This window comes from Anomaloglossus baeobatrachus, chromosome 8, assembly GCF_048569485.1.
Source record: "Anomaloglossus baeobatrachus isolate aAnoBae1 chromosome 8, aAnoBae1.hap1, whole genome shotgun sequence".
Classification (NCBI taxonomy): Eukaryota; Metazoa; Chordata; class Amphibia; order Anura; family Aromobatidae; genus Anomaloglossus; species Anomaloglossus baeobatrachus.
This window is the reverse complement of record NC_134360.1, coordinates 84,323,164-84,467,342: the sequence shown is the minus strand read 5'-3', so window position 1 is coordinate 84,467,342 and position 144,179 is coordinate 84,323,164. Positions and strand designations below refer to the sequence as shown.

At 44.1% G+C, this 144,179-nt stretch overlaps 1 protein-coding gene across 1 annotated transcript; it reads right to left on the bottom strand.

The window, feature by feature from the left end:
• Positions 1–31,476: 31,476 nt before the first annotated feature.
• NPTXR (neuronal pentraxin receptor) lies at positions 31,477–119,606 on the bottom strand. The gene is made up of 5 exons (XM_075321856.1): positions 118,875–119,606; positions 49,911–50,142; positions 46,271–46,512; positions 35,663–35,842; positions 31,477–35,552 (listed from the first exon to the last, which is right to left on the bottom strand). The coding sequence occupies exons 1-5, from the start codon at positions 119,433–119,435 to the stop codon at positions 35,328–35,330; spliced, it is 1,440 nt and encodes a 479-aa protein (XP_075177971.1). The 5' UTR covers positions 119,436–119,606; the 3' UTR covers positions 31,477–35,327.
• Between the last annotated feature and the right edge of the window lie 24,573 nt (positions 119,607–144,179).

Below are 144,179 nucleotides of genomic sequence, written 5' to 3'. Positions count from 1 at the left end.
TGTGAAGCTGACGTAGCGATAATGTTCGCTGCGGCAGCTATCACAAGAGATTGCATGTGTGACGGGGGCAGGGACTATCGCGCTCGGCATCGCTACCATCGGCTTGCGATGTCGTAGTGTGCAAAGTACCCCTGACACTTTACTATCAATCCCATCCACAAGGTCATTAATAAAGAGATTAAAAAGAATTGGTCCTAGCACAGATCCCTGCGGCACCCCACTGCTGACTATAGCCCATTTAGAGAATGTACTATTATGACTACTCTTTGTTTCCTATCTTTTAGCCAATTCCTTACCCAGTTGCATATAGTTTCCCCTAGTCCTTGCTTCTGGAGCTTTAGTATAAGGCTATTATGTGGCACAGTATCAAATGCCTTTGCAAAGTCCAAATAAATCACATCAGCTGCATTACCAAAACCCTCACCGTGGCTCAGATCCACTCCTGCCTTGACTACTGCAATTCTCTATTAATTGGTCTCCCCTTAACTAGACTCTTTCCTCTACAGTCCATCCTTAATGCTGCAGCTAGGGTCACCTATCTAGCTAACCGTTACTCGGATGCTTCTGCTCTATGCCAGTCATTGCCAGACACCTTCCCTGAAGAAGCTCTTAACATCTAATAATCAGGGAAACGCGCGTTGGAGGGTCTTTGCTGCTGCTGTGAGATGTCCAGGCGACCACCCTAGCCATGTGCAAATCTTAGGACTTTAACTTTAATAACTTTATGCTGACTTGTTTTGTTGCCTTCTGCATAGTAATAGCCTGACACTGGTCAGTTGGATTTTGACTCATCCATGATTTTTTGGAGCATGTATTGAAGGCTCATTACATGCCAGTCATGATAAGATCATAGTTTCATTGTGTCCTTCTCTTTTGGACTTTCCATCCCCTTGGTGATCTTGCCTGGGCTTTCTCACTAGCATGTGGGTTTTTCACCCATTTCTTTGCACCTTGATATTGTAATTATATAAACTGATTCTTTTTTAACTTTTTCATATTAAATAAAGTTGTTACATTTTATACTCAGCCTTAAAACTCCTGTCTCCAATTTTTTCTACAAGTCCTCTATGGAGTGGCATATGCATTAAACACGAGATGTGCATTGCTCAAATATTTATGTATTTTAAAAAGTCACTAGCAATGTATTAATGTGGCTGATCTGGAAGCCACAAGGCAGTCTGTGAACCCCTAAATATTGTGGAAACAGGACCAGTGCTTTACTGTATCAGACAGCACAAAATGGTAGAGTCCTGCTTTGTATTTGCAAAGGCCACTAGCAACGTATTAATGTGCCTGATGTGGACGGACAGCACAAGTCAGGCTGTGAACCCCTACATATTGTGGAAACAGGAATGGTGCTTTACTGTATCAGGTAGCAGGAAATGCAAGAGTACTGCTTCGCAACTATTTGCAAAAGCCGCTAGCAACGTATTAATGTGGCTGATGTGGACGGACGGCACATGTCAGGCTGTGAACCCCTAAATATTGTGGAAACAGGAATGGTGAATTTAGTGTATCAGGCAGCACAAAATGGTAGAGTCCTGCTTTATATTTTCAAAGGCCACTAATTATTTGCAAACACCTCTAGCAACGTATTAATGTGGCAGATCTGGATGCCATAAGTCAGGTTGTGAACCCCTAAATATTGTGGAAACAGATCCCAATTCCCTACCTAATCCACAATCTCTCTATCCCTGCTGCGACTTTGTTCAGTGCTATCCGCTCTTAAAAGACCTATTTTATTCTTGTTTCTGGATGGTACTATGGGGGTAGTGACACACACTGCTTTAAACACTGTCCTTGCTTAGAAATCTGTCCCTTCATATGCTACACTGACCTACACTGCAAGTAATCCTGAAAAGAGGTTTTTGTGTTATTAAGAGGTCTACACTCTCCCTAGCAGCTGCTCGTTCTATCCCTACATGGATATAATGCTGGCTTCGGACACAATGTGCGCACAATGTCGGCGGAAGATCATTTATAGACCCTATGATGCTGAGCGGCCAGCCAATCACAGTAATGCCACAACCAAGGTGGCTTTGGCATTACTGTGATTGGCTAAGAAGCCCAGCATGGTAATAGCCTACAAATCGGGCACCAAAACAGCTGGGTGGGACATCCAAATATAGCGAGGTGAATACACCATTACTCGCAATATAATATCCTGAATACCGTACTATTCTGCGAATAGCGACAAATACATTCGCTCATCACTAAAGACAACTTAAAAAGTGGCACAAAACATATAGAGAATATACTGTACATATAAACGTACAGAAACTGAAATGATTAACTGAGGTCATAGTGTTGTTAGCTTTGCTCATCAAATTTGAAAAAGTGATAAGAAAAGGGGTATGATTGTATGGCCAGGTTCAGACCAAGTATGAGCCCCTCCACTCCATCATGGGCTTCTTTCTGAATCCACAAAAACTAGGCTTCAATTATGACCCCAAAAAGCAAGTGTCTTTAATTAGGCATTAGAGTCCAAAACATGAAATTTAGGTCTCAGTTTGACCGTTTCTTCTGACACTGACCATTTAATTAAGATCAACTGGTATTTGGAAAACATTGCTTTGGGGATGTCGATGGAAGCCCAAAACAGACATGGCAACTTGAGCCTGGCAAAGTGTACTTATTATTGAAGTAAAATTTATTAAGTGAATGATTAAGGGCGGCTTTGCACGTTGCGACATCGCACGTGCGATGTCGGTGGGGTCAAATCGAAAGTGACGCACATCCGGCGTCACTTTCGACATCGTACTGTGTAAATGCTAGATGATACGATGAACGAGCGCAAAAACGTCGTTATCGTATCATCGTTGCATTCACCGACATTTCCATAATGCTGGTGCCGCGACAGGTACGATGTTGTTCCTCGTTCCTGCGGCAGCACACATCGCTGTGTGTGAAGCCGCAGGAGCGAGGAACATCTCCTTACCTGCCGCCGGCGGCTATACGGAAGGAAGGAGGTGGGCGGGATGTTTACATCCTGCTCATCTCCGCCCCTCCGCTGCTATTGGCCGCCTGCCGTGTGATGTCGCTATGACGCCGCACGACCCGCCCCCTTAGGAAGGAGGCGGGTCGCCGGCGAGATCGACGGTCGCAGGGCAGGTGAGTGCATGTGAAGCTGGCGTAGCGATAATTTTCTCTACGCCAGCTATCACAAGATATCGTACCTGCGACGGGGGCGGGGACTATCGCGTGTGACATCGCAGCATCGGCTTGCGATGTCGCAACGTGCAAAGCCCGCCTAAGTGAATAATTACAAAACCTGTACATTTTCTTGCTATCAAAATGTACAAAACAGGAGCCCAAGAGATGAGGGTATACATCCATATCTCAAGCAGCAAGCAGTTTCTATCAGAGACAAATAAAGTGGTGAATTATGGTGAGATATTGAAATACAAGCGGCATATGTATGTGCCAACCCCGTGGAAGCAGCCGAGCTCCTTGGATCTGGGTTCGATGTGGCTCGAGGGTCTCCGGACCCGAGGGTCATGCGGCCACTCAAATATAAGGGGAATATTTACAGGGGAATTGGTATGTAGTTTGTGATGCCACCCGTGGTGTATGGTAATTTGGGGAGTACCGCCGTTGCCGTTGGGAGTACCCGGGGTGATGAAATGGGGCAGCAAGGTGTTGTAACCCTCCTCGGGTAAGGGGACACCCCGGGACTCGGTGAGGGGTGCCGTGGGGTGCAGGGGTCACTCTCGTACTCACTCAGTTCATAAGCAGACACTGACAACCGGGTAAACCAAGTCTCTGGGTACCGCTGCCACTGAGGGGAGCTCGTCCGGGTGTCGTCCCCAATGGTGCTGCCTGGTGATCCGTGACCTGTCTCCGGGCACTTAGTTTGACTTCAACTTGATGGCCCGGTAGCATGGAACTAGCCGGGCCCCGCTCCCTACTATGGCTAAGTATGGGAGCTTGCTCTTAGGTCTCACGCTTGGGATTTTCAGGACCGTTTTGGATTTGGAAAGTCCTATCCCCCTCGTTGCGCTAGTGCCCCGATTCTGGAGCGGATGGGTACAGATCATAAAGGCTCTCTTCTCCTCAGGTGAATTGTCGGGTTGCCTGAAGCTATTCCCCAACCTAGGGTCCGTGCACCCCGTCGTGCCTTCGGTCCCGGACCGGTGATAGTGCTAGGCTGACGGCTGTTCTCCTCGACAGTTCCAGGCCCCTTGCTACAATCCCCTGTGACTGGGAGTCTGACTCCTCTAGGCCCAGACCACCATCTGCAGCCTAGACAGTTCCTTCAGGAGTCACCATCCCGATTTCCTCTGAACTCTTTACGGCTCGAGGGCTCCTCTCCAACTCTCTCTCCTTCCACTCTCAGACTCAACTCCACACTGACTACACTCCTCACCTCCCCTCCCTGACACCCCAGGTGGGCGACTCTATTCCACTCAAGCCGTCCACTGGTGTGTCTGGTACGTGTTGTGCAGGGTGTATCTAGGATTTGATTTGCTGTTGGAGGCAACATCATTTAGTTAGGGACCCAGAACCAAGAGGGAGGCGGAATACTGCACGGAAGGGCAGCTTTTGCAGTACCCTGTGACGAACTGATAGTCCAGGGGCGTCACATGCAGAGTTCTTGCACAGGAGCCCATGTCTGTGTCTGCCTCTGATTATTCATATTTACAGTGGTAGCTGATGCTTCTGTGTATATATACTAAAGAGAATTCTGGAGACAGGTAAAATGACAATCACCATTTGAGCAGCTGATCCGATGTCACCTGCACAATCTCTGGTGACCCGTGGCGGGATCTCTAATCCTTTGTGAGCCATTCTCAGTGTCCTGTCCCTCATGAGTGAGTGCCAAGGTTACCAGTACTTGTTGGCACGATGTTATAGTTCTTAGTCATGGATGTTTAATGATTCACAGACATTTACAAAGAACACAATATATAACTGCTGTGTTGATTAGAAATAGCTGCTTCTTCTTGTATAAATATATTCAAAGATGCACTAATCATCCCTTAGTAAAACCATGTGGCAGATTTACATTTACATATACAGTTAGGTCCAGAAATATATTGATAATGACACAAGTTTTGGCATTTTAGCTGTTTACTAAAATATATTCAAGATAGAGTTATATAATCAATATGGGTATAAAGTGCAGACTCTCAGCTTTAATTTGAAGGTATTCACATTACTAACTGGAGTAAGGGATTAGGAATTAGAGCTCTTTAATATGTAGCTGCCTCTTTTTCAAGGGACCAAAGGTAATTTGACAATTATCTCAAAAGCTCTTTAATGGGCTGCATTGGCCATGCCTTGTTAATCAATCATGAATTTAAGCAGGTAAAAGGTCTGGAGCTGATTCCACGTGGTATTTGCATTTGGAAGCTGTTGCTGTGAACCCACAACATACTTTCAAAGGAGCTTTTAATGGAAGAGAAATAGACCATCATTAGGCTGAAAAAAGAAGAAATCAATCAGAGAGATAGAAATATTAGGAGTGGACAAATCTGCACCAAAAAGAATGCACTGGTGAGCTTGGGAATTCAAAAAGACCTGAATGTCCACGGAAGACAACAGTACTGGATAATCACAGAATTGTTTTCATTGTGAAGAAAAAGCCCTTCACAACAACCATCCAAGTATAGAACACTATCCAGGATGTAGGTGTTCAGTATAGAAGTCTACTATAAAGAGAAGTCTTCATGAGAGCAATTACAGAGGGTTCACCACAAGGTGAAAATCATTAATCAGCCTTGAAAATAAAAAAAGCCAAATTGCCAAAAACCATGGAAAGAAGCCGCCCAGTTCTGGAAAAGCATTGTTTGGACAGATGAAGCTAAGATCAACCTGTACCAGATTGATAGGAAGGCGAAAGTGTGGAGAAGGCTTGGAACGGCTCATGATCCAAAGCACAGCACACTCTCTGTAACACATGGCAGAGGCAATGTGATAGCATGGGCATGCATGAATCCAATGGCACTGGAGTACCAGTGTTTATTGATTATGTGATTGAAGACAGAAGCAGTTGGATGAATTCTGAAGTGTACAGGGCAATACTTTCTGCTCAGATTCAACCAAATTTAGCAAATTTAATTGGATGGTGCTTCACAATAGAGATGAACAATGACCAAAAACATACCACAAAGGCAACCCAGGAGTTTTTTAAGGCAAAGACGTGGAATATTCTGCAATAACCAAGTGAATCACCAGATCTCAACCTCATCAACTGAAATCAGCTGCAGTTAAGGCCAGCAAAGCATCACAAAGGAGGAAACTCTGCATTTGGTGACGTCCATGGATTCCAGACATCAGGAAGTCATTGACGCCTGCAAAAAATTCTTTGCAAAGTATGAAAAATGTACATTTTATTTAAGGTAAAGTAAATTTGTCCAATTACTTTTAAGCCCCTGACATTAGGAGGCTTTGTAGATAAATGGTTGCAATTCTTAAATATTTCACAGGATATTTTTTTTCAACCCCTTTAACTGGACCTGACAGTCTCCACTTCAATTGCATCTCAGTTGTTTCATTTAATATAAAAAATAGGGGTATGTAGAGGCTTTATTGAAGATTCATTAAAATATCATACGGTTAAAATTCGTCACAATGACATGGTCAGGAAGACGCGTTTCGGACGTCTTGCATCCTTAGTCAATGTCCATACCATACTGAATGAAACAGCACATTAAAAAGTCTAGAAAACAGGATATGACACTGTGCCGCCCCCATGCCAGCAGCCAAGCTGTTCGGATCCGGATCCGCGGTGGCTCGAGGATCTCCGGACCCGGGGGTCATGCGGCCATTTAAATGAAGGGGGGTATTTATAGGGGATGTATTAGAGTTTGTGATGCCACCCGTGGTATGTGGTAATTAGGAGTACTACTGCTGCAGATGAGAGTACCCAGGGATGATGGAATGGGGCAGCCAGGTGTTGTGACCCTCCACTGGTAGGGGGAAATACATCGAGACTCGGTGATGGTGAGGGTGGAGTGCCGCTGGATGCAAAGGGGGTCACTTGCGTACTCACTCAGTCCATTAGGCTGACACTGGCAACTGGATAAACCAAAGTTCTGGATACCGCTGCCGCTGAGGGGAGCTTAGTTCGGGTCCCGTCCCCAATGGTGCTGCCTGGTGATCCATGACCTGCTTCCAGGCACTAAGTTTACTTCTTGGGTGTTCCCGGTGGTATGAAACCTGTTGGGTCCCGCTCCCCACTATGGCTAAGTGTGGGAGCTTGCTCTCAGGGTTCACACTTAGGATTTTCTGGGCCGTTTTGAGTGAAAAGTCCTATCCCCCTCATTGCGCTAGTACCCCGATTTTGCAGCGGGTGGGAACAGCTCTTGAAGACCCCGTTCGCCTCAGGTAAATTGTCAGGTTGCCTGAAGCTACTCCCTGACCTAGGGTGCACATACCCCGTCGTGCCTTGGTCCCAGCCCGGTGATGGTGCAAGGCCGCCGGCTGTCCTCCCCGACAGATCCGTGCCCCTTGCCATGACCCCCTGCGACCGGGGGTCCAGCTCCTCTAGGCCCAGAAACCGTCTGCCACCTAGATAGCTTCCCAGGAGCCCTGCTCTTGACCTCCTCTCACTTTCACTTCCCAAGCTCGACTCTCTCCTTCTGACACCCCTGACCTCTTCTCCAACCCCCCCCCCAGGTGGGTGACCCTATGCCACTCAGGCCGTAGACTGGCGTGTTTGGTGGGTGTGGTGCAGGGTGTAAATAGGATTTGATTAGCTGATGTAGGCAACACCATGTGGTTAGGGACCCAAAACGAAGGAGGAGGTGGATATTGCACAGAAGGGCATATTGTACAATACCCTGTAATGACCTGATAGTCCAGGGGCATCACCTTCCCCCTTGGTTAAATGTAGCCCATCCTCAAGCTACAGGACATCAGAGGTTTATTATTATTTTTTTTTTAAAACTGCAAAATAGAAAAGAAGAACATTTTTTTTTTTTTTTTTAAACAATACATTTTTATTGAGTTTCAAATTATTAATACAGGAAATGAAAAACATTAAAGAATGGTAATTGATTCACGTATAGATTGGAGTAAGTCATAAACATTTGATATACCGTGAAATTCAACTGAAGCCATTTTGGCCGTCTAATCCATCCCATTATAAACCATTTCTTATAAAGCTGATATTTATAGTCTGGTAATAGGATGGCACTGCAAAAACTATTTTTCTGGTCTTATATATAATCAAGTAAATTTCCAATCGTAAACCCCAAACTTGGGGGACTCTCTACATTAAACCAGAAGAGAGAGACCTACTAAAGTAGAGCAAGAACTATAGCTAGCTAGAAAGTAAGAGAAGAATTAAGGCAGAAAGAGTTTAGGACATTGCACATTATTTCAAGATGTGGTGGTATAGTGGAGAAGACAAGAATGCCTCCCAGTGAAACCAGGTCTTAGCTACTGTATCCCTTTCCTGTTGGAACCCAGCCACCAGAAATTCCATGCGGTTGTCATGCCCACCTCCGCAAACCATTCCTCCAGAGACGGGGGATCCATGGATCTCCAATGTCTGGGGATCACGGTTTTCGCTGCCTGCAGTAAATGTCTAAGCAGTGATTTTTTATATTTAGATTTGGATATGGGGAACATATAGAGCAAAATTGCTTCCGGGGACGGAGGGACCGAAATTCCTGTCACTTCCAGCACTATCCTGAGGACTCCGTTCCAAAAAGCGTTCAGGGTTGGGCATGACCACCATATGTGTACCATCGTTCCCCCTCTGTCCCGCATCGCCAACACGTATCCGGCACCCCTTGAAACCATTTGTTCACTGTTACTGGAACCCTGTACCATCTCGATACTATTTTATAACTCGTTTCTTGTGATTTAGATGCTATGACTGATTTATGAGAGAGGGAGAAACACTTATCCCATTGGGTTTTCGTGAAGGTTTTATTCAGTTCTGACTCCCATGCTTTACAATAAGAGGGTAGGGAGAGGAGATCTTTTTCCGAGAGCAGTCTGTAGATAACCAAGGTCGTATGTGGGATGACAGGTTTTGTGAGACATAGCGTTTCAAAAGTAAATAATGGGCGTATCAATGTTTCTTTTTCGGGGATAGATGTAAAAAAGTGCTGGAGCTGGGTATATTCATATACTTGTCGTGGCGTGGGGGGGTCTTCTCCCAGGATCGTGTTAAGAGACAGTAATATCCCGTTTGGGGCCACCTGGTGAAAACGCAGAGGGCAGGATTTGGGGTGGCCTAGGAATATCGGGGCGACACAACCTGGTTCGAACATGGGGTTGCCTGAAATAGGAAACAGGGGACCATTCCTGTCCACCAACCCTTTTTTCATCGAGGGGACGTTCAGAGTCTTTAGCGTGTTGGCTGTTGTATAAGATATTTCTAGGTTGTTTGGCAATGAGGGAGAGCGAAGCCAGGGCAGGGTTCCCACCGGGATCTGGCATCTATCCGTTGCCATGCGGACCCACATTTTCGTCGAGTAATTGTGGATTAGGTCCAATACTCGAGCATGATCTGCTGCTTGATAGTAACGACGACAATCCGGTAAGCCCGTCCCACCCGCGTCTTTGGGTCGAGTTAATGTTTCCCAACGGAGTCTCGGGTGTTTTGACGCCCATACGAAGTTCCTAAATTGTCGCCGAATTCCATCCCAAAACGATGCTGGAATGTAGGTGGGGATTGTGTGAAGTAAGTACAATAGTCTGGGCAGAATGGTCATCTTTAATATGTTAATGCGACCGAACCATGAGAAACTCGTCCGCTCCCATGTGGCCAAATTAGTGTCCAGTCTGGAGAGAAAAGGCTGAAAGTTCAGAGGGAACAATCTGGAGAGATCCGAAGGTAGCCGAATGCCCAAGTAGGTTATTACATTGTCCGTGGGCCACTTAAAGGGATAATGCGACCTCAGGACCCGAACCGTCTTGTTGGAGAGAGATACATTCAAGGCCTCGGACTTATCCATATTGATCTTAAAATTGGACCATCTACCGAATCCCTCCAGGAGATCCACCAAGTTAGGTAGGGAGGACGTTGGGTTGGTTATATAGATTAAGAGATCGTCGGCAAATGCGGAGCATTTATATTCTTTACCGGCTACTTTGATTCCACGAATCTCAGGGTTGTTACGGATGGCAGCCAAAAGGTGTTCCATGATTAGTATATAAAGAAGGGGGGATAGGGGGCAGCCCTGTCGGGTACCATTATGGATGGTAAAGGGGGTTGAAATTGAACCATTGATTTTTAAATTAGCTGTTGGAGATTTGTATAGTGAGAGAATTTTAGCGCGAAAAGAGGGACCGAGGCCAATATGTGCAAGAGTTTGTGAGACGGAAGGCCATGAGATTCTATCGAATGCCTTCTCGGCATCAAGGGATAGAACCATCAGCGGTATTTTATGGGTTTTTGCGTAGTGTATAATAGCAATAGTTTTTAGGGTGTTGTCCCTTGCCTCTCTTCCCGGGACAAAGCCCACCTGATCCAGATGGATCAGCGAGGGGAGCAGTGAATTTAGCCTATTAGCTATTAATTTAGCAAAAATTTTTAAGTCAATATTTAAAAGAGAAATAGGACGGTAACTTTTACAGATATGCGGATCTTTTCCTGGTTTAGGGATTACTGTTACATAAGCAGCCAAGGATTGACCCGGGAATGGGCAGGATTCAGAGATAGAGTTGAATGCGACCATCATCAATGGAGACAATAGGTCTGCAAATGTTTTGTAGAATTTCCCTGTAAATCCATCCGGTCCCGGGCTTTTATTACTCGGTAGGTTTTTTATTACCTCTGATAATTCTGAGTGGTCAAAAGGGTTTTCTAGGTCCGCTATCGCTTCCAGACTCGGGATATTGAAGGGGGATGTGATTGAGTGAGAGGGGTTGACCGGCTTGGGGAGGTTGTATAAATTCGAGTAGTAGGTACCAAAAGTGTCTGATATCTCCGCTGTAGTATGGACCATGGTATCAGTAGGCCCCTTGACACAGGGGATGAAATTTTGGGTGCATTGCGAGCGTAAAGCTCTAGCAAGCATCCTCCCAGGTTTATTGCCGAATTCATAAAAGCGGCTGCGTCCTATTTGGAGGTATCGCTTATAAGAATCGTCTAATAATTTTTTTACTTCCTGTCTTGCTTTGAGGAGATTTCTTAATGTTTCTGTCGAGAGCGCATTTTTATGGGCTAATTCAAGTTTGGCAACGGTTTGTAGGGCGGAGCACAAGGCTTGGGCTTTTGCTTTTTTCAGGCGCGAGCCGTGTTTGATAAAGACCCCTCTTAGCACACATTTGAGTGCCTCCCATTTGAAAATAGGGGCAGTTGTGTCGGAGGAGTGGTCTGTGATAAAGTGTTCTATGGTATCCTGTATGTCTGACCAACATACAGGGTCAGTAATCAGGTTTTCATTTAAGCGCCAAGGGCGTACCGTTTTAGAGTGGGAGGGGATCGCGAGGAGGCAGTAGATTGGGGCATGGTCCGACCAGAGAATGTTACCGATTGACGTGGAGGAAACCCATGGGAGGGCTGAGTGTTGGACCAGGATATAATCAATCCTGCTATAGGAATCGTGTGTTGTAGAATAAAAAGTATAATCCCTGACCGCTGGGTGTTGTAGTCTCCAGACGTCACAAAGCTGTAGCCTAAGAAGGGCTTTCTTGATATATTTAATGGTTCTATATGAAAGGTGCGATTTTTTCTTCGAATTGTCTAGTACTGGGTCTAGTGTGAGGTTAAGATCGGCGCATAAAATTACCGTCCCCTGTATCAAGGGGGAGGAGACATCTACCAGATTTGATATGAAGTTGGCTTGATCCTGATTAGGGGCCTATACATTTAGCAAGGTTAATGTTTGGCCTTCGATTTTTAAAGTGAGAATAATGTATCTGGCCTCTCTGTCTACCATGCAGCTGATCAGTTGGTGGGGGAGGGATCTGTGGATGGCAATGGCACCTCCCTTAGATTTATTGAGGGAGTTGCCATTGCCATTGCAAAATGCCAAGTGGCATAGTGTTTGTGTTTAATATTAGGTGTATGGTTTACTTTGAAGTGTGTTTCTTGGAAACATATTATCTGTACCTTTTGTCGGTGAAAATGTTGTAGGATTTGTGCTCTTTTTTCCGGTGTATTCAGACCTTTGGCGTTGAAGGAGGCAATTCTTACTTCTGTCATTCAGGCTGAACAGTAGAGTGATTCTGATGAACGTAGGGTTTCGTGCGTCGTAAGGGAAGTAAAGGCAGAGAGATTAGGGTGTATAGTAGAACCAAAGAGACAAAGTTTCAGATAACAACAAGAAACAGAGGTATAGCCTCTGAGTAGAAAAACTAAAAAGGTACTAACGTAGAACAGGAGCTTGTGCAACCTTGAAAGGCGGGACAGAGGCTCACACCCTATGTGGGGCGAAGTCTAGTCTAGCAAGTGACAAGGTAGCACAGGAGCCTGCGACACACTGTAATTAGTATAACATTATAACCTGATATAACTGAATATCCACCGGCTAAGTGATATGGCATTTAGTCTTTGGGTAAGAGGAGAATTATATCTCAGGTCCTGTAAAAGGTAACCGTTAAACTTGAAGAGAGTTATGCATTATATATCGGTCCCCTTGTTACTAAATACTATAAGGTATCCCGTAAGTCCGAGGAAGGAACAACCGACACAACAAGTATTGTCGAGATTGCAGGTTTCAGGTTTATTTCCTTCTTTCTCTTTCGTTTACACCTCTTGGCCTTTCCTGGCAGTTGGTCACGTGAGGTTTATGAACAGTTCTAAAGTGGTGCTATTGTCTCCCGTCAAGGTTAAAGCGTTAGGTTGTGATATGTCGACCCGCCATCGGTTCTCTTTTATCTCCTCCCTTTGATCTGTCTCTGTGGGGAAGGCCTCGGGGAGGACGACCCCATGATTTTGGGGGTCTCCCAGGAAGGCTCAAGCCATTCTCCGTGAGAGCCACCCAGTCAGGAAATGTGATAGTAGGTAGGCCCAGTCCAGATAGGAAGTCCCGCAGGTCTCCTGGTGTGCGTAGCGTAAAGGTCTGGGGGCCCTTTCGCACTGACAGGGAGAAGGGAAACCCCCATCTGAAGGGAATCTCCCTCTCCTGTAAGAGGGTGAGTAATGGTTTGAGAGCCGCTCTCTGGGCCAATGTATAGCGGGATAAGTCTGGCATGATTCGGATAGGCTGGCCTTGATAAGAGAGTGACCGTTTCTGGCGTGCTGCTTGTAGGATTAATTCTTTTAGCTGGAAAAATGGATCCGACAGATTATGTCTCTTGGTTGTGGGTTTTTTGGATCTGGGGGCCGGAGGGCTCTATGGGCCCTGTCTAGCTCAATGAAAGTGCCCGGAGGGCGCCGTAGTAGGCCATTGAAACGGGAAGTTAGTGTGGCCGGGATATCTGTGGTGGAGATGGATTCTGGCAGGCCCCTAATCCTTAAATTGTTCCTCCTATTCCTGTTTTCGAGGTCATCTAGGGTGGATTGGAGGTTTTGTATTTGAGAAGAATGACGGTTAACGGTTTCCGTCACTGTTTGTAAGGTAATTGTCGTGGAGTCACGAGATTGGTTGAGTGAGTCAACTTTTGTTGAGAGATCCGATAACTCAGAGCGAAATATGGCAAAATCTTGTTTGCATTGAGAGACAATCTGAGTTGTTAGGTTAGTTATGTCCTGTTTAGTGGGTAGCGATTTTAATAGTATGCGAAGATCTGCCAGGGTTACCGGTCTGTTTTCCTCTGATGTTGTGAGTTTAGGCATCATTGTGTTCACAGGGGATCTCCGATCATCACTGGTGGGAGATGAGGATTTGCTTATCAGGCCCGCCGAGGCCTCACTGTGTTCTGGACATGTTGTTGTCATCTGTTTCTCCTGTCTAGGTGGTGTTGGTCTTGTCTCCATCTCTATCTCATCATTATCCCTGGGGGAGACCGAGGGCCACGAGGATCCCGTTGACCACCGAGCCGGAGATGTAGCGGTGTGTAAAGCAGGGGGGTCGATCCACCTTTCCTGCAATATGGGCTCTTGTGAAGTTAACCCTGGGGCCTCAGCTGCCGTTCTGGGATGATATGTATGTTTTTCAGCTGCCTCTGTGGGTGGGCGCAAGGAACAGGTAGGCAACGACCCCCCCTCAGCCGTCCCCCCTCCTGCAATTCCACCCCACGGTAGCAAGACTTGGGGGGGTCCTATGTTTTTATAGGTACTTCCAGTACCCTGCGGCTCCCTGCACACCTGTCTCTCCCTTGGTGACTGTGGTGGAGAGATATGTGTTTGCCTGTGGGCCTCTGTTATGTGGGTCGGGGTAGCGCTACCTTTCCCTCCCTCCCTGCGCCTCACCTCATCCAGCGCCTCCGCATCCTGCCGGTCCTCCATGCTGCCCCTTCTCTGTGCGAGGTCCAGCTGCTGCTGTGCCTCGTTCGGTGGTTGGGACTTTCCTCCAGGCTCTCCCCCGTGCGCTCCGACCTGTGCATGAACAGGCACCTCCGTGTAAGCGGCCGCTCCGTCACGTGGGTGGCCGCCATCCTGAGTTGCTGCCTCCCTTCCTTCCTCCAGCCGCGTGGGTGATCGTCGGAGGGCCGCTCCGTCACTGCCAGTCAGCGGTGGCGGGGATGCGGTCTGCCTTAGGGGAGTCTGGTGGATGGACGCGCTGACCTCCGGCTCCTCCATGTGCCTGCCGCGTGGTGAGTCTCCTCCATGCATCTCCGACGGGGGATTATGGAGCTCACGGCGGGGGGGATTGGGGCGGGTAAGCAAGGTAACGATATCCCCCTTGATGGTAGGGGGCTGTGAGGAAGCCCTGGACCTGGTTTTGCAGGTCAATTTACCCATAATGAAGGTGGATGCCGGTGGATTTGTTATGGTGAAGCAGGAGCTCCAGGAAAAGCAGCCTCACACCTCCATAGCTAGCCACGCCCCAAGAAGAACATTTTTATTTACAAGGTTCATCCCACATTAGGGAGGTTTGGCACTTAAACGTTACGGTATTGGAGTTCATCAAATCAACAGTGGAACGCTACCGGTTACATTAGTTGCGGAGGCTCAACCTGCTCCGTTGCAGCCTCTTCCTGCGACAGTCCAGTCCCAATGTCCCGGATCCCATTAACCCGCCACCCAAACAACCTGACCCGCTGCATACCTATTGTGGGTCTGTGACCAGGTTAAGGTCCCGGGTGTTGCAAAAGACGACTCTGGTGGGCACAGGAGGTGCAACTATTTACAAGTCTGTGTTGGTCCCAACCAGTCCCATGGCCATGGTCCATTTTTACTATTAAACATTGATGCATAAATACAACGAAGTCCATGCACCTGGTACACACAATATAGAATCTTCTTCATAATCAGGTGACTGTCTCTATTTATTTGAACCTGGTTGATTAAAACTAGGTAGGTAACCACCTCTCCTGGCTCCAGGTTACGGCCCGGGTGATCCCTCGGGAGATGTTGGTCTATATCTCTCCAAGCGACAAACACCTCTTCTGAGAGGCTCGCTTCCCAGAGGAAACCCCACCCTTTGTCGGGTTAAAACCACTTTACATGGCCCTTGCTCCACGGCCCCCTGACACGGAAGGTGGTCTTCCTTAAATGCTCCTTCTCTCTCCGAGCACGGGCAACAATCTCCCGTTGAGGCTGGTCTTGAGTCGTTATCTCCGGTCGCAGCTTCTGCTGGTGTTGTTCCCAGTATGGGGCATCAGCGTCCGGCCTCGGCTCTCTAGCTGGCACTGGCTGTAGCTGATTTGGCAACACCATGTGGTTAGGGACCCAAAACCAAGGAGGAGATGGATATTGCATGGAAGGAAAGATTGTACAATACCCTGTGACGACCCGATAGTCCAGGGGCGTCACAACACAATCAAACCGAACCATCTGGATGCATAGAGACTACTAATGTCAAACACATATAACAAAATACTGATCAATATATATTATTCAATTAATCCCTTCAATTTAAACCCAAAGGCATTCTGGTGTTTAATATAAAGATCCATTTTGCCTCCTTCATATGTAACATTTCAATGAGATCCCCTCCTCTTTTAGGTAAAACAATTTTTCCTATAGCATTAACTCTAAAAGAGTCAGTATTTCCACCATGTGCATTAATGAAATGTTGTGAGTAGAGTTGAGCGATGTTTGAGGTTCGAGGCTCGCCAATTTCATATTCGAGTGATTTTGGGGGGTGCTCGAGATCGAACTCGAGCTTTTTTGCTAAAAGCTCGCTGGTTCAAGTTACATGCGAGAACGGTTCGATCACCATAAACGTGGCTTTTCACATTGGGCTATGTGCACATGTTGCTATCTGCATGCGTCCTGCGTCCTCAGCACAATCCCTCTCTCTTTCCTACTCACCGATCACGGGCGTCTCGCTCTACGTCTGTCACAAATCTGCGGCGTTTTTTCCTCTTTGGAAAATGGCTGCTGCTTCATTAGTCAATTAGTTATTCTATGCTTTCCCCACCCACCGGCGCCCATGATTGGTTGCAGTCAGACACATCCTCAAGCTGAGTGACAGCTGTCTCACTGCAACCAATCACAGCCACCTGCGGGCGGGTCTATATCGTGCAGTAAAATAAATAAATAATAATAATAAAAAAAAATGTGGTTCCCCCATATTTTGATACCAGCCAGGATAAAGCTGGCATCAAATATGGGGCCTATAATTCTGTGGATAGAGAGCTCGCCTATGAAGCATTAGGTCGTGAGTTCTAGTCTCTGCCGTCCCTGTGAAGAATTTAATTTTTTTTTTTATTTCTTTTTTTTAATTATATCGTGCAGTAAAATAAATAAATAAAAAAAAATGTGGTTCCCCCTATATTTGATACCAGCCAGGATAAAGCCGCACGGCTGGAGGCTGGTATTGTCAGGAATGGATGGAGAGCGCCACGGTATGGGGAGCCCTCCACCTTAACAATAACACCCAGCAGCCGCCCGGAATAGCCGCATCCATTAGATGCGACAGTCCCGGGGAACTCTACCCAGCTCATCCCGAATTGCCCTGGTGCGGTAGCAATCGAGGTAATAAAGAGTTAATCATGCCAGGCGTCTCCCCGAGACACCTTCCATTATCAACGTGAAAGTAAATAAACACACACACCGAAAAATCCTTTATTTGGAATAAAAGACAAAAAAAACCCTGTTTCACCATTTTATTAAAATCCACAAATACCCCTCCAGGTCCGACGTAATCCACACGACACTGTCAGCTCTGCTACAGAACACGAGTGCTCTGTATCAGCTCCACGTAGCAATGAAGTGAATCGCGCGGTCAACAAAGACTTCAGCAATGCAGACTTCAAGATTACCAAATTACTGCCTATCTTTATCAATAGAGTCAGTAGCTGAGTAGATAGAACACTCACCTAAGACGCATTAGGTTGCGAGTTCTAGTCCCGGTAAAGAACTGTTTATTTTTTATTTTTCATTTTAAATTATATTTATACTATATTTATAATATATTTATAATTATAATTTAATTATGCACTGAGGGGAGGAGCCGGACATCAGCTGTGAGCCGCGGGACACACCTCTAAAATCGGAGCAGTTCACGCAATGAGGCTACATTGCTCTCTCCTCTCTCTTTCTCTTTCTCTCTTTCTCTCTCTCTCTTTTCCTCTCTCTCTCTTTCTCTCTCTCCTTTCTCTCTCTCTCTTTTCTCTCTCCTTTCTCTATCTCTTCTCTCTCTCCTTTCTCTCTCCTTTCTCTCTCTCCTTTCTCTCTCTCTTTTCTCTCTCTCTTTTCTCTCTCTCCTTTCTTTCTCTTCTTTCTCTTCTTTCTCTCTTTCTCTTCTTTCTCTCTTTCTCTTCTTTCTCTCTTTCTCTCTCTCTCTCTCTCTTTCTTCTTTCTCTCTTTCTCTTCTTTCTCTCTTTCTCTTTCTCTTCTTTCTCTCTTTCTCTTTTTCTCTTTCTTTCTTTCTTTCTTTCTTTCTCTCTCTTCTTTCTCTCTTTCTCTCTCTTCTTTCTCTCTTTCTCTTCTTTCTCTCTTTCTCTCTCTTCTTTCTCTCTTTCTCTCTCTCTTCTTTCTTTCTTTCTCTCTCTTCTTTCTTTCTCTCTCTTCTTTCTCTCGTTCTCTCTCTCCTCTCTCTCTTTTCTCTATCTTCTCTCTCTCTTCTTTCTCTCTCTCTCTTTCTCAGACCTGGCGGTGATCAGCTGATGCGGTCACCTGACGGAATCAGCTGACACTATAAGTCGAGCGGTGTGGCCGGCTTCTTACCGCCCGGCCGGCTAAACTATCAGCTGATGCCGTCAGACAGGAGTCTGCACTGAAGTGTGTAGTTTTTTGGGTTTTTTTGCTCTGATGCATCAGCTGATTGTATAAAAGCCGTTTATACAATCAGCTGCTGTGTCATGTGATTCAGGCCCTTGAACCTGACACATCATCTGATCGCTTTGCCTTCCAGCAAACTGATCAGATGGTATTGGATCCGGATTGGACGGCGCGGGACCCTTGACCCAGGATTACTGCGGAGGGGGGTTCTTTATTTCAATAAAGATTGAGTCACTAATTGTGTTTTATTTATATTAAAAATATTTTTCTGTGTGTTGTGGTTTTTTTTATCGGTACTAGAAATTCATGGTGGCCATGTCTAATATTGGCGTGACACCATGAATTTCGGGCTTAGGGTCAGTTGATAATATGAATCCAAGAGAACACAGTCCTGCACCACCCATACACGCCTATCACACCTGGGATCACTGGAGGGTAAGGAGTATAGCACCAGACGTCCTTGTTGGAAGCCGGGTCCCGTGGAAGCCTAATCACAGGCGAAACGGCCGTCGTCCATAGTGAGGGGCCGCATCCAGGTCTCCTCCACCCGCTGATTTTACAACACCTTTTAACCGAGTTTATGGAATAAAGATTATCCGGAAAAAGACATCAGCATTGGTGCGGTCTTATTCTTCTTCTGTATTGATCAGTTGATAATATACAGCTAGCCCCAACCCCATTATTACCCAGCAAGCCACCCGTCACCAGGGCAGCTGGAAGAGTTGGATACAGCGCCAGAAGATGGCGCTTCTATGAAAGCGCCATTTTCTGGGGCGGCTACGGACTGCAATTCGCAGCAGAGGGGCCCGGAAAGCTCAGGCCAACCTGTGCTGTGGATTCCAATCCCCAGCTGCCTAGTTGTACCTGGCTGGACACAAAAATATGGCGAAGCCCACGTCATTTGTTTTTTAATTATTTCATGAAATTCATGAAATAATAAAAAAAGGGCTTCCCTATATTTAAGGTTCCCAGCCGGGTACAAATAGGCAGCTGGGGGTTGGGGGCAGCCCGTAGGTGCCTGCTGTACCTGGATAGCATACAAAAACATGGCGAAGCCCACATAATTTTTTTGGGGGGTAAAAAACTCCTGCATACCATCCTGGATGGAGTACGCTGAGCCTTGTAGTTCTGCAGCTGCTGTCTGTCTGTATGGAGGAGAGAAGACACCAGCTGCAGAACGACAAGGCTCAGCATGCTCCATTCACTAGTGTATGCAGGAGAGCAGACAGCAGCTGCAGAACTACAAGGCTCAGTTTTTTGCCCACCAAAAAAATGACGTGCGCTTCGCCATGTTTTTGTATGCTAGCCAGGTACAGCAGGCACCTACGGGCTGCCCCCAACCCCCAGCTGCCTATTTGTACCCGGCTGGGAACCAAAAATATAGGGAAGACCATTTTTTTTTATTATTTCACTTATTTCATGAAATAATTAAAAAACAAATTACGTGGGCTTCGCCATATTTTTGTGTCCAGCCAGGTACAACTAGGCAGCTGTGGATTGAAATCCGCAGCACAGGTTGGCCTGAGCTTTCTGGGCTCCTCTGCTGCGAATTGCAATCCGCAGCCGCCCCAGAAAATGGCGCTTTCATAGAACAACTCTTCCAGCAGCCCTGAAGCCGGGTGGCTTGCTGGGTAATTATTAGTTAATACTAGCTTTGATTTACTAGCTAGTATTAAGCCAGAGATTCTTAATGTCAGGCAAGTTTGACTCGACCATTAAGAATCTCCAATAAAGGGTTAAAAAAAAGACACCACACAGAGAAAAAATACTTTAATAGAAATAAATACACAGACACATTAGAGACTCCATGTTTATTACTCCCTCTTATCCCTCCACGATCCATGGTCTTCTATCTTCTTTCTCTTTCAACCCATGCAGCTCTGCTATATCAGACAGCGCTGCATGGGAGGAAGGACGCTGCTGCTTCCCGTGCAGTCTTTTCACTCCGTGAGTGAGAAGAAGCTGCTGGCTGTAAGCGGTGACGTCACCGCTGACAGGCGCGTTGTTATAGCAACAGTCATCTCCGTTATTGACCAGCTGTGGCAGCCGGTGAATAACGGAACGGGGAAGCAGAACGGGGAGTCGACCGTGTGTCAGAGCATCTCGCTGGTACACGGGGATGCACAAACGTGCACCGCGTACCGGAGAGATACAGTGACAGGACCTAGCTATTTTGACATGCTATTTTGACATCTTGACAGGTCCTATCATCAGTGCTGGTTACCGGGAGGACGCAGTGATTATTGGAAGGAAAAGCAGCGGGAGACAGAGTGCAGGACGCATCGCGGGGACAGGTAAGTGTTATGGCAATGTTTATTAACTGTATGTGTACATTTATAATGTGTTTTTATGTGTTTGTGTTTGCCTGCCATTGGTTTCAATGGGGCTCGAGAGGTTCGTCGAACGGCTCGCCGAACCGAACTCGAACGCGGCCTCCGTTCAATGAACCGAACCAAACTCGAGCCTCTAGAGGCTGGCTCATCTCTAGTTGTGAGGCTCCTGAAGGGCTTCTACTACTGGTGTTGTTCACATCATACAGGTGCTCAGAAATTCTACGTCTAAGTGTGCGACTAGTACTGCCCACATATTGAAGATTACATATGGTACAGGTAATTAAATAAACAACATTACTAAATGCACAATTAATAAATGTCTTAATATTATACTCTTTCTCAGAGACCTAAGACATTTTTTTTTAATGTTGTTAATATACTTGCACAAACCGCATAATTTATATTCACACCTGTATGACCCAGTAGTAGAAAGCCACATGTTAGAATTTTTTTGATGAGAAAAAGCTTTCTTAGTGTGATCACTAGGGAACAGTATAGAACCAATAGTACGATTCCGTTTGGATATGAATTTAACCCCATCCTTCAAAATATTATTTAGAATTGTATCCGTTGTTAATATAGGCAAAAATGTTTTTATAATATTCAATACAGAATAATAATCTTTGCTAAACTTTGTAGAAAAAAAGAACAGAATTGCTCCCTATAAGATCTTGATCTATTTTATTTTCCAAATATTGTTTTCTAGATTTTTGGTTAGTTTTCATTTTAGATTTCTTAAGGACTTTGTTAGAGTATCCTCTGTTTTTAAATCTGTTCTCAATAATATCGCACTGCTTCTGAAATGCAACCTCCGTGGTGCAACACCTTATTGTTGTGAATGTCATCCAAGTGGGTGCTGGTGTGGAGCTATTAATTTATGACTCAAGGTCTAGGGAAATGTTCTAAGTTCAAATAGCAAAACGTTTTTCCCATTACAAATATTAATTAAATATAAAAAACAAACAAGTGGTTGTCACACTTAGGACAGGACAAGGTGAAAGGTAAGAGTACCAATTTGTCCCAGATTATGGGTAAAGGCCGCTTTACACACTGCAACATCGCTCAAGCGATCTCGTTGGGGTCACGGAATTTGTGACGCACATCCGGCCGCTTTAGCGATGTCGTTGCGTGTGACACCTATGAGCGATTTTGAATTGTCGCAAAAACGTTCAAAATCGCTGATCGGTGACATGCCCCCCTATTCTCGATTATCGCTGCTGCAGCTAGCGATGTAGTTTCTTGTTGCTGCGGCTGCACACATCGCAATGTGTGACACCGCAGGAACGAGGAACCTCACCTTACCTGCGGCCGCCCGCAATGAGGAAGGAAGGAGGTGGGTGGGATGTTACGTCCTGCTCATCTCCGCCCCTCCGCTTCTAATGGGCGGCAGTTCAGTGACGCTGCTGTGACGTTGCTGTGACGCTGAACGAACCGCCCCCTTAGAAAGGAGGCGGTTCGCCGGTCACAGCGACGTCGCTAGGCAGGTAAGTAGTGTGATGGGTCCGTGCGATGTTGTGTGCCACGGGCAGCGATTTGCCCATGTCGCACAACCGATGGGGGCGGGTACGCACGCTAGCGATATCGGTCACAATATCGCAGTGTGTAAAGCGGCCTTAAGGCTTGTCAAACATCCAATACTCCTTGGCCCTGGATACCAGGGACAAGGTAGGATTGTATATGATATAACAAATTGATACAATTCAAAAATAGAGACACTGTAATATATACTGTATATGGACAAAGCGACCAAATTATCCAATGGACAGGACTTAACTTAATGACTGTAAGAATGAATCCAATACAGTACAATTACACAGTAAATACAAAGCTGCGTAGGTAACGTTGGTGAATTTACAGTCCATTAATTCATCCAAATATCGTATTTGTACAGATGTCACATATCCAGGTAAGTCCAATTGTGAACAGTAGCCATCTAAGATGAATGAAGTATGTTTCCGCCTCAACGTATTTCCCCAAGTGAATGGTTCATCAGGAGGCCATTAAAGATGTTCCAAAAAGATGCATATCCATGACACAGTCCCAAGCAAGATCAGCGGTGGTACAGAGAATCCTGATGGTAGATCCACAGCAGTCAAAAGGAGTGTGACAGGAATATCCCACTTCTTCTTCTAGTGTTATCCGATAGATAGGGGATTGCGGTCAGCTTAGTTGCCAACTACTCTTGTGGTTTTGTTTTTTTCCTGATTAATGGGATTTTTTGTGATTGCCCACGGTTACCAGTTCATAACAGTATCACCGGCCACAACAAAGAAAAGGGGCTCAAAAGAAGGAATTTTCTTTTTATTCTGTATATTTTTTCTCTTATTCTTTGGGTTCTGTGGAAGATCTTTTGCTGGCATGGATATTAACCAGTTGTCTGAGCGTGTTGAACATCTTGCTTCTGAGGTTGAAGACTAGAGTTGATCGAACGGCCAATAATCCGGTACCGGCGGATCACTGCCAGATTTTAAAAAGAGTCCAATCCAATCCAGAATCCGGTGTCCATATAAGTCAATGGGGACCGGAATCCGGAGGTTAAAAAACGTTTGTGGAAGGGATAGGGGGTAGGAGCGAGCGCGGCATACTCACGGAGACATTGTCATGGCGGCACACTCCTTCCAGGTCACGCTGTTACCTTCCGGAGCCGACAATTCAATATTCATTGTTTTCCCCGCCCACCGGCGTGTGTAATTGGTTGCAGCTAGACACGCCCCCACCCTGAGTGGCAGCGTGTCAGCTAACTGCAAGCAATCACAGGCGCCAGTATTGCCGGTGGGCGAGGAAAGCAGTGCAAGTGTTTGCAGGTCAGCATGGTGGTAAAAAATAAACAATCGGCAGCACAGATACAGCGCGCTATGAGAGTTTCTTCTCCTAAATTTAAGCCAAAATGTATTGGGCCTTATAAGATTTCGGAGATTATTAATCCCGTATATTTTCGTTTGGCTCTTCCTGAATCTTTTAAAATTCACAATGTTTTTCATAAGTCTTTGTTGAATAAACGTGTGGATCCAGCAGTTCCCAAGGTGGTGCCTCCTGATCCTGTGTTGGTAGATGGGGACCTAGAGTATGAAGTAGAGAAAATGTTGGATTCCCTCATCAAGAGACGTAAGCTTCACTACCTTGTTAAGTGGAAGGGTTATGGTCAGGAGGAAAATTTCTGGGTTTTTGCTTCTGACATTCACACTGACAGATTAGTTTGTGCCTTTCATCATGCCCATCCTGACAGACCCGGTGGCTCTGGTGAGGGTTCGGTGACCCCTCCTCAACGGGTGGGGTACTGTTGTGAATGTCATCTGAGTGGGTGCTGGTGTGGAGCTCCCTCTGGTGGCCAGGTATGGTGAGGAAGCTGAGTCTGAATCTGTGACTCAAACAGGTGATGGAATTAATTAGGAATCCAGGAAGTCCTATTGCAGATCAGCCTAGTGTGTTTAGGAGAGAACTTTCTGCCTGGCAGCCACCGGTGGCAAATGTTTCCTGCTGTTTCTGAAGATGGCTGGGAGTTTTTCCTTCAGTTTCTCCCATTTATTCTGTGCCTGAATCTACTCCAGATACGTTTACTAGTTTCTGTGCTTAATTGCTGAAATTGCACTTAAGGGTGTTTCTGCTTATTCCATTTGGTTCTGTGTTTGGTTTCTTGTATATGAAAATCTGTCTCTCTGCTTTTGTGAGCAGGGCAGTTCCTCCAGCAAGAAAGGGAGCTTGCTCCCTGTTCATGTTTGAATTATTTGCACTTTAGAATATTGTTTGTTCTGTGATTTTGTTTCTTCCCATTATATCTGCAGCTCTGTTTAAAGTGTCTGGCACAAGAGTACCTGATATATCGGGGGAGGAACATGTGGTCTTAGTATTTCTTTCCTATCAGAAGTTTGGTATTTTTTGCAGGGTGTTTTGCTGGCTACAATAAGTTATCTGTCCTGTCCTGTTCTATCTAGTAAGTCGGGCCTCACCTTTACTAATCCATATTTTCTGTGTATTGTGTTTTCTAACATCACCGTCGTTGTATGTTGGGGGCTTGCTATTTCTTTGGGGACTGCTGCGAGGCAAGTTAGGATCCCTCATTTCTATCTTTGAGGTGTAGCTAGTTTCCCGGCAGTGACGAGGTGTCTAGGTGTGTTAGGAACATCCCACTTCTTCTTCTAGTGTTGTCCAATAGATAGGGGATTGCGGTCAGCTCAGTTTCCAACTTCTCTTGTGGTTTTGTTTTTTCCTGATTAATGGGATTTTTTGTGATCGTCCACTGTTACCAGTTCATAACACCTTAATGCCTGAATGAATTCACCCTCTCTTGCGAATATTTTTCTAACGTGGTGGGAGGAGGAATATATTTTCAATGAAAATAATACATTTGTTATAAATATCTCTATATTTCTTAGATATATAGACGATATAATTATTCGGAAGGGTGAAGAAAAAGAAACTGATAAATTCATGTCCTATTTCAGTAATAATCCCTATAATCTCAAATTTACTTCTGAATATAATAGAAATGAGATTTCTTTCCTTGGCGTTACATTTTCAGCAAATTTAAGTACTATTAAAATTGATTGTAATCTTTATCGAAAAATGTCTGCAGGTAACTCTCTCCTCCATGCTGACAGCTGCCATCCCAGACATATAATCAATAATATCCCCACAGGAGAATTCATTCGGGCAATAAGGTGTTGCACCACGAAGGTTGCATTTCAGAAGCAGTGCGATATTACTGAGAACAGATGTAAAAACAGAGGGTAATCTAATGAAGTCCTTAACAAATCTAAAATGAAAACTAACCAAAAATCTAGAAAACAATATTTGGATAATAAAATAGATCAAGATCTTATAGGGAGCAATTCTGTTCTTTTTTTTCTACAAAGTTTAGCAAAGATTATTATTCTGTATTGAATATTATAAAAACATTTTTGCCTATATTAACAACGGATACAATTCTAAATAATATTTTGAAGGACGGGGTTAAGTTCATATCCAAAAGCAATCGTACTATTGGTTCTATACTGTTCCCTAGTGATCACACTAACAAAGGTTTTTCTCATCAAAAAAATTCCAACATGTGGCTTTCTACCACTGGGTCATACAGGTGTGGATATAAATTACCGGTATGCGGTTTGTGAAAGTATATTAACAACACTAAAAAAATGTTTTCTTGTGTCTCTGAGAGAGTATAATATTAAGACATTTATTAGTTGTTCATCTAGTATGGTTTTTTGTTTAATTACCTGTACCATATGTAATCTTCAATATGTGGGCAGTACTAGTCGCACACTTAGACGCAGAATTTCTGAGCACCTGTATGATGTGAACCACACCAGTAGTAGAAGCCTTCAGGAGCCTGGCAACATTTCATTAACACATATGGTGGAAATACTGACTCTTTTAGAGTTAATGCTATAGAAAAAATCGTTTTACCCAAAAGAGGAGGGGATCTCATTGAAATGTTACATATGAAGGAGGCAAAATGATTCTTTATGTTAAACACCAGAGTGCCTTTGGGTTTAAATTTAAGGAATGAATTGAATAATATATATCGATCAGTGTTTTGTTATATGTGTTTGACATTAGCAGTCTCTAATTATGCATCCAGATGGTTTGGTTTGATTGTATCATATCCTGTTTTCTAGCTTTTATAATGTGATGTTTCATTCAGTATGGTATGCACATTGATTAAAGGCCGCTTTACACGCTGCGATATCGGTATCGATATCGCTAGCGTGCGTACCCGCCCCCATCGGTTGTGCGTCACGGGCAAATCGCTGCCCGTGGCGCACAACATTGCTAACACCCATTACACATACTTACCTGCCTAGCGACGTCGCTGTTGCCGGCGAACTTCCTCCTTTCTACGAGGGTGGTTCGTTCGGCGTCACAGCGACGTCACTAAGCAGCCGCCCAATCGAAGCGGAGGAGCGGAGATGAGCGGGACGAACATCCCACCTCCTTCCTTCCTCATTGCGGGTGGCCGCAGGTAAGGTGATGTTCCTCGTTCCTGCGGTGTCACACATAGCAATGTGTGCTGCCTCGGGAACGACGAACAACATCGTACCTGCAGCAGTAACGATATTTGGAAATAGAGGAGCGTGTCAACGAGCAACGTTAAGGTGAGTATTTTTGCTCGTTAGCTGTCGTTCGTACGTTTCACACGCAACAACATCGCTAACGAGGCCGGATGTGCGTCACGAATTCCGTGACCGCAACGACATCGCTTTAGCAATGTCGCTGCGCCTAAAGTGGCCTTTAGGGTGCAAAACGTCCGAAACGCGTCTTCCTGAATATGTCATTGTGACGGTTTTTAACCGTATGACATTGTAATGAATCTTCAATAAAGCCAAGGAATTTTTTATAACGTGGATGTGGATGCTGGTTATTTTTCTTTATGTTACATTGGTTTTGCCTGCCATTTCCGTGCACCATCCCACGACTGGGTCTCCATCAGTGGTGAGCTGGATCTTTTTTTCTATTTCAATGATTTATTACAATATAAGCCATAAAAATCTGTATATAGTAAACTTGGTGTTCTGTAAAGCAGGGCTCTGCCTCTTGAATTATAAAAAATATATATATTTGAAAGACACACTATAATCCTCTATCCTCTATTTCACATGGTTAATCAGTTCATATCTTGTTTCCTTGGTTGTTTGGAATGTTAAATGGTTTGATATTGATGTGCATTAACCATAGTGGCCTACAAACAATTGTCTAATACTGATTTGTATATAGTCATGGCCAAAATGGCACCCTTGAAATTGTTCCAGAAAATGAAGTATTTCTCCCAGAAAATTATTTCATTTACACATGTTTTGTCATACACATGTTTATTTCCTTTGTGTGTATTCTGTGAATTAAATACACTCTTTCTATGCCATTAGAACTCCATATTAGTAAGATTTTTTTTTACGAGCGCTTGGGAAAGCATTGCAGCACACACACACTTTGTGGTGTGCTAAAAGTTTCTGCTTTTTTACATTATGTGACCAGTTTATATAGTACCTCAAACAAAGAAATAACTCCTCTGAGCTATGGACCAATAAGAGCCATAGGGGTATGTATAGAAATGTGAAACTTCCCCGCCCGTCAGTGTTAGCTATGCCCTATGACATCATTCAGTTATAAGACAAGATGTTTTCTTTAAGACCAAAATGGAGTCTGTTTTTTCACAATTGGAACATCACAAACAAATAGAAAAAAAAGGCAAATTGGGTATAATCGCACCCAAATCTCAAAAAATGGGCACTACAAAATTGTTGACACCCTCAAGTTAATATTTGGTTGCACACCTTTTGGAATAAATAACTGTAATCAACGCTTCCTATAATCATCAACAAGGTTCTTACACCTCTCAACTGGAATTTTAAACCACTCTTCTTTTGCAAACTGCTCCAGGTCTCCCAACAGCAATTTTAAGATCTCTCCCCAGGTGTTCAATGTGATTTAGATTGCAACTCATTCCTGCCACTACAGAACTCTCCAGTGCTTTGTTTCCATCTTTTTCTGGGTGCTTTTTGAAGTATGTTTGTTGTCATTGTCCTGCTGAAAACCTATGACCTAGGAGGCAACCCCAGCTTTGTGACACTGGGCAATACATTGCGACCCAAAACCCTTTCGCAATCTTCAGATTCCATGATGCCTTAACACACAGTCAAGGCACCCAGTTTTCTTTTCTTTGTGGTCTCATTCCGTTTTCTGTAAACAGTAGAATGATGTGCTTTTCTAAAAAGCTCTATTTTGGTCTTATCTGTCCACAAGATGCTATCCCAGAAGGATTTTGACTTCCCCACGTACCTTTTTGGCAAACTGCAGTCTATCTTTTTTTATGTCTCTGTGTCATCAGTGGGGTCCTGCAAATTGAACCTACAGGACAGATTGAATTTCTTTGGAACCTGATTGAGCTGCTTATCCACCATCTGAACTATCCCGTGTTGCAACCGTTCATCAATTTTTCTCTGTCGTCCACTTCCAGGAAGATTAGCGACATTGCAATGGGTTGTAAGTTTCTTGATTACCTTGTGCACCATGGACAAAAGAGCATGAAGATCTCTGGAGATGCACTTGTAACCTTCAGATTGTTGATGTTTTTCAATAAATTTGGTTCTCAGGTCCTCTGACAGTTCTCTTCTCCTCTTTTTTGTTCTGAATGCTTAGTGTGACACACAAACAATGCAAAAATTTAGTCAACTTCTCCCCTTTTTATTTGGTTTCAGGCATGATTTTCATATTGCCCACACCTTTTACTTGCCACAGGTGATTTTCAATGAGCATGATATGCTTGAAACAAAGTTGTTTACTCACAAGTTTGGAAAGGTGCTAACAACTTTGCCCGTCCCATTTTTGGGGTTTTCTGTGAAATTATGTCCAATTTCCCCTTTTTCCCTGTTTTTCTGTCTTGTTCCAATACACACAAAGGAAATAAACATCTCTAGAACAAAACATGTAATTGCAATAATGTTCTTGAAAAATAATTTCATTTTCTGCAACAATTTCGAGGAAGGCCAACACTTTCATTCATGACTGTATATGTAAGATAATATACTGTATGCCCCATCTGTCTTCTTTAGATTTTGATTGCTGCACCTATTTCTGCTATACAAAAGCTCAGAAAGATAAAAGATGCACTGAACTGTGACACACTTACAGTAATAGGATGCATACTCTCCTGGTAGACAAGCATCAGATTCCAAGCTTTGGCCTGATTCAATTTTTTTCACATATCAAATGATCAGGGGTATTCATAGAAATCATGGGGCTATGTAGCCAAAGTGAGCTTCCTTCTAAAAAAAAATATTAGGCTGGGTCACGTTGTATAGGCACAGTCACAGACATTTCTACTTCCCAACTTTTAAAGACAGAGAGAAGGACATGAATTACAGAAATAGAGCCCCTACTGGATCCCTTTAGTAGCATCACCAGGTAAGATACTCTTTTTGTGGCCCCATACAGTTTCATGCTCCCAAAAGTGCCCTCCCTCCACACACACAGTAGGATACCAAACAGTGAATTTGCACACAATTTACCCCCAAAGTAGCCCCACATCAGCAAGGTATGATATCCGCACACACCTTGATGTCCTCACAGTGCCACAACATATTATGATGTTCCCACAGTGCCCCCAGCACAGAAGATGCACTCACAGTGCCCCAATACAGTATGATGTTCTCATAGTGTCCCCAACATAGTATAATACTCCTACTGTGCCCTCAGTATGATGCCCCCACAGTTTCCCCACATTGATGTCTCACTGAATAAGGTCAAACAGTATGTTTCCCCCACAATGACCTACCCCATTGACAGTATGATGCCCCCATAGATCCTTCACAAAGTATGATTCCCCCAATGTGATTTCCCACAGTATCATTCCCCCACAGTGACCACTCCACAGTATGATGGCCCCACAGTTCACACACACACACACACACACACACACACACATACCGTATGATGCCCTTCCAGTGACCCATTAAGAAACCCAAGAGTCATTAGCGACGTTGTTGCGTGTAACAGCTACAAGCGAGTGTTAACGATCAAAAATACTTACCTAATCGTTGACACATCGTTCATTTTCAAAATCTCGTTGGTCGTTGTGGATGTAGGTTGTTCGTCGTTCCTGAGGCAGCACACATCGCTACGTGTGACACCCTGGGAACAATGAACAACAACTTACCTGCGTACTCCGGCAACAAGGTGGGTGTGTCATAAATGCGGCTGGTCTCCGCCCCTCCGCTTCTATTGGTTGGCCGCTGTGTGACGTCGCTGTGACGGCACACGAACCTCCCCCTTGACAGAGAGGTTGTTCGCCGCCCACAGCGACGTTGCTAGGAAGGTAAGTATGTGTGACGGGTGTTAGCGATATTGTGCGCCACGGGCAGCGATTTGCCCGTGACGCACAAACAATGGGGGCGGGTGCTTTCACAAGCGTGTAAAGCAGCCTTTAGGTTTCGGACATTGAGTGTGATCTAGTCATTGCATCTGCTTTCCAGATGGTTGAATGGTGGAGCAGAGAGCTGCAAGCTCCACTATTAAGTTCAACTGTATACTAAGGATGTAGATACCACTGAAATTGAGATGGCAGATGTGCTGCTATTTGTCACTGAGCTCCCCCAACTGAAAAGTCCCAAAGCAGCTGTGTGGCCTAATGCTATTACCGATAAGTCACTCTATATGCTTGACCTCATGTAAAATGTAATATCTAGAGTTTACTAAAGTGTATTAGAAACTGAATATATTCTGAGTTCAGTCTTTAATGACCCATTGGTACAATATTCACTGCTATCATACTTGCCTATGTCATTATTTGTATTACCTTGTACTTATAACCTCAAACAGTTTGCACTGAAAGCATCCAATTTCCTTGAATGCTATACTTATTGGTAATTTATAATGGTACACAATGCTTAACTCCATAAAGGAAACCTGTGATGTCAAAAATACTATTATGTAGTTTTGGGGTAAATCTGCAGATCCTAAGCTACCCAGCTGCTGCACTGAAAGTCCTGCTACCAGTAGGAAATTAACTTTATTCCTTCGGCTTTCAGTCATAAAGTCACCACTCAGTATACAGTGAACAGTGGCTATAACCACGCCCCAGCACTCACTGACAGCCAGATTTACAGTGCAGCAATGCTGAGCTGGCTGTAAGTGCTGGAGTCTGGTTATCACTGCAGCTCACTATGTACTAAGTGGTGACTGAAGCCTCTCTGGCACTGTGCCTCTGTGGCTAAAACTGTAGGCTACCAGAAGAATAAAGTTTCCTCCTGGTAGCCGGGCTTTCAGTGCGGCGGCAGCACAGTTTTAAACGCTATTTACCTGCAGATTAACCCCATATTAGTTTTTTTTTACATTATAGATTCCATTAAAAATATAGATATTACTATTGTATTGTACATTGTAAATGCTTTTGCTGTGTTTTTTTCTACTCAATGCATGATGTATTATTTCCATAGTACTGTGCAGAACCTTTTTTTAATCACACCAGTCTAAACAAACACAACTCTTTATTTTCAACACTGATATTTTACAAAATAAACACAATTCAGTTCACAAATGTACCAAAAAGAGCAAGCCTGATGAAAGTTTTGCAGAAATTTATGAGGAATATTTTGAAATTGGAAGAAGGAAAAGCGGCAGAAAAGTAAGCAACAGACAGGTATTTGTTCAATAAAATGAAACCTGTAAGGTTAAAGTAAAGCATATAAACAAATTATAGAAATGGAGGAAGATGGCAGTGATATCTGATGTCACAGTGTGCGAAAGTAGTGATTGCACAATATAGAACCACAAGATTGCAGGATGAGAGCCCCGGAACGCTATTTCTAATAAATAGGATTTAATTTATAGCATTCCTCCAATTTCCCCCACCAAAGAATGGGACTGTCCTGCTTCTTGAAGGAGAATTAGGAAGAATGTCAAATGCTTAAATCTCATATCAACAATCTTAAAAAATAAAACAAACAATATTTATTTAGTTTTCTTTTAAAATACTCTGAGATACAGAAATATCCATCTATATAATATAAATATACCATATAGCTTTGCCACAGTGACTTGTATTTTCACTGTTACTGATACTAAGGCTCAAATAAGGATGGCTTTACATAACAGAGCTAATAATAACAATCTCAAACATTTAGAGCAGTGGTCTCCGAGCTAGGAATCACCAGCGTGATGGGAGTTGTAGCTTCACAACAGCTAGAAAGCGACAGTTTGGAGATCGGTGATACAAAATATAATTAAAAGTTCTATCCATTGATCCCATTAGAGGACACTTCAGGGTCCCATCACATGAAACAGGTGATAAAAAGTAGAATCATTTGTGCTCAGATATACAGAAAAATGTTAAATCATGAAATATCCCAGTTCAGTCAATGAAGAGGAGCTTTTACGTACCATATAACTATGAATGCTAATAATAGTTTCTTAGTGTAAGACAATAAGTTGTCTCTTGATTTAGAACTTAACGCTTGGTAAGGAATATATAGTTTAGGACAGTTTTGTGCTCTTAGATCACTAATAGTAGAATATACAGAGCAAGTCTAGTTTGGTGACATCTATGAACCCTGCCGCCATCATTAGCATTCATGGTGCACGTGGTTTGTCTGGGTGTACGTGTTTCGCCAGATGAGATGCTCTTCCAGGAGATATATAGATAACTGCCTATGGACCTCACCTCTCCAAGTTGTTAACTAGTAGACAAAGTTTGTGCATATAGTAGGTTGTACTAGGTTGTGTATGTAGACTGGCGTAAGCTGGAAGTTCTTGCGTTAATGTTCCTGCTGCTAATACATGTTTCACCAGATGGGATGCTTTTTCAGGGGATATATAGATAAGTGCCTATGGGCCTCTCGTCTCAAAGTTGTTAACTAGGAGACCAAGTTTTTGCATGTAGTAGGTTGTACTAGGTCGTGCATGTAGCCTGATGTAAGCCTGAAGTTCTTGTGTTCCTGCTTCTAATGCACCATGTCTCTAAATGACAGACATCCACCACTGTCTGTCTCATACTGACATATTATAGCTGGTTGTAGGTTGCAATCCCCCCAAACTTCTATAACGTTTCATAAATAAAAACTGGAGAATAGCATTTGGACAACCTGCATGTAGAACTTCAGGAAGAAATATTTCCCTAAAAAATCAATCTTATCTATTTCGATACCCTTTCGATTTCTGACCTTTTCCTATTCTGCAAATTAATGTTGTATAATTTTGTAAAGTCGTCTACTATATATTGAATCCATTGCTATGTGGGCAATGAGCAAGCTAAAGCCCGATTCATCATGCTGTGTCTCCAGTTTTCAGAAGTAATTTGTTCTTGTTCTCTATATGTTTTGTGCCAGTTTTCTTTCTTTTTTAAACCTTTATTTTGTATCATTCCTTAACAACTTTGCTTATCTAGATGTTTTAGATTGATTCATGAAATGCAATTTTTACCAAGTATCACATTTTTTTTCCCATCTCACTCCAGTCTACACCCTGAAGTAAGGTTTCTGGAGCAGTTTACAGTTTGGCACATTTTTGTGACTTTAGGGATTTGTAATTTTTGAAGCTTAAAAGTCGTAAAAAACAGTTTAAAATCAAAATAAAGAGAATTTTTGATTTTGCACCAAATTCATCAGCAGTGAGCCATTCTGAAGAATTCAGTGCAAGAAATGTCAGCAAATACTACAAGACAAAAGAATAGAAGTGACTTCAATTATTCGGGCATTAAGTTTACGAGGAAGATTTCTTACACTGATTTTTAATTTGGTGTAAAATGTACCAAATTTATTAGAAATGCTTTTACGAACAGGTGTAGATTTCTACTATAGTTTGAGACAATTCTTCATGTAAATTTAGATAAATATTGTAATGAAATCCTCTCTGCTTAATCTGAGCCACTTATCAAAAGTGTTGAAGTAAAAAAGGGCAAATTTAGCATGGATGACAAAATTTTGCAATTTTCTTATGCCACAAAAGTGTTACAAAGTTGTTAAATCTCCCCCAATATTAAATGGATGAGCTAGAATATTTTAGACTTGGCAGTGGTGCATGTAATGTAAAGTGTAAATACTGAATAACTGTCACGGGGTATGAAATGACAGAACAGGGGCTCCCAGGCTGGATTGAGACCCTGCACTGTGCCTTATCTCAGAGGTAGGCATGATAATAGCCAGTTCTGAGCCCCCAGCATGACCCTGACTCCTGTCTGAGCCCTGATCTTACTCCCTCTCTCCCCCACCCTTGAGGCGGGCTGAAAGCACAGTAAGAAACCCCACAGAAGCAACACGGACAATGGAGAATGAAAACTCGTACACACTGCACTCAACACACATGAGAGACAATATGTGTACAGGGGATAAAGAAAAAGGAAGAAAGTAAACGCGCAACAGGGGAACTTCCACACCACTCAAAAATTGCAACTACAGATCACCATGATCTGGATCACCACAAAGACTGGAATCGCTGGAGCTAAGCTGAAACTATAATCGATTTTGTATCGCAAAGTTCAGGATCTTATATAGGGAGGAGACGTCAGTGATTGATAAATAGCAAACTGAGCTCCTAGCAGAGTTCCTCAGGTCAGCAGGAATTAACTCCTGCAGGACTGGGGAACAGAGCACATGAAACAGCCAACGCCCAGCTCTGGCTGAACAATTAAGAGACCTCAGGTTGCCTGTCAGGCTCTGCAGTGTGATCAGAGCCTGACGCTGCCGTGACATCTGAGTCTGAACCTGAAAATCGCATGACAAAAACTTTTAGGAAAGATTCAGTTTGTAAATTCTACATTAAGATCCCTCAAGGCATACCAGCTTTAATATGACAGGATGTGAGTTTTACAATGGCTGCTAGGTAGACGTACCCAATAGTTTAAGTGGGGGTCTTTGTGCATTTCTTTGTTGGGCATTCTGGCGGCCTGTGTCACATAGCCCTTAAGGTTTTGTTATACATATAAGAAGTGATATGTGTTAGTATTAGTTCGGTTTTAGGTGAGGTATTATAAAAGTTTACAAAATGTCAAAATTTGTTCAAATTTATTTCTTAAAATTGTAACACCTATAGATTTTTATCACTGTTGTGCTTTACTTTTCCATAGAGTACTAACTACATAACCACAGGTTCCTTTATTTTAAACAATGACTTCAAATGCTTACATATCCCAAAATATATAAACTCAATTACTTCCAATATCTGTAAAATGACCCCAAACACAGACACAGGTTTTGAATTTATCTTGTGGTGAATAACACAAGCTGGTGCTGATTTTATACACGGATTTTGGGTAAGCTGTGAAATCCTGCAGTGGTGCAACTGTTGAGGAATAAAGGTGTAGTAAATGTGAATGGCTGGTAAATGTTTCAGTGACCCAAACGCTCTTCGCAGCTTTCAAATGGACTCTTTGTTGCTCCACCAAAAACATCAACCTGACGATCATCCCACTGGACTAGGTTACCGGACAAAGGCATTGTGCAGTTGGCAATTCCTTCTATTTCACTCATAGTCAGGACACGATCCCACATATTGAACTGTGCCACCTCTCCCACAAATGCCTGGGTTGCATCAAAGCGTCCACCCACTGCATCCTGAGAACAGAGACAAACGGCAAATTTGGAATTATAAAAATATTTGAAAAAAAAACGAACCAAGAAAATAAATAACCCCAAAGTAAGTAAATTACCAACCAAGAACTTACCTGTTCCTGACCAAAGATGATGACACCATTGGGTTTGATTGGGTGCCAGGCCGATAGATTATCCTTTGATCCTTTCTTTTTTCCATCTTGAAAGGCTGTCCACATTCCATCTCTTGTGGTCCAGGCGACACATATATGATGCCACATCCCATCTTTAAGGTTGACTGGCAGTTGAGTAACCTGCAAAGGCAACATTCACTTTACCGTAAGTGTTATGCACATAATATAAGCAGATACATAGTTATTTGTGTACTGTTGGTTAACAAGACACTGAGCATTGATACTTGTGTAAGAAAATATGAATAGATTCCATGGTATGAGCCCACGATCAGGAATAGCAGTGTTTTGGACACAGCATGTTTTTGCCAAGTCCCAAATGCTGCATTGTATAGTAGAAGCACAGTGGATGGGATTTAGAGAAATCCCATGCCCACCATGCTTTTTTTTTTCCGCAGTGAAAATTGACATGCAGCATGGCTTTTCAGACACAGCATGTCAATTTATGCTTGCGGAGACTTTTGCGTTCTAAGTTTGGAGAACACGGCAAAAGTTTGCAGCGCCCAGAACCCTGATCGTGGGGAGAACATTTGTGTCTCCGCAACAGAAGACACGCTTTGTCTCAAACGTAGTGTGTGTGGTTCGTCTGCACATACCCTAATACTTTTTTTGTATACAGTTATGTTATAACTGATAGCAGTAAAACTTGAGCAAATTGCTTTAAAAGGAAACCCTATATTTTAGGTAAAAAAACCCCAAACATTTATTAACCTTTTCTTAAGGTACAAATATAGTGGGAGGTACCAACAGACATTTCTGAAGGTGCCCATTCACATTAGATGAATGTTGGTCTAACTCTTTAATCTAATGGATGTGTAGAGGCCATCTGAATCCCATGTTTTGGGATAAAAGGATCAGGCTTTTAGGAAGAAAAGATATGTAGGCTTGGCCCAGTGTGCTGGTGTATGGAGGAATATTTGTAGGAAGAGCATTCAGACCAGCCATGTCTACTTGCCCTTACACAGGAGGGTTTTATCCAGAGAGAGGCATTAGAGTATGCACCCAGTATACGAGTTATGCCTTTACGTGGCTACTGGGCAGATTTTTGCTAGATTTCATTAAGCAGTAATGTATGTCTATAGTCTTTTATTCTTACATTCATGGTTTTCAAGCTTTAATTTCAGAGAGACAAAGGTATCCTCAACTCACCTGCTCCCCGGGCTGCCAGTCCTTGCGGGTGCCAGGGATCCACCGGTAGGTCCCAACCGGTTAGGAATAAATGCAAAGGAGGAAAGGATCCGGCACAATCACCTCTGAGTAAAGTGTCAAAGCTTTATTAGCGAATATTAAAAAGGTTCCATCCGTGGAAACAAAAGGAGGGTATTAACCCATGGAAACTTTACGCGTTTCGGACTTCCATATTAAAAGCAAAAGAGTCCTTAATCATAAGTGATCCATGTATGCCGCACAGCTACTAAAATAGACTATCTCACTAGGTGGACACAGAAGAAAAGCTGGTTATCACTAATTGCAAACAACTGGTGGTGGGTGTAGACCATCATACATAATTGCACAGGGTGTACTTGCTAGACAACCTACAGTTAAAAGTCAAATCAGATATACACATATCAAATTTACACAAACAGATACATCTATAATGATGGAAAAAGACATTATTCCAACTGCCCAGGTTAACACAATCACATATATGTACCGGTGAATAAACAGATACACGCATGAGTGAACAATCAGGTACAAAGACAGCTTATATATGATTTCATCATCAGGTGGGCAATAAGCCTAGTGGGAATGCATGTTTATGTCAAAGGAAAAAATCCCGATTGCAAAAACATGACCTCCAAAATATTTATGAACCATATAAAGACTGCATATAAAAATATATATATATATATATATATATATATATATATATATATATATATATGTATACATATATATATGTATGCAGGAATATATAATTGTTCCCAAATAAGAGGAATATCCGTCCCTGGGGACATTTTAATCCTGGATTACATGCATTCCCATTTATGTGACATGTTCCCTCAAATAAGATCATTCCACTGTCATTAAATACAAACAAGGTAAATACCAACCCTAAATCTATATCATGGCAAACCCAAGTTCATGCGCTCACAAATAGAAGGGAAAATTCCCCAAATAGATATAAAGTAGCTGACAAAACACCGAATGTCATCCGCAGGTGGGAAACATGTAAGCAATCAGAATCAAAAAATGTACCGCAGATCCGAGCGGTAATTAAAACCGCCTGGATGAAATCATATATAAGCTGTCTTTGTACCTGATTGTTCACTCATGCGTGTATCTGTTTATTCATCGGCACATATATGTGATTGTGTTAACCTGGGCAGTTGGAATAATGTCTTTTCCCATCATTATAGATGTATCTGTTTGTGTAAATTTGATATGTGTATATCTGATTTGACTTTTAACTGTAGGTTGTCTAGCAAGTACACCCTGTGCAATTATGTATGATGGTCTACACCCACCACCAGTTGTTTGCAATTAGTGATAGCCAGCTTTTCTTCTGTGTCCACCTAGTGAGATAGTCTATTTTAGTAGCTGTGCGGCATACATGGATCACTTATGATTAAGGACTCTTTTGCTTTTAATATGGAAGTCCGAAACGCGTAAAGTTTCCATGGGTTAATACCCTCCTTTTGTTTCCACGGATGGAACCTTTTTAATATTTGCTAATAAAGCTTTGACATTTTACTCAGAGGTGATTGTGCCGGATCCTTTCCTCCTTTGCATGTATTTAATTTCAGAGAGCAACTGTCTTTTTTTTTATTATATGTGATGTTCAGTTTTCCACCTGTTCAGACTGCAAGTTGGGAGTGCCGTCAGTCTTCTTGTCTAGATTATGGAGTCATGCCCTCTGACTGTGCACCCCTCCCCCATTAGCCACAGGTGATTTTATTCTCTAGTTGCAGGTTCCTACTTGCCCATATGCATGAGGTTTTTAACCCAGAGAGAGGCGTTCGAGTAAGTACCCAGTATACGAGGTATGCCTTGAGATGGCTTCTGGGCAGATATAGAAATGGACATTTTTGCATGCTAAATATCTCAATTTTTCCTACATTTTCTAAAGCAGTAATGCATGTTTATGTTCTTATATTCTTATATTTATGGTTTGCATGCTTTAGCCTTTCAGATTACGACTGTATTCTTTTTTTGTTATTATATGGTGTGCAGGCATCTTTAGTCATTAAAGGGAATCTGCCATCATCATATTCATGATATTCCGGAATTATTTCTGCTATGGTTAGTAAAAAAAAAAACAAACTACTGGTTCTCACCTATAATGCAAGACAAGCTTAAAAAGTCCACTAAATGTGTATCTGCTCAGTAGTGCTCGATATTCATGAGCTGCACCCAATCACCCCCTGATTGACAGCTGTATACAGAATAGCTAGAAAACTGTCAATTAGTGGCCAGAGGTGGGATGGGGATGCAGTTCATGAGTCACACAGCACTCCGCTCTCCTGCAAGCAATACACAGGAATTTTATGAAAACTGTGACAACTTTGTACTGGTAACTGATCTGTGTGAAAAAAGTATTTCTGAGCCTTTTTTTCCATGCATTGATTTTTTGTATCTGTGATTCTCATGCATTTATTTTAATAAATGTTATGCCTTTTTTAATACACTTTTTTTCCATTTGTTTTTTTTATGGGAAAAAATATCTAAAAATGTAATATATTTAAATGGACAAAGGAAGTGAACACAATAAATAAATAAATAATTCTGTGAAGTATAATATTACATAATTATAGATACTAATGCACAAACCTACGGCTCTAATGCCTGCTTTAAACGCTTCAATAAATCTTTCAATCCGTCGTCGGGGTCAAGTTGTAAGTGACGCACATCCGGCATCGTTCGTGACGTATTTGCGTGTGACACCTACGTGCGATCAAGATTGAACGCAAATACGGTGATCGCATACACGTTGTTTATTGCTCATACATTGGACGTTTTGTTGCACGAACCTAGTCAATTGAAATGTGTGACATCCCTCATACGATTTTGATGTCTGTGGCTATGTGCGCAGGTGTGCGCTCTGCACCGCAGCTTAAAAAAGGTCCGCTTCAGAGCGCAGCTGAAAAGTTGCGTTCTGAAGCGCCTCACAATGTCTGTCATGCACTAATCTCTGTCAGTCGGTCACTATCTCTGTCCCTCTCTCTCTGTCCATGTCAGTCTATCCCTCTTACCCCCTCTCTCATACTCACCGATCCCCGATCACCGGCGCGGCTCTGCACGGCATTCACACTGCTCCGGCGGCTTTTACTGTTTTGATCGCGCTACTCACCGCCGCTCCGGTCACCTCCATGCAGCAACTGAGGTGAGTAGCGCGATCAGCTGAGCTGTCACTGAGGTTACCCGCGGCCACCGCTGGATCCACCGCTGCATCCAGTGACAGCGGGTAACCTCAGTGACAGCTCAGCTGATCGCGCGGCTGTCTTCAGTTGCTGTGTGGAGGTGACAAGAGCGGCTGTGTCTGCTGCAGCTCTGGTCACCTCCATGCAGCAGCGCTGGAAGCGACGCTGGAGCATCCTGGATTACGCCGGACATGGAGGGCTTTTTTGGGCTGATTAAAGTGGTGAACCAGGGTATATGTTTGTGTTTTTTATTTCTAATAAATGATTTTTTCGGGTGTGTGTGTTTATTTACTGTAATTTACAGATTAATCATGGAAGGTATCTCATAGACGCTGAACATGATTAATCTAGGACTTATTGGCAGCTATGGGCTGCCAATAACTCCTTATTACCCCGATTTGCCAACGCACCAGGGCAAATCGGGAAGAGCCGGGCACAGTCTCAGAACTGTCGCATCTAATGTATGCGGCAATTCTGGGCGGCTGTTGGCTGATATTGTTAGGCTGGGGGGCTCCCCATAAAGTGGAGCTCCCCATCCTGAGAATACCAGCCTTCAGCCGTATGGCTTTATCTGGCTGGTTTTAAAATTAGGGGGGACCGCACGCCGTTTTTTTTAATCATTTAATTATTTATTTCACTACACAGTATAGACACGCCCACCGGCTGCTGTGATTGGGTGCAGTGTGACACCTGTCACTCAGCGTGGGGGGCGTGTCTCACTGTAACCAATCATAGGCGCCAGTGGGCGGGGTAAGCAGGGAATACGAGATTGTTTAATGGGCGGCCGGCTTTTTCAAAACAGTAAAAGCCGCCGGAGCAGTGTGAATGCCGTGCAGTGCCGGGGATCGGTGAGTATATGAGAGAGGGCTGTTCAATTCAGTTACTCAGGAGTTTAGCGGTCACCGGTGAATCCTTCACAGGTGACCGCTAATCAGGGCGCGACACAGACAGAGCCGCAGCATGACCATGAAGTCGGGTGAGGTTCACCCGAGTTCATTCTGACAGTGCGACCCTGTCTGTGTCTGCTGTCATCTGCCATTCAGCTCTGCTACATGGCTGTCTGTGTCTGCTGTCAGCGGCCATGTAGCAGAGCTGAATGGCAGATGACATAGTAAAAACGCATCCCTACACATTATACACGCTTGTCAAGTCAATAAATAAAAAAAAAAAAAAGGTGCCCAATGCATACGTCACAGAACACATGATCTAAAGGATCGCAAACAAAATTGATCAATTTAACATAGACTACTAACGCACGTGTGACAGCAAATGAACGACCTACGAGCAATCTCATTCAATCGCATATGCGACCTGGGCGTGTCACATCGCATACGAGATCGCACACCTAATTGTAAGGTGTAAAGCAGGCTTAAGATTTACACTAATCAAACAATTTAATACTATAACATTTGTCACTTGGTTGTAAACCGGCATTATACTAATCTGTCTATATGGAATGTCTTTTACTTAAAGCCTTCAGATTGTAAAATGAGCACATTATAAGATGTTGGCAAGAATTAAATTGTTTTTCAATCATGCGTAATGATGCATATACACTGGAGATCGAACAATGTATGATCACATGCCTTTTTCAGAAATAATGTAATCTACATTGATCTACATTTGAAGTTTTTTTGTAAGGGGTGCGCCATGCCACTAGATCAGTGTTTTACAAAATATCCAAAGTTTATCACAATAAAACCTTTATTTTGCCCAAAACGTGATGATCATAATTAGAGAATAGCAATGACTACAGCACAGGGAAAGATTATAACTACATTTTCTGCAGGTAACAACAGTCACCAATCAGTAGGACGTGTACCAGCCTTTGCTTTGAATGACTTCAGCACACCTGTGGTCGCAGGACATCACTAGTCTCTCACATTGCTTTGGTGTGATTCTTCTTCCAGTCTCTTCCACAATTCTTTGACTGTTGTGGGTTTTTTGGCAATAACTTTGTCACCAAGAATTTTCCAGAGGTTTTCTATTGGGTTTAGATCAGGACTCTGGGCTGCCATTTCATTGTTTCAATGTTTTCTGTTAAAATTAACTACTTTACCTGTTTTGCTGTGTGACAAGGAGCCTTGTCCTACATGAAAATTGCTGGATTGAGTAATGAACACAAGTAAGGAACCATGTGTTGTTGAAGAAGGTTCTGGTCCACACTTGGATTCACTCTGCCATGTAGCTGTATGAGAGGTCCAACTCCTGCTGCAGAAAACATTCCCCAAACCATGATACTTCCTCCTCCACCTTTCACTGACGTTTTAACACTCTTTGGGTTCAGTCTTTCCCCCGTTTGTCGATGAACATAATGTTTCCCATCAGACCCAAATAAATTAAACTTGCTTTCATTGCTAAAATGAACTGTGGACCACTTCTCCTTTGTCCACACAACATGCTCCTCACCAAAGGTGAGTCTAGCCTTTTGATTCTTATTGCTAATGAGAGGTTTGGTCACTGCAGAGTGGGTTTTCAGTCCAAATGCTCTTAAATGTTGTGACACTGTATGACGAGACAGAGCCTTACCCTGTTCAGTGCGGAACTGGCGAGCAATACCAGATGCAATGTTGAAACAATTACCCATGGAGATTCTCTGCATTATCCTGTCCTTTCTTGTATTTGTCTTTCGAGGGCGACCAGCCTTATTGGGAGACTTGAAAACGTTTGTGATGTTGTAAAGATCTAATATTCTTGAAGTCACAGACTTGGAATGACCAACTTTTCTTGCTATGGCTGATAGGGTCATCCCTTTGGCTTCATCTGGACAACCTGCTGCCGGAGGGTTTCAGTCACTTTGGAACGGCACCATTTTTGCAAAGTCAGTGCAAACTGGAAAGTTAAGGCCCCGTCACACTAAGCAACATCGCTAGCAACATCACTGGTAACGAACAACTTTTGTGACGTAGCAGCGATGTTGCTAGTGATGTTGCTGTGTGTGACATCCAGCAACAACCTGGCCCCTGCTGTGAGGTCGTTGGTTGTTGCTGAATGTCCTGGGCCATTTTTTAGTTGTTGCTGTCCCGCTGTGAAGCACAGATCGCTGTGTGTGACAGCGAGACAGCAACAACTAATGTGCAGTGAGCAGGGAGCCAGCTTCTGCTGAGGCTGGTAACCACGGTAAGCATCGGGTAACCAAGAAGCCCTGTCCTTGGTTACCAGATATTTACCTTTGATACCAGCCTCCGCCGCTCTCACTGTCAGTGCCGGCTCCTGCTGTGTGCACATGTAGCTGCAGCACACATCAGGTAATTAACCCGATGTGTGCTGTAACTAGGAGAGCAAGGAGCCAGCGCTAAGCATTGTGCGCTGCTCCCTGCTCTGTGCACATTTAGCTGCAGCACACATCGGGTTAATTAACCTGATGTGTGCTGTAACTAGGAGACTGGGGGCTGGTCACTGGTTGCTGGTGAGCTCACCAGCAACTCGTGTAGCCACGCTCCAGCGATCCCTGCCAGGTCAGGTTGCTGGTGGGATCGCTGGAGCGTCGCAGTGTGACATCTCACCAGCAACCTCCTAGCAACTTACCAGCGATCCCTATCGTTGTTGGGATCGCTGGTAAGTTGCTTAGTGTGACTGGACCTTTAGGCTGCCAGTTACATAAGGTTCGTCAGATAATTAAGGAAATTAGCACCAGGTGCCATATTAACACCAATAACTTGCAGGTACCTGAAAGTGTTTTCTAATTTTGATCACTGTTCTTTTTCATTTATCTCATTTACATTTTTTTATGTGCTTTACAATAATTTCAATTTATGAAGCTTAAAATACTGCGAATTTCCTTATGTTAGGATATAATCACACAGGACTACACAATGACTTAATGTAACGCCTGCCTGGATCAACAGACTCAGGTGGGATGTAATGGACAGACTAGAGGGAAGCCACTCACCAAGCAGGACCCCCAGAACCCTGAAACCCTTTAACCCCTATACAGGGATTTGGAATTACACAGGCACCTGGAGCTCACTACCTGTGGAAGGCAGCAGGCTGATGAGAGTAGTCGTCAGGCAGGGTCAAACCAGGAATAGCAGAACAGGGACAGAATCGGCAGACAAAGACGTAATCAGAAAACGTAGCAGAGGTCAAATCCAGATCGGGCAGCGAGGTACAAAAACAGCAGGCAGGAGGGTAGTCAGAAAACACGCAGACGTCAGCACACAGGAATCACGAAACAGAATAGGGCGGACCAGGAGCCAAGAAATCAGAACTATCTCTGGCAGAGGTCAGCAGACAGGAGGGGAACTAAGAAGGGTGTGGTGTCTTCCCATTGGCTGTAGCTGAACGCTGGCAACTTCAGCTGGAAGACACATGCCACCCACAGTCATCCAGTGGTACGCAGATCCCAAGATAACCCAGCCCAGGGGATGATCGGAGCCTGCGCCCACCGGTGCTGCTGGCATCGATTCCTCTCCCATCTCCAGCACCATCCACGGCAGGAACACAGCGTCGCCTGGCGATCGGAGCAGAAGTTGCTGGAGCGGACTCTGGTGGCTACGTAACACCTTAACTTTTAGGAAATTGTGTGTTGTTCTCTAATTTTGATCTCCAGTATATATATTTTATAACTGGTATAAAATAAAAAAAAATCTGGAAGTATAGGATGGAATAGTTATCAATATTCAGTATGTATGGGCACAGAGAAGAATGGATTAGTTACTAAGGATGAGCAAACCCGAACGGTAAGGCCCTGTGCGCATGGATGTTTTTGCTGCAGATTTGCCGCGGTTTTGCTGCATGGATTGCTGCAGAAAATATTCATAACCTTTCTGCAGTCATTCCCCAGCAAAACCTATGGTAAAAAAAAATGGTGTGCGCACACTGCGATTTTTTTCCCCTACAAGTTTTGCTGCTTAATTTCTGCAGCAAAAAGAATGAGCATGACATTTCTTTTCTGCAGGTACCTGTGTTTTTTGCCATAGATAATGGTAAAAAACCATAGGGACCAATCCGCGGAAAAACAGAGACAAAACCACAACAAACTGCGGCAAACCACAGCAAAAACGCGGGTGCGGTTTTTCCACGGTTTTTGATGCAGGTGAGGTATGCTGCCAGAGGGTGCAGATTTTTCTTCAGAAAAGTCCATTTTCTAGTGCGCACATAGCCTAAAGTTCGGGGTTGGTACCAGACACCTTGTATCCGATGCTCAAACTCGAACACCGCCTTCTGTGAGATAAGTCCAGATGCTGAATAAAGTTTGGTGAAAGGCTGCATGAAGCCAATTAACAAGCTTTCAGCATGGGGAAGATGCCTGGATGCTACTGAGAACAACATAAATAAATAAAAACTATGTGGGATCCCCTACTTTTTTGATAACTAATTTCAGGTAAAGCAAACAGTTGTGGGCTGCAGTCCTCCTCTGCCCGCTTTACCTTGTCTATCAAAAATAGAGCGGATCCCATAAAACTATTTGTAAAATAATTTAAAAAATAGTGTGGAGTCCCACATATTTTTGATAACCAGCCAAGGGAAAGCATGGTTATTTGGCCCCTTCCAGCCTAGAAATAGCAGCCAGAAGCCTTCCCAGAGGTGATGTATTCATTAGATGTGCCAATTCTGCCGCTTTGCTTAATGCTTCCCAATTGCCCTGGTATGGTGGCAATCGCAGTAATATTTTTGAGGTTTATTTTAGGTGTGAATTGACAGCTGGCATCAAGCTCAGGGGTTAGTAATGGAAAGATGTCTATCAGAAACCCCCATTATGAACCCAGTAAATGTACAGTTAAAAAAACACACATGCGGGAAAAAATGTTGCCCTGCCACCACACCAGAGTATTCAGGGAATGCAGAGTAAAGTGCTGCTATTGGAGCATCTAATGCTATCAAAAATCTAATGGTTATCAAAAATAGAGGGACCCCATGTAATTTTTTTTAAAAATGTATTCCCTATCCACAGTTGTTTGCAGGGCAATTGTCCTGCTCTTACTCCCATTTTGCTCCCTTCTTCAGCCCCCTAGCTCTTTCTATGACCATTTTACAGCCATTTTACAGCAACAAAGTTCGGGTCCCCATTGATTTATATGGGGTTTGGTGTCCGGGGACATATTTGGGTCAAGTCTGAACTTTTAAGTAAGGTTCGTCTGAACCCGGCAAACCCGAACATCCACAGGTATGCTAATCCCTACTAGTTACTAGTTCTCTTTAATTACAAGGATTTCTGAATCGGTGGGATTATTTCCTCAGGCCTCACCTTATCATTAATGAGAAGTTCCATTGGATTATGACCCCACTCAATAAGAACAATCTCATTAGGTTGGCCATTAACAGAATAAGAGAATGGAGTTCCAGATCCTGAAATTGTTTTAGATTTCAGCCACAAACACATGGTGAAGGCGTAGAGTTCTGGTAGAGTCTTCTTCATTCGTCCATACATGTAGTTAGTGCGAACTGAAAAACTAAGCTTGAAGTTTTCAGGGTGGTATCCAGGGTGACCTGAAAAAAAATGTAATTAATCTGTTAGCAGAAAGACAAATTCAGTAGGATTGCACAATTTTGTATTTGTGACAGACATTAATTTAAATATTTAAAATTCTAAGTAATAAATTAAAATCTTGAAACTGATTTCACAGATTAACGAATATGAGGCAGATTGATGTGAATTATTATCAAAACTAAAGTTTTAATTCCAGTAAAGGGAATTTTTGTTTTTGTACTTTTTTTTTTCCCTCCTTTTGTTTTAGGAGTCACAACTTTTTTAGCTTTCAGTCGACCTAATCTTATGAGAGCTTGTTTATTGTGGGACGAGATGTAGTTTTGAAGGACACCATTTATTTTAACAAAGTACTGGAAAATGAAAAAATAAATAAATAAATAATAATAAAAAAAATAAAAAAAAAAAATAAATATATATATATATATATATATATATTTGTTTGTTTTGTTTTTTAAAATTAGCAAAGTAGCAATTATTTTTATTTCTTGTTTTTACGATGTTCATTGCGTGGTAAAAATAATCTGGCACCATGATTCTCCAGGCCAGGCCAGAGTTATGCTGGTACCGAAATGTTCCATTCTTCTTATAATTTTAAATTCTGAAAAATATATTGTAAGTTTTTGAGCCATGTAACTGCTTTTTATTCTTCCGTTGATGACGGGTTTGTTATTTCGTGCTCTGAGCTCTGTTTTTATTGATACTATTTACATTGCGATGAATTGTTTTTTGGGAAAGTGCGCCAACCCCAAAAATGGCAATTTTGCCTTTCCTATTTTATATTTCTTGTCAACATTTAACATACTTTTTAAATAGTTCTATATTTTGAGAAATCTGACTTGTTTGGACGAAATGATAAGTATATTTATTTGTTACATTTTTTAATCTGTTGATGTGGGAAAAGGGGGTGATCTAAACATTTACATATGTTTTATTATAAATCTATCTACATATAAAAATATGTAAACAACTTAAAAATATATTATTTATATATAAAAAATATACATATTAAAAATATATTTATGCATATTTACAGTATATCACAAAAATGAGTAAACCCCTCACATTTTTGTAAATATTTTCTTATATCTTTTCATGGGATAAAACAGAAGTTACAACACTTACAATGTTAGACAGTCAGTGTACATCTTGTATAACTGTAAATTTGGTGTCCTCTAAATAACTCACACAGACATTAATGTCTACACCGTTGGCAACAAAAGTGAATATACCCCTAAGGGAAAATGTCCAAATTGTGCCCAAAGTGACAATATTTTGTGTGGCCACCATTATTTTCAACCACTGCCTTAACTCTCTTGGGCATGGAATTCACTAGAGCTTCACAGGAGCATCTGGATCCTCTTCCATCCTCCATGGCAACATCAAGAAACTGATTGCTGTCCGAGACCTTGCACTCTTCCACCTTTTGTTTGAAAAGGACCCACAGATTCTCAATAGGGTTTGGAGCTAGCACCTTTATGCTCAGTTTCTTTAGCAAGTCAGTGGTCATCTTGGAGATCTTTTTTGGGTTTGTCATCATGTTGAAATACTGCCCTGCAACCCAGTTTCCAAGGGGAGGGGATCATGCCCTGCTTCAGTATGCCACAGTACATGTTGGCATTGATGGTTTCCTCAATGAACTGTAGCTTCCAACAGCCGACAGCACTCATGCAGCCCCAAACCCTGACACTCCCACCACCATGCCGGACAGTAGGCAAAACACACTTGCCTTTGTCCTCCTCACCTTGATGTCGCCACACAAGCGTGACACCATCTGAACCAAATAGGTTTATCTTGGTCTCATCAGACCACAGGGCATGGTTTCAGTAATCCAGTAGTCTGCTTGTTAGTGCATCATCTTTAGAAGAGGTGTTCTTCAGGGATGACAGCCATGCAGATCAATTTGATGCAGTGTGTGTAGTATGGCCTGAGGACTTACAAGCAAACCCCCCACTGCTGTAACATCTGCAGCAATGCTGGCAGCACTCATACGTCTATTTTGAAAAGACAAGCTCTGAATATGACGCTGAGCATGTGCACTCAACTTCTTTGGTCAACTATGGCGAGGCTTCTTCTGAGTGGAATCTGTCTTGTTAAACCACTGTATGGTCTTGGCCACCGTGCTGCAGCTCAGATTCAGGGTGTTGACAATATTCTTAAAGCCTCGGCCATCTTTCTGTAGACCAACAATTCTTTTTTTCAGATCTTCAGACAACTCTTTGTCATGAGGAGCCATGCTAAACTTTCAGTGACCAGTATGAGAGTGTGAGCGATAGCACCAAATGTAACACACCTGCTCCTCATTCACACCTGATACCATGTAACACTAATGAATCACATGGCAACGGGGAGGGAAAAATGGCTAAATGTGCACAATTTGGCCATTTTCAATTAGGGGTGTATTCAATTTTGTTGCCAGCAGTTTAGGCATTAATTGCTGTATGTTAAGTAATTTATGTTAGAGAGCACCAAATTTATACTGTTATACAAGCTACTTTCCTTTGTATCAAAATGTCATATCTTCAGTGTTGCTCCATGTAAAGATATTGAAAAATATTTACAAAAATTTGAGGGGTCTACTCATTTTTGTGATATACATTATTTAGTCTGGGATCTACAAATACACCCAGATCCTTCTCTACAAGTGACTCTCCTAGTTTTAATCCACATAGAACATAAGATGCCCACATATTAGTAGTGCTCAAAGTCATAACTTCATATTTCTCCACACTGAAGCTCATATGCCAAGTGTATGACCAAACATAGTTTATTCAAGTCTACTTGTAATTTATTAACACCGTCCATAGACTGCACTATACTACATAGTATGGTGTCATCTGCAAAAATAGAGACATTTTGCATGTTGTAAATGGCCTCTTCTTTGCATACACTCTAATAGTAGCTTTATATTCTAATGTAGTTGTCTTGTATTCCTCATTGACCTAATTGCTTTTTATATGCAAATGAAGGCTAAGAGTTGGAATTAATGAGAAAAATATTATTTTTAACAACAATACACAATAATAGGTGTTCGCAAATAACATGTAAACTTTTACAATGAAACATTAAGAGAATTTTCTGATATATTTTGTATCAATTCCTCATAAGATCTCCGTTTGTGGTTTGTTTTACAGGATTCTAAATAGTTTACAATCCTGTTCGCTTCAGGTTCTAATTACAAAAGCTTGGTTATGTAAATAGGCAAATGTCTATCCTGTATGATTAAACATTAAAGCTTCCAATTCAATGCGAGCAAACAGAGATCTTGAAACCTATGCAACTCCTATGGCACTATTAGGTGCGACCTATTATTTACGTGGTTGTATGCCTCCAAGCAAGGAATTGGATCTTGGTAATCTGACAGTTGTGCTTATAATATATTCCAACACATTAATCTTACCTTGTTCCAACTCTGCAATGCGGTTCTGCAAGATACTTAGTTCCTTCTCTATGTCCTGCTTGTCTCTTTCTCCTGAAGCTGTTGTCTGTTCTTTTTCTAGCTCTAATAATTTAGCTAGAAGTTGAGCCTCTAGCTCCAATAGCTTAGATTGTAAGGAGTCCCGTCCATGGAGAGGCGAAGGAGACGTGGCTGTTGGGATGGTCATATTGTTCACTCGCTGCTGAATTTCCAACTAAAAAAATACAGCAACAAATACAATGTTGTAAAAATTAGGCTCATTTCAGGTATCACCTGTTAGTCATTAACATTCATTAATAATGTTTAATTTTATTTATAATAACTTTGGTATAAATGTGTCCTTGGTTTTCATCCTCTTAACACAAATTGTCCCTTGATGTGTTGCATTAAATTACTTGCTTTGAAGAATTTTTTTTCTCCGTACTTTGTTCCAAAATTATTGCATATGTGTTCTCAGCCAAATTCAATTAAAGGTAATGGGGGACAAAGCTACAGTTGCTTTCAATTTACAGCAGATCTATTTGAAAAAAAGTAAATGAATTGCACTCATCAACAAAAAAACAATATCTGTTATTTTAAGGGGTTTATTAAAGGAGTTGTCCACTATCGGACAACCTCTTCTGAATCCCTATACTTCTCCCCAGTAAAAAAATAAAAAACTTACACTTGTTACGATTCCGCTAATCACTGGGCAGGGGTGTGCTGAGCTTCTTCAAGGTGTCTCACCTTCTGAGAAATTACCTGGCTGTTTAGCTAGCTAACTGTGGTCTGACCATTACCAGTTGTAGCCTTAACTCAGTGGTGTGTGTGCCTTGTTTCTAATAGTCTGGTTTTCTGATCTTTTGCTGCCCTACCTTGGGTCTTGCCTTTGACCATTGGTTTTGCCTAGCCCTTTTGTCTTGATCCGTTACCTTCCTGGAATTCTGACCTCAGAATGTGATGCTGAATCACTCCTCATGGACAAACTGTGAGACAGGGGAGTAAGGGTGGTGTCACACACAGCGATGACGACAACGACGTCGCTGCTACGTCACCATTTTCTGTGACGTTGCAGCGACGTCCCGTCGCTGTCGCTGTGTGTGACATCCAGCAACGACCTGGCCTCTGCTGTGAGGTCGCCGGTCATTGCTGAATGTCCAGCTTCATTTTTTGGTCGTCGCTCTCCCACTGTGATGCACACATCGCTGTGTGTGACAGCGAGAGAGCGACGAAATGAAGCGAGCAGGGAGCAGGAGCCGGCGTCTGGCAGCTGCGGTAGGCTGTAACCAGGGTAAACATCGGGTAACCAAGGGAAGACCTTTCCCTGGTTACCCGATATTTACCTTCGTAACCATCGTCTGCCGCTCTCGCTGCCAGTGCCGGCTCCTGCTCTGTGCACATGTAGCTGCAGTACACATCGGGTAATTAACCCGATGTGTTCTGTAGCTAGGAGTGGAGGGAGCCAGCGCTAAGCAGTGTGCGTGGCTCCCTGCTCTCTGCACATGTAACTGCAGTACACATCGGGTAATTAACCCGATGTGTACTGTAGCTAGGAGTGCAGGGAGCCAGCGCTAAGCAGTGTGCGCGGCTCCCTTCTCTCTGCATATGTAGCACAGCGACGCGTGTCGTTATGATCGCTGCTGCGTCTGCTGTGTTTAACAGCTAAGCAGCGATCATAACAGCGACTTACAAGGTCGCTGTTGCGTACAGAAAATGGTGACGTAACAGCGACGTCGTTGTCGCTGTCGCTATGTGTGAACCCAGCTTTAGAGGTCAAGGGTAAAATACTAAGAGGATGCATCATAAACAGAGAAACAAGACAAAAGGAGTAATCAGGTCACAGTCTGAGGTCAGAATTCCAGGAAGGTAGCAGATTAAGACAAAGGGCCAGGCAAAACGGAAAGTCTACAGAAAGTTCCAAGGTCAGGCAGCAAAAGATTAGAAAACCAGAGCACTAGAAACAAGGCACACACACAACCGAGCTAGGGTTATAACTGGCAATGGTCAAACCACAGTCAGCCAGCTAAATAGCCAGGTAATTGCTCAGAATGGGTAACAGCTGGAAAAAAAACAGCATGCCCCTGCCCTGATTGGGCAACTGTACTGTCACTCACAATACTGACAGCTCAGCATGCCCCTGATTCTATAGGGCAACTGAGCTGTCACTCACTGAGTCCAGAACACAGTGATTGATGAAATCACCACCATATTCATCTCCATTCTAGTGGTGTTGGCACTGGCTGTCCTGAGGATCATGTGACATTGTTAAGTCATGCAATACTTGTGGCCCACCGGCATTGGCTTCAATCTCTTCTCCTGCAGACATAATTGACATCCAGAGGAAGCGAGAGGAGCAGCTCTTATTTCCTCCAGATGTCTTGATTTGTCTGAAGGAGGGAAGAGTGAAGCCAACGCTAAGTGGCCAAAGGGATTGCATGACATAACAATGTCACACAATTCCTTGGAGAGGCAGTGCCTACACTGGATGTGTGCATAAATGTTATTATTTTACAGGTGGAAACATAGGGATTCAGAAGGTGTTGTCCGAGTGGTGAACATTCCCTTTAAAGTATATTCATTATGCTTGTTTATATAGCACTATTGTATTCTACAGCACTTTACAGACTTTATCACTACTGCCCCACCCTCACAATCTATATTCCCTATCAGTATGTCTTTGGAATGTGGGATGAAACCTAGGTAAACACTGGGAGAATATACAAACTCCTTGCAGAAGTTAACTTGATGGGATTTTAACCCAGTATTGCAAAGCAACAGTGTACCATTTTGATGCCTGTCCAGAAATATGATAATATGTGAGTACTTTCTTCCATAAACAGCCATTCTCTGCATAGATTGCGTCTGGTATTGCAGCTTAACTCCATGGAAGTATAAAGGGCTTAAAAGGAGGCTATCATCACACAAGGAGCATTTGTTAAAATCAAATTTGTGTGCTACATGTATTTAAAAAATAACAAAAAAATTATGTTTTTTTCATATTACAATCTTTATTAAAAAAAAAGCTAAATTAATAATCTTGGCAACGCGAGGCTGAGTAAAAATACTCTTTGAGTTTTTATGACATTTTTGCATTGCTCACACAAAGTAGTCAGAGCTGGAGTGGGACAGAGGCAGGAATGGGCATCCCCATCCCCGCTCTTAGGCTGGACTCACACGAGTGTATGGCATCCGATGCGACAGCATCAGATTTGATATGCTAATGACCCCCGACTCAGGCTCTGCTGCGAGCATGAGCTGAGTGTCATGCGACTGTGACCCGATCCTGCAATCAGGTCACAGCTGCGGAGGAGAGGGAGGGGTTAATTCCCCCATCTCCTCCATTGTCAGCCTGAGCGTATATCGCACTGCACTGGGATAACATCCGAGTGCAGTCCGATATATCTCTTGCACCCAGTCACTCGAATGGGTGCGAGAGATACGAGTCTCGCAGAAAATCGCAGTATGCTGCTACTTTTCTCGCATCCAGAAAAGCTGACCAACTGCTCTCCCTCATTGAATAACATTGGTCAGAGTGCAATGCGAGATTTTCTCGCATTGCACTCGTCCGATTTCAACGCTCATGTGAGGGCTCGTGCCCTTAAAGTTAATTTAACTGATGACACAAATCTCACTCCAGTTAGTTACTGACTAGAGTAAAATTTGTGGTGGGGCGCATACAGATGCACAAACCACTTCGCGTCTCACTTGTCTCATTAAAAGAAGTGCACCTCTTAATAAATCAGGCACCTCACACTCCATCCCGCTACCTCATCTAGACCAGCATGAAAAAAAAACAGTTTTGATGAATTGGGGCCATAGTTCCTGTTTTTTTCAGGAAAAGTTTACAGCAGGCTCTTTATTATCAAAGACATATTTATAATGCCAAAATGTACAGGAGTATAGGGGGTGTTACACGCAGCAATATCATTTGCGATATCACTAGCGAGTGTACCCGCCCCCGTCGTTTGTGCGTCACGGGCAAATCGCTGCCCGTGGCGCACAAATTTGGTAGGAGCTGTCACACGGACTTACCTGCCTAGCGAGGTCGCTGTGTCCGGTGAACCGCCTCCTTTCTAAGGGGGCGGTTCGTTCGGCGTCACAGTGGCATCACTAAGCGGCCGCCCAATAGAAGTAGAGGGGCGGAGATGAGCGGGACGTAACATCCCACCCACCTTCATCCTTCCGCATTGCCGGCGGCCGCGGGTAAGCTGTACTTCGTCGTTCCCGAGGTGTCACATATAGCGATGTGTGCTGCCCCGGGAACGACGAACAACCTGCGTGGTCAACAGTCAATAATTTTTTGAAAAGGAAAGACATGTCAATGATGGACGATAAGGTGAGTATTTTCCATCGTTAATGGTTGTTACTTGCTGTCACATGCAACGACGTCGCTACTGATGCCGGATGTGCGTCACGGAATCTGTGACCCCGGCGGTATATCGTTAGATACGTCGCTGCGTGTGACGGGGCTTTAAGACAAATTTCGTCTGGGAAAGCGTCTTGTGGATGGATGAGACTAAGATAGAGATTTTTGGTACATCTCAACATTCAACTGTTTACTGAAAACTGAATGAGGCCTACAAAGAAAAGAACACAGTACATTCAGTTTAAGGCCTCCGCCACACATCCGTGAAAACCACGTCCGTGTAAAACGGGCCGTTTTTCGGGTCCGTTTTCCGATTTTTAGGTCCGTTTTTATGGTATGTGTGGCCTGCGTGTGTATCCCGTATGCTAGCCGTATGTGCGTGTGGAATGTCCGTGTGTGCGTGAGTGAAATAACTGACATGTGTATGTGTTGTCCGTGTGAAATGTACGTGTGTGATGCAAAATGTCGTTACTACATGTCGGAAGACAGAGTAGCGGGATGAGAATGAACTCGGGTGAACTTCACCCGACTTCATAGTCATGCTGCGGCTCTGTCTGTGTGCCGTGTACTGATTAGCGGTCACCTGTGAAGGATTCACCGGTGACCGCTAATCCCCCGAGTGACTGAAGTGTCCCCCCCTCTCTCATACTCACCGTTCCCCGATCACCGGCGCTGCACGGCGTTCACACTGCTTCGGCGGCTTTTTCTAATTTGAAAAAGCCGGCCGCTCATTAAACAATCTCGTATTCCCTACTTTCTCCCCCCACCGGTGCCTGTGATTGGTTGCAGTCACACACGCCCACCACGCTGAGTGACAGCTGTCTCACTGCACCCAGTCACAGCAGCCGGTGGGCGTGTCTATACTGTGCAGTGAAAAAAATAAATAAATAATTAAAAAAAACGGTGTGCGGTCCCCCCCCCTTTTAATACCAGCCAGATAAAGCCATACGGCTGAAGGCTGGTATTCTCAGGATGGGGAGCTCCACGTTATGGCGGTGGCCGCGAGTTACCTGACTGACAGCAGCTGATCGCGCTACTCATCTCATTAGCTGCGTGGAGGTGACCGGAGCGGCGGTGTCTTCTGCTGCTCCTGTCACCTCCATGCAGCAGAGCTGGAAGCGACGCTGGAGGTCCGTGGATTACGCTGGACATGGAGGGTTTGTCGGGGTTAATAAATTGGTAATGAGGGAATTTGTTTGTGTTTTTTATTTCTAATAAAGGATTTTTTTCGGGTGTGTGTGTTTTTTTACTGTCACTTACAGATTAATCATGGAAGGTGTCTCATAGACGCCTGACATGATTAATCTAGGACTTATTGGCAGCTATGGGCTGCCAATAACTCCTTATTACCCCGATTTGCCAATGCAACAGGGTAAATCGGGAAGAGCCGGGTACAGCCCCAGAACTGTCGCATATAATGTATGCGGCAATTCTGGGCGGCTGCTGACTGATATTGTTAGGGTGGGGGGCTCCCCATAACGTGGAGCTAGCCATCCTGAGAATACCAGCCTTCAGCCGTATGGCTTTATCTGGCTGGTATTAAAATGGGGGGGGACCGCACACCGTTTTTTTTAATTATTTATTTATTTTTTTCACTGCACAGTATAGACACGCCCACCGGCTGCTGTGATTGGGTGCAGTGAGACAGCTGTCACTCAGCGTGGTGGGCGTGTGTGACTGCAACCAATCACAGGCGCCGGTGGGCGGGTAAAGCAGGGAATACGAGATTGATTAATGGGCGGCCGGCTTTTTCAAAATAGTAAAAGCCGCCGAAGTTTTTATAACAGCAGTGCAGCGCTGCGCCGGAGATCGGGGAGCGGTAAGTATGAGAGAGGGGGGGGGAACTGACCGACAGACAGCTAGAGGGACAGATAAGACAGAGAGACCGACCGACAGACATAGAGACCGACTGACGGGCTGAGGGAGAGAACGAAACAGAAAAAGAAAAAAGACCGACATCACATGAAAAAAGCACAAAACATACAGGGAGCAAACAGAGATGCGTCCGTGTCACTCGGACGTGCGCACAGACCCATTGACTTTCATTGGGTCCGTGCTGCGTGTTGCGTGCAGAAAACAGACATGCTGGCGTGAGACACGGACCAAAAAACGCATCACGGAGACGGACTCACGGACATAACCAAAAACGCAATTGTAACCGCAGAGATATAGTAACATTGGTGCACGTTTGGCCGTGTCTCCAGTATACACGGAAACGGACCAAACACGCACGTGTTTCACGGATGTGTGTTTCAGGCCTAACATAGTGGTGTTTCAAAGATGGTTTAGGGTTGTTTTGCTTCGACTGGCAGCGGGTGCCTTGACTGTGTGCAAGGCATCATAAAATCTGAAGATTGCCAAAAGTTTTTGGATTGCAATGTAGTGCCCAGTGTCAGAAAGCCAGGTTTGCCTTTTAGATAATGCATCTTCCAGTAGGACAATGACCTCAAGCAAACTTCAAGAAGCCTCATAAATGGATGGAAACAAAGCACTGGAGAGTTCTGAAGTGTTAGCAATGAATCTGGATCTAAATCCCATTGACACCTGCGTGGAGATCTTAATATTACTGTTGGGAGAAGGCGCCTTGAAATATGAGACCTGGAGCAGTTTGCAAAAGACGACTGGTACAAAATTCTAGTTGTAAGAAGCTTGTTGATGGTTACAGGAAGTAATTGATTGCAGTTATTTCTTCCAATGGATGAGCAACCAAATACATAATTTGAGGGTATCAAAAATTTTGTCTTGTCCATTTTTGGAGTTTTGTGTTAAGGTATGTCCAAGCTTCCATTTGTTCTGTGTTTTTTGTGTTGTCCCAAAACACACAAAGGAAATAAACATGTGTATAACAATCTATTTTAATGGTAATCATTTTCTGAGAGAAATACTTCATTTTATGGAACAATTTCAAGGGTGCCAACACTTTTAGCCATGACTGTATCTCAGATTCAAATGATATGCATTTTACAAGGCAAGTCAAAAACTTTAAAATGTATCAGTCACAATCCGCTGCTCTGGTAAACAACGGAATCCGTTTAGCGGATTCCGTTGTGCCCATAGACTTGTATGAGGGGCGGATTGTGACTGATGATGCTGCGTTGCACCCTCCGCCCGACTGATCAGTCGTGGAACGACTGACCGCGGGGCGGAAGGAACGCAGCCTGTAACGTTTTTTGAGCAGCGCAATCCGTAGGATTTCGCTGCGCATGCTCTCTCTGGCTCCCTGCACCCGTAACCAGGATACACATCGGGTTACCAAGCAATGCGCTTTGGTTAGTTACCCGATATTTACACTGGTTACGTGTGCAGGGAGCCAGCGCTAAGCGGTGTACGCTGGTAACCAGTGTAAATATCGGGTAACCAAGCAAAAAGTGCTTTGCTTTTAGTTACCCGATATTTACCCTAGATACGTGTGCAGGGAGGCCGACACTTCCCCGCTCGGCTCCGCCCCCTCCCGCACTCGGCATGTGTACACACACACACACACACGCGCTCACTCACTCACTCACTCACCTGTCTACACGGCACTGACGTCCTCAGCGCCATGGCCCCGCTCGGCTCCGCCCCCCTCGCGCTCCGCCCCCCGCACACAACGGAGTCCGACAATGGATTCTGTTCTTTGTCATCCATTGTACAACGCATCAGTCACATGCGTTAAGCAACGCATGTGACTGATGCAAAACAATGGAAATGTGAACCGCTAGCCTTAGCCATTTATATTTTTTACAATTTTAGTAATTTTCTTGCTGAATAACACAAGTATTCTATATATTCAGTATTTCAAGACACCACCACCACCATCATATCTGGCTCTGGGCATGATGTTCTTTTACTTTACATCAGCCTAATACGAGTTGAGTTGTCCCAAGAGCTTCACTTTTGTCATTGATTAGAAAATCTTGAATAGCTTGTGTGTTTTTTTTAAATATAATTATTTTATATACAATTTATACACAGTGCTTAGTACACTATATTAAATCAGTATTCTGCAGACATTTCAGCACCAAATTTGCACCTCTTGATAGAAAATCACACCAAAACAGCAATGCAGTTTGTGCATTTTTTTGCCAAGAGAAGCAGATTTGGTGCTGAAATTTACGCACCATATTCCTGCACCAAATCTACATTTCCTGACAAAAAACTCACATCAAAACCACATGTGTTATGATGCGGTTTTGATGCGATTTTTTTTTTTACCAGGAGATGCAGATTGGGTGCAGGAATATGGTGGATAAATTTCAGCACCAAATTTGCATCTCTTGGCATAAAAATGCAGTTTTCTGCCAGGTGATGCAGGTCTGTGAGCTCAGTGACCTCAGCTAAGGGAAAATCACTGAGTTTATTGAGGTCACCTGAGGTTAGTTTACCTGTGTTCACAGATGGGGTACTATGTGAACTTCCAGCTGTGACCACAAACTGAGTGACATCAACGTTTATTGCTCAGTCAGTCTCTGCCTGAAACCATAGTGTGCGGACATGTTCTGTGGCCGCATGCTGTGACTTTAGTATCTATGCAGCAGAGCTGGGAACGTCATGGGACCTTGTGGAGATTACATCAGAACTGGGTGTTTGGGGTTAATAAAGGGGTGAAAGAGGTTTTTTTTGTATTTTAGTTCAACTAAAGGATTTTTTTGGTGTTTGTGTTTATTTATTTTCACTTACAGATTTGTAATGCTGGGGGTCTCATATATCCTCCCCAGTACTAATCTAGGGCTTAGTGGCAGCTGTAAGTTGCCATTAACCACTGATATTACCTCAATTGCCACCGCACCAGGGCAATCAGGATAAGCAGGGTAAAGTTCTTGGACTGTTGCATCTATTGGATGCTACAATTCTGAATGGCTGCTGGCTATTTTTAGACTAAGAGACGCAATAACCATGGGCCTCCCCAGCCTGAGAATACCATCCCCCAGCTGACGGGCTTTCTCATGGCTGGGTATCAAAATGGGGGGGGGGGGGGCATTTTTAACTTACTTATTTAAATCATTTTTTTTTTTTTAAAAAAAGGTCAAGGAGTACCTCTTATTTTGATACACCACCGATATAAGCACATGGCTGGGGGCTACAGCCTGTAGCCGTACACTTTATCTTTGCAAGGCACTATAATGTGGGGGGAGCTACGCCAATTTATTTTTTGAATTTTACACCAGCATAGACACGCCCACAGCATCTGTGATTGCAAGCAGTCAGACACGCTGTCAAAGGGTGGGGGCGCGGTCTGACTGCAACCAATCACAGACTCCAGGTCTACCAAAGGGCGGGGGAAGTAGTGCATATGCATGAGGCTAATGAGCGGCCCAGGAAGTCGGGTTACCTCCAGAGACTGGTAAGAATAACATGCCTGCTATATTCTTTTTTTTTTTTATTACCTGGCTGGCTGGATCTGGATAATTACCCGGAGTTCCCTGAGAACTCCGGGCCTGAGATCGGTGCACCGGTATTAGGTAACTATTATAGTCCGGGTATGCCCATCACTACTCAAGAACAACTTTTGAATACTCCTTTAAGATATTTTGAAATGTGTAAAGAGAAATCAAATTGTTAAAAAACATTATAAATAATAAAAAATGTAAAAAATTTTAAAGATTGTACAAGATTACAAAAAAACATAGAAAATGACCTTCCCCTTAAGAGGAAGATAAAATGTGAAGAACTACAGGAGGACGAGCTCTCCAGTAAACTAGGAAAGCCTTTATCAGAATTTACTTAGGACTTGTTCAGATTAACATATTTTGTCCATGTATGTGACAGACCATACACATAGCATATGGACCAACTGTAGCTGTTGTGCTATTTCACGAGTGATTTTTATCGTGGACCAGATTTGCATGCAATATTCCGAGTCATTACGGAGCAAAATAGGCAAAATAGTGCATGCAACACAAAGCATTCCCTGCAGCCGTTCACAATGCAGACAAGCATAAAATGCTGCAAACAGAGCCTATCAAAAACTTGGATGCAACTGACCTGATTTTTAATACGGCTGTCTGAGCCAGGCCTAAAGCCACAATAATTCACAATGTCCCTGATGCCAAAAACTTTTCATTTTGTATGGAAGTCTTTGGAAATATACATTTTTGAGGAAAAGTTGTTCTATAAAAATCAATAATGTTATGATTGTACTCAACTTTTCTCCTCTTCATTGTTTTTGAAGACAACTCTCTACATCATTGTTTCCGATACTCCAGTCCTCGTGGCCCCCAACAGGTCATGTTTTCAGGATTTTCTTAGCATTGAATAAGTGATGGATTCATTATCAAGGCAATATAAAGTGCCAGGGAGGGGCAGTTGTGGGCGAGGGTTTTTGCAGAGGTCCTCAACCCACCACGGCATAGTACAGAGACGGGGGGGGGCAGAGTGGAGTAGGTGTTATGCGGTGGTGTGGTGGTAGTACCTTCTGTCAGCTGCTGTCGTTCACAGTCTGGGTCCCTTTCACTCCCATGGGCTTCAGGCCCCATATGCTCAGTAAAGAGTCGGACGCAGGGTACAACTTGAACGGTTTTACTGCACAACAGTCCAACAGCCATTTTCCATCTTTTCAGTACATTAACATCGTCATCCTCCTTATCTTTCAGACACTTCAGTTCCACCAGCCGGCTTGGCCTTGTGGAGATGGCCATGATGGGGTGACTGACTCTTCCTCTTCAGACCCACTCTCTCAGCATAGTGGTGGGACACTCGGCTAACAAGCCGGGTAGACCACTTGCCTTACCGCCGCAACTGCTTTCCCTCAGGTACCGGCAGATGATGCCTCAGTTAGGAGCACCCCTGGACTTAGGTTCCTCTGCAATAGAGCCTTTTCTGTCACTTTTCTCTCTCTTCCTTCCTTTCCTGTTCCTGTTGCAGGGATCAGGGAATGGTGAAGATTTGGGCTTCATTCACTCCTTAGGTCCTGTCGCTGTCATCTCCACTTTCTATGCTCCACTCTGCACTTCTGTTCCTCCTGGAGTCTTTCTAATTCTTTACACTTGCACAGTCGGATCTGCTGAACCAGGAAGTTCCTTCCCCTATATCTCTCCTGTGCTGATTAACCGTCCTCACAATTAACTCCCTGCTGCCCTGTCACTCCCTATCCCTCCCCTCTCACTAAGAGACCCGGGAACCAGTGATACCTGGTGGCAGTCGGCCAATTCACAGGAGAATACCATACATTAAGATACAATGCAGCAAAACACATTAGTCACCAGCAGGGACGTGGGAGTGGTAGAATGGTGGTCAGGGGTGTAACTAAAGCGGTCGCAGCGGTCGCCATTGCGACCGGGCCCGGGCTGTTAGGGACCCGCGGCCACCCTGCAGATCGGCAGCCAGCTTCTTTCTGTGAGAGAGGTTCTGCGCTGTTCTGCCACAGACCATCCGGCCGCTATATGACCCGGTCGCCTGGTGTCAGCGGCGGCGTCACCGGGCCCCCGTCATCGCACACTGCTATGATATTGCATAGAGTGGCCGGCGCCACTCTATGCGTCATCATTCTTCCCCCATGCCTGTTTACCGCCCTGTGCTCGGCAGCTGAGCCGCTCGGATCCGGACCTTCAGTGGGTGGCTCGAGGGTCTCCGGAACTTTTGGGGGTGTTTGGTGGTGCAGGGAGATGGGAGGCCATTGGGCACTGATGTACTCACTATTAGTAAACACTCGAGTCTCTGGTAAACCAAGGTGATGGTGGTCGGTGCAGTCTGGTCCCCCACCCGGTTGGTGGTCTCTGCCTTTCTCCTGCACCTGTTTATGATGGTGGACTACCTGCGCATGCAACTTCAGGAGTCTGCTCTAAGCTTGTGGTTGCCTGAGGAGCCCGTGGGATCTCTGAGCCGTGGCTTTCTATCCCCCTCGTTGGGCTGTTGCCTTCAGTCGGGACTTTGGGTGGTACAGGACCTCTAGTCCTGGCCGCAATCAGTGAATTAGCTAGCCCCCAGCAGCTTCTGGACCTAGCTTCAGGGTCTGAGTACCCCCTTTGTGCTCCGGTTTCCGAGTCAGTTCCCCGAGTCGGTACCGGTGGGCCACTACCCTGTCCCGGTCCACCTCGGTTCCACCGAGCCATCTTCCCGGCTGCTGTAGACAGAGACCAGCATCTGCCTCTTAGCTAGCAGTACCAGGGCTCCTACCCTGGCACCGGTTCAGTTTGGGTTCTTGCCTATGCTGGAGCTGCACACAGCTCCAGCCCACACACCTCTCCACTTGAACTCTCGACTAGAATTATGTACTTTCCCGCCCCAGGCTGTCTGAACTCCTTGGTGGGCATCTTCCAACCGCCTGGTTCTGCCCCCTGGTGTGTCCATCAAGCCCTGGCGGGGTGACTAAGGTTTTGTATGTTTGGCTGTGTGTTACCTTTGAGGGACTGGTGTAATGCAGGGCCCTATCTGTGACTACCTGGCCCGGCCAGGGCGTCACACCTGCGCGCTGAAGTCACTCCTGTGCGACTGTTGTGTGTGGTGAGAGCACAGAGCGCAGGATGAGAAGACGCCAACCTGAACTACGGGGGAATGAGGAAAGAGGTGAGTACGAGCAGCAGTGAAACAAGTAGAGGTGAGGACAGAGCAGCGGTGGAAGGAGAAGAGAGGTGAGTACTTGTCTTTTCATTTTGTTTATAAATCTGTGAGTGCACAGGGAGGCTCGCTGCAGGACACATGGAGGCCTTGGGGGGCCTGGGTGCAAAACACATGGAGGCCTTGGGGGGTTGGCTGCATGACACATGGAGGCCTGGAGGGGCTGGCTGCATGACACATGGAGGCCTGGAAGGGCTTGCTGCATCACACATGGAGGCCCTAGGGCGGCTGGCTGCATGACACATGGAGGCCTTGGGGGGGGGCTGGCTGCATGACACATGGAGGCCTGGAGGGGCTGGCTGCATGACACATGGAGGCCTGGAGGGGCTTGCTGCATCACACATGGAGGCCCTAGGGGGGCTGGCTGCATGACACATGGAGGCCCTGGGGGGGCTGGCTGCATGACAAATGGAGGCCCTGGGGGGGCTGGCTGCATGACACATGGAGCCCCTTGGGGTGCTGGCTGCATGACACATGGAGGCCCTGGGGGGGTTGGCTGCATGATACATGGAGGCCTGGTGGTGCTGGCTGCATGATACTTGGAGGTCTATAGGGCTGCATTATACATGGAGGTCTATGGCGCTGCATAATAAACATGAAGGACACCTTATACATGAACTGTAGGGGTGCATTATACATGGAGGGGTATGGGGCTGCATAATACAATATGAAGATTTATGGGGCTGCATTATAATATATATAGGACTATGGAGGCTACATTATAATATATGGAGGACTATGGAGGCTACCTTATACATGGACTATGAAGGTGTGTTATAATGCATGAAGGACTATGTGGTGCAGTATAATATATGGAGAACTATGGGAAATTAATTATAATAATTGGAGGGCTATGAGGGCTACTTTATACATGGAGGAGTATGAGGGTGCATTATAATATATGGAGGACTATGGGGTGAATTATAATACATGGAGGACTATGGGAAATGTATTATAATATATGGAGGACTATGGATGTGCATTCTAATATATGAAGGGTTATGTGGGACCCTTTATACTATATGGAAGGCTATGTGAGGGCCATTATAGTATTTGGAGAACTATATACGAGGGGGGACAAAGATACAAGCATGGTATGGGAATGTTCTGTGCTGAGGGAAAAAGGCTCTTTCCCTCAGCACCCGGCTTTCCCATGCTCTGCTATACATCTCTAAGCACCCAGGTTTCCCATGCTCTGATATGGGAAAGCTGGGTGTTGAGGGAAAGATATATATCAGAGCAAGGGAAAGCTGGGTGCCGAGGCCAAGATGAATATCAGAACATGGGAAAGCCGGGTGCTGATAGAGGGATTTCAGATCATGGGAAACCTGGGTGCTGAAAGAGGGATTTCAGATCATGGGAAACCTGGGTGCTCTGGGTAAAAGCCAAGTATCAGCATCATTATCCTGTACCCCGAGTGTCATTGTCATTATCCCGCACCCTAAGTGTCAGTTTACGTGGAGGGGGGGCCCCGGTCCATATTTTGCACCAGGGCCCATCAAACTCTAGTTACTCCACTGGTGCTGGTCACCCTCTTACAGCAACATCTGTGCAATACTAAGGAAATCTTGAAAACATGTCCTCTTGGGGGCTGTGAGAACTGGATTTTAGGAACCATTGCTGTACATAATACAAACCAGTTTGGTAATTTGTCAATTTTCAAAGTTTTGATTCTAACTAGAGTAATAGTTGTGAGAAACTGGATTTCTTCAACTACTCCTACAAAAATTATTTGGTCGAATATGATAAATCTGTTTACATTATATGAAAGTATATGTTACAAAAATAAAGACAAAATATATCATAGGATTTGGAATAATTGCTGAAATTCCCTAAACTGTCAGTTTATTATTTCTTTCTCTTTATTCAATTTTTTCAGGGTCAAGGTGGAAGAAAATATCAACACTGTAAATTGAAATTTAAAGATCTACAGTACTAATGTAATCTTAATATAAGGTGCATGTGTGGATATATTATACAAAAAAAGTTAAAAAACAAATCCCCTAGAGCAGACCTGGGCAAGGGGTGGCCCACGGGCCACATCTGGCCTGCCTACTATCTGTGACCGGCCCACCTGGTTCAAGGCGCCCTTGCTTGCCAGGCAGTGATGAGGGCAATCTGACCTGTTGTCCGGGGCTCCAGGCTCCTAGCCCGATCACCCTCACCACACGCTATGTGCCAGGCAGGGAGCGATCCTGCAGCTCCGCAGTGTAGGCAGCAGAAATCAGGAATCTCTCCTCTGTTCCCTGTCTGGCACCTTTCTCTGAAAAAATTTCCGCCTGGCAGGAAAAGAAGCGGCACCAGCCGAGGCCTGTACAGAGAGAAGTAGCAGCGGGGGCCCCTACAAGAACAGCAGTGGTGCAGCCAGGGCACGTAAAAGAGAAGAAGCAGCTCAGCGGATGCCCATACGGAAGTGACTAGTAACCTGAAGGGACAATGGAGGGGAAGGTGGTAACTGGTGAGTAATATTTGGGGTGTAGTGATGTAGTATATGGGAATGTAGTTTTACAGGTGTAGTATATAGGGGTGTAGTGGTGTAGTTTATCACAGGTGTAGTATATAGGGGTGTAGAGGTGTAGTTTATTACAGGTGTTGTATATAGGGATGTAGTGATATATTTTACAGGTGTAGTATATGGGGGGTGTAGTAATGTATATGGGGATTGTGTGTGTATATGTGTAAATATGTATATAATGTGTATGTGTGTATATATACACAGTATATACGTGTGTGTATGTATATATATATATATATATATATATATATATATATATGTGTGTGTGTGTGTATCTATATACAACTGAATAGGATAACTGAAGTGAGCACTAATATATATATATTGAGTGCAAGCCAAAAAATACATACATTATAAAAGGATAAGGCTGCACATCAAACTTAGATAATGGTATAATGCCTCAAGCATATGGACAAATATTGGAATATACAATGAAAAATGCTACTTGCTAATTTGAACATGTGAATAATGAATTGCATACCTGCCATGAATATTAGGAAAAAGGAGATATTTAGCAATCGCATTGATCAATGTAACTGAGCCCCAAGGCCTCGTCAAGGCATATCTCTATATTGGGGTCCCTAGCTCTGTGACCCTAACTGTGTGTCATCTCATTGCAATTAAAAACTGCTATGGGTGGAGAGGGGTAACTAAGGACTTTCTTATATAGGAGATGGAAAAAACATGGCCGAAAGGGGCGGAGCTGTGTTCACATTCAGAAAAAAACTACATATAACTGAATAGGATAACTGAAGTGAGCACTAATATATATATATTGAGTGCAAGCCAAAAAATACATACATTATAAAAGGATAAGGCTGCACATCAAACTTAGATAATGGTATAATGCCTCAAGCATATGGACAAATATTGGAATATACAATGAAAAATGCTACTTGCTAATTTGAACATGTGAATAATGAATTGCATACCTGCCATGAATATTAGGAAAAAGGAGATATTTAGCAATCGCATTGATCAATGTAACTGAGCCCCAAGGCCTCGTCAAGGCATATCTCTATATTGGGGTCCCTAGCTCTGTGACCCTAACTGTGTGTCATCTCATTGCAATTAAAAACTGCTATGGGTGGAGAGGGGTAACTAAGGACTTTCTTATATAGGAGATGGAAAAAACATGGCCGAAAGGGGCGGAGCTGTGTTCACATTCAGAAAAAAACTACATATAACTGAATAGGATAACTGAAGTGAGCACTAATATATATATATTGAGTGCAAGCCAAAAAATACATACATTATAAAAGGATAAGGCTGCACATCAAACTTAGATAATGGTATAATGCCTCAAGCATATGGACAAATATTGGAATATACAATGAAAAATGCTACTTGCTAATTTGAACATGTGAATAATGAATTGCATACCTGCCATGAATATTAGGAAAAAGGAGATATTTAGCAATCGCATTGATCAATGTAACTGAGCCCCAAGGCCTCGTCAAGGCATATCTCTATATTGGGGTCCCTAGCTCTGTGACCCTAACTGTGTGTCATCTCATTGCAATTAAAAACTGCTATGGGTGGAGAGGGGTAACTAAGGACTTTCTTATATAGGAGATGGAAAAAACATGGCCGAAAGGGGCGGAGCTGTGTTCACATTCAGAAAAAAACTACATATAACTGAATAGGATAACTGAAGTGAGCACTAATATATATATATTGAGTGCAAGCCAAAAAATACATACATTATAAAAGGATAAGGCTGCACATCAAACTTAGATAATGGTATAATGCCTCAAGCATATGGACAAATATTGGAATATACAATGAAAAATGCTACTTGCTAATTTGAACATGTGAATAATGAATTGCATACCTGCCATGAATATTAGGAAAAAGGAGATATTTAGCAATCGCATTGATCAATGTAACTGAGCCCCAAGGCCTCGTCAAGGCATATCTCTATATTGGGGTCCCTAGCTCTGTGACCCTAACTGTGTGTCATCTCATTGCAATTAAAAACTGCTATGGGTGGAGAGGGGTAACTAAGGACTTTCTTATATAGGAGATGGAAAAAACATGGCCGAAAGGGGCGGAGCTGTGTTCACATTCAGAAAAAAACTACATATAACTGAATAGGATAACTGAAGTGAGCACTAATATATATATATTGAGTGCAAGCCAAAAAATACATACATTATAAAAGGATAAGGCTGCACATCAAACTTAGATAATGGTATAATGCCTCAAGCATATGGACAAATATTGGAATATACAATGAAAAATGCTACTTGCTAATTTGAACATGTGAATAATGAATTGCATACCTGCCATGAATATTAGGAAAAAGGAGATATTTAGCAATCGCATTGATCAATGTAACTGAGCCCCAAGGCCTCGTCAAGGCATATCTCTATATTGGGGTCCCTAGCTCTGTGACCCTAACTGTGTGTCATCTCATTGCAATTAAAAACTGCTATGGGTGGAGAGGGGTAACTAAGGACTTTCTTATATATCTATATACAGTCATGGCCAAATGTTTTGAGAATGCTACAAATATTAATTTTTACAAAGTCTACTGCTTAAGTTTTTCTAATGGCAATTTGCATATACTCCAGAATGTCATAAAGAGTAACCAGCTTAACAGCAATTACTTGCAAAGTCAATATTGGCTAAGAAAATGAACTTTAACCCCCAAAACACATTTCAACAGCATTGCATTTCTGCCTTAAAAGGAGCAGCTAACATTGTTTTAGTGATTGTTCCATTAACACAGGTGTGGGTGTTGATGAGGACAGGGCTGGCGATCAATCAGTCATGATTAAGTAAGAATGACACCACTGGACACTTTAAAAGGAGGCTGGTGCTTGGTATCATTGTTTCTCTTCAGTTAACCATGGTTATCTCTAAAGAAACACGTGCAGCCATCATTGCTCTGCACAAAAATGGCCTAACAGGGAAGAGTATCACAGCTACAAAGATTGCACCTGAGTCAACAATCTATCGCATCATCAAGAACTTCAAGGAGAGAGCTTCCATTGTTGCCAAAAAGGCTCCAGGGCGCCCAAGAAGGACCAGCAAATGCCAGGACCGTATCTTAAAACTGTTTCAGCTGCGGGATCGGACTACCAGCAGTGCCGAGCTAGCTCAGCAATGGCAGCAGGCTGGTGTGAGTGCTTCTGCATGCACTGTGAGGCGGAGACTGCTTGAGCAAGGCCTGGTTTCAAGGAGGGCAGGAAGGAAGCCACTTCTCTCCAGAAAAAACATCAGGGACCGACTGATATTCTGCAAAAGGTACAGGGAGTGGACTGCTGAGGACTGGGGTAAAGTCATTTTCTCAGATGAATCCCCTTTTCGATTGTTTGGGACATCTGGAAAACAGCTTATTAGGAGAAGAAGAGGTGAGCGCTACCACCAGTCTTGTCTCATGCCAACTGTTAAGCATCCTGAAACGATTCATGTGTGGGGTTGCTTCTCAGCCAAGGAAATCGACTCACTCCCAGTCTTGCCTAAAAACACAGCCATGAATAAAGAATGGTACTAGAATGTCCTCCAAGAGCAACTTCTCCCAACTGTCCAAGAGCAGTTTGGCGCCCAACAATGCCTTTTCCAGCATGATGGAGCACCTTGCCATAAAGCAAAGGTGATCACTAAATGGCTCATGGAACAAAACATAGAGATTTTGGGTCCATGCCCTGGAAACTCCCCAGATCTTAATCCCATTGAGAACTTTTGGGCAATCATCAAGAGACGGGTGGACAAACAAAAAACAACAAATTCTGGCAAAATGCAAGCATTGCTTATGCAAGAATGGACAGCTATCAGTCAGGATTTGGTCCAGAAGTTGATTGAGAGCATGCCAGGGAGAATTGCAGAGGTCCTGAAGAAGAAGGGTCAACACTGCAAATACTGACTTGCTGCATTAAATCATTCTGTCAATATAACCTTTTGGTACTTATAATATGATTGCAATTATATTTCTGTATGTGATGTAAACATCAGACAAACACAATTAAAAACCAGAGGGCAACAGATCATGTGAAAAAATAATTTTGGTGTCATTCTCAAAACTTTTGGCCATGACTGTATATATAATGTGTGTGAGTGTATATTAATATTATATGCAGCTTTGTCGCCATAGAAGGTGGGGCCAGGTACAATTTCTTGCACAGGGGCCCCAAGCTGTCAGTGTCCGCCTGAGAGCAGACACTTGATTGTGGTGCTCCCGGCAACCATAACTAGAGCGAGTTTGGTACCTAGAAACAGCGCAGAGAAAAGCCCTTAACTGCGAGTGGTACCAGAGATACATCGGGTACCACATGCTCCCGCCCCCGCCCCCTGCAGTGGCATGCCGCCATTACAGGGCCTGATCACGCGCCCATCAGCACGAGGGAGACGCTGCAGCTGGATTCCATATACTTGCCATGTAGCAGTATCTGCCGGGATCCGTGAACTCAGAGATGTTTTTGAACTGGTTTAATGAGCACATAAGTATGTAGAGCGCATCCAGTAAGTGTGGATTCAGGGTGGTTATATACAAGTCATACCCAGGGATGCCGGTTTTTGAAAAACTTGCTATTTTCGGTCAAGATGTGATGTTTAGATTTGTAAACACTGTAAAGTTGACTATTTTCTAAAGTGAACAATCACAAGTTCATTAAAGTTCATCATCTCATTAAATAATGATGTAATTACGGTAGGTCCTCCATATTATCTTTGAATCTTTGCATTGTTTAACTTACTGTTTGTTTATGAAGGGATAGTATATATCCTATATACAGTATTGGGGATAACTGAGTTAATTATATTAGTTCGGCCCATTAAAACCATCCATATGATCAGGAGAATCATAGTGTGTGGCATTTTTATCATAAAATATAGATCGTAAGAACAATTACTAAAAAAACCATGAAAACGCAAAAATGAAAATTGGCCGCGTTGCGAAGGGGTTAATGGAGAAAAGAAGTACATTTCTAAACACAGTGTTGAGACGCTCTATGGTTTGCTGGATATAACTGGCCGCTCCAGGGAAGATTCAGAACTGTTCCCTGTCTTTATGAGATGGAAATATTAGCTATCAATTTGATTTGATGGAGTCTTATATATAGCTTTATAACTTCACGCTGACTGTTGAGTAAAACCTTTTTTCTCTGCTTTCTTCCAGAATGTCTTTTGCTTTTGTGTATTGTTCATGTAAGAACACAATGGTGGCAGAGCTCCTTTTAGAAGAGTATTTCCATGTCATATACAGGTATAATGTCAGAACTAAAGCAATTACAATTATAGTGAGTGCTGTGGTGGGCACCAGGTTACTGTCAGTAAATTTACAGACGGTGTCTTTAATAAAGTGGTGCCAGAGATCGAGGTTCACGCATGTGTGGACTCCTGCGCCAATTTATTGAAGACAGAATCGCTGTGTCAATGTGCACGCGCTGCCAACAACAGCAATGGTGTGAGATTCAAATAAAGAAAAAGGGGCACATCATTGCGGAAGCTGGAGGAGGACTTTACAGCGAGGACCCGACCCACAAAGGTCCGCCCCGATGCACAAGTCAATCAAAGGGCAGTGCATTTTCGCAACTTTGATTAAAGATATTTCCAACAACCAAGCATCCGATCTTTCTATAATAGGTATGCCTGGATTCAGCATCCTAATGCCAGCATAGCACTGCGTTTACTTTATATTGCAATACAATAGTGGTTGGTAATCTTTAATGAAAAAACAAACGTTATGGATCTTGAAATGTTTTATTGCAACCCCCAAAAATAAAAATAAAAATTGGTATATTTCATGGTTTCCTGCAGCGCTGCTAAAATATTTTATTGCATTTGTACCTTTAAATAAAGATATAATGAACATAGCTTGCAGCAGTGCCTGCCTCGTGCCTTCCCATATGCTCTAAGACAATACAGGTGCTATATGGCGAATTTAGTGTTTGATAACATCACAGTGCACCTTTTACTTGCTGTAGGTTGCATTGTGCAGTTAACAAATAATCTACAAAGGAAGAGTCTCCTCTGGGCTTAAAAAAATATTCCAGGAGGAGTAAAGTTAAAGATTTTAAAAAATAAGGCATTGCAGATAAGTACAAGCGCAACAAGTTCTCACATTGTGCCCATAGGTAAAGTAAAATTCTGATGAAGATAGCCAGCGGTGACTAAAGGCTGCTTTACACGCAGCGACATCGCTAGCGATTGCATCCGCCCCCATCATTTGTGCGTCACGGGCAAATCGCTGCCACAATATCGCCGGTACACGTCACACCAACTTACCTTCCTAACAACGTCACTGTGGCAGCCGAACAAACTCTTTTTTAAGGGGGCGATTCATTCGGCGTCACAGCGACGTCACACAGCGGGCCACCAATAGAAGCGGAGGGACGGAGAGCAGCCGCATGAACGTCACTCCCACCTTGTTGCCGGAGGATGTAGGAACGCTGTTGTTTATCGTTCCCGGGGTGTCACACGTAGCGATGTGTGTTGCCTCAGGAACGACGAACAATCTGCATCCTAAACGAGCAACGATATTTTGAAAATGAACGACGTGTCAACAATCAACAATTTTGTGAGTATTTCGGATCGTTAGCGGTCGCTGGTAAGTGTCACACGCAACGACGTCACTAACGAGGCCAGATGTGCGTCACGAATTCCGTGACCCCAGCGATATCTCGTTAGCGATGTTGCTGCGTGTAACGGGGTCTTTAAATGTATTACCATTTGTAAAAAAAAATATTTAATAGGGGTGTTTATGGATACATTTTTCTCTGTGGGTGTTTCAAAACTGAAAAGATTGGGAAACACTGGTCTCCAACAAAGTTTGGGTAGGTGGCATGTCAATGTAACATCCACATGAAGAACCCGAGTCTTTTCCATAAAAAAAAAACATGCCTAGAGTAATGCATTACATTGCCAGTAGGTCTTCTTCCTGTGGAACATACTGGTGCCATTTCATCTCCAGGTAAGTGGCAACATGCATGAGACCATCTAAAAGATGTGACTGAAAAAATGATTTATCAGACCAGTCCACCTTATAATTGCCCTTTTCATGATGACTTTGGGATAGCGAGGAACTGGGGTTCCTAAGATGTCCCTCAAGCTAGAGGGCCCTATGTTATCCTTATTCTCAGGGATACTCCTAATGGTGGAGAGGTCTGAGTCTCCTTCCTGGTCCTACTCCTGACCAGTCCTGATCTAAATCCTCCCCAGGGAGGGATGGGATAGGAGTGTGTTGAAACCACAGAAAAAACAGACAAGGGAAAAGCCAAAACTCTGTCACACAGCACACACACAAAGGCAAAGACAATAAGCAATTCAAGAGGAAAACAAGAGCAGGAAGAAAGCACAAAACAAGGAGTACTCTCTGCAACTGCACCAAGCAAAAAGCACCACTAAACACACTTTTCACCAGAGAGCGTCTGGGACAGCACACCTCACAGACTAGCAAAGAATAAACTATAGTTAACATGGGTAGAAAGATTCCAACAGTCTAAATTGGAGGGGAGCAGATGACGTTATAGGCCTCCCCACAACATGTGATTAAAGGAGCAAGCAGACTAGCAGGGATTAACTCTTGCTAGCCATCCTAAGAATCATGACACAGCAGATTGACTCCCGGGTCTGCCTGTGTTGATCCCAGACACCAGAGAAACCACTGGATGGCGTGTCAGAATCTGCAATCTGAACAGAGTACAATGCCGCCATGACAGTTGGCGAAGTTTGTGCAAAATTTTGTGTGACAACTCCATGGTGGAATTTTGATGCTCCCCTACACTTGCAATGAACTGTGAATTCTGCCAACTTTCTGTGATAGTGAGCATTCAGCTAAAACCATTTTGAGCTACAGTAGCTCTTCAATCTGAATAGGCAGGCCTTTGCTCACAATGAGCCTTAGGTACCTCTGACCTGGGCACATATTTACCTTCACTGTTTATCCTTCAATGGTCCACTTTTGGTGGGTACTAGCCAATGCATATTGGGGAATACCCCATAAGACCTGCTTTTTGAGAGGTGCTGTAACCCAGTCATCTAGCCATCACAATTTGGCCTTTGTCGAAGCTCTAAAACTTCAATTTGCACTTAATATAAATCGATATTCAGCATTTTCATGCATATTATTCACTAACCCTATCATTGATTTATTGTTTCCCTTGCATTTATTGGTAAACAAGTCTACGCAAGCAGCAAGGCTGATGTCAACTTATTCATGCATGCTGAACATTTCTCCATCAACACTATTAATTGATTTTCTGCTAAGCCTCTCTGACCTTATGCATTTCTGAGCATCTACTGCCTACACAGAGAACATACCAGCTAAACAAATTCATAAAGCAAGTCAATAGAAGCATGTGTTGTCGTGACTAAGAAGTTTATCAGAGACTGATGAATATACTGTATTTCTGGCCAAAACATTAAAAATAATGAATCTTTCCTCTACGAATCAGGTTTTGTTTAGGTTTGTATGCATCCATCCCAATCTCCTTGAGTTTTCGATTAAAGGGGACCTAAGCATGTTAAATTGGACACTTCATGGAATAGTGGCTGAAGAGTTGAATAAAACACAGTTTTTATTTAATTTCTCCAATCTGATGGACAGATATTACTTTGTAAAGTTTAGGTTGCAATTTATGTTATAGTTCAGCTGTACGTTAGCAGAAATTCTTCTCCGTGGGTGTTTACTTTTTCCCCTGCATGATGTTGATCAATCATAAGCAAGACGCATCATGCAGGAGAAAAGAAGAACATGCCCCAAGAAGGTCAGAAGAACATGCTTTCTCCTATGAATTGTAATGTTCAACAGCCCTGATCTCTGCAGCTACTGTGTAATACAGATCAAAGCTGAGTGTCATTACACACACTTCCAGATCTTTTCTCAGGAAAAAAAATCAGTTTGGGGAAAAGGAGAATATGGTAGCGTCGTAAGAGGAGAGCTGCAGTTGCAGATGTGTTTGTAATCACACTCAACTATGCAGAATTTTTCTTCCTCCCACACTGATTGCTGTGAGTTGAAAGCTGGAAGTGTTTGTAATCGCACTGAACTCATATGTACTGTGCACAGTAGTTGAAGAGTTAAGGGCTGGAAGATCTTATTACATCTCACAAGACAAAGTATGTTCTTCGGACCTTCTAGGGACATCTTTTTTTCCTTCCTCAGAGAAGAATTGTTAGTAACACCAAGTTACAACAGTCCTGATCTCTACAGCTACTGTGCAATAGAGATCAGAGATGAGTGTCATTACACACACTTCCAAATCTCTTCTCAGGAAAGTATCAGTTTGGGGAACAGGAGAATATGGTAGAGCTCTAAGAGGAGAGCTGCAGTTGCAGATTGTTTTGTATTCACACTCAGCTCTGCAGAATTCTTCTTCCTTCCACACTGATTGCTGTGAGATGAAAGCTGGAAGTGTTTGTAGTCACACTCAGCTCAAATGTACTGTGCACAGTAGCTGAAGAGATAAATGCTGGATGCTCTTATTACTTCTCACAAGACAAAGTATGTTCTTCTGACCTTCTAGTGACATCTTTTTTCTCTTCTCCAGAGAAGAATCGTTGGTAACACCAAGTTGAGCTTATCATGAATTATTACATAAACTTTAATAGCTAGTAACTCCACAATGGAGATTAGAAATTAAAAGAAAAAAAAATATGTTTTATTCAGCCCTGCAGCCACGATCCACTGATTTGGCCAGTTTGACATGTTTGAACTAGCGAAAGGTCATCTTTAAATGGTAGCTGCCCTGGCATAAATGTAAACACTGTATTCTTTGTTCTTTCATTTGTATTGGTAAATCTTAATCATTGGAACTTTGGTAAAGATTAACTTTTTTGCACATTTATGGAAATTAAGGAAAAGTGGAATATGCAATAATGTAGACTCCAGCTCACCATTGATGTTAATCCCACTATTCGGAGCTCGGACAATGGTTTTGCAATGGCCCAAGTAATCAAATAAGGAAGGAACAGTCCAGCTTCACGAGTGGATTCTTCTGTAATCAAATGAATCCATACACAGGACACGAGACTTCACTATGACAGGTAGTCTAGCATTATTGGTACTTGATAGATGCGAGTGTAACAGTACCGACAGACCACCCGTCATCGTGATGTCTCCTGTCCTGTGTATGGATTTCATTTGATTACAGAAGAATCCACTCATGAAGCTGGACTGTTACTTCATTAAAAGTGGAATATATGTCTAGTCATTAAGCAAATATTAGCTCTCATTTTTTAGAGCATGAATTCAACAATATGATTGACTGCGATGTGAAATCTGCAACGATTTTAGAAGAAATGTGTCATCAAAAAAATGACTTGTTGTTTAATGATGCAAACCATTTTTATTTTTGCAATTTCGTATTTTCCTCCTGTCAAAATTTCGGCGATACAAAACTTGTATATTTTTTATTATTATTTTAGTGTCTTAAAAAATTCAGAACTTGGTTTGTTGCAATTTGTTTAACGTCCATATATATGCGTTCTCAGCATTAGTTCTAGGCTGCGTTCAAACTGGCATATAAAATGGCCAAGTGCTAGCCAAAGTTTTGTAGGAGAGTTCTTGGCCAAATGTTCTACTATTCAGGTAATCAAAAGAGAAAAGCTACGGTGGCTTCCAATAAAAATGTTAATTTTATTGTACCATTAAAAATCAATATAGCACATGACATGAGTGGATAGCAAAAAAAAAAAAATATTAAAAACCAACGCGTTTCGGAGAAGCCTTATTCATGGTTCTGTGTGAATTGTTCCTCACTGACATTATGAATTACAAGCAGGAAAGTGTTTGTGGTGCAACTTCTTCCTCAGACGGGTGAAATAATCATTGAGTGGGTATGTGATCTTGTATTAATGCACTTCCTATAGGCGGTGCTCATGTGGAATCATTAGACCATCTTGTTCAGTAAAATATTTACTATATACACTCATATAACATGAATTTATGGGATTCTTGGTTTCTTCTAACAATATGTTGCAAAGTGAAAAAATATATATTTTTTTATTTTCTATCTTTTATGTGTTGTTACTACTATCTGTTCTGATTTCATGCGTAAGACACATTTCTGACACGGAAAATACAACCATAATACATCGATCCAAACTTTTTTCAAACCACCATAATGGGGACATTGCTTTCTTGAAGTCTTGTGGCATAGAAAAAGTAATAAAACCAAAAAGAGGAGTGATTTTAAATGAAAAATCCTAAACAGAGAGTCACATTGGATTTTGAAATTAAACACAAGATCCTCTTCTGGTCTAAACATGAGACAGGATTTAATATTACAATATTTAGAATCAGTAGGTGAATTCAATTGATTTTGTCAGCAGGTTTTTGCTATGTAAGCTAAAGCGAGCATGCTGCAAGGGTTAATACAAAAAAATTCAGGGATGCCTGTCTTGTCAAGGTCCGATCTGGTATTTACTTGCTGTTTTTTTAAGCAGCAGGACGCTTATCATTGCTCAGGCTACAATGTCACATGCACAGCAGTACAACATTGCTGCTGCTGTGATTGACACCTCACTATCAATGTACAATTTATATAGAGAGCCAAGTATAGGACAGCTCTCTCAGCTCTGCTACATGACTAAATCTAAACAATTCAGATTGTGTCAGAACGGCTGCAGCCAGTAATCTAAGGGGTACTTTGCACGTTACAACATCGCTACTGCGATATTGTCGGGGTCAAATCGAAAGTGACGCACATCCGGCGCCGGTAATGACGTCGCAACGTGTAAAGCCTAGATGCGCCGATAAATGATTGCAAAAGCGTCCAAAATCGGTGATCTGTGTAGCGTTGGCCATTTTCATAATGTCGCACCAATAGGAGATACGATGTTGTTCCTCGTTCCTGCGGCAGCACACATCGCTGTGTGTGAAGCCTCAGGAGCGAGGAACATCACCTTACCTGCCTCCACCGGCTATGCGGAAGGAAGGAGGTGGACGGGATCTTTACGTCCCGCTCATCTCCGCCCCTCCGCTTCTATTGGCTGCCTGCCGTGTGACGTCGCTGTGACACCGCATGACCCGCCCCTTTAGGAAGGAGGTGGGTCACTGGCCAGAGCGACGTCGCAGGGCAGGTAAGTGCGTGTGAAGCTGCCGTAGCGATAATGTTCGCTACGGCATTTATCACAAGATATCGCATGTGCGACGGGGGCGGCTACTACCGCGCTCGGCATCGCAAGCATCAGCGATGTTGCAAAGTACCCCTAAGTGATACATCGTTGGATTCAGGGTCTCCTTACCTACCCTACATCATGCTGCTCTCAGATGAGGTAGCAAAAACCTGCTGACAGATTCCCTTTAAGGCTAGGTCACTGAATCTCCAATAGTAATCAGAATGTATAGTAATAACACCTAACAAAATAAAAAAATATAGATTTTTTTACTTTGCAACATATTGTTAGAAGAAACCATGAATTTCATAACTTCATATTATATGAGCAAATCACAAAGATGTACAAGTGACGATGAGAAATTATGCCTGCCATCTTGAAGAATTTTAAATGCGTCTGTAATGCTTAACAGTGACATTTAAAAGGTTATGTTGACACGATTGATGCGATTGGAGCTACCTTCAATCACATCAGTTACTGTATGATGTTGCATATGTTTCAGAGCTGCCATCTGCTCTGCGTGCACGGGGCTCAGTTTCTGATAGCACAATTCTGCTGTACATACCTCTGTCATGGATGTGTCACGGTTGACAAACAGTCCTGTGGTGTCCTGCTGTAAAAGGTCGCTGCATTTGGCTACACAAACAGCTGCCTGACATTCTATTTTCCCTTCTGTGGTGTAAATAGTATTCTGTGTGTCTTCTCTGTTTGGGGTTAATAATTTTGCTTTTAGGACCCTGCGGATATCCTCACTGATTAGCTGTTAATCCTCCACTACCCCTTGTGTCCTTAAATACTTGCATTTCCCCTTGGTGTTAGAGTTAACTTTCTATACGGTGCTTAGTTAGCTTGTAATCATCTGTAGAAACATAGTTGTATGTTGCTGTCCCTCTCCGTGAGTCATTTTGGAGATAACTTGTTTGTTCACTTTCCCCTGTTTGTGTTTCCTGTGTGTTCTTTAGAACTTAGTGAGGATGACTAAGTGCTCATCTCATCTGTTCCTTACCTAGTGCCAAGTTTAGGGACAGTCAGGGCCAGGTATCCTGCTTGGTGTGGAACGTATCTAGGGTGGTCAGGGGAGCCAGGGGCCAGCGGAAGCTTTGAGCAGGGGGGTCACCATCTCCCGATTCCCATACACAGGGTTCCCCTTCCCTCCCTTTTCGCCATTCGCTTGGCATTTCCCCATACCTAATGTGACAACTTCCTGTTCTGTAAAGATAACTTTTCTGCAGTCTCATTATCATCATTATTTAAATCGTGTTTTTATGTCAAATGTAGTTTTTAAAAACGATTGATAATATATTTTTTCAATTTTCTATCTCACTGTCTGTGTATAAAATGAATCTGATAAGCAATTTTTACAATCTCCATTAGGGTTTATACAAGACTTATCTTTCATGTTCTGAAGGCTTTGAGTAAATTGATTCACAAGACCCTGTGAATTTCAGCAGGCAGGAGGTGGTCCACAGGACCCCTGTCCAGTGCCCAAAAAAATACTGACCTGGTGGCTAGTACCAGGGTCCTGAAAATGTATTTGCTCATCTCTACTTTTAAGCAATCACATTATCATCGTAGACAAGATTACAATGAATGACAACACTACTATACACAGTAGATAACAAAGGATCCACCAATCCCAATAGGTGATCTTACAAGTCACCTTCCCATCCCTTCAAAATGATCTGTGCCCAGATTGGAACATGCCCCTTTTATACTTCTAAATAGACAAAGGGTCTGAGTCAGATTATTTGGTGTCATTATCCTTTCTGAAGAACAGGAGATCAAAGTTTTAATATTAGGCCAGCTGACTAGTTGTCACGGGGTGTGACAAGGTAACTTGGAATAGGGGCATCTACACTGGCCCTAGGTCTAGGGGGGCCCTAGCCGTCCCTTATAGCAGAGGTACTTCTGATGGTGAAGAGGTCTGGACCGCCAGCCTAACCCTAGCTCCTGAACTGCCCTGGCCTATACCCCTCTTCTCCACGCTTGGGGAGGTCCGGGACAAGGGTGGTTTTATCCCACACAAATAGACAAACAGGGAAAACCAAAACTCAAACACACAGAGAGGTAAGACAATTCATGCTCAGGAGAAAATAAAGAAACAAGGAGGAAACAAATAGATAACACACCAAATAATGCACACCTGAATAAGATCACCACAGCACAAGACCTGGTATCGCAAATGAAGCTATAATTAGCATGGAGTAACAGGCTTCACCACCTTTTAAAGAGTGGAGGATGCTGTGGTCTTCAGTAACTTGTGACCCTAGCAGCAATCCACAGGCCATCAGAAATTAATTTCTGCTAGACTGATCCCTAGCAAGCATGTGTTGCCCAGGGTTATGGGGTACTCGTTCCCGGGCGGTGTATAACTGGGGAATATCACTTTGGTGGCCGTTGCCCGGTTCCGTGCCCTGGATGCTTTTTTCAAAAGGGGAATATTTACAGGGATGGTTGAATAAAGTTTATACGTGACACTACTTGCGGTTTTGCGACTATAGAGATGGAGCCGCCGCTGCACAATGTTCACAACTGGGGCTGGTGTTAATGGCAGCCTGGATGTTAGACCGCAAGCAGCGCCAGGCCCCAGAGGATAGGTGAGGTAGACGGGTGTGGAAAGAAGGTAGGCCACACAAGGGTTTCAGTGTAACTGGTTCTTTACTCACTTTCTGGTGGTAACTGGTCACCCGAGGCTGGCTGGTCTTAACCGCAGGTCCCCGTAGTCCCAGTGCCAGTTTAGTGACCTGGTGGCTTCTTTCCCCTGCACCTGTCTTTGATTGGTGGGTCCCCGTGGCGTAGAGCAGCTGGGGGTCCCCTCCTGGTTGTCATCTTTAGCAGTCCGTATGACGGTAGCGTGAACCCTGTGGGGTTGGAGTCTCTGGTCCTGTCCCCAGTTCTTCCTTTGCTACTGAGTCCCGAACTTCAAGGTCAGTGAGGTCCTTGATGGTCCTCTCACTGTGCAGATTTTATCAGGTCTGCCTGGAGCTTTTGCCTGACCTAGGATTCTGTACCATGTTGGTGTGTAGTTCTGGGAGTACTCCACCATACTCCACCGGCAACTAACCGCCTGGGCCCTCAGGTCACTGTTCACTCATGTCAGTCTGCTCATTTTCACTGTCAAACTCTTTCTGACTGTTCACTGTCTGCCCCTCCCACCTGGTTGTCTAGTGGACTGGAGTGGCTCCACCTCTAGGCGGCCATCCATTGGTCCGACCCTAGCCTTTTACCATTCTATGGGGGAATGTTGGAGAAAACAGGGATTTTTGTGAGTGTTTTTGTGTGACCGGCACTGGTCTTCTGGGTCCCTAGGGGGTAGGCCCTGCATCCTGGTGGGGATGCAGTACCTTGTAGCTCCCTGATGGCTTCAGGGTTGCTACAAGCACACAACTGGTCGATGCTCGAGTCTGGATGTGTAACTCAAAAGCACCAGGTGGTGTGTCAGGCTGCAGTGTGAACAGAGTCAGACGTCGTCATGACCTCTTGTGAGTTTAGAGCTTAACACCGTGCGACACCAATGTGAAATTTGCAAGATTTCAAATTTTTTTTTACAAAGCTAGTGATATGAAAAAAACCCCCAGTATAAAAAATACACTTTTTATATAAACCCAACAGATCATTTTTGGATGACCCATTTGGGCCCTTTTTAGGTTTGATAGTAATGAAGTTGCAATATAACGTAACATATTTATCACTCTAAAATCAGAACAAATCGTAACACTAGTGAATCACAAGTAAAGGATATAACGTATATCAACATTTTAAAAATACATCAAAGACATTGCACCTCTTTTTAATGCCCACCCATCTGCTGAGGCCAGAGAACAATATAGTGGCCTGTAATTCCCTCCCTATAACTTATAAATGATGGAGACAACAGGCAATTGCATGGTCCTAATTTGAGAGATCCAGCCACATACATAATTCATGGGCTCTCAAATAGCAGATAACATTTTTAATGTTAAAGGGTATGTGCCAGCAGAAAAAGACCTATTGTTAAAATATTTAGCAATTTAAACTCTTACCACTAGACCTAATAGACTCCTTTTTTCTGTTCATATTAGACTCCTATTTTCCATTCTTTTCAGCAGCCACATGGACATTATCAGCAGCAGTCTGAATAAAACCCTAATTGTGTTAAAACCTTATCAGAGCATGCTCTAATCTGGGCAAAGGTCATTGGGAAAGAAGTAGGAGGAAGTGATCTGTGACATCACTTATCAAGAATAGCAGATCCTGTGTTATCTTTGTCATGATTCATGCATAGCTCTGACGTTACTGAGCCGGTGCATGTATCCTGCCTCCAGGGTTTAGGTCCCTTGGGAGAGGCCTTTTCGTTCTGGCCTCGTATATGGGGTCGCCCCGCCATATCTTGGTGCTGCTACCTCCGAGACACCTCCAGAATATTTCCGGCTCTGCTGCATGCACTGTTCCTGAGAGAAGTTTTGCTGTTTCTTGTCCTGCCACCCGGTACTGTTAGTCTTGACCTCCATTCCTCTTGCCCGACCTAACCTTCATCCCTTCTGCCTTACCTGACCTCTGTTTCCCCGGCCTGTCCTGACATCTGTCCCTCCTGCCTGTCCTGACCTCCGTACCTCCATCCCAACCTTACCTCCATTCCTCCCTGTCCTCATGTCTCCGGTCCTGTTCCGTGTCCTCCACTCCCTCCCCTGTGCTTACTTGCTCTCTCTGTATCCGACCTTGGCTCTGTTCTTTCACTTTGGTTTGTTTTTTCCTCGGTACAGACATGACATCCCGGCATAGACCCTGACTGATCGACTATCCTTGTTCTTGTGTGAGCGACCTCTAGTGGGCTTCTGTCTAACTGCATTCAGGAGTTATCTGTCTACCTGCGTCTCAGCGCCCCCTAGCGGTAGCTTGACAATCTACTTATTTGGACATATTTTACTAGTCATTGTGTCTGTGATAATAATGAGACTGCTGAAAAGTCTTCTATACAGAAGTAGAAAGGTAAGTCTAATATAATGCCTAATGACCAGTGTAAAATTTTGTACTATTTCTCTATTTTTTCTCTATTTTTATTCTTATGTACTACGGTATTTCTATTTTTTTTAATACAGATATTGATATGGTAAACTGAAAAATTATACATTATCAAACATTTTAAAAAAAACTACATTTACTATAAAAACACAATTTAAATTTGTCATTTTCGGATTAAACATTCCCTTTAGTGACACATCATGTTTTCCGCATGTTAGCTAATTTTCAATAAAAACATTGCCCGCATTCTTAATTTAAAGGGCATCTGTCAGCAGGTTTTTGTTATGTAATCTGAAGACAGCAGGAGATGGAGGCTGCCACACAGAGTTCAATGATGTGTCATTTATTACCGAGTGGTGGTGTTGACTTATAGTGAAGGTTTTATCACCTGTGATTACCATTGCCAACTACATCAGTCTGACCACACCCCTCCCCCCCTGACTAGCAGCTCACTGTTTATAGACTTTGTACATATAGACTTAGTACAAAATCTAGTTAAAGACTAAGCAGTTTAGTGAATGCATAAATAGATGTCAGTGAGAAATACATAAACTTATTGGTAACAACAATGCATGAATCTGCTGGATACATATAGCTATAGACCAATGGGAAAAGAAATAGAAAATGGAGGACAAATCCAATCAATAGGTAAAAAAAAAAATCAGAGCAATAAGAAATAGGAACATTTTTTATTAACCCCTTTACAACCTTGGATGTACTTATACGTCCAAGGTGTTATCTGTCCCTTTAATGTGGGTTCGCGCAGCACAGACATTCGGCTGCAAGTTCTTATGAATCAAAAGTTACTTTTTTCTTTAGAACTTTATGAGCACCAACTGTCATCTCTTATCACAGGAATGGGGAAAATCTGTATTCACTGAAGACAGACTTAAGCCGTGAATTGAAGATTGTGAGAATGAAAGATCAATTCAGGTTAAGAATAATAAATAACATAAATGACAAAGTTTTTTTTCATTATCACTTGTACTATTGATTGAAAAAAACCCAGTTCAAAACACAGAGAACCTGTCATGTAAAACACAACTATTAACCTGCAGATATGGGATTAATCTGCAGGTTAGTAGCGTTCTAAACTGTATGGTCGTCGCACAGAAAGCTCGGCTATTGGGAAGAAATTAACTTTATTCCTCTTGGTAGCCTCTGGCTCTCAGTCATACCGGCGCAGCTGGAACAACTCAGTCACTGCTCAGTAGATAGTGAGTGGCGGCTGTAACCGCATCCCGGCACTGACTGACAGCCAGTTCTGTACAGATGCACCCCTGAGCCGGCTGTCAGTCATTGACCTGGGGGCTCGGTTACAGCCACTGCTCACAGTGTTTTGAGCGATGACTGAAGCTGCTCCAGTCACGCCGATATGACTGAAAGCCGGAGGCTTCTTAGAGGAATAAAGCTAATTTCCGCCTAGTAGCCAGTCTTTCAGTACAGTGGCATCTTTAGAATACTGTTAATCTCCAGATTAGCCCAATATCTGCAGGTTAACAGCGTTTTTCACATGAATGGTCCACTCTAAAGATCTCTCTTGACATTCCTGCAGGGTCTTTGCAGGATGATTTTATTTAGGTCATATATAAAGCAGATGGAGATGCACTGTTCTAGAGCTCGTTATACTTGTACCAATAAATCCAAAAGATCACAATACATAGTACAAGTGCAAAACGTCCCTGTGTTGACCCTATATACCATGCTAACAAGAAGCAAATCGATTCAGGTACTATTGGTCCAGCAGTAAGTTTCCCAAGGCTGCCGGACAGAAGCCCACGCACTGCCTCCTACATGCCAGCATCCTCGACACCCATTCTGATTAGCTGACTTGGTGTGAAGTCATGTACGCATCACGCAGCAACAATGACATCACACTCGACCTCCATATAAGAAGAGGCTACATGGATACATTCGCTCATCTCTAATAAATTAGCATATTTTCTTTGTACAAAAAACAATCCATAAAAAAGTACAAAGATTTCTAAAAAATCCCCCAATCTTTACTGCCAATATAAATACGGATGTAGAGAATAGTCGGATTTATAAGAGACATTACCCTGTTGAAATGCGAGGATAATGGCAGAGAACGCTGTGAAATATTGTGCTGCCAAGAATTGTAATGTTATTCCCTTAGCTCCATTGGTTATTATCCTGCAAAATTGACTACCCGTCATCAACAGCTCGAAAATACGTAGGAATCAGGAGAGAGGGAATGGCCGTACTGATGTAAAATCCATTCACAGTCGAGATGCTGACTGCGGCAGCAGAACATCGCTTACTACTCTGGAGCTCTGATAAAAGGTAATCTGTCACTGGGTTTCTGCTACCCCATCTGAGAGCAAGACCTGAATTCCAGAGATGTGTCACTTACTGGGCTACTTGCTGTAGTTTTTAGGGGCGGAGTTATACAGATCTAATGAAATCACTGTTTTATCAGCAGGAGATTATCAATAGAGGATTAGTAAACCTGCTGCCATGTAGTTCTCTATATTCACGAGCGCTGTATAACCCTGCTCCCTCCACTGATTGACAGCTTTCTGTGTAGACTGTATATGGGCAGAAAGCTGCCAATCAGTTATGTGGGTGGGTTTGATACAGAGCCCAGCATTCAGACAACTGGGAGAATTGCAGCATCGACACATCACTGAAATCAAGGTCTCTGTCCCCAAATCATACTGCTTTCAAAACAAGTAGCAAAATCCTGGTAAAAGATTACTTTTATCCAAGCCCATTATTCATGCGACCACAGCAGAAAGTGAAGCAGGCAACAAATATAATGACTACTTTTGCCTAATGTATTTACAAACCATTTTGCAAACTGACTAACTGGAGATTTATTTTTCTTTGTAAAAAAAAACAAAAACAAAAAACAATTAAGAGATTTTTTGCCACAGAACAGAAGGTCTGATTTTTTTCTCAGTAGTCGACTTGAATCTGGTTGAGTGCGATACCAGACACAGTCTATGCACAGAAATAATTATTTTCTTCTATTAAAAGAACAAACAAAAAATCTTTTCTTTAATCTAAGATAACCTTTCCAATATTCAGTCTTAAATGGAATCTGTCAGCAAGTTTTTGCTATGTAAATGTAAGCTGGAGACAACATGCTGTAAGGGTTAACACAGAGAATTCACAGATGCCTGTTTTGTCAAGATCTGTTTATTTGCTATGATTGACACTTCACTGTCAATGTAAAATCTCTATGGAGAGCCTGTGTCATGCTCTGACTAGGGGAGGTCCAGCGTGAGCCCAAAAACACAACTAAACAGGGGAAATACAACAACGGACAAGGGCTACTCCTGGGACACTAACAACGGTTGGCCCTAGTGCTAGTGAGAGAGAAGATGGACACCTCCTCACTTATTTGCCATTGTACCCTGCACTCCTAGCCAGTCCCTATACAAGTTCCTCACCTGTCGCTAAGCAGGAATCTGAAACCATGGAGTAACCCTACAATAGTCCCTGGCTAGGGAGTGGGCAGGTGATGGTGGCTAGCCTTACCACTGCAGACAGGGTAAAAACAACAACAGACTGCTGCAGTCAGATCCAAGACTGCAGCCACCACAGCAACTCCACGAGAGGGTTTCAGTGGCTCCTTCCTCCTCCAAGACCAGAATGCAGGAACAACTGGCACCCTCTGCTGGTAGCAGCGGGTATATAAACGGACTGGGAGTGGTCCAAATTGGAAACACCTGATCAGGAGTCTGAGGCTGCTGCAAAGCAAACTGACCTTAACCCTGTCTATGCCAAAAGACGAATACCACATTTAAATAGCAGAGTCTCACCAGTAAAAGTGAGACTCAGACCCAGAACTTGTCACTATTCTCTTACAGCAGAGAGACGACTGTGACAGGCTGGTGGGCGAGGACAACTCTCTCAGCTCTGCTACATGACTAAAACTAAAGATTTTGATTGTGTCACAATGGCTGCACCAAGTTTTCTAAGTGATACATAGTTAGTTTCAGGATCTCTTTGCCTACATCATGCTGCTCTCAGATGAGGTAGCAAAAACCTGCTGACAGATTCCCTTTACGCTTTACAATGTATTCTGTTTCAGTGAACCTTTCTGCTTTGAAATGAGCATGTTACTAAGCAGATGTATGAGGAGCTGCTGATAAGTCTTTGGCTTTGTGATCTTTTTTGTTTCTATGGTAACAAATGTTACATCATATGAAAGCCTCATGTGTCTAATATTTGTTTTCAAAATTTTGTGTTTGTTGCTTATGGCAACTGTTCTACGCATGCAGGAAAATAAAATGGCGGAGTCTAATGCGATATTCACAGCAACTGAGAGCAGAGGAGTGATAACATTGTTGTTTCTGCAAGGAAAGTCCGCAAAGGATATTCATGTTGATATGTCGCAGGCATTGGGGGACCAATGCCCTTCATATTCCACAGTTAAGAACTGGGTTGCCAAATTTAAAACGGGCCACTTCAGCACTAGGGATGATCAAATACCTCAAATATTCGGCTACGCCCATATTTGCCGAATAGGTCACCACTATTCGACTATTTGCGAATATTCGATGTGCAATGTAAGCCGAATAGCAACTATTTGGGCTTCCCATAGACTTACATTGTGCATCAAATATTCGTATAGCGGCGACCAATTCGTTGGATATCCGCGAAGCAGAATATTGCCGAATATTTGTGATATTCGATCATCCCTATTCAGCACCAATGATGAGGAACGTCCTGGACGACCGAGAGTGGCTGTTGTTCCGGAGATCGTCAATGCTGTGCACAACCTCATACTGGAGAATCGACAAATTTCAGCTAAAGCAATAGCAGACATCATGGGGATTTCTCGTGTTTGTTTCATTATCCATGAACATTTGGACACGAGGAAGCTAGCTGGGCTTCCAGCCGGCTGACCACCCACCTTATTCACCAGATCTAGCTTCCTCCGACTATCATCTGTTTCCAAAGCTGTAGAAACACCTCAAGGGTATCAAATGTCACACCATTTCTGATGCCATGGCTGCTACGGATGCCTGGTTTGAGGCACAACCAAAATCCTTCTTTTTGCTAGGCTTACAGAACGTGAAATACCGATGTAAGAAGTGACATCAGTGGAGAGTATGTGGAATAAATGTAAAGTTTCATTATCCTATCTCGTTTCCTTCTGGGTAAAGCCAATGACTTATCAGCAGCCCCTCGTATATATAGCTTTGGGGCAGAAAACTTATTGAAAATTATTATTTTTTCAATGAAATCCCCACTCATTGTGACTGACAGCCTTCCTTCTATAAATATACAGACGGCTATTGCTGTCAATCACTGATTAGAACAGCACACTTTGCTGCTTGGCTCACAAAAAGCAGTATTGTAATAAATAAAATATAAGTTGTACTAAATCTTTCCCGCAAACCGATAAATCAATCTGTTCATTGTGGTCCTCCTGCTCTATAGGATATTATGTCAATGTGACAGGTTCCCTTTAATCCCATTATATTGGGAATGTATTGTATACATGTGCTGCTCTCACATACATTGTATTTGTGCTGCTCTCTGCAGGTCAGGGATATATGTTTTATTCTCACATGATGCTATAGTATAAAAAAGGATTGTGAAATTGTTTGCAGGAACACAGCAAGTTCTCTTCTCTCTTTTGTCGCATTGTTTGGCAATCCTTGGTCTTCATTGTGTCACGCTTCCCCCGATCGTAAAGTGTTACGGAATATAATGTCCTAATAGAAATAAAGGAGGTTGTTATTGATTTCTTTCCTCCAATATAATAATGTAGCCAAGGACAAATGATGGGACCAGGACTCAGTTCTGAAGTGATGGTGACCAAAGTATCAAAGGTTCCATGCAACACATCGTTATATAAAATATTCCCTCTGTAATCTCCTGCTGAATTATTCTGTTTTGGTAAATTAATCTATATCAATAAACCAGTTTGAAGCTTGTGCCCTAATCTTCTATAAAATACAGTAAAAGATGACATTTACTCATTCATCCAAACAGTAGCATGAAGCATGAATCCATGCAAGATAAATGTTATAAAAGAACATTCTGTCATTCAGGATTACATTTCCATGTATCAGGTGGTCAAGGAAGCTTTCCTATTACAGTCAAGAAAAGGGGTTTCTTTTTTTCTTATTTTTTTTTTTTTATATAACCGAGGATCTAAATGTTGTTAATGATTTTCCCTATAAGTTACGTGTTTGGCGTTTTGCACTCCGGAACCATTATGTGGATATATAAGGTCTATTCATAATTCTCCAACTCATGCTAATGAGACATAAAGGCTCCACAAGGTTGGCAGCTCAGCCGAGCATTACACACCGGGAATAAACCACACACAGGAAAGATGTGACTTGTGACTCCAGCGGTGCCTAATTACTGAATGGAGAATGAGGCCGAGAAGAGAGTAGGTGTAGAGACTATAACAGAGCGAGCAACCGGAAAATATACCACAGGAAAACGTTGCTTCATGTAGTAACTAAACCAGCACACTATGTGCAGGATGGATGGGTGGATAATGTATATATATAGTGTGTATATACAGACCAAAAGTTTGGACACCCCTTCTCATTCAAAGAGTTTTCTTTATTTTCATGACTCTGAAAATTGTAGATTCACATTGAAGGCATCAAAACTATGAATTAACACATGTGGAATGAAATACTTAACAAAAAAGTGTGAAACAACTGAAAATATGTCTTAGATTCTAGGTTCTTCAGTTACCACCTTTTGCTCTGATTACTGCTTTGCACACTCTTGGCATTCTCTTGATGAGCTTCAAGAGGTAGTCACCGGAAATGGTCTTCGAACAGTCTTGAAGGAGTTCACAGGGATGCTTAGCACTTGTTGGCCCTTTTGCCTTCACTCTGCGGCTCAGCTCACCCCAAACCATCTTGATTGGATTCAGGTTTGGTGACTGTGTAGACCAGGTCATCTGGCGTAGCACCCCATAACTCTCCTTCTTAGTCAAATAGCCCTTACACAGCCTGGAGGTGTGTTTGAGGTCATTTTCCTGTTGAAAAATAAATGATGGTCCAACGAAACGCAAACCGGATGGAATAGCATGCCGCTGCAAGATGCTGTGGTAGCCATGCTGGTTCAGTATGCCTTGAATTTTGAAAAAATCCAAAACAGTGTCACCAGCAAAGCACCCCCACACCATCACACCTCCTCCATGCTTCACGGTGGGAACCAGGCATGTAGAGTCCATCCGTTCACCTTTTCTGGGTTACTCAAAGACACGGTGATTGTATCCAAAGATCTCAAATTTGGACTCATCAGACCAAAGCACAGATTTCCACTGGTCTTATGTCCATTCCTTGTGTTCTTTAGCCCAAACAAGTCTCTTCTGCTTGTTACCTGTCCTTAGCAGTGGTTTCCTAGCAGCTATTTTACCATGAAGGCCTGCTGCACAAAGTCTCCTCCTAACAGTTGTTCTAGAGCAGACCTGGGCAAGGGGCGGCCCGCGGGCCACATCCGGCCCGCCTAGTCTCGGTGACCGGCCCGCCTGGTTCAGGGCGTCCTTGCTGGCCGGTCACTGATGAGGGCAATCTGACCTTTTGTCTGGAGCTCCAGGCTCCAGGAGGCCCGTGGTCAGATTGCCCTCATCACACGCTGCGTGCCGAGCAGGGAACAGAGAACAGAGAGTAATAGAATGAGGGTTTCCAAGCCGCGCCAAATGACGATCAAGTTAAGCCATTAGATTAATGTTGATTTTTATTCCAATTACAGGTCTACGCGTTTCGGAAGGCACCCCTTCCTTCTTCAGGACCAGATGGCAAAAAAACATCAAATCTGCTGTCCAGACAATCCTTACAGCACTATATACCCCACTGATGACGTCATGATCCACCCACTTTCAGAAAAAATCGGCGGGAATCAAAACATTTCAAAATACAATGACGTGGCAACTTCGCTTTACACAATTTCATAAATAAATCACTTAAAACCATTTCTTCCCTTCTTAGGAACAATGGAAGCCAAAATAAACATAAAAGATAATAAAAACTTGTATTTATATGAAAAAAAGCAATGTGCGTGTGAAGACTCTTTTTTTATTTTATTTCTGTCATATAAATGTATGTCAATAAAAATCTATATGTATAGGGTGAAAATCTGTGAATTAACCCAACAAAGCCTAGAACACCACATCATTATATGATACCTAGGACAGGGTTGTGGACGTGTACTCCCTGGCTATAGTCGGAGCCACAGAGGAGCTATTATTGGTCGTGAAGAAAAAAAGTCGGCTAAAGAATTGTGACTATTAGTGAAAACATACACCAAATACCAAAGAAAAATCTAAGTGTATAGGGTAAAAATCTGCTAAATACCCCAAAACAGCCCAGAACACCACATCATTATATGATACCTAGGACAGGGTTGCTGAAGTGTACTCCCTGGCTAAAATCGGAGTCACAGAAGAACTATTATAGGTAGTGAAGAAAAAGGTCGGCTAAAAACTTGTGACTATTTGTGAAAACATACACAAGATACCAAAGAAAGAGAAAACCAAACAATTGGGGGGAGAAAAATAAGAAGGCCCCCTCTAATGAGGAGAAACCATAAAACCAGAAATAAATATCTCAGGTAAGATACACGGAAAATAAAAGGACACATATGTGAACCCTGCGTAGAATCTTCTGATGTGAACCAAACTCCGAGCATTATAGCCCGGTTTAATACATAAGTGTTGTGACTAGAATGCTAGAAAGCTCTAAGTGTGCAATTAGGTGCAAAAAAACAGACAGGCATCTCCCTACCGTGAGGGTTTAACTTAGGTCAAGAGCGTGGGAAAAAGCACTACCGCGCATGCTCCAAACTTAGATATGTAGCGAGTGTAACAAGAGACAATTGAAGGGGTGAGAAGAGTTCAGAGGCGTGGGAAAAAGACAAGTGCGCATGTCCATGATCTGTGTCTTATAGAAAATATATATAATAGTGTTCTATTGTATGTAAAAATTAATAAATTATATGTAAGAATATAGGGCATAGAATAGGGATTATCTTATAAGATTAAAATTCACATATTTAATTTATATATGAACAATTTTTTACTAAAATGTGTAAAAAAATTGGGGCATAAAATAGGGGTTATTTTGTTAAAATAAAAATTCGCGTATTTCAGACCTGATCAATTAATATATATATAAACACACATCATAACATAAAAACTTATAAAACACCTAAAATGTAAAAAGGTAAATATAAAACAACACTGGAGGGTAATAATTAAAAGTATAAAAAATAATTAATTATCAGCCAGTTTCTCTCAATTCTTGGCACATATGATTACAACGATAAGTACAAGGACCCAATATATCCTACAGCCGTTAATAGGTAGATACACTATTGATATTCTGAGGACAATTAGAAGAACAAGTCTGTAACCTCATTCAGTCCCAAGGGTTTTAATGTATTTAATTTGTAAATCCAATATGTCTCTTTCCTTTTTAATGCATCCATATGGTTATGGGCACCAGAGGGTATCTGTTCGATCGGAGTGATCCTGAGATTGGAAATCCCTCTATGATCTACCGTAATATGTCTAGATAGACCATGCATCATAAATCCTATTTTAATGTTATGTCTGTGCGAGTTGACCCTATTATGTAGAGCCTGAATAGTTCTCCCAATATACTGTTTTTGGCATTCGCACTCGATTAAATAGATGACATATTCGGATTGGCAGGTAAGGTATGATCTGATGGGAAAAACCTCTCCCCCTATAACGGAACTGAATTCGGTTCTTTTATGTTGTATCGACTTGCAGCATAAGCAATTTTTAGACAGACATTTAAAGGATCCCCTGGTTTTATTTACAGTACCCGAACTATTGGTCTCTCTGAGTCGGCTGGGGGCCAATTGATTTTTTAAGGTGGAAGCCCTCCGATAAGTTATACCGGGCACTTCTGGAAGCCCTCCATGAGCAGGGAACAGAGGACAGATCCTGCAGCGCCGCACAGTCAGTGCAGGCAGCGGAACGCAGGAATCTGTCCTCTGTTCCCTGTCCGGCACCTTTTCTCTGTGACACACACGCGCCCTGATATCGTCAGTACGGCGCGCGCGTGTCATTTGAAAAGTTCCCGCCCGGCAGGAGAAGATGCTGCAGCGGCGGGGCCTGTACGGAGAGAGGCAGCGGCTCCTAGCAATACAGCGTCGGCGCAGCCTGGGCATGTGAAAGAAGCAGCTCAGCAGGGGGCTCGTACAGAGGAGCCTGAGGAGGGGACAATAAGAAGACAGGTGAGTGGTTACTGCGGGACAATGGGGGCCGGGGGGGGTTAACTGTTGACAAATATTTGGGGTGTAGTATATAGTGGTGTATATAGGGGTGTAGTGGTGTAGTGTATAGTGGTGTATATAGGGGTGTAGTGGTGTAGTAAATAGTGGTGTATATAGGGGTGTAGTATAATACAGGTGTATATAGGGGTTTAGTTGGTGTATATAGGGGTGTAGTATAATACAGGTGTATATAGGGGTGTAGTTGGTGTATATAGGGGTGTAGTATAATACAGGTGTATATAGGGGTGTAGTTGGTGTATATAGGGGTGTAGTATAATACAGGTGTATATAGGGGTGTAGTTGGTGTATATAGGGGTGTAGTATAATACAGGTGTATATAGGGGTGTAGTATAATACAGGTGTATATAGGGGTGTAGTGGTGTAGTATAATACAGGTGTATATAGGGGTGTAGTATAATACAGGTGTATATAGGGGTGTAGTGCTGTAGTATAATACAGGTGTATATAGGGGTGTAGTGCTGTAGTATAATACAGGTGTATATAGGGGTGTAGTATAATACAGGTGTATATAGGGGTGTAGTGCTGTAGTATAATACAGGTGTATATAGGGGTGTAGCATAATACAGGTGTATATAGGGGTGTAGTGGTGTAGTATAATACAGGTGTATATAGGGGTGTAGTATAATACAGGTGTATATAGGGGTGTAGTATAATACAGGTGTATATAGGGGTGTAGTGCTGTAGTATAATACAGGTGTATATAGGGGTGTAGTGCTGTAGTATAATACAGGTGTAGTATATAGTGGTGTAGTATAATACAGGTGTATATAGGGGTGTAATATAATACAGGTGTATATAGGGGTGTAGTGCTGTAGGTTATCACAGGTGTAGTATATAGTGATGTAGTATATTACAGGTGGATATAGAGGTGTAGTGATGTAGTATACAGTGGTATAGTATATAGAGGTGTAGTTTATTACAGGTGTAGTGTATAGGGATGTATATTACAGGTGTAGTATGTGGCGGGTGTAGTGATGTAGTATATGGGGATTGTGTGTGTGTGTATGTATGTATACATTGTGTGTGTGTGTATATATATTATATACACACACAGTATATATGCGTATGCATGTATATATATATATATATATATATATATGTATGTATGCATGTATATTTATATTTATATATATATATATATACGAGTTAATCCGGCCCTCTAAAACCATCCCAACTTCTCATGCGGCCTGATGGGAAAATTAATTCCCCACCCCTGTTCTAGAGAGATGTCTGCTGCTAGACCTTTGTGAGGTATTGACCTGGTCACTAATCTGAGCTGCTGTTAACCTGCGATTTCTGAGGCTGGTGACTCAGATAAACTTAGCCTCCGCAGCAGAGGTGACTCTTGGTCTTCTTTTCTTGGGGCAGTCTTCATGTGAGCCAGTTTCTTTGTAGCGATTTATGGTTTTTGCCACTGCACTTGGGGACACTTTCAAAGTTTTCCCAATTTTTCAGACTGACTGACATTCATTTCTTAAAGTAATGATGGCCACTCGTTTTTCTTTACTTAGCTGCTTTTTTCTTGCCATAATACAAATTCTAACAGTCTATTCAGTAGGACTATCAGCTGTGTATCCACCAGACTTCTGCACAACACAACCCCATTTATAAGGCAAGAAATCCCACTTATTAAACCTGACAGGGCACACCTGTGAAGTGAAAACCATTTCCGGTGACTACCTCTTGAAGCTCATCAAGAGAATGCCAAGAGTGTGCAAAGCAGTAATCAAAACAAAAGGTGGCTATTTTGAAGAACCTAGAATATAAGACATATTTTCAGTTGTTTCACATTTTTTTGTTAAGTATTTCGTTCCACATGTGTTAATTCATAGTTTTGATGCCTTCAATGTGAATCTACAATTTTCAGAGTCATGAAAATAAAGAAAACTCTTTGAATGAGAAGGTGTGTCCAAACCTTTGGTCTGTACTGTATATATATTTGATATATACCGTATATATATATATATATACAGGGGCGTAACGACCGCGGTCGCAGCGGTCGCCATCGCGACCGGGCCCGGGCAGTTTGGGGCCCGCGGGGACCCGACAGATCAGCAGCCAGCTCCTCTCAGTGAGAGAGAAGCTGCGCTGATCTGTCACAGTGCACGCGCCCACTATATGACCCGCTGCCGCCCCCGACACCGGGCCCTCCTGCCCGATGTCAGCGGCGGCACCGGGGCCCCCCTCCCCCGTCACCGCGCACAGTAATAATGAAGCATAGAGCGGCCAGCGCCGCTCTGCATCATCATACTCCCCCTGTGCCTGCGCGGTGACGTCACTCCTGTGCGACTGCTGTGCTGAGTGCACAGAGCGCAGGGAGGGAGGACGCCGACCGGAGCACCGGGAGAGAGAGGAGGACGAGCAGCAGTGGAAGGAGGAGAGCAGGGAGTACAGCAGCAGTGGAACAAGGAGACGTCAGGACAGAGCAGCAGTGGAAGGAGAAGATCGGTGAGTACTTGTTTTTTTTTTTTTTTATATATATAAAGTGAGTACACGGTGGTCAGAGGCCTGGGGTGGGGAGGCTGCATGATACTGTACATGGAGGCCTGGGGTGGGGAGGCTGCATGATACTGTACATGGAGAACTGGGGTGGGGAGGCTGCATGATACTGTACATGGAGGCCTGGGGTGGGGAGGCTGTATGATACTGTACATGGAGGCCTGGGGTGGGGAGGCTGCATGATACTGTACATGGAGGCCTGGGGTGGGGAGGCTGCATGATACTGTACATGGAGAACTGGGGTGGGGAGGCTGCATGATACTGTACATGGAGGCCTGGGGTGGGGAGGCTGTATGATACTGTACATGGAGGCCTGGGGTGGGGAGGCTGCATGATACTGTACATGGAGGCCTGGGGTGGGGAGGCTGCATGATACTGTACATGGAGGCCTGGGGTGGGGAGGCTGTATGATACTGTACATGGAGGCCTGGGGTGGGGAGGCTGCATGATACTGTACATGGAGGCCTGGGGTGGGGAGGCTGCATGATACTGTACATGGAGGCCTGGGGTGGGGAGGCTGCATGATACTGTACATGGAGGCCTGGGGTGGGGAGGCTGCATGATACTGTACATGGAGGCCTGGGGAGACTGCATTATACTGTACATGGAGGCCTGGGGAGGCTGGCAGCATTATTATAGATGGAGGCCTGGGGAGGCTGGCAGCATTATTATACATGAGCCCTGGGGAGGCTGGCAGCATTATTATACATGAGGCCTGGGGAGGCTGGCTGCATTATTATACATGAGGCCTGGGGAGGCTGGCTGCATTATTATACATGGAGGCCTGGGGAGGCTGGCTGCATTATTATACATGGAGGCCTGGGGAGGCTGGCTGCATTATTATACATGGAGGCCTGGGGAGGCTGGCTGCATTATTATACATGGAGGCCTGGGGAGGCTGGCTGCATTATTATACATGAGGCCTGGGGAGGCTGGCTGCATTATTATACATGGAGGTCTGGGGAGGCTGGCTGCATTATTATACATGGAGGCCTGGGGAGGCTGGCTGCATTATTATACATGGAGGCCTGGGGAGGCTGGCTGCATTATTATACATGGAGGCCTGGGGAGGCTGGCTGCATTATTATACATGGAGGCCTGGGGAGGCTGGCTGCTATATTATACATGGAGGCCTGGGAGGCTGGCTGCTATATTATACATGGAGGCCTGGAGAGGTTGGCTGCATTATTATATATGGAGGCCTGGTGAGGCTGCATAATAAACATGAAGGACACCTTATACATTGAATATAGAGGTGTAATATACATAGAGGTCTATGAGGCTGCATTATACTGGAGGTCTATAGGGCTGCATTAAAATGGAGGTCGGGGGGGGGCTGTATAATACAAAATGAAGGGACACCTTATACATGGAATATAGGGGTGAATTATACATGGAGGAGTATGGGGCTGCATAATACCATCTGAAGTTTTATGGGGTTGTGTTATAATACATATAGGACTATGGGGGCTGCATTATAATATATGGAGGACTATGGAGGCTACCTTATACATGGACTATGGGGGTGCATTCTAAAACATTGGGGACTATGTGGTGCAGTATAATATATGGAGAACTATGGGGTGAATTTTAATACATGGAGAACTATGGGAAATGCATTATAATTGAAGGGCTACTTTATACATGGAGGATTATGGGGGTGCATTATAATATATGGAGGGCTATGTATCTGCATTCTAATATATGAAGGGTTATGTGAGACCCTTTATACAATTATTTGGAAGGCTATGTGGCGGCTGTTATAGTATTTTGAGAACTTTATACAGGGGGGACAAAGATACAAGTATGGGATGGAAATGTTTTGTGCTGAGGGAAAAAGGCTCTTTCCCTCAGCACCCAGCTTTCCCATGCTCTGCTATACATCTCTCAGCACCCAGCTTTCCCATGTTCTGATATACATCTCTCAGCACCCAGCTTTCCCATGTTCTGATATACATCTCTCAGCACCCAGCTTTCCCATGCTCTGATATACATCTCTCAGCACCCAGCTTTCCCATGTTCTGATATACATCTCTCAGCACCCAGCTTTCTCATGCTCTGATATACATCTCTCAGCACCCAGCTTTCCCATGTTCTGATATACATCTCTCAGCACCCAGCTTTCTCATGCTCTGATATGGGAAAGCTGGGTGCTGAGGACAAGATAAATATCAGAACATAGGAAAGCTGGGTGCTGATAGAGGGATTTCAGGGTGCTGTGGGTGAGAGCCAAGTGTCAGCGTCATTATCCTGTACCCCGAGTGTCAGTGTCATTATCCCTTACCCCATACCTCCCAACCGTCCCGGATACAGCGGGACTTTCACGCTTTACGTTGTTTGTCCCGTTGCCACGATCGGGACGGCCGGCTCCCGGGCTCCGCCCACCCACTCTCTCTCCGCCTCCCTGCTTTTCCCTCCTACCATCCCAGTAGACGTGGCATAACAGAGAGGAGCGCTGCCTGTGCTGCTGCTGGTACAGTAAAATCTCCCCAGCGCTGATTTCCCTCCCTCCCCCCCCCTCACCCCCGGCCTCTCTGTGCAGTCGGCCGGCCGCCTGTCTGTGCGGGCGCCCCCCGGCCGCCTGTCTGTGCGGGCGCCCCCCGGCCGCCTGTCTGTGCGGGCGCCCCCCGGCCGCCTGTCTGTGCGGGCGCCCCCCGGCCGCCTGTCTGTGCGGGCGCCCCCCTGCCGCCTGTCTGTGCGGGCGCCCCCCTGCCGCCTGTCTGTGCGGGCGCCCCCCTGCCACCTGTCTGTGAAGGCGACCGGCCACCTCACTGTGTGGGCGACCGGGCCGCCTCACTGTGGCTCCCTGCGTTTCCATGCTGGAGGCCCGCCGGCTGCCTGCGTGTCCGTGCTGGAGGCCCGCCGGCTGCCTGCGTGTCCATGCTGGAGGCCCGCCGGCTGCCTGCGTGTCCATGCTGGAGGCCCGCCGGCTGCCTGCGTGTCCATGCTGGAGGCCCGCCGGCTGCCTGCGTGTCCATGCTGGAGGCCCGCCGGCTGCCTGCGTGTCCATGCTGGAGGCCCGCCGGCTGCCTGCGTGTCCATGTTGGAGGCCCGCCGGCTGCCTGCGTGTCCATGCTGAATGGGTGTGGATGGGGAGTGGATATGGGCGTGACTGTGAAATGGGTGTGGTTAGGGGGCGTGGCCTAAAAATTTGCCGCGCGCCGCAAACTTTGTCCTTCTTTTCCTTCTTTAAAAGTTGGGAGGTATGCCTTACCCCAAGCGTCTGTGTATGTGGAGGGGGGGCCCAGGTCTAAACTTTGCACCGGGGCCCATCCAACTCTAGTTACGCCACTGTATATATATATATATATATATATATACACACACATATGTACAGTATATATACACACACATACTGTATATGTATATATATTTTATATATATATATATATATATATATATACTGTATATACAGTGCCTTGCAAAAGTATTCGGGCCCCCTTGAATTTTTCAACCTTTTCCCGCATTTCAGGCTTGAAACATAAAGATAAAAATTTAAATGTTTTGATGAAGAATCAACAACAAGTGGGACACAATTGTGAAGTTGAACGAAATTTATTGCTTATTTTAAACTTTTGTAAAAAATAAAAAACTAAAAATTGGGGCGTGCAATATTATTAGTCTCCTTTACTTTCAGTGCAGCAAACTCACTCCAGAAGTTCATTGAGGATCTCTGAATGATCCAATGTTGTCCTAAATGACTGATGATGATAAATATAAGCCACCTGTGTGTAATCAAGTCTCCGTATAAATGCACCTGCTCTGTGATAGTCTCCGTGTTCTGTATAAAGTGCAGAGAGCATCATGAAGACCAAGGAACACAACAGGCAGGTCTGTGATATTGTTGTGGAGAGGTTTAAAGCTGGATTTGGTTACAAAAAGATTTTCACAACTTTAAACATCCCAAGAAGCAGTGTGCAAGTGATCATACTGAAATGGAAGGCGTATCATACCACTGCAAATCCACGAAGACCCGGCTGTCCCGCAAAAATTTCATCTCAAACAAGGGGGAGACTGATCAGAAATGCAGCCAAGAGGCCCATGATCACTCTGGATTAACTGCAGAGATCTACAGCTGAGGTGGGAGAGTCTGTCCATAGGACAACAATCAGTTGTACACTGCACAAATCTGACCTTTATGGAAGAGTGGCAAGGAGAAAGCCATTTCTCAAAAATATCCATAAAATGTGTTATTTAACGTTTGCCACAAGCCACCTGGGAGTCACCAAACATGTGGAAGAAGGTGCTCTGGTCAGATGAAACCAAAATTGAACGTTTTGGGCACAATGCCAAACGATATGTTTGGTGTAAAAGCAACACAGCTCATCACCCTGAACACACCATCCCCACTGTCAAACATGATGGTGGCAGCATCATGGTTTGGGCCTGCTTTTCTTCAGCAGGGAGAGGGAAGATGGTTAAAATTGAAGGGAAGATGGATGGAGCCAGTGGCGTAACTAGAGTTTGATGGGCCCTGGTGCAAACTTTGGACCGGGGCCCCCCTCCATGTACACAACACTTAGGGTACGGGATAATGATGCTGACACTTGGCTTTTACCCACAGCACCCAGGTTTCCCATGATCTAAAATCCCTCTGTCATACATCTTTCCCTCAGCACCCAGCTTTCCCATATCAGAGCATGGGAAAGCTGGGTGCTGAGAGATGTACAGCAGAGCATGGGAAAGCTGGGTGCTGAGAGATGTATAGCAGAGCATGGGAAAGCTGGGTGCTGAGAGATGTACAGCAGAGCATGGGAAAGCTGGGTGCTGAGAGATGTATAGCAGAGCATGGGAAAGTTGGGTGCTGAGAGATGTATAGCAGAGCATGGGAAAGCTGGGTGCTGAGAGATGTATAGCAGAGCATGGGAAAGCTGGGTGCTGAGAGATGTACAGCAGAGCATGGGAAAGCTGGGTGCTGAGAGATGTACAGCAGAGCATGGGAAAGCTGGGTGCTGAGAGATGTATAGCAGAGCATGGGAAAGTTGGGTGCTGAGAGATGTATAGCAGAGCATGGGAAAGCTGGGTGCTGAGAGATGTATAGCAGAGCATGGGAAAGCTGGGTGCTGAGAGATGTATAGCAGAGCATGGGAAAGCTGGGTGCTGAGAGATGTATAGCAGAGCAGGGGAAAGCTGGGTGCTGAGAGATGTATAGCAGAGCATGGGAAAGCTGGGTGCTGAGAGATGTATAGCAGAGCATGGGAAAGCTGGGTGCTGAGAGATGTATAGCAGAGCATGGGAAAGCTGGGTGCTGAGAGATGTATAGCAGAGCAGGGGAAAGCTGGGTGCTGAGAGATGTATAGCAGAGCATGGGAAAGCTGGGTGCTGAGAGATGTATAGCAGAGCATGGGAAAGCTGGGTGCTGAGAGATGTATAGCAGAGCATGGGAAAGCTGGGTGCTGAGAGATTTATAGCAGAGCATGGGAAAGAGCCCTTTTCCCTCAGCACAAAACATTCCCATCCCATACTTGTATCTTTTTCCTCCCTCGTATATAGTTCTCCAAATACTATAATGGCCCCCACATAGCCTTCCATATAGTATAAAGGGTCCCACATAAACCTTCATATATTAGAATGCACCCCCATAGTCCTCCATGTATTATAATGCATTTCCCATAGTTCTCCATATTTTATACTGCACCACAATTCCCCATGCTTTATAATGCACCCCCACAGACCATGTGTAAGGTAGCCTCCATAGTCCTCCATATATTATAATGTAGCCCCCATAGTCCTATATGTATTATAATGCAGCCCCATAGACCTCCATGTATAATGCGCTGCTATAGTCTATGTATAAGGTGTCCTTCATGTTTATTATGCAGCCCCATAGACCTCCATGTATCATGCAGCCAGCACCCCCAGGCCTCCATGTATTATGCAGCTAGTCCCACCAGGGCCTCCATGTGTCATGCTGCCAGCCCCACCAGGTGTCATGCAGCCAGCCCCACCAGGGCCTCCATGTGTAATGCAGCCAGCTTCCCCCGGGCCTATATGCGTCATGCAGCCAGCCCCCCCAGGGCCTCTATGCGTCATGCAGCCAGCCCCCCCCAGGGCCTCTATGTGTCATGCAGCCAGCCCCCCCAGGGTCTCCATGTGTCATGCAGCCAGCCCCCCCCCCAGGTGTCATGCAGCCAGCCCCCCCAGGGCCTCCATGTGTCATGCAGCCAGCTTCCCCAGGACCTCCATGTATCATGCAGCCAGCACCCCCAGGCCTCCATGTATTATGCAGCTAGTCACACCAGGGCCTCCATGTGTCATGCAGCCAGCCCCACCAGGTGTCATGCAGCCAGCCCCACCAGGGCCTCCATGTGTAATGCAGCCAGCTTCCCCCGGGCCTATATGCGTCATGCAGCCAGCCCCCCCAGGGCCTCTATGCGTCATGCAGCCAGCCCCCCCCCCCAGGGCCTCTATGTGTCATGCAGCCAGCCCCCCCAGGGTCTCCATGTGTCATGCAGCCAGCCCCCCCCCCAGGTGTCATGCAGCCAGCCCCCCCAGGGCCTCCATGTGTCATGCAGCCAGCTTCCCCAGGACCTCCATGTGTCATGCAGCCGGCCCCCCCAGGGCCTCCATGTGTCATGCAGCAATCCCCCCCCCCCAGGTGTTATGCAGCCAGCCCCCCCAGGGCCTCCATGTGTCATGCAGCCAGCCCCCCCCCATGTGTCATGCAGCCAGCCCCCCCAGGGCCTCCATGTGTCATGCAGCCAGCCCCCCCAGGGACTCCATGTGTCATGCAGCCAGTCCCCCCAGGGCCTCCATGTGCCATGCAGCCAGCCAGCCCCCCCCCGGGCCTCCATGTGCCATGCAGCCAGCCCCCCCAGGGCCTCCATGTGTCATGCAGCCAGCCCCCCCAGGGCCTCCATGTGTCATGCAGCCAGCCCCCCCAGGGCCTCCATATGTCATGCAGCCAGCCCCCCCAGGGACTCCATGTGTCATGCAGCCAGCCCCCCCAGGGACTCCATGTGTCATGCAGCCAGCCCCCCCAGGGACTCCATGTGCCATGCAGCCAGCCCCCCCAGGGCCTCCATGTGCCATGCAGCCAGCTTCCCCAGGACCTCCATGTATCATGCAGCCAGCACCCCCAGGCCTCCATGTATTATGCAGCTAGTCACACCAGGGCCTCCATGTGTCATGCAGCCAGCCCCACCAGGTGTCATGCAGCCAGCCCCACCAGGGCCTCCATGTGTAATACAGCCAGCTTCCCCCGGGCCTATATGCGTCATGCAGCCAGCCCCCCCAGGGCCTCTATGCGTCATGCAGCCAGCCCCCCCCCCCAGGGCCTCTATGTGTCATGCAGCCAGCCCCCCCAGGGTCTCCATGTGTCATGCAGCCAGCCCCCCCCCCAGGTGTCATGCAGCCAGCCCCCCCCAGGGCCTCCATGTGTCATGCAGCCAGCTTCCCCAGGACCTCCATGTGTCATGCAGCCGGCCCCCCCAGGGCCTCCATGTGTCATGCAGCCATCCCCCCCCCCCAGGTGTTATGCAGCCAGCCCCCCCAGGGCCTCCATGTGTCATGCAGCCAGCCCCCCCCCCATGTGTCATGCAGCCAGCCCCCCCAGGGCCTCCATGTGTCATGCAGCCAGCCCCCCCAGGGACTCCATGTGTCATGCAGCCAGCCCCCCCAGGGCCTCCATGTGCCATGCAGCCAGCCCCCCCAGGGCCTCCATGTGCCATGCAGCCAGCCCCCCCAGGGCCTCCATGTGTCATGCAGCCAGCCCCCCCAGGGCCTCCATGTGTCATGCAGCCAGCCCCCCCAGGGCCTCCATATGTCATGCAGCCAGCCCCCCCAGGGACTCCATGTGTCATGCAGCCAGCCCCCTCAGGGACTCCATGTGTCATGCAGTCAGCCCCCCCAGGGACTCCATGTGCCATGCAGCCAGCCCCCCCAGGGCCTCCATGTGCCATGCAGCCAGCCCCCCCAGGGCCTCCATGTGTCATGCAGCCAGCCCCCCCAGGGCCTCCATGTGTCATGCAGCCAGCCCCCCCAGGGCCTCCATGTGTCATGCAGCCAGCCCCCCCAGGGCCTCCATGTGTCATGCAGCCAGCCCCCCCAGGGCCTCCATGTGTCATGCAGCCAGCCCCCCCAGGGCCTCCATGTGTCATGCAGCCAGCCCCCCCAGGGCCTCCATGTGTAATGCAGCCTGCCAGCCAGCCCCACCAGGGCCTCCATGTATCATGCAGGCAGCTTCCCCGGGCCTATATGTGTCATGCAGCCAGCAAAATAAAAAAACAAGTACCTCTCTGCTCCTTCTGACCCCTGCGACTGCGGTAGTTACGCCCCTGCCCCCATATGTCACACACCCTGCTCCCTATACAGCCTGCACCCCCATATCACACACACACCCTGACCCACATATCTCACCCTGCCTGTACCCCAACTTACCCATCTCAAACACTCTGCACCCTTCACATGCTTCTGTCACAGTCTGCAGCCCTCATATCCCCCTCACCCTGCAGCCCCTCCCCTCATGTCCCCTCTTTTCTCATTACCACTCATGTGTTCGAAGTATCTTCTCCTGCTTTCTCCCCGGCATCCTGTGTCTCCTCCCACACAGTCACATGGGCGTGACATCATCGCAGGTCCTGGTAGGGATGGTTTCCGTCTGCCGTGCAGGAGCACATCTCCTCTGCAGCAGGTCAGGAACGCCTGGTGGCCTCTCCAGGTCAGGGGCCCCTCTGCCCCCCTGCAGACACTGGGCCCCCCTGACTCACAGGCCGGCCCCCTAACGATCTCACAGTCGGCCACTACATAGCGGCACTACACATAGGGGCCCGGCAGCCGGCTCTGCAGAGCGGCTGCCGGGCCCCTATAACCCTGCGGGCCCGGTCGCAGTGGCGACCTCTGCGACCGCGATCGTTACGCCCCTGGATGGAGCCAAATACAGGACCATTTTTGAAGAAAACCTGTTGGAGTCTGCAAGAGACCTGAGACTGGGACGGAGATTTGTGTTTCTACAATGATCCCAAACAAAGCAAACTCTACAATAGAATGGTTTACAAATAAACGTATCCAGGTATTAGAATGGCCAAGTCCAAGTCCAGACCTGAATCCAATCGAGAATCTGTGTAAAGAGCTGAAAATTCATGTTCACAAACGCTCCCCATCCAACCTCACTCAGCTCGAGCTGTTTGCACTGAAAGAATGGGCAAGAATTTCAGTCTCTCGATGTGCAAAACTGATAGACACATACCCCAAGCGACTTGCAGGTGTAATCGCAGCAAAAGGTGGCGCTACAAAGTATTAACTTAAAGGGGCCGAATAATATTGCACGCCCCAATTTTCAGTTTATTATTTTTTAAAAATGTTTAAAATAAGCAATACATGTTTAAACTTCACAATTGTGTCCCACTTGTTGTTCTTTCTTCACCATAACATTTTTTTATCATGTATGTTTGAAGCCTGAAATGTGGGAAGAGGTTGAAAAATTCAAAGGGGCCGAATACTTTTGCAAGGCACTGTATATATATATATATATTTATATATATATATATATATATATATATATATATATATATATATATATATATATACATATATATATACACACATGTATACAGTATATATGTATGTATGTATATCTAGATAGATTGATAGACTGAACAGAAATATAAACACAACAACACAACACTTCTGTTTTTGCTCCCATTTTTCATGAGCTGAATTCAATGATCTAAGACTTTTTTCTATGTACACAAAAGGCCTCTTCCCCTCAATTATTATTAACAAATCTGTATAAACCTGTGTTAGTGAGCCCTTTTCCTTTGCCAAGATAATCTGTCCACCTCACAGGTGTGACATATCAAGATGCTGATTAGACAGCATGATTGTTGCACAGGTGTGCCTTAGGCTGGCCAGAATAAAAGGCCGCTCTAAAATGGGCAGTTTTACAGTATTGGGGTGGTAGTAGGAGGTCAGAATACCAATCAGTATCTAGTACAACCACCATTTGCCAATCTGCCATCTGCCCTGTATAGTGAAAACCGGGATTCATCCATGAAGGGAACACCTCTCCAACATGCCAGAGGCCATTGAAGTTGAACACTGGCCCAATCAAGTGGGTTACGATAATGAACTGCAGTGAGGTAGAGACTCCGATTAGGATGACGAGCAGCAGATGAGCTTCCCTGAGACGGTTTCTGACAGTTTGTGCAGAAATTCTTATAAGAACCGATTGCTGCAGCAGATGTCCGGGTTCCGGGTCTGAGATGATACTGGAGGTTAAGATTAGAGATGAGCGAGCAGTGAAATGCTCGGGTGCTTGATGCTCAGGTTGGGCATATTGAAATGCTCGGGTGCTCGACCCGAGCACCGAGCCCAATGTTAGCCTATGTGAAACTTGAGCATTTCTCTAGCGGCACCCCCAGAGGTCTGCAGAAAGCCTAAACATGTCACAAATGTATAACAACAGTGCTCCAATGGCGTAGGAACAGCATGGGGAAGACCCCTGTAAGCATTTCTGACTCCCAGGTCACTATTGTGAACAATGTTGTCTGATTATTAGGGGGAGGAAGAATCCTGTGTCCCTCCTCCCGTGTGACATGTGCTTCTCTCTGCCTGTACATTCGCTGCTAAGCGAAATCAAAAGTGAACAGTAGAAGAAAAAAAATAGCATATTCACCTCTGTGCAAACTCCCGGGACATGTCCGATCGCTCCAGGACCTGCCGATAATCAGCTGATGTGGTCACCTGAGAGCATCATCTGAGCGTTTAAGTTCAGCAGTGAAAAGCCGGGTTTAAACCGCCCAGCCGATTTAAATGATCACATGATGCTGTCAGGTGACTGCATCAGCTGATTACTGGCGGGTCCTGGAGCGATCGGATGAGAGTCTGCACAGAGGTGTATAGTTTTTTTTTCTACTCATGCATCAACTGATTGTTTAAAAGCTGTTTATACAATCAGCTGATGTGTCATGTGATTCAGGTCCTTGAACCTGACACATCATCTGATTGCTTTGCCTTCCTTCCGGCAAACCGATCAGATGATATTGGATCTGGATTGGACATCGCAGGACCCTCGACCCAGGACTACAGTGGAGGAGGGGGGTTCTTTAGTTCAATAAAGGTGGAGTTACTAATTGTGTTCTGTTTTATTTCTAATAAAAATCTTTTTCTCTGCCTTGTGTTTTTTTTATCTTTACTAGAAATTCATGGTGGCCATGTCTAATATTGGCATGACACCATGAATTTCGGGCTTAGGGCCAGCTGATAATACCCAGCTGGCCCTAACCCCATTACTACCCAGCGAGCCACCCAACACCAGGGCCACTGAAGAGTTTGATACAGCGCCAGAAGATGGCGCTTTTATGAGCACGCCATTTTCTGGAGTGGCTGCGGACTGCAATTTGCAGTGGGGGGGCCCAGAAAGCTTGGGCCACCCTGTACTGCGGATTCCAGCCACCAGCTGCCTAGTTGCACCTGGCTGGACACAAAAATTGGGCAAAGCCCACATCATTTTTTTTTTAATAATTTCATGAAATTTATGAAATAATTAAAAAAAGGGCTTCCCTATATTTTTGGTTCCCAGCTGAGTACAAATAGGCAGCTGGGGGTTGGGGGCAGCCCGTACCTGCCTGCTGTACCTGGCTAGCATACAAAAATATGGCAAAGCCCATGTCAATTTTTTTTTTTTTCATTAAGGGTAAAAAAAAATTTGTGGGCTCCCACTGCATTTTCTATTGCTAAGGGTAACTCAAGCAGCTACTGGCTGCTAACCCCCACTATTTGGTGTTAGCTTCACTGGCAATGGAAAGTCCAGGGAAGCCCCTTTCTTTAAGTTTTTTTTCTAAAAAACTAAAAAGAAAAACTAAAAAAAAAAAAAAAGACATGTGCTTTGCCATATTTTTGTATGCTAGCCAGGCACAGCAGGTAGGTATGGGCTGCCCCCAACCCCCAGCTGCCTATTTGTACCCAGCTGGGAACCAAAAATATAGGGAAGCCCTTTTTTTAATTATCTCATGAATTTCATGAAATAATTAACAAAAAAAATGACGTGGGCTTCATCCAATTTTTGTATCCAGCCAAGTACAACTAGGCAGCCGGGGAATGGAATCTGCAGTGCAGGGTGGCCCAAGCTTTCTGTGCCAACCCACTGCTAATTGCAGTCCGCAGCCACCCCAGAAAATGGCACTTTCATAGAAGCGCCATCTTCTGGCGCTGTAACCAACTCTACCAGCGGCCCTGGTGTCAGTGACACGCTGGGTAATAAGGGGTTAATACCAGCTTTATTTTACCAGCTGGTATTAAGCCCGAGATTCTTAATGTCAGGCCAAGTTTGACCCGGCCATTAAGAATCTCCAATAAAGGGTTAAAAAAAAGACATCACACAGAGAAGAAATATTTTATTACAAATAAATACACATACACACTTAGGGACTCCATCTTTATTACTCCTTCTCACCCCTCCACGATCCTGGTCTTCTGTCTTTTTCAACTGATGCAGCTCTGTTATATCACAAAGTATGGGAGGAGGAAGAATGCTTCTGCTCCCCGTGCTGTGTAATCACTCAATGAGTGAGCACAGACTGCGGGTTGGTAGACAGTGATGCCACCGCTGCCACCGTTGCCATAGTAATTGAACAAGCGGGTTACTATAGCAATGGTAATCTCCGATCATCTGATTCCCGGCGCCACTATTCAGCGGTTCCTGCATGAGCCGCTGAATAGCGGCGCCGGTAAACAGGGAGTTAACTCCTGCGGCTCCTGCAGGAGCCGGTGAATAGCGGCGCCGGTAATCAGGTGATCAGAGATCACCACTGCTATAGTAACCCACTCGGTAGGTTACTATGGCAACGGTGGCAGCAGTGACGTCACATCACCTAGTAACTACACTACCCAGACACACACTAAATCTGTCCCTAGCTCAGCAGTACCCCCCCTACACTACCTGACTGTGGATTACAGTGCCGAGCACAGCGCTGTCAGGTCATATAGAGCTGATGACGTTGTGCGGCCATCCAATGCCTGTAATGCCACAACCAAAATGGCTGTGGCATTACAGTTTGTGACAGCCAATCCCTGCATGTGGGCTGACTCTGTAAATGTAATGTGGGGAGCCGAGTATGTGCCCGAGCATCTCGCCGGTACTCGGAGCTCGACGGGTATCTCGAGCACTGAGATGCTTGGTCGAGCACCGAGTAGTGGTGAGCATGCTCGCTCATCCCTAGTTAAGATACAAAACTGTATATTGAGGTCCTGGGCTTGTGCGGTTACACATGGTCTGCATTTATGAGGCTGGTTGGGTGTACTCCCAAATTCTCTGAAACACCTTTGGAGATGGCTTATGGTCCTTTGATGGACATTCCTGTCATCAGCATGCCAATTGCATGCTCCCTCAAAACTTGCGACATCTGTGGCATTGTGCTGTGTGATAAAACTGCACATTTTAGTGTGGTCTTTTATTGGGGCCAGCCTAAGGCACACCTGTGTAATAATCATGCTGTCTGATCAGCATCTTGATATATCACACCTGTGAGGTGGATGGATTATCTCAGCAAAGGAGAAGTGTTCACTAACACAGATTTAGACAAATTTGTGAACAATGTTTGAGAGAAAAAGGCCTTATGTGTCCATAGGAAGTCTTAGATCTTAGGGTTCAGCTCATGAAAAATGGGAGCAAAAACAAGTGTTGCGTTTATATTTTTGTTCTTTATATACAGTATATAGATATATATACACACACACACACACACACACGCACACGCACACGCACACACGCACAAACACACACACACACACGCACACACACACACGCACACACACACACACACGTGCACACACACACGCACACACACACACGCACACACACACACACACGCGCACACACACACACGCACACACACACGCACACACACACACGCACACACACATGCACACACGCACACACGCACACACGCGCACACACACACGCACACACGCGCACACACACACGCACACACACACACACGCACACACACACGGACACACACACACACGCACACACACATATTTGTATGCACGAAGATGCTCCTTTTCTAATTTTTCATTGAAACTGTTTTTGGATGTTTTGCAGAAATCATTTTAGATAACTGAATAACACTATAAATGAGCTGCCAGCATTGTCTTCTGAATTTATATACTGTAGATCCTCTGTAATATTCATTAGAGACTCTGAATTGCCTTTCTCCTGCTATCAACAAATACATAATTTACCATCACTGGCATGTGGGGAAAGTATTACATACATTGCATACTAACAATGAGCATACTAACAATGAGCATGCTCCACCTTGGGGCATCACGATGGGGAGTGGACAGTCAGCGTTCCTATCTGAGCCCTCGTGCCACAGAAGGCAGAAAGGCCTTGCTGTCAGTAGTATTATACATGGTGCACATTTTTGATGGTAGCCTAGGAATGTCTAGGTATACCTTTGCTTAGGTATCTTTGCATCCTAAAATAATGTTTAGAAATGCCGCACATTGAGCCCTAATTAGTGTTAGTATTCTAAATTGTGCACTCATTATAACTGTTTACAAATAAACATATACTGTATTTTTCGGTCTATACTGTAGACTACATTTTACTATAATACACATCCAAGATTCAGACAGAATAAAACAGGAAATTTACGGTATATTTTATACTAATTAAAGTCTCCATGATGGTGTGAAGATGTGAAGTTGTCAATATCACTGATTTGAATGCCCTGGGGCAGAATAGGGAGGTAATAGATCTATTCTTAGTGTTTCTTTGCAGCATGTATATTATACAGAGAGCTTTACAGCATGTACATTATGTACACTCGCTGCTGCGCTCACTATACACTATACTGCTTCATGCACACTCACCTGTGCTGTATATACACCCACAGCTCTACTACTTACATACTGTACATACACACAGCTCTGCTACACACATCTTGGCTACATGTGAACAAAGCTCTATATACACAAACACACAACCTTTCTACATCAATACACACAGCTCAACCACATCAACACACGGCTTTGATACATCAATACACACACAGCTCTGCTACAGCAACACACAACTTTGGTACTTCAACACACACCTCTACTAGATGAATAGATAGACCTCTGCTATATGAATACACACAGTCTTCTGCACTCTGTGTATACATTATCACATTTTAATGTCCCTTTCAGGCATAAGACTAATCATGTATCCTGAAAGGTCTTTCATCTAGTCTGGACCTGCAGCATCTGTGCAGTCTTAGTGATGTGCAGGTCATGGTACCTTCCTCTCTTGCCCTGCACTGATGGGGAAGGGAGCTGTTACGCTAGGTATGGGGAAGTATCAAGCAAAATGTGAAAGTGAAGGGGAACCCTGGGTCTAGGGAAGGGGGAGATGGTGACCCCCTGACTAAACCTACTGTTGGTTCCTGGCCTCCCTCACCATCCTAGATAGGTTACGCACCTAAGCGCCAAGCAGGATAACTAAACCCAGCTGACTCTAAAATAGACCTTAGGTAGGGAACGGATGGGATGAGCACTTAGTCAACCCCACTAATCTCTAAAGAAGACACACGGATCACAAACAGGGAGAAAGTAAACAAATAACATCTCCAGATTATTCAGGCAGAGGAACTGCAACAATAACAAAGGTTCTCCAGCTGAATACAAGCTGACTGCTTGCACTGTAGACTTGTTAAGGGTAATAGACCTATCACCAGCACAAAGAAAGGAAGAATGAGAGTATAAGGACACAAAGAGAAGTGCTGAAGATTAACAGCTGAAGAGGTGAGGAAATCCACAAGGTCCTAAAGTGAAAGGATTAATGCCAAGCAGGAAAAAGGGAGAGACAGCAGCTTGTGTAGCCAAAGGCTGCGACTTTCTTCAGCTGGAAACTACAGACCTGTCTGTCATGCATGACATACCCATGACAGGAGCTCTGTCAAAGCATCAAAGGAAGCTGACTATAAGATGCACACTTTTTGTAGCAAGATGTTTTCTTGCTAACAAGTGAGTGTTATAGTTCAAAAATACAGTAAGTGCCTGAACTACCTATATATGTCCAAGTAAAAAGGGAAAAATAGTCCAGCTGGAAATCCTCAGGATATGATAAAAGGTAACTTTTATTCCGACATAAAAATTAAGATGATGCACAGGCAATTCCATACTGACTATATGGGTGACAAAGTTATAAAAACAACATGTTTCAGTGCTCTGTCGCCAACCATACTTCCATATGCACAGAACGATTGTTATGGCGCAATCACACAGCCATATGACTCGGCCAAGCATCCCATCACAATGTTTGATGCGGCCAGCGGCTCTCCTGACCAGAGCGTGAGAGCTGCATAGCAGTATATGTTGTCACGCTAGGGTCAGGAGAGCCGCCGGACGGTTGGAGCATTGCAATTCAATTCTCTGAAGAGTCATACGGCCGTTTGACTGCCCCTTAATATGACCATTGTGTGAGCACTGAATATAAATGTTTTGACACACACGTGTTCTGTTTAACAGGAAGATGTGCTGCTGAATTTCAATGATTTTCTAGCAGCCTTAACAATCATCTCCCCTGATGAACAAGCCCTTTGCTCATTCTTTGGTTGATTGGTAGATGATTACTAAAAAATATATCAATATTAGGAACCCCATACACCCTACAAGCACCCCTTCATATGCCATACGATTGCATAATCAACAATTGACATACATACTGTTACTAATGGAAAGACATCTGTTAGCATGGTAAACAGTAAAATATAAATCATCAGGGCATCCATGAAACTCATTGGTAACCGATACGACCTGGCCTCTAGCAGTGTTCAAAGTGAATCTACCATGTGAGCTGTACATTGGTGTAAGCCAGGGGTCTCAAACACGCGGCCCGCATGCGGCCCCTCAGGGTAGTTCGTGCGGCCCCCAGGCCCGTGCCCCTGGTCACTATCGCAGCAGGTGCAGGGGCCGCAGCCACTGTCTGCACTTTATGTCAGATGAATGTGTTGCTGGGGCTGCGCTCTCGTGTCGGCAATACAATCATCTCACATAAATCACTGACAGTGACACTGCACCTCCCGCGATAGTGACCAGGGGCACGGGCCGCACGAAGCAGAGATAAGGCAGCGGAGGGAACGCGGGACAGGTGAGAAGAAGTGTGTGTGTGTGTGTGTGTGTGTGTGTGCGTCTGTGGAAGGTGAGGGGAGCTGCTGACCCATTACTACAGGACGGGGACAAACTGCACACATTACTATGAGATGGGGATAAGGCTGGGGACATTACTATAGGATTGGGACATTACAAGGATGGGCACAATACTATTGGATGGGGACAAGGTGGGCACAGTACTATGGATTGGGACTAGGATGGGCACATGACTATAGGATGGGGACATTACTACAGGATGGGGACAAGGTGGGCACATTACTGTAGGATAGGGACATTACTACAAGGGGACAAGGATGGGAAACATTACTATAGAATAGGGATAATGCTGGGGACATTACTATAGGGTGGGGACAAGGTTGGCACATTACTAAAGGATGGGCACATTACTATAGAATGGGGACAGTACTATAGGATGGGGACATTGCTACAAGGGGACAAGGATGGGGAACATTACTATAAGATGGGGGACAAGGATGGACACATTACTATAGATTGGGGACATTATTATAGGATGGGGACAAGGATGAACACACTACAAAATGGGGACAAGGATGGGGAACATTAATTTAGGATGGGGACAAGGATGAGCACATTACTGTGGGATGGGGACTAGGATGGGGTACAATACTACAAGGGGACACGGATGGGCACATTACTGTGGGATGGGGCACAATACTACAAGGGGACAAGGATGGGCACGTTACAACAATATGGGGAACATTACTAAAAGATGTTGGTCAAAATTTCTATATAGTGCTAATTGTAAGCGTTACAAGACAGGAATAAAATGTAAAAAAAAAAATGTTTATATTTAAACAAAGAATGTGCACGTTTCTATAATGAACAAGGGAAAATGTTCAAAATCAGTGATCCCAAGGTGTGTAAAAATAAATATATATATATATATATATGTATATATATATATATCGTACCAATAAAAATGTCACTTTGTCCTGCAAAGAATGCGGCCCCCCCAAATTATTTTTTTTCCTCTGTGCGGCCCATACACCCAGCCGAGTTTGAGACCCCTGGTGTAAGCAATTTATATGGCTGCTCTAGAGGCGCTCAGTGTATTACCAACATCTTGCTAATCTCTGAGTGGACAGTAACATTACCACTAAATTGCACATATGGTAGAGAAAAAATATAAAAACCCATTGTTCTGCACCTTACTAAAGGCCAGACGTATTCATGTGAAAAGTTATAGAGAACAGAAAGTATTTGACATATTCTTCCAATGACACGAGAATGTATCTTATCTTCCTCCATTGAACAGAGGTCACTCGATATATTATATTATATAGAGTGGAACATGATTAAGACCTGGCGTTGAAACGCGTTGTTCTAACTGGATTACCATGACATGAGCTGCTACTTGCTGGAATTTTCATTATTATCTTCAATAAACTTGGATGTTTTAATTCCTGGTGACCAACCATTCCGTGCGCTGGACCTGTCTACAGCAAGTAGATGATCAGTGAGCTGGACATTTTCTATTTATGTACTGACTCGATATATTCCGCCACTGACTAGAGGATCTTCGATATCTTCCTCCATTGAGCAGAGGAAGTTGGATATCTCCCTCCATTGAACAGAGGTCATTCAATATATTCCTCCACTGAACAGAGGATGTTCGATATTTTCCTCCATTGAACAGAGGTCTTTCTTTATATTCCTCCACTGAACAGAGGATGTTCGATATCTTCCTCCATTGAAAAGAGGTCAGTTGATATATTCCTCCATTGAACAGAGGTCATTCAATATATTCCTCCATTGAGCAGAGGATGTTCGATATCTTCCTCCATTGACCAGAGGTCTTTCTTTATATTCCTCCACTGAGCTGAGGATGTTCAATATATTCCTCCACTGAGCAGAGGATGTTCGATATCTTCCTCCATTGAACAGAGGTCATTTGATATATTCCTCCACTGAGCAGGGGATGTTCGATATATTCCTCCAGTGAGCTGAGGATGTTCTATATCTTCCTCCATTGAGCAGAGGATGTTCAATATCTTCCTCCATTGAACAGAGGAAATTTGATATATTCCTCCGTTAAACAAAGGATGTAAAATATATTTCTACATTTAACATAAGCTTTTGTTAAATTTCTCAACTTAGCAGGGGACGCTTGATAAATTTCTCCATTCAACAGAGGACAATTGATATCTTCCTCCATTGAACAGAGGACATTCGATGTCTTTCTCAATTGAGCTGAGAACATTCAATGTATTCCTCCATTAAGCACAAGACATTTAATATCTTCCTCCATTGAACAAACGATGTTAGATGTATTTCCCCATTGGACTGACGATGTTCGATGTATTCCCACATTGAGCAGAAGACATTTCATGTCTTCCTTCTTTGAACAAAATACATTTCACATCTTCCTCTAATGAGCAGAGGATGTTCGATGTATTCCTCATATTTGACTGAGGATGTTCGATGTATTCCTCATATTTGACTGAGGATGTTCGATGTATTCTTCCACTGAGCAGAAAACATTCAATATCTTCCTTTTTTAATACAGAAGAGGACATTTCATATCTTCTCTTCTTCCATTGAGTAGATTTTGTTCAATATTTTCCTCCATTGTACAGAAGACATTCAATAAGTTCCTCTATTAAACAGAGGCTATTTAATACATTTTTCCATTGAACAAAGGACATTTGATATATTCCTCCATTGATCAGAGGGTAGTTGATATATTCCTTCATTGTGCATCCGATCTAATAGGATCTCAGAGTTTAGTTTCAATGTATGGCAAAAAATACATCACTACAGTGACAATATCAGTAATTGTTTCTATAGAATTTAGAAAGGTTTGATAATAGCAATTCACACTTTTGCATATAGTAATAATTGTGCCTCCAAAAATCTCCATCTTTGGAAACACATTACTTCAGGGTTTCGAATGTTTGAAATGTAGTAATGCGATATTTTGTATTAGTGTAATGTAATTTTGACTAGTTGATGTGCTCACCATACCATATACCACTCTGTTGGCCATGGTTGTTAAATATCGTTCTGCCAGCACCGTGGCATCACCATGTGGTGGTGTTGGTGATCATCACCATGTATACAAGATGATCTTGTTGAATCGGAAAGAACCTTAATATTATCAACAATATTAGATATCTATTGACAATGTAGTTCAGACTGCTGAGCAATACTCATTCTCCACAGTACTATAGTACTATAGATGTTGAGAAATGAGAGCTGCCTGGGTACATTCACTGCACACTGGCTGCCTTCATATATCACAAGCTGCTTTCCTCCCTGTATAGGTTTTACAATCTGCGATTCATTTTTCATAGATACAATGTAACTTCATATTAGAAAGGCGATGGTAGCATCATTTCACTCAATTGATTCTCTAGGTTGTAATGGGAAGACTGTTGGGTTTCTATGACAAAGGAAGTCTTCTCAGTAGGAAAATCAAGACTGAGGAGAGGCGCTAATGAGACGGCATAGAGTGTGCCGGAGGGTGGCCGGAAAAGGATGTGGAATTCATTATATTGATTCAGCCATAATGTACAGAGGTCTAAGAGGTAATTCTGGCCAGGAATTGTTAGATGGAAAGTCAACAGATACTAATACAATTTGACACCCTTACGTTTACGGAAATAGTACATTATGTCAGTAAGGGAAACATTCAGTGAATATTAGAGGATGAGTAGGACAGAAGACGTATTGTTTCTTGCTTTAAATTTATGACATTATGATGTTTAATACAAAGACGGAAACATAGTTTCTGCAATATTGTCTTATCAGGTTCTGTTTTGTTTAGTCTATTTCTCCATCTTATAAGATGAATAGAAGACAGATCTGCGAAAAGTCCAAATAATTGAGGATCTGTCATCTATCAACCTATCTATTCATGTATCTATCTATTATTTATCTCTCTATCAGTTCTATATATCTATCTGTCTATCCCTCTCTCTCTATTACATCTCTCTATTATATTATCTACCTATCTATCCCTCTATCTAGCTATCTATCTAGCTATCTATCTATCTATCTATCTATCTATCTATCTAGCTATCTATCTGTCTGTCTGTCTGTCTGTCTCTGTCTATGTATCTATTCTCCCAAAAATAAGACCTACCCTGAAAATAAGCCTTAATATGATTTTTAGGTCTTTCTTGAGTATGCTTAACATATAAGCCCTACTCCAAAAGTAAGCCCAAGTTGCGGTTCTATTAAGAAGTGTCCAAGCAGCTAAAAAAGTTAAAAACTACAGCAGGACTTTTCATCAAAAAAGCAGACAGCCCCAAAAGAAAGCAGACGCCCCCACACCTAAAAAAAATGGTTTTCACCAGACCGCAAACAATTACAGTTGGCAAGTACCAATGGTGGATGGGATCTCACACAGAGATCTGCATTACTGTCAGGTCCCTCACTGTTCCAGCTGTATTGATCTGCAGCTCTCACAAATATTTTGGGTACCAGTATGACTCAGCGTGACTGATACTGTTTCCAACTGGGGAGCCAACCGCTGTAGAATGCAGGGGAACCTGACAGTGACACAGATTTGTATGTGAGAGCCCATTCACTTGCCAACTCTAATTGTTTGGGGTCTGGTAAGTGCGATTCTTATAATGGGTGTCAGCTTTCTTTTGGGGGTAAACTTAGCAGACAAAGAAAAGTGTTTGTCCAGCACCAATATAGATAAAACTCTTAAATTTATTGAATTTTTTTTTTTTTAAAACATCATAAAACACAGGACACCTGATGCATTTCAGATGTCAGTCCTTAAACATAGGTACTGCATTAACATACATTTCAAATATTTTATATAATCTACAGTGGATGTGACCTAAGCCTCAGGTGAAATAAAGTAAACCTTAATGAGAAGCAAGGGCAAGCCAAAAGCTTAACCCTTTAACCTCTCAAAAAGAACCAATCACAAGACTATGCCTCAATAGGAGTAAGTATCTAAAAAGTGAATGCAGGGGAACCTGACAGCAACAGAGATCTGTATATGAGAGCTCATTCACTTGCCAACTCTAATTGTTTGGGATCTTCTAAGTCCGACTCTTTCAGGTGGTGTCTGCTTTCTTTTGGGGGTAACTTAGCAGTACATAGAGAATAATACAATTAAACAGGTAATTTAAACCTTTGTAAATATGGTATGTACCCACCACTATAGAATGGGTTCTGCACCATGAGAATAGCAGATCAGATAAAAAAATGTGCATCTGAACCAGTAATAGGATTAATACAAAATGCTGATGTTCCAGAACATTTGTCTATCTATCTATCTATCTATCTATCCCTCTATCTATTTATCTATCTATCTATCTATCTATCTATCCATTATCTATCTATCTATCTATCTATCTACAGTATCTAGCTATCTGTCTGTCTATGTGTGCATCTATTGATATTCTTTTGATACTCTACTACCTTTCATATCTGTTGCATCTCCTTACAATAGGGTAGTCATTATCTACTCTTCTCTTTGCCTTTTGAGCTTCATATTTTTTCTCCGTGACTGAGATCCCTTATTGTCTTTCATAAATTATCAGTGGATGTGTTGAATTATTTATGTGTCTACATTCATTTCTATTAACAGAGAGGATAATTATATTTTACAAGGATACCTATTTTATATTACTTAGGTTTAACAATCTTAATATATCACACGTATGATACCACCAGACACAAATCCTAAATCCTAAATCATACAAACATATCTATGGCTGACACATCAAAAGGCTATAAAGCTGATGGATAAGCGTTCACAGATGTCATCAGTGTCTCATATGTTTCTCTCTCTATTTATAATCACAGATACGAGTAGTAAATTATCACATGTATAAAAAAAAATGGTTACATGGAAAGTTCATCCGTGCTACATCATTATTATTAGGAGAAAATACTATCTACAATTTAGTGATTATGGACGACAATCATTGTATATAGCAATGTAATATGTATTTTACAAACACAAGCGCAATATTCCCCCCATAACGGACGACTTCATTGATAACATCAGTTGATACAAGTTACCGCCCAAGTCAGGCTAATCCCAGTCATTGAGAATTTTGTGCAGTAGTGTTCTGTTCTCCAGCAGATTTCATGGCTTCCTACACAATGTGGAAGAGTCATAAAACAACAATATGGAATATACATATATATATATATATATATATATATATATATATATAAAAATATATCAGACCTGCCAAAGCAAATGAAAAGCATGGATTGTTATATAATATGCTGAACGACGATAGTAGTCTCATATATTAAGAATAATATGACAATTTAGTATTATTGAATATTCACTTATCTCTGCATAATGCTCAATGGTTTGTTATTAAATACCTTATTATATTTAGTACTGAAGGACCATAAGATGTGATGTAGACATTGTCCACAAATCAATACATCTGTCTACATGGCCTTTGTGTCTTCCTGTCTAGCAGAATACTAAACAGCTGATATTCTATCAAGCACATTAGTGATGGAAACAACATATTGTCAGATAGTAATAAGATGTCTTCTCCTTTCAGGACTGATATGTTAAATTACATTTCCAGTCAGGAGCCAGTGCTGATTTCTGATCCTTGTACCTGTAGATGGATGTGCATTAATTCCTTCTTACCTCTATCTTTTCAATGCGATCCTTCAGTGTCCTGACTGCCTCCTCCAGCTCCTGTACTGCTTGGGGGGAATCGAGAGGCAGGTCCCCCATGGCTCCCTCCTTGGCTCCCCATCCATCGGCTCCTTCCTGGTAGCCCTTATCCAGCCCATTCTCACACCGGTTCAGCTTCCCAGTGAGCTCTCTGATGGCTTCTTGATCGGTGAGGATCTGCTTCTTCTGCTGCAGCACTGTCTGCCTCAGCTGTTCTGCTGTGTTCTGCAAGGAAAGCACCTCTTCCCCTGCAGGCTGGGGGGAATCTCTCTGCACATCAGAGGGGCACTCCATGGCCAGAGGGGTACAAAGGAGCCTGCTGAAGCTTGGGCCACCCTGGGACTTGGATCCTGAGAGCTCAAGAAAGGCATCCTTTGATCCATACAGTGTCTTCACACCATGGAGAGCTCCTAGGCTCTTCTCCATTGGAGCTGCTGGTGCAGACTCATTTTCAGCACCAAGGACAGGTCCCTTGGCTGCTGGGTGGACACTGGCTATAATGCATATGATGGCACCAAGGAATGCAAGCATTCCTGCCACCAATAATACAGCCAGAAACTTCAGGGTGACTGCTAAAGTGGGACCCCTGTGCAGAGAAAATAGACCAACACCTCCTGAGTGAGAAGAGCGGTTTGTGCAAAAAAAGGAGCCCTTATTCTGTGTGCAGAGAATGTGTCTGAGCAGATGGATGAAGAGCAAGCCCTACTCTAGTGCACAGTGGTTGCTTGGTCTCTGACTTAGGAAGGAGGAGAAACCTGCACGTCATCCCTCCTCCTCCTCCTCTTCATTTTCTATTCCCCCAGTGACTTAGCACTGCTCCATTAACTCTGTGCTCTTCAGTATAGTATCAATGTAACAACCGAGTACAAAGCCTTCATGTGCACAAAACATCCATTGTAACAACATAAGATGATATAATTGTGTACAAAATATGTAACCTGGTATCCAAATCATTCCTGATAGAAGTGTAAACAAACGTCATGTTATATATGAGCATTCATTAAACCAGATGCATCAGAACTGTATAAAGCACATCGTGATCGGACTTTAATGACATTTTATATTAGACTAGCTGTACTACCCGGCTTCGCCCGGGTTAATAACTGCTGTTAACAAAATAGAATGTATTAACATTCCCGGGATAGAATGTATAAATAGAATATATTAACGCCCGGGATAGAATGTATAAATAGAATATATTAACGCCCGGGATAGAATGTATAAATAGAATATATTAACGCCCGGGATAGTAACTGTCTCTCTGTTTCTCTCCCATTCTCTGTCTGTCTCCCCCTCTGTATATATCTCTCTGTCTCGCTCTCTATCTTTGTCTGTCTCTTTCTCTGTCTGTCTCAATATCTTTCCCTGTCTGTCTATCTATCTTGTTTCCTGTCTATCTCTGTCACTTTCCCTGTCTGTCTCTTTCCCTGTCTGTCTCTTTCCCTCTCTTTTGCTGTCTGTCTTTTTCCCTTTTGTCTGTCTGCCTCTTTCTCTCTCTGTCTCTGACTGTCTCTGTCTCTTTCTCCGTCTGTCTCAATCTCTTTCCCTGTCTGTCTATCTACCTCTGTCACTTTCCCGGTCTGTCTCTTTCCCTCTCTTTCCCTGTCTGTCTCTTTCCCTCTCTTTCCCTGTCTGTCTCTTTCCCTCTCTTTCCCTGTCTGTCTCTTTCCCTCTTTCCCTCTGTCAATTTCCCTGTGTCTGTCTCTTTGTCTGTCTCTTTACCTGTCTTTGTCTGTCTCTTTCCCTCTCTTTCCCGGTCTGTCTGTTTCCCTTTGTCTGTCTCTGTCTCTTTGTCTGTGTCTGTCTCTTTATCTATCTATGTCAGTTTATTTATTTATGTATTTATTATTTCCTTTTTCTATCAAGTAAACTATTAATATTTTCTGATTTTGGAAATATTTTCATATGTATCCAGTGACTATGTCAGTAGCAGGAGCAAATTACCCAATAGAAAGGATTAGGTATATAAGCAGGGTAATGTTAAAATATAACTTTTAATATTTCTTTAAAACGGGGGAAATAACCAACAAACAACATAAAGGTGTAATAAATTACCGATAATAAAGGCGATTGTCAGAAGCCAGAAGGTCTACTGACCTGTATCGGTAAAGACAAAATAGGGCCCACTAAACAAAAACCAGTGCAAGGGCTCAAAATGAGGGTGCCAATGAAAACCCTATTGTGTAAGGCATAAAATTGGAATAATCTCACCGGTATCTCTTCATACTAGATTTCCTGGTGATTACAGGCTCTCCAAGGGGGAGCTACTATACATAGCTAACAAGAACCCCTCAAATAATGATTCATTAGTGGCGTGCTCCAGTCTCCCTACGCGTTTCTTCATACAGCACTCATCAGGGGACCTTTTCTGGATAAGAGCAAAGAGTAACATACCTCTTGTGCAGAGGTAGACGCCTGGCATCCAGTGACTAACCTCTCCCTCCATCATAGAGACAACATATGGGTCTGATAATTTTGTCCAGACGTCAAGGTATACTCCACTCTCCCCATTTAAAGGGAATCTGTCCCCAGTTTTTTGCCACCTAATCTGAGAGCAGCATAATGTAGAGGCAGATATGCTGATTCCAGCGATGTGTCACTTACTGAGCTGCATAGTGTACTTTTGATAAATCACAGTTTAATCAACAGGAGATTATCATTACAGGACTACATGGCATGCTGCAGGTAGTCCAGCATATTCATGAGCTCTGTATAACTGCTAGATCTGAAGCAGAGAAAGCAGTGATTTTATCAAAATGACAAAAAACAGCTCAGTAATGACATCATTGGACTCAGGGTCTGTACACAGAAAACTGCCAATCAGTGCCTGGGGCATGTTTGGACCACGAGGCACAAGACAACCAGTCCTGTAGTGATAACCTTCTGCTGATAAAACACTAATTTTATTGAAACAGTCAAACACATCCCAGTAAGTGACACATCACTGTAATCAGGGTCTCTGTCTCTACATTATGCTGCTCTCAGATGAGGGAGCGAACACCTGGTGACAGATTCCCTTTAAAAACATACACACTGCTAAATCAAAGGGGATATGGGTGATAGCCGGCAGCCAAATTAGTACTAAGGCCTCTGTTATCTAAGATATAAGGGCACCTTTGGATTTCAGGCTGGTATATTTTATCTATGCCGATACATAGGACACACAAGAAATTTGTATGTTGGCCAATATATTTATTACATTGTGGACAGTCTATAGATTGTACCGTTCCCCACCACCATCCCCTTATTCGTTTTTAAATTTAGTTTCTTAATTTTAATGGTCGACTCACCATAAATATTTATGACTGAATAAAAAAAGAAATTCATACTTTGAATATTTGTGTCATTGTGGCTACGATAGATTGGATCATTTGTGTTACTCCACAGCATAGAGAGTTATCTTTGGGACACATTGTTACAGGTTGCTTTCAATGATGTTTAAATCTCTGAATGTAAAAAAATGTTTTCATTTATTCAAAGCAAACACTGGTCTTGGAAATGTCGAGGAATTTAATCATTTATTTTATGAATTTATATGGATAATACATTGTTATCATAACATCAAACAATACAGTCTGGTGGTATTCTGCTTGATGAGTTTGGTTATTTTTAAAAATGTATCACCAGATTTGAAAAAGAAAAAATGCTTTATTTCTTAGACCTGATGAGGCTGGTGTACGTACTTGAAAGCTACATGTAAACTGGGCATACACATTGTTTTTAAAGTCGTCTGATATTCCAATATTCATTTTATAAGTCTGACACCTCAGTGCAGTGGCGTGATGATGTCTCTATGTTGCATCCGCTGCGTTGAGATTTGCAGTGCTTCCGACTACAAGCAAAGGGGAATGAGCAGAGATGACATATATATATATATATATATATATATATATATATATATATATATATATATATATATATAATATATATATATATATATATACATACATATTGTGAGACTGTGACCGGGGTTATCTATGACGGCCGGTATGTCTCGCCCCGGTTGTGCTCACTCCATGATAATCCACTATAGGGTTAATGCTGTTTCCTTACAGGCTGAAGGGAGGGATAAATAGATTCAGGAACAAGGGCAGGTGTGCCGGGTGTGAGGGGGTGATCACATCTCCCTGAGTTCTCTGCCGGAAAGGCACATATGTACTATTGTGAACTTTTTCTTTGGAATAAACCGTGTGCTGTGAACCTTGGTGCCTGGATCCCGTGTCTTCTGCAGCGCAGCCGACGACGCTACCTCACATATGGTGGAGAATCGGCGGGCATGACAGCCGGTGAGGTGTAGCATCCATCCCTGGTGACCCAGCTGCGCATGTCCTGGATTCGAGCGGCTATACTACAGCCCAAACCCGGCGACGCCATGGAGGACATACTAAAGCATTTGGCTCAGGCTAATGCACAGCAGCAACAGACCAATGCACACCTGCTCCAATCCTTGCAAATGCAGGAAAAAAAATTCCAAGAACAGATGGATCAGGCCAATGCACGTCAGCAGCAATCCTTGCAAGTGCACCAAGAACAGATGGAGCAGGCCAATGCACGTCAGCAGCAAGCCTTGCAATTGCAGGAAAAAAGGCACCAAGAACAGATGGTTCTCCTGGCCAAGTCGATCCGTGCCAGACCGGCAGCAACAACCCCGGGACCGGATGACGACGGCAGCGTCCGGAAAGCGGTGAGACAAGCGTTGCAAAAGATGACCCCGGGTGATGATGTGGAAGCGTTCCTGGCGGTGTTTGAGCGGGTGGCCGAGCGGGAAAAGCTGCCGACCCCGCAGTGGGCTGAGGTATTGTCGCCCTATCTGACGGGGGAACCCCAAAAAGCGTACCTGGACCTCTGTACCGAGGACGCCATTGACTATGTGACCCTGAAAGCCGAAATACTGGCTCGGTTGGGGGTGAATACCTATGTACGGGCTCAGCGGGTAAATCAGTGGTTCTTTGAGGAAGCCAAACCCGTACGCTCCCAGGCCTATGACTTGTTGCATCTTGTGAAAAAGTGGTTGCAGCCTGACACTCTGAGCCCGGCGCAAATGGTGGAAAGGGTAGTAGTGGATCGTTTTGTGGGCACTTTACCCGTCACCGTTCAACGGTGGGTCGGACAGGGTGACCCGAGTACCCTGGACCAATTAGTGTCCCTGGTAGAGCGGCATGTGGCTACGCAGGACTTGATACGGGACACTGAGACTTTGCGTACCGCCCGTCGGTCCGGTCCCTCCAAGCCTAGGGCCAAGGACCCACCGCTGACACCGGTGCGGGAGTCCGCTACCATCCCGTCTGAAACCACACCCTCCATCCCTGAGGTCCGGAAAACTACGTACCCTAAACGACAACTCGTCAAGGGGGTGTAGTTCCCTATTAGATGTTGGCGGTGCCAGCGGGTGGGACATATGGAAGCCCAGTGTCCACTCACCCCGGAGCCCATGGATTGTGGGGTTACCCGGCGGGGTTCAATGTATGCTCAGGTGGTGTGTACCGCTGACCTGGTCTACCCAGAGACTGAGCCCCACTTGTGCCAAATTCAGGTGAATGGATGTCCGGTTACAGGCTTGTTGGATTCCGGAAGCTTAGTGACCCTTGTGCGATCAACCCTAAGGGCTAAAGTAAAGGCCACAGGACGTACCGTGGGGGTGGTTTGCATACATGGGGACCGCCGAGACTATCCCACGGGGATAGTTACCATCACAGCACCTTGCGGTCAGGTGCAACATGAGGTGGGACTTATTAATACTCTTCCCTATGATGTGATCCTAGGAAGGGATCTGCCCTATTTTTGGACTTTATGGAAGGGACCTCATAAGTCCCCTCAGATATTGGTCAGTCCGGGACCTGAGCCCTACAATCCTGAATCCGGGACGCCTGCCGTAGGGGTCCCCATGATAGCGACAGGATGTGAACCTGATAGGTCGCCCCTAGAGGTATTGGCAGGAGAGGCTGAGACGGTCGAGCCCATCCCGGAGTTGGAGGCGTCCCCGGATACGTTTGGGACAGCCCAACTCCAGGACCCTACGTTAATACATGCCCGGAGTCGGGTGACAGTAGTTGACGGGGTGGCACAGCTGCCTGGTGCCCAGGTAAGATACCCCCATTTCGCTCTTAAACAGGATTTACTCTACCGGGTAGATGAAATACGGGGCGTAGGGGTGGAGCAGTTGGTGGTGCCCCAGCCGTATCGCCGGCGGGTCCTCGACTTGGCTCATAAACACCTGATGAGTGGTCACCTAGGGGTCAAGAAAACGCAGGAGCGAATATTGCAAAGGTTCTATTGGCCCGGGGTCTTTGGGGAGGTAAAACGGTTCTGCGAAACCTGCCCGGAGTGTCAGCTTACCGCACCCCTGACCCACTTTCGCAGTCCGTTGGTACCGTTACCCATTATAGAAGTCCCTTTTGAACGGATAGGGATGGATCTGGTGGGGCCCCTCGTAAAGTCTGCTCGAGGGCACCAGCATATCCTAGTGATCGTTGACTATGCCACCCGGTATCCAGAGGCGATACCTCTCAGACATACTGCAGCCAAGCTTATAGCTCGGGAGTTGTTTGCTGTGTTCTGCCGGGTGGGGTTGCCCAAGGAGATCCTTACGGATCAGGGGACCCCATTCATGTCTAAAGTGACCAAAGAGCTATGCCGGCTACTCCAGATCAAGCAGTTGCGTACGTCTGTGTATCATCCTCAGACGGATGGTTTAGTGGAACGATTCAATAAAACCCTTAAAACCATGCTCAAAAGGGTGATTTCCAAAGACGGGAAAGACTGGGATATGATGCTTCCCTATTTGATGTTTGCCATACGAGAGGTGCCACAGGCATCCACGGGGTTTTCGCCTTTTGAATTGTTATACGGGCGACATCCCCGGGGATTGTTGGACCTGGCAAAAGAAACCTGGGAGCAGGAGCCCACCCCCCATAAAAGTGTGATTGAACACATTTTGGGTATGCAGAACCGCATAAGCGCGGTCATGCCAATTGTGAAGGAGCATTTACAGGAGGCTCAGGCCGCGCAAAGCGGCCGCTACAATAGACAAGCCACCGTGCGGACCTTTAATCCCGGGGATCGGGTGTTGGTATTGATTCCCACGGCGGAGAGTAAATTCCTGGCTCAGTGGCAAGGCCCCTACGAGATAAAGGAAAGAGTCGGGGTGGTTAACTATAAAGTATTGCAGCCCGGTAGGCGGAAACCTGAACAAATATACCATGTCAACCTATTAAAACCTTGGCAGGAACGGGAAAGCCTGATGGCTGTTTTTTCCCCACCTCCCTCCTCTTCGGGTCGTTCACATCCGGCTCCAGCGACCTCCGGAGAGGACGAACCGGAAGTAAGGATTGGAGAAGCCCTCACCAAGACACAGAGGCGAGAGGCCAGACGGTTGGTTCAGCAGAACCCCGATGTCTTCTCCGAGCTGCCCGGTAGGACCAGTCTGATACGACATGATATTGTCACCGAGCCCCACCTGAAGGTACGCCTGAAGTCATACCGAGTACCGGAGGCTCGACGACAAGCCATATCGGAGGAAGTAAAGACAATGTTACGCCTGGGGGCCATCGAAAAATCCCGGAGTGAATGGGCTAGTCCGATTGTCCTAATACCAAAACCCGATGGCTCCTTAAGGTTCTGCAATGACTTTAGGAGATTGAACGAAATATCCAAGTTTGATCTCTACCCCATGCCCCGGGTGGATGAGCTGATTGATAGGCTGGGACAGGCGCGATATTTTACCACGCTCGACCTGACCAAGGGGTACTGGCAGGTGCCACTAACGGAGTCCGCCAAGGAGAAAACCGCTTTTGTTACGCCGGAGGGTCTCTTCCACTATGTTGTCTTGCCTTTTGGGTTACATGGCGCTCCGGCCACGTTCCAGAGGTTGATGGACTTAGTGCTGGAACCCCACCAGGCGTATGCATCAGCGTACCTTGATGACATCATTATTTACAGCTCCGATTGGCAGACTCACTTGGAACAGGTACAAGCGGTGGTGGACGCGCTTCGAACAGCCGGATTGACAGCCAATCCCAAGAAATGTGCATTGGGACTCACGGAAGCCCGCTATTTGGGCTACGTGATAGGCCAAGGAGTGATTAAGCCCCAAATTAACAAGGTTGAGGCGATCCAGAAGTGGCCTAGACCCCTGACCACGAAGCAGGTTAGGGCCTTCCTGGGTATCGTGGGGTACTACAGGAGGTTTGTAAAAGATTTTGCGGGACTATCAGCCCCCTTGACGGACCTTCTCAAAGGCAAGAAGTCCGTCATGGTGCACTGGACTCCGCAGGCCGAGGACTCCTTCCGGGCCCTGAAGGGGGTCCTGTGCGGACAGCCCGTTCTTGTAAACCCTGATTTCCGGAAAGAGTTCATAGTACAGACTGACGCCTCGGAGGTCGGCCTGGGGGCAGTGCTGTCTCAGGTGGTTCAGGGGGTGGAACACCCCGTCACCTTCTTAAGTAGGAAGCTCACCCCTCCCGAGCGGAATTATAGCGTAGTGGAGAAGGAGTGCCTGGCGATCAAGTGGGCCTTGGAGTCCCTACGCTATTACCTGCTGGGACGTCAGTTTTGCTTGGTGACGGATCACTCTCCACTGGTCTGGATGAGAACGCCAAGGAAGGGAATGCCCGGGTTACCCGGTGGTTCCTTTCTCTGCAGAACTTCCGGTTTACGGTTGAACAGCGGGCCGGTAGGTTGCAGGGCAACGCCGATGCCTTGTCCCGCGGCCCGTGTTTGATGGCAGGAGTTCAACCCCGCACGCTTGAACTGAGGGGGGGGGGTATGTGAGACTGTGACCGGGGTTATCTATGACGGCCGGTATGTCTCGCCCCGGTTGTGCTCACTCCATGATAATCCACTATAGGGTTAATGCTGTTTTCCCTACAGGCTGAAGGGAGGGATAAATAGATTCAGGAACAAGGGCAGGTGTGCCGGGTGTGAGGGGGTGATCACATCTCCCTGAGTTCTCTGCCGGAAAGGCACCTATGTACTATTGTGAACTTTTTCTTTGGAATAAACCGTGTGCTGTGAACCTTGGTGCCTGGATCCCGTGTCTTCTGCAGCGCAGCCGACGACGCTACCTCACAATATATATATATATATATATATATATATATATATATATATATATATATATATAAATATATATAAAAAAAAATATATATATATATATATATATATATATATTTTAATATACACATATTTATTTATAAATCAATGAGCTCATTGTGGGGGCTGCATTATACTATATGGAAGGCAATCTGGGCCCATTACACTGTCAGGAAGGGAATATAGGGCCCATTATACAATATGTAAAGCAAGGTGGGGCACATTATGCTACAAGGAAGGCAATATAGGACCCATTATTCTACATGGAAGTCAATGTGGGTCCCATTATACTATATAGAAGGCTACTATTCTACATGGAAGTCAATGTGGGTCCCATTATACTATATAGAAGGCTACTATTCTACATGGAAGTCAATGTGGGTCCCATTATACTATATAGAAGGCTACTATTCTACATGGAAGTCAATGTGGGTCCCATTATACTATATAGAAGGCTACTATTCTACATGGAAGTCAATGTGGGTCCCATTATACTATATAGAAGGCTACTATTCTACATGGAAGTCAATGTGGGTCCCATTATACTATATAGAAGGCTACTATTCTACATGGAAGTCAATGTGGGTCCCATTATACTATATAGAAGGCTACTATTCTACATGGAAGTCAATGTGGGTCCCATTATACTATATAGAAGGCTACTATTCTACATGGCAGTCAATGTGGGTCCCATTATACTATATAGAAGGCTACTATTCTACATGGAAGTCAATGTGGGTCCCATTATACTATATAGAAGGCTACTATTCTACATGGAAGTCAATGCGGGTCCCATTATACTATATAGAAGGCTACTATTCTACATGGAAGTCAATGTGGGTCCCATTATACTATATAGAAGGCTACTATTCTACATGGCAGTCAATGTGGGTCCCATTATACTATATAGAAAGCTACTATTCTACATGGAAGTCAATGTGGGGCCCATTATACTATATAGAAGGCTACTATTCTACATGGAAGGCAATGTGGGGCCCATTATACTATATGGAAGACTACGTGGGGCCCATTATTCTACATGGAAGTCAATGTGGGGCCCATTATTCTACATTGAAGTCAATGTGGGGCCCATTATGCCATATGGAAGGCAATGTAAGTCCCATTATACTATATAGAAGGCTACGTATGGTCCATTATTCTACATGGAAGCCAATGTGGGGTCCATTATACTATATAAAAGGCTACGTATGGCCCATTATTTTACATGGAAGTCAATGTGAGGCCCATTATACTATATAGAAGGCTATGTATGGCCCATTATTCTATATGGAAGTCATTGTGGGGCCCATTATACTATATAGAAGGCTACGTATGGCCCACTATTCTACATGGAAGCTATGTGGGGCCCATTATACTATATGGAAGGCTATGTGGGGCCCATTATACTACATGAAGAACTATGTGAGATGCATCACACTATATGGAAGGCAATATGTGGGCATTCCACTATATAGAATCAATGTAGGGCCAATTGTACTACATGGAAGGCAATGCGGAATGCATTATAGTAAATCAATGCTATGTGGGGCCCATTATACTACATAGATAGCAATGTGGGGCCCATTATACTATATGGAAGGCTATGTGGAACACATATTACTACATGGAAGGCTATGTGATGGATTTTATACTATATGTATGGCATTATGGAGCCAATTATACTATATGAAGAGCAATGTGGGGCGAAAGAATATGTTGAGCCTATTATACTACATAATAGGCTATGTGGGGCCTAGTATACTATAAAAGAAGGCTGTGTAGGGCCCATTATACTACATAGAAGGCCATGTGGGGCCCAGTATACTATACAGAAGGCAATGTAGGACTATTATACTATATGGAAGGCTATGTGGTGCTCATTATTCCATTTGGAAAGCTATGTAGGGCCAATTATACTATGTGGAAGGCTATGTGGGGGCCATTATACTGTTTAGAGGGCCATTATACTATTTGAAGGGCTAGGTGGCTGCCATTATACTAATTGAGGGCTATTATACTATTTGGAAGGCTATGGGATGGCCTTTATAATGCTTGAAGAGCTATGTGAGGGCCATGTTACTGTTTGGAGGGCCATTATACTATTTGAAGGGCTAGCTGGGGGCCATTATACTATTTGAATGGCTATTTGGGGGCTATTATACTAACTGAAGGGCTATGTGGGGGTCATTATATTGTTTCAGGGGTATGTGGTGGACCGTTATACTGTTTGAATGGCTGTCATGGGGTTAGTGGGGCCGTTATACTGTATGCGAGCAATGTGAGCAAATATTCAGTGTGAACATTTGTGTGGCTACATGTTTAGGATGTAGGGCCATTATGCTGTTTCGAAGAGTGTGTGGGGGCAATTATGCTGTTTTAACAGCTGTGTGGGGGCCATCATACAGTGTGGATGATTAGTGGCCATCATACAGTGTGGAGGATTGTGTTGGGGCCATTATACTATATGTAGGGCTGTGTGCGGGGTCAAAGGTTTGGCATCATACTATATGTGTGGAGGGTGCTGTTGAGTAATTCACTGTGAGGGTTTCATACTGTGTTTGGGGGACATTTTAGCAGGCAGGATCGCCATCAAGGAATTACAACCATAACTGGTGTACCAGGCCCAGTGAAGAGGGGGGGCCCTGGCCGAGCCTGGGGTAGTGACTTAGCATATGAAGCCTTAGCCCCCTCTTCACTGGGCTCCAGTCACAGCCGCAACAGAGGGGCCCGGCAGTGTCACTTCAGCCACTGCACACACGGCTAAATTGCTTGCAAAGCCCTTCTAAGGCATCGCATTCAAATTAGAGTGGAGCAGAGCAGGGAGGCGGCGCATCATCCCACAGCCCACTGTGATGAGGTCATAGCTCTGCGACCTCATCACAGTGCTGCGGGCAACGCGGGGGTGGCAAGTATGTGGCATCCGGTGGGGAAAGGTAGGCACACCTTGAGCTGAGGATCCCCTGGGGTGGTGGGGGGCCCATCCAGGTGCAATACATCACAGCTCAGAGAGAATGCCACGCAGCATGGGAGCCAGGGAGGGTGAGGAATATGTTTATTTTTTCTTTTTGTGGCAGACAAACATACAAGTAGAGGCCCTGGAAGGGGATATATACAAGAAGGAGTATATAGCAGGAAGAGGATAAAAACCAGGATGGAGACATTATACCAGAAAGTGGCCAAAAGGGGTGCATGTATACACCAAGAGGGGCCCTGGAAGGGGACATATATACAAGAAGAAGGACATATATACAAGGAAGGGGATAAAAACCAGGCTGGGAATATAAATACTAGAACATGCCCAGGAGTGTGATATATAGACACCAGGAGGGGCCCAGAAAGGGAACATATATACCAAAAAGAGGACAAAAACCAGGATAGGGATATTATACCAGAATGGTCCCAGTAGGGACCCTGGAAGGGGATATATATACAAGAAGTAGGATATATACCAGGAAGGGGACAGAAACCAGGATGGGGACATATACACCAGAATGTGCACAGGTGGGGGATATACATACCAGGATGGGATATATATATATATATACCAGGATGGGGACAAATAAACCAGGAGGACGATATATATGCTAGGAAGGGGACAATAAACCAGGATGGGGCATACACACCAGGAAGGGACCAGGATGGGCACATACATATCAGGAAGGGCCCAGGATAGGAACATACTGTATATAAAAGGATGGGGATATATATACCAGGAGGGTCCCAGGATGGGACATATATACAGGAGGATGATATATATGCTAGGAAGGGGACAATAAACCAGGATGGGACATACATACTAGGAAGGGCCCAGGATGAGGACTTACATACTAGGAAGGGCTCAGGATGAGGACTTACATACTAGGAAGGGCCCAGGATGGGGACATACTGTATAATATACAAGGATGGGGATATATATTCCAGGAGGATATTATTCAGAGGGGCAATGTGTGTATGGGGGATAGTATACAGAGGGGCAGTGTGTGTGTGAGAAAATATATATATGTATATATATATAAATATATACACAGTACAGGCCAAAAGTTTGGACACACCTTCTCATCTCTAGAACAACTGTTAAGAGGAGACTTTGTGCAGCAGGCCTTCATGGTAATGTAGCTGCTAGGAAACCACTGCTAAGGACAGGAAACAAGCAGAAGAGACTTGTTTGGGGTAAAGAACACAAGGAATGAACATTAGACCAGTGGAAATCTGTGCTTTGGTCTGATGAGTCCAAATTTGAGATCTTTGGATCCAACCACCGTGTCTTTGTAGAAAAGGTGAACGGATGGACTCCACATGGCTGGTTCCCACCGTGAAGCATGGAGGAGGAGGTGTGATGGTGTGGGGGTACTTTGCTGGTGACACTGTTGGGGATTTATTCAAAATTGAAGGCATACAGAACCAGCATGGCTACCACAGCATCTTGCAGCGGCGTGCAATTCCATCCAGTTTGCGTTTAGTTGGACCATCATTTTTTTTCAACAGGACAATGACCCCAAACACACCTCCAGGCTGTATAAGGGCTATTTGACTAAGAAGGAAAGTGATGGGGTGCTACACCAGATGACTCTTTGAATGAGAAGGTGTGTCCAAACTTTTGGTCTGTACTATATATATATATATATATATATATATGTATAAAAAATATTGACCGTTTATAAATGGACAAAAGAATGGAGTGACAACATCAAACATTAAAACAAATTTTTATTATAGAACATTTTTTAAAAACATAATAGAGTCAACATAAGGTGCTGCATATAATTATATTGTATATAAGTTTGCGAGCAATTAAATCAAAAGTTTCCCAATTCAATGTTAATCATGTTTGGGAAACCACTATATTCACCAATAAATGATGATCCCTCCCAAAGGACTGCCTTTATCAACATCCAAATAATATTAATCAAGTATAAACATGGGTAAGAATAATACATTTTTAATAAAAATTTTTTATAAAAATGAGTAAATTACACCATGTGTATATAAATACATAAAAAATATCTGGACGTGAACAAACAGCAGTGCAATGAGGTAGATCAGTTCATTAATGAATAAATTATTTGCCATCCACAGAACATGATGTTACAAAATAAAGGGCAGCGCATGTCCATCTGCTATCGTGTAACACAAGTGCCATATGCAAAAACAAAGTGCAGTGCATAACTATGTATTGCCTGTTAGTTCCAACGTGGCATGTGGCATAAATACAGACAGTAATGTTACCTGATGGTGCGGTGATGTGTCCTGCTCGCAGCCCCTCACTCCGACACGTGTTTTGCTTTCTCAAGGAGTGTGATCGGAGTGAGAGACATCGCAGTTTAAAAATAGTAAGTGAGCAATGAAATCTACAGGTGTAGTGACGTATGTTAATCTATCAGGTGTAAGCTCAGTGTGATGATCAATGTGCGGCGCATGCCCACAGTGCAGCTATCATTATATTAGAAACCGACCTCCTGACGAGCGTGATCACGTACCACGTGGTCCCCACGTAATCAGTGAGTCATCGGATCACGTAGTATTAACAGACGCGCTCCGAAGGAGGAATGATGCTGAGCTCGTTCATGCGCACAGACCTCCGCTTTGTTAGTGTCACTATTGAAATTGTGAATATGTATATAGAATACCTGCACGGGCCAGGATCGCCATGGGACACAGTTAAATATAACAGCATTATGAATCATATAAATCAAAGTATATTATATGGTGTGAAATCACACTGTCCCTGGCTGCCAAGGCTGCACGTGCATACAGAGTAAACCCACGTTGTTATAACAACCATGTAAACATACAATTGAAATTGACTTTGAAGTATATTACCGCGTAAAACATGGTGTTTCACATTGGATGAAAGATTACTAAAGAGAAGAAGCACATAAAATTATCCAGAAAATATGTCAAAAATGTGGTTTACAAATTCTTGAAAGACTTCTTCATAGTGACTTGATTAATCCAGATGGAGTACATCACCAATACATCATAGAGGCAAAGACACCTATATAGCTGAACTGTAATAGAAAAATGAGTTAAAACCAGATCTAACACTTTATGTAAAATCAAACGCGTTATCCCCACCCCTAAAAAGACATATATAGAAGATTAAAATAAAATAGATTAAAAACATCCTGCTCTCACTAAGAAAGTCAAAGCTGACAAGAGATAACAAAACTTGCAAATGGCTCTTCTAGTTCATAAGAAGGCTGAATATCCCATATTCTCATTTAAACCAGATGGGGTGAGTGTACCAAGTCTGTATATCCATTTGCTTTCAACCTGTGCTAGTAGCTTGCTCAGATCTCCACCCCTAGAACCCAATGATACTAGGTCTATACCTTTTGCTCGTAGTACATTGGGATTGCATCCATGAAACTTTTTGAATTGCCTTGGAATTGTTTTAAGTAGGCTCTCATCGGTGATGGATTTAGCTTTTTCAATGTCCAGACAATGTTCACGAATTCTCACTTTTAACTCTCTGGTCGTAAGGCCCACAAACTTTTTTACAGGCACATTCAATTCTATATATTACTCCCTTTGAAGAGCAAGTGATGAGATGTTGTATTTCAAAGCTTTTGGTACCATCAAAATTGTGAAACTTTTTTGCCTTTGACAAATTTGCACAGGCCTTACAAAGACCACAAGGAACAAATCCCACTACTTTACTTAGTAGACATTGCAACCTGAGCTGGATCATAGTGACTGTGAACTAGTAAGTCCCGCAAATTTTTCGCTCTTTTAACAACCATTGATGGTTGCTTAGGAAGGATCATTTTTAGAATGGCATTCGTCATAAGTACGTTCCAATGTTTTTGAATAATTGCCTTCAATTTATCCCATTTATTATTATATGTGGTAATAAGTCGTACTTGATGATCATCTTTGGTTTTAGTAGAGTTTTTAAACAGCAGGGAATTCCTACTTGATTTTGTGGCTCTCTTGAACCCATGCTTGATCTTTCTCTGACTATAACCTCTTTCTGTAAATCTCTGGGCAAGTTCTTCAGAATGAGAATAAAACTTGCTGTCCTCAGAACATATTCTTCTTACCCTGAGAAATTGTCCGGTAGGGATCCCTTTTATTGTGCTCTTGGGGTGTGCCGATGTCGCATGGAGTAGTGAGTTGTTGCTGTCGGTTTCCGAAAAATCTGTGTGGACACAGATCCATCAGATGAGGTCATGATATTCAAATCCAAAAAGTTGATCTCACGACCATATTCAAACGTCAATCTTGTATTCAGGGTGTTATGATTAAGATATCACATAAATTCATTTAAACCACTGATATCACCTTCCCAGATGAACCAGACGTCATCTATATATCTCATCCAGTTTACAACTTTATAAATGTCAGGATTCGTATCACACAAAAAAAATCTCCCGCTCCCATGCCACTAAGAAAAGGTTTGCATAGGCTGGTGCGCAGCACGCACCCATCGCTGTTCCCTGCGTTTGTAAATAACTTTTACCATTAAACGTGAAAATATTGTGAGGTAAATAAACTCCAGAAGGGTGAGTATTAATTCAGCCATGGGTCGTGCAATACTACTGGAATTGAGATACCAAGATAGGCCATCCGAATGTCTTATAGAAGTATAAAGACTTTCGATATCAGCGGATACCATTATCATATTCTCATCGAGATGAATGCCATCCATCCGTCTCAAAGCTGCTGTGGTGTCTTGTATATATGATGGAAGCTCACTCACCAATGGTTTTAGGTAGTAGTCATTAACCTGACATACAATTTCATTAAGGCCATCATTACCTGATATGATAGGCCTCCCTGGTGGATCAGATGGTTTTCACTGAAGTTCTAATTTTCTATTTTCAGATGTAGCAGCAGTTTGGACTCTGAACAATATGTTATTATAATACACATGTCAACTGCTGCAGAAACTCTTTGACTCTTCAAGTTTAGCCCATGTTTTTATGGGTCCTGTTTTTTCTGTAAAAAGATCTGTACACTGAATGACTGACACCAAAAAACAATAAATGAGTTTGACATTTTATTGATGATTCATTTATTCCCGCTTGATATTATAGCACCAACATGTTTTATGGCGCTGTAAAGGGATGACCATCATTCATATTAGAAGTTGCCAAATTTCCTATCAGTATATTTTTGGAGTGTGGGAGGAAACCGGAGTACCCGGAGGAAACCCACGCAGACACGGGGAGAACATACAAACTCCATGCAGACACCAGTGCTAACCACTGAGCCACCGTGCCGCCCAAGAGATGGCGAGAAGACGCCATTATGGTGGAAGTCTAAGATGTGACTTTCCACCGGCCTTCTTGATGACTTCATCCATGTGCTGCCATCTTGGATGGTCAGTGATGGAACTTCTCAGGCTTGGGTTACAAGTACTATCTGTTACCTATCAGTATAATGTTGGAGTGTGGGAGAACCTGGAGGAAACCCACGCAGACACTGGGAGAATATGCAAACTCCATGCAGACACCAGTGCTTACCACTGAGTCACCGTGCCGCCCAAGAGATGGCGAGAAGATGCCATTATGGTGGAAAAATAAGATGTGACTTTCCACCGGTCTTCTGAATGACTTCATCCATCTACTGCCATGTTCTGGTCTTCTGGATGACTTCATCCATATATTGCCATGTTCTGGTCTTCTGGATGACTTCATCCATCTACTGTCATGTTCTGGTCTTCTGGATGACTTCATCCATCTACTGCCATATTCTGGTCTTCTGGATGACTTCATCCATCTACTGCCATGTTCTGGCTGATTGATCTTCTCAGGTTTTGGTTACGTTACACGGACCATATCGCTGTCACAGTAGTAGCAGCCAAACTTCTCAGTATCGAGAGAATCTGTCCAACGTCCAAATCTATGGTGGGAGACAAAGCTTATATTAAAGACTGATCCAAAAGGTCCAAACACATCAAAATCAATGACAGAGCCCCTTTCATTGTAGAAACCTAAAGCCATGAACACATTCACAGAAAGATACAAGAGTACTCCCCCCCCCCCCCCCCCATGTCCATGGTTTATGTGATCTTACCTGTTCTGGCAGCCCGAACATTCATACATCACTGGGTAGTGGAACTCCCAATTGTGGAATACAGTAATGCGTGGGAGATCCGGGTGGATCTGTGCCACCTTCCCACAATATTGCTCCCATAGCTGGTGATGGCCAAATTTTCCATTGCCATCAATGATCCAGCAGGCAGCATGACACATCTCATGTATCAATGTGTCTCGAAGTCGATCTGAGGAGAAAGCAGCAAATAATTACAATCGGTAAAGACGTATGGAAGATTTCACCACAGATAATCTATAAATTGTGCCCGATGTGGGGCCTACCTGCAGAATCGCAGATTTTATCTGATAACTCGATGAAGGCGTGGTGCTCCCCATTCTTCATCGAGAAGCCGGTGCGGCCAGCTGTTACTCTCAGCCTTTTATTCCAGCTGATGTCCACATCTGCAGGAAGCTACGGAGGTAGGAAAGAGATAATTTAGTATAGAGCAGTATATACTACGGTATATACACGGGGCACACTTACCCTCTTTTCACTATATCCCTATAACCCTATACCTACAGATTATAGAGCTATAGACCATACATAATGTATATACATATATATAGGAATAGAGGAATCCGCACCGTTGCCTTTACAAACACAAAATTTTGCACGGACGCCTCATGTAACTCAGGGAATGTCATAGACTATGTTTTGAGCGGAAATTTTAATCCTGCGCTTTACACTTAGTCGCCAAAAAACCTGCCTCCATTGAAGTCAATATAGCTGGGAGCCACAATGTAGCCAGAACTTCAGAAAAATGTTGGTGTGTCACAATGCAGCCAGTGAAAGAGACAGACAAAGACAGGCAAAGAGACAGAAAGACAGACAGATAGAGACAGACAGCTATAGACAGACAGAAAATGAGACAGGGAAAAAGACAGACAGGGAAAGAGACAGACAGACAGAGAAAGATACAGACAGAGACAGGTAGAGACAAACAGACACAGATAGACAGGGAAAGACATGGATAGAGATAGAGAGACAGACAGACAGACAGGGAAAGAAATAGACAGGGAAAGAGACAGACAGACAGGGGAAGAAACAGACAGAAAAAGAGATAGAGAAAGAGACAGACAGACACAGACAGAGAGAGACAGACAGAGACTGGGAGAGAGACACAGAGACAGTTACTATCCCAGGCAACGGTGAGTACTACAGCTAGTATATACCGTATTTTTCGCTTTATAAAACGCACCGGATTATAAGACGCACCCCAAATTTAGACATAAAAAAAAGGTAAAAAAAAGAAAAATGGGGTCCGTCTTATACTCCGGTGTTCTCTTACCGGAGGGGGGCAGCAGTGGTGGTGAAGCGGGGTCACAGGAGGCACGGCGGGTCAGTGGCAGCGGGGTCCATGGTTGCAGGTGCTGTGGCATCCGTGGTTGCAGAGAGAGAGGGGAGCCAGCACGATCTGAAATTGGCATGCATCATATAAAAAGTGAAAATTCCCAGATTTATTCCAACTGTACTATAATGGAAAAAATGAGATTTTTAGCAAATAATTGATCAATTTTTTGAGCCACCCCTGCCAACGTCACGGCAAATCTCAATAGGGGGGTCCTACTCTATATTCTGTATTTCATGTGCCATGCGGCCTCCTAGATAAAGTTAAAAGCAGAACCATAATGGAGCACACATACCTGTAACCTGTATATATAACCGCTTCTATGTTGCAAAAGAGGCAATTGTGGATAGAGGCCAGCCCAGGTCCCAGCATGTGGAGCAAGCTCTACACATACCAGGACTATATCAGAACTGACCCTCCCAGTGCCAGACTGCAACCATTGATAAAGGCGGACCAGATCCAAGAATGGTGCTTAATTAGCATTGCCTGTGGAAAGGGGTGAGGTAACTGAATCTGAACAGTTACCAACAGGAGGAATACATTGCAAACCAAAATCAGGCGTGCATAGCATGGTGGTGACCGGCCACCAGAATTTGTAGCATAACTACGACCAAACAGAGAGAGAGGGGAGCCAGCACGATCTGAAATTGGCATGCATCATATAAAAAGTGAAAATTCCCAGATTTATTCCAACTGTACTATAATGGAAAAAATGAGATTTTTAGCAAATAATTGACCATCATTCATATTAGAAGTTGCCAAATTTCCTATCAGTATATTTTTGGAGTGTGGGAGGAAACCGGAGTACTCGGAGGAAACCCACGCAGACACGGGGAGAACATACAAACTCAATGCAGACACCAGTGCTAACCACTGAGCCACCGTGCCGCCCAAGAGATGGCGAGAAGACGCCATTATGGTGGAAGTCTAAGATGTGACTTTCCACCGGCCTTCTTGATGACTTCATCCATGTGCTGCCATCTTGGATGGTCAGTGATGGAACTTCTCAGGCTTGGGTTACAAGTACTATCTGTAACCTATCAGTATAATGTTGGAGTGTGGGAGAACCCGGAGGAAACCCACGCAGACACGGGGAGAATATGCAAACTCCATGCAGACACCAGTGCTTACCACTGAGTCACCGTGCCGCCCAAGAGATGGCGAGAAGATGCCATTATGGTGGAAAAATAAGATGTGACTTTCCACCGGTCTTCTGAATGACTTCATCCATCTACTGCCATGTTCTGGTCTTCTGGATGACTTCATCCATATATTGCCATGTTCTGGTCTTCTGGATGACTTCATCCATCTATTGCTATGTTCTGGTCTTCTGGATGACTTCATCCATCTACTGTCATGTTCTGGTCTTCTGGATGACTTCATCCATCTACTGCCATATTCTGGTCTTCTGGATGACTTCATCCATCTACTGCCATGTTCTGGCTGATTGATCTCAGGTTTTGGTTACGTTACACGGACCATATCGCTGTCACAGTAGTAGCAGCCAAACTTCTCAGTATCGAGAGAATCTGTCCAACGTCCAAATCTATGGTGGGAGACAAAGCTTATATTAAAGACTGATCCAAAAGGTCCAAACACACCAAAATCAATGACAGAGCCCCTTTCATTGTAGAAACCTAAAGCCATGAACACATTCACAGAAAGATACAAGAGTACTCCCCCCCCATGTCCATGGTTTATGTGATCTTACCTGTTCTGGCAGCCCGAACATTCATACATCACTGGGTAGTGGAACTCCCAATTGTGGAATACAGTAATGCATGGGAGATTCGGGTGGATCTGTGCCACCTTCCCACAATATTGCTCCCACAGCTGGTGATGGCCAAATTTTCCATTGCCATCAATGATCCAGCAGGCAGCATGACACATCTCATGTATCAATGTGTCTCGAAGTCGATCTGAGGAGAAAGCAGCAAATAATTACAATCAGTAAAGACGTATGGAAGATTTCACCACAGATAATCTATAAATTGTGCCCGATGTGGGGCCTACCTGCAGAATCGCAGATTTTATCTGATAACTCGATGAAGGCGTGGTGCTCCCCATTCTTCATCGAGAAGCCGGTGCGGCCAGCTGTTACTCTCAGCCTTTTATTCCAGCTGATGTCCACATCTGCAGGAAGCTACGGAGGTAGGAAAGAGATAATTTAGTATAGAGCAGTATATACTACAGTATATACACGGGGCACACTTACCCTCTTTTCACTATATCCCTATAACCCTATACCTACAGATTATAGAGCTATAGACCATACATAATGTATATACATATATATAGGAATAGAGGAATCCGCACCGTTGCCTTTACAAACACAAAATTTTGCACGGACGCCTCATGTAACTCAGGGAATGTCATAGACTATGTTTTGAGCGGAAATTTTAATCCTGCGCTTTACACTTAGTAGCCAAAAAACCTGCCTCCATTGAAGTCAATATAGCTGGGAGCCACAATGTAGCCAGAACTTCAGAAAAATGTTGGTGTGTCACAATGCAGCCAGTGAAAGAGACAGACAAAGACAGGCAAAGAGACAGAAAGACAGACAGATAGAGACAGACAGCTATAGACAGACAGACAGAAAATGAGACAGGGAAAAAGACAGACAGGGAAAGAGACAGACAGACAGAGAAAGATACAGACAGAGACAGGTAGAGACAAACAGACACAGATAGACACAGACAAAGAGATAGACAGGGAAAGACATGGATAGAGATAGAGAGACAGACAGGGAAAGAAATAGACAGGGAAAGAGACAGACAGACAGGGGAAGAAACAGACAGAAAAAGAGATAGAGAAAGAGACAGACAGACACAGACAGAGAGAGACAGACAGAGACTGGGAGAGAGACACAGAGACAGTTACTATCCCAAGCAACGGTGAGTACTACAGCTAGTATATACCATATTTTTCGCTTTATAAAACGCACCGGATTATAAGACGCACCCCAAATTTAGACATAAAAAAAGGTAAAAAAAAGAAAAATGGGGTCCGTCTTATACTCCGGTGTTCTCTTACCGGAGGGGGGCAGCAGTGGTGGTGAAGCGGGGTCACAGGAGGCACGGCGGGTCAGTGGCAGCGGGGTCCATGGTTGCAGGTGCCGTGGCATCCGTGGTTGCAGGCGCGGTGGCATCTGTGGTGGCAGGAGCCGTGGGTTCCGTGGTGGCAGGAGCCGTGGGGTCCGTGGTGGCGGCAGCAGCGGCGGCGGGTGAGCCGTGCAGCAGGCCGGTGCAGTGAGTGTCCGCGGTCCCGGTTCAGTGGTGGCAGCGGCGGCGACTGCTCAGTGGTGGCAGCGACGGGGACTGCTCAGTGGTGGCAGTGTGTCCGCGGTCCCGTTTCAAGTAATGGCGCCCGGAGCGACGCATGCGCAGATGGAGCTCTCATCCAAGGGCTCCATCTGCGCACGCGCTGACTCCCGGAGCAGCGCGTGCGCAGATGGAGCTCTCATCCAAGAGCTCCACCGGCGCCATCATTTGAAAGTGGGACCGCGGACAACTGGTAACTTGCTGCTCAGCCACCCGCCCCGCACGCACAGAGTGGCAGCCAGCAGGCTGTCCGCTCACCCTGCGTGCAAGCGGCCGGGTACCTGTGCTTGCGTGCGGTGGCAGCCGGGTACCCGTGGCTGCCGCCCGCACACAGTACCCGGCTGCCGCCCGCACACAGCACCCGGCTGCCGCCCGCACACAGCACCCGGCTGCCGCCCGCACACAGCCATGGGTACCCGGCTGCCACCGCACGCAAGCACAGGTACCCGGCTGCTGACCCCACACAGCAATCATGCAGCCAGGCTTTGGTTAATGCTGCCTGGGCAGCATAAATCTAGTGACAGGTATTCTTTTACTTTCCCCCTAATTTTATTGTATTACTTAACTGCCCAGGATTTGTCGCTCTGCATCATAAAAGGTACGCTCTTGCTGCTATAAAGATATTTCCAAAATTATTAGCACTTCATGCTCTAACTAATGATGACATGATGTTTAAATGTAAAGATGTAAATCTCTGACTATCAGAAAAGCAACACTCCTCTGAATGTTTCTGTCCTCTTTCAGTGAGCTCCACGGCTTCTGTCTCTAACAAGGTGTATCAGTCTATTCAAGCCTCACATAAAAGAAAATGTTCAGACATTAACAATGGTGAGCAGTTTGATGTGTGCTTTGAAGAATATGTATTATATAGATAGTTGAACCATAGTGAGAAGAGTAGGTGGAAAAATATGTAATGTTAACTGTAAACAATGGAGAACAGTGTTCAGAAAAGGAACCACTCAATTAAAATTGTCAATAGGTACTAAGTTTTATTCCTCCAATTACTATTTATTTTATGCTTAGTTTTTTATTTGGCTTTTTGGTTTGAATTATTTTTTTTTTCCCAATTGAGATGTGGGACCAATCGAGATTTGGACATTAGCTGCCAACTTGACTTTTTATTTTTTTCTGGACGGCTTATCAAAAAATCACAGTCAGACAATATTTTTTACGGACACATTGGAGAACCATAATAAACCATTATGATTTTAAGTGATACATGTCTACATTCTATACTTCTGATATGAAGTTCTCAGCTATATACACTGTAAATTGTAAAATAACAATTACAGTGAAAAATAGTCTAGATAATTTTTTTCATCTTAAAAAACCGCACAAACTCCTTAAAAAATGTTTTATGGATAGGGTAAAAAAAATGCCCTATTTTAAAGGACTGTCTTCGAATTTCTGGATTTGGATCCTGTTTTTTTTTTATTACCACTTTTTGAAATTCCAATCATAATTTCTAATTTAAATTAATGTTATGGCTCACCTAGTGAGGTGGATTCTCAAAGCAATAGGTCTGTATGAGGAACATGAACATAGGCTTTGATGCAGTGTAGAATGTCTGAACTTAGTATGTTGGAAGGCACCTAGAACAATGTGGAACAACATAGCTGGATTGGCTGGATGGCACCAGGTGCAATATGGCAGTGCCAAGCTGGATAGACTAGACAGCAATAGAAGCCAAGAATGGCAAAGCTAGGTAAGCTAAATGGCACTCTGGTCATGGAATGGCAGAATTGGGCATGCTGGATAAGTAATACCAAATGCAGGTCACAAATAGCCTCTTTTGACTCCAGCAAGCTTATTAGTGGGATAGAGCCAGAGCGCATACTGGAATATATGTTACGTCACATCTTTCAGTCAGACCAGAATGATGTTACCTCTGACAGCAACAACATCAGCTTGGGTCACTTTTCTGCTCAGTCGTCTTCCTTTTCCAACATAATACCCAATATATTACAAAGCAGCATTTCAATTTTGTCACTGACAACTGTATTTGCTATGCGCTTTAGTGCACTAACCTACAACACTGCCACAGTAGTGACTCCTGACCAGTCCCTATACAGGTTCTGCACTTGTTGCCGAACAGGATACCTGAGACCCTGGCAGACCTTGTAATATCCCTGGCTAGTGAGCTGGCAGGAGAGGGATTCTAGCCCCACTGCTGCACTAATACATAGCAGGGAAAGGAAAGACAGACAGGGGGAAAACTACGACAGCTGAAGTCAGAACCAGGACTGCAGCCCTCACAGCAACTTGTGATCAGGGCTCCACCAGCTCCTTCCACCTCCAGGCCAAGCATCCAAATAAATCAGAATAACTGGTCTTCTGGGAGCAGAGAGTATATATAGGCACTGTGAGTGGTCCCAAACTGGAAACTCCGGAGGCCAGTAGTCAGAAGAAGTTGCTGGTAAGCAAAACTTACATTAACCCTTAACCACTGAAAGAAAGGAAACTACATTTAAATAC

Coding starts and splice junctions, on each gene's coding strand:
- NPTXR (XM_075321856.1), bottom strand. CDS start 119,435: ATGCTTGCATTCCTTGGTGCCATCATATGCATTATAGCCAGTGTCCAC. Junction 46,513..49,910: donor CATTGCAGAGTTGGAACAAG/GTAAGATTAATG, acceptor ATTTTTTTTCAG/GTCACCCTGGATACCACCCT. Junction 35,843..46,270: donor AACTTCTCATTAATGATAAG/GTGAGGCCTGAG, acceptor TTGCCTTTGCAG/GTTACTCAACTGCCAGTCAA.